General features: G+C 38.5%; 1 protein-coding gene and 2 long non-coding RNA genes across 3 annotated transcripts; 1 reads left to right on the forward strand and 2 right to left on the reverse strand.

Annotated features, from left to right (window-relative positions):
- Positions 1-17,169: 17,169 nt before the first annotated feature.
- On the reverse strand, positions 17,170-52,514 carry LOC140245814 (uncharacterized). The gene is made up of 3 exons (XR_011902379.1): positions 52,362-52,514; positions 31,009-31,248; positions 17,170-17,360 (listed from the first exon to the last, which is right to left on the reverse strand). It is a non-coding gene; the product is annotated as an uncharacterized lncRNA (long non-coding RNA).
- A 2-nt stretch (positions 52,515-52,516) lies between these two features.
- Positions 52,517-98,609, reverse strand: LOC140245815 (uncharacterized). The gene is made up of 3 exons (XR_011902380.1): positions 98,461-98,609; positions 94,834-94,929; positions 52,517-52,676 (listed from the first exon to the last, which is right to left on the reverse strand). It is a non-coding gene; the product is annotated as an uncharacterized lncRNA (long non-coding RNA).
- Positions 98,610-110,663: 12,054 nt separating this feature from the next.
- On the forward strand, positions 110,664-113,452 carry LOC140245817 (uncharacterized). Its single transcript, XM_072325321.1, has 2 exons — positions 110,664-112,184; positions 112,649-113,452. Exons 1-2 carry the CDS (start codon positions 110,664-110,666, stop codon positions 113,450-113,452), a joined length of 2,325 nt encoding a protein of 774 aa, XP_072181422.1.
- The last annotated feature ends 29,905 nt before the right edge of the window (positions 113,453-143,357 follow it).

The following is a 143,357-nucleotide window of genomic DNA, read 5'->3' on the forward strand; positions in this document are numbered from 1 at the left end:
CATGTACTCAACATACACGTAAGTCTACATATGGGGACGTGTCGTGGACAGCTGCAGCAGCCGACGTTGCAGGCTTGCATCCTTTGTTTGCCCGAGGTTGCGGCCGTGTGCAAAATTAAAGATCTGTGCATACATTAGTAAACCGGCCTATTTGCGACGTCCGGGTACACCGTTCTGAAGTTACGCAATGTTTTGCATATGCATGTCAACCCCAAAACAGCTCAAATACATGATATTGTGTGCAAATCCAACGCAAATTGTGTTTTTTGGTTAAATTGATATAAATTAGATTATTTCAACTTTTAACCATTGACATTAATCAACTTTCATGTAGATAAGTTTGAATAAGTGCCTGCAGCAAATTTTGGCAAAAAAAAAAAAGAAAACAAAAGGTCGAAAACAACAGAAAACAAAAGGTCGAAAAACAATAAAATACATAAGAAATTAATAAAATAATAAAAAACAAAAGAAACTGATTTTGATTGTGCTATTTTTTTTTACAACAAAGTTCTTAGATGTATCGTGAGGAACTCTGACACAAAAATTTAGCAATCCTTCAGTCTTTTTAATGGAGTTACAAGTGAAAATATGATTTCATGCATAAATTTGCATAATCAATTTATTAAAAAAAGAATGCCAATATTTTTCTATTGTATGACCATGTAATCTTGTAGTTGACATCCGGCTCTATCTTCAGGCAAAATTTTGCGGCAATCGCGTGATCAGCGGCCGAGATCTGAAGGGGGGTTCAAATTGAAACCACCCCCCCAGTAAAAACTTGGTCTGTTTTGCCATGTTTTGCTGTAATTTCAGCACTTTTTATCTCTTGGACTAACCTGTAACTATGTGGAGAACTCATGTGGTTTTTCTGGGAATTTGTGAAAAACTTGACAATGCTTGAATTTGTCATTTCCAACCTTACACTGTGGTTTGATCCACCACATTTTGTAAGACATTCTAAAAATTTGCCATTGCCATGGCAACACATTATGCAACCCTAATAAAAAAAGACACATTTACCTTTGATAGCAGTTACATATGCCAAACTTGGGGTCAACTGCTCAAAAAATGAGAGAGTAGTTGGATCCACAAATTTTTATGAAAATATGTCATTGCCATGGCAACGCATTACACGATACTTACAAAAAAAAGGTGTCTTGCACATATATATATGAAGAGTTTGTTTGCAAAAACCGATAAGTCCATTTTTGAAGATTTTGAAGTACAGTCTCTGTATTAAAGTACAAAATAATACCTTTTAAATGATATATTGGTCACTACATATAAAGGTACATTTTGGAAGTTATGGTCAAAAGAAGCAAAAATTTTCTTATTATTCTCTTTATTTTTCGTGACCTTTAATCGCAAATATCTCCATTTGGCAAATATGGACTTATCGGTTTTTGTGAACAAACTCTTAATATATACCTTTGATAGCAGTCACACATGCCAAATTTGGGGTCAATTGCTCAAAAAATGAGAGGAGTTCGATCTACAAGATTTTACAATGGACCGACCAACCGACCACCCGCCCCACCACACGCCCAACCGCATGCTTAACCGACCTACCGACCGACCAACCAACCAGCCACCAAACCTCAGAGTGATTCCAATATACCCCTATACACACTATGTGTGGGTGGGGGTATAATGAGAGAATGACAGTGTGAAATAGATTATGCTGGATATAAAATGTTATCTGTATAAGCTTGGTTTAAGTCACTGAGACGAAGACTGTAATACGTGATATCAAATTCCCCATGGAGTGCTTTATACTGAAATGTTCTACAGCATTGGATATCAGTAGCCAAATATGTACACTTGTAGGCACTGCCGAGAATGTTCTGGATTATGTGAGCTCTTTCTATTCACATGCATGCACTAGCTGCTATCCACAACACAAACTTTGTCAAAGTTTTGGTCAAGCCAGAATATGTGTACGTGCATGCACACATTTAGCCTACCACATAACACTACACCATAGAGTTGTACACATGTACCGGTACGCACATTCATGATACCGAGTACACTCTTGACAAGTAATGTATACGCTGTTATACTTGCGTACAGATATTTTCGCGAATGAGGAGATAATAGGCATTTTCGCAAAATGTGCAGTTGTTTTCATGAATTGATCCGACATCAACATAATGCACTATCCTTCCAGCGCATTGAGACATTTTTGCGTGTTATTAAATTTGTGATCCAAGTGTGATTCATGAAATTTGCGAATTAAACCCTCTTGAAGTATACATACAGTAGTCTGCCTCAGAATGTAAACTGTGTCAAAACAGATGAAATTGTCACATATGCATCTCAAAGAGGTATTGAAGTAGAGAATTAAATGAAATTTCAAACTGTTTCAATTTTATGAAAGATAAACTCTTATCCTCCAATATAAAACATTTCATCTTCAAATATGTAGATGTGACAAGATAACATGATGAGAGCCACCAGTTTTGGAGGGCACTTCCTCACCAAAATCAGAAGAAAAAAAAAGGTTTCCAATATATCTAATTTATGATAATGCATACGCAGATGTCATTACTAGGAAATGGCACAGCTTGCATAATGAACGAGCTAAACATGACAGCTATCCAATGTGAAATCGCACATGAAAGATGTCACCAAGGAGGTTCAAGAGATGGAGTCACAACAGTCTTATTCGCTTTGATCCCATGCTCGAGGCCGCCACTCAAAAATATTTGAAGTATGTGTCAAACTGGATCTGCCGATCAGATGCGAAGACAATTGACTTGTGTCTCATTGCATAATCACCAGCCACTTTCCAAGGAAGATATGTCTTTCTGATGGTAATTACTTTTCGCTATCCCTACTTACAAACGATGGGTGGTAGACAATGGTAACCCTAGGCACGGGGGTGCACGAATAGAAATTGCTCAAATATTGCTGAAATAGATATCAAAATTACTCGACTGTACGTGTCTGTATGCTAATCTGACATTTTAATTTATAAAGAACTATACTTGAAGATGATACCATATTATTTTCATTTTGCGGAAATAAGGAGAAAATTGATAAAACCAGCTTTCCACGAGGGTAAAATTTCAAACACTTTCACAAAATACAGGTCAGATTTACACTTTTGCACATATTTTCGAACGGAATTAGGTGATCCGAGTATCCTCTCGGATCACCTTCTGTTTTTGTACGGATTCTTTCTTCTTCTTCTTCTTTTTCTTCTTCTTTCTCCCCAAAAGTTGTGCATCGATTAGCTCAGAAAGTCCTCTTCCTATCAATTTCAAACTTATACCATATATGTATCGTGTCCCAAAGACGACAGCGCAAGTAAAATTATAGTGATCAGTCGACCGTGACGTCACTATGACGTCATTATATGAAAACACATTTTCATGCATATCTCATTAATAGAATGGAATTCTTCAATGAAATTTACGTCACATATATTTTAAGCCATGCGGATTCTACTCATATTCTCAGAATTCATATTTATTTTAAAACGCGCGCGTACGCGCGCGTTGAAATATTTGTATGCTCAGATCGAGCTCAAATTTTTTTTGCACACGTTTCAGACCATTTAGAGCATTTTTTGAAAAATTGAAAAAAATTTACGGACGCGTACGCGCGCGCGCATATACGCACGCACAGCTCATATGCAATAGAAATTTCCCGTTTTTTCACATTTATCGCCTGCCTGAAATGTCAGGGAATATGTCTACCAAGTTTCAAGTCAATCCGACTCAATATGACGTCATACGGGCCCGTCAAAGTTGAAATTCCGCGCGCGCGTCAATGGCGATATACAGTGCAACAATGCCAAAAAACCGCCAATTTTAAATCCGATTTTACTCGTCAGGATGGACGGTGACCCCCAATTTTCTTTACATATTCTGAAAGCTGATGAGTTGTACATGTCATTTCATGGGTTGGCGATGCTGGAAAAATGATTAAAAGATATCAAATTTCTTAATAAAATAAAAAGAGCAAATTTTCAAAATGACGTCATCAAATTACAAGTTCACTCGAGCGTATCTCACTTATCCTTGGCCAATTTTCACCCAGATTTCAGTATGTTGCAGCTTACTAAATGCTCTTTCATTAATATAATAACAACATTTTGATTAGATGACGGCATCACCTCGTAATATTGGATTGAAAATAATCTTGTCAAATTTGACCAGTTTACGTGTTATCTTAATGGGAGTGCAGTTTTTCTGGAAATGAAAATTGACATGACTTTCTTTTTCGAGCACTAGCTCACCTATGCTTCGGTGAATTTCTCTAAGATTTTAATATGTTGTAGCTGAGACTTTGGGCTATTGTAATATGCCCTTCATTTTGTCATACAGTATCGGGATCACGTCAAAAAACTTGGTTGAAATCAAAGCCTATCTTCGATATATTTTCATATTTCTTTCTTTTTCAAATTTTCTTTGCAATAACTCAAGAAAAACATACTCTATCACCACCATATTTTGCACATGTTTAGTTCATGTCACGTACATTATTTCATAAGATAACAACTACTTCATCAGACGCCATCTTGGGTATGTAAATTAGGGTCAAAGGTCATAAATGTTTCATCCTGTATCTTGGTGAATACATGTTCTATCTTCCCCATATTTTGCACACGTAAAGACCGTGTTACAAGGATCATTTCACAAAATAACCACTTTTTCCTCAGATGCCATCTTGTCTGTGCAGATCGGGGTCAAAGGTCATAATATTATGTACTTCTTTCTTTATCTTCGTTATGACGTGTTATCTCTATGGGAGGGAATTTTGCTAGATGTGAAAATTGACATGATTGTCTTTATCGAGCACTAGCTCACTTACCCTTCGGTGAATTTCTCCCAGATTTTAATATGTTGTAGCTGAGACTTTGCGCTATCGTACGTGTCCCCATTGTTTTTTATATAATGTCGGGATCACGTCCAAAAAAGTGGTTGAAATTAAAGATTATCTTCGATGTATTTTCATATTTCTTTCTTTTTCCAATTTTCTTTGCAATAACTCAAGAAAAATAGCCCCTATCAACCCAATATTTTGCACATGTTTAGTTAATGTTACGTACATTATTTCATAAAATAACAACTACTTGATCAGACACCATCTTGGTTATGTAAATTAGGGTCAAAGGTCATAAATGTTTCATCCTGTATCTTGGTGAATACATGTCTTATCTTTCCCATATGTTGCACACGCAAAGACCATGTTACAAGAATCATTTCACAAAATAACCACTTTTTGCTCAGATACCATCTTGGGGGTGCAAAGTGGGGTCAAAGGTCAAATATACTTCATTCTGCATCTTTGATAGTGTATACGGAATTCGGTACCCAAGATGGTAGGTCTGATTCCCTTTTCAGAATGAGAATCCAAACATCACACGACCAATGTCCCTATAATCTTAGGTGAAAACTCGAATCATTGATTTAAAAAAAAAAAAAAAAATCGGATCACCTAATTTGTCAGTCTTGACAAATTCCGAGTCTAGTTGACTTTTGTTTTTAATACATGTTTTATCATTAGGTGAAATTTCATTGCATTTGATAAATAAACGAGCAGCATATACCCATTATCATGATAGCGTTAAAAATGAATCTTCAGATTGCTCAGAAAGATGGCGGCTTCAAGCATCGAACATCAAAGGCACAAATGCACCTGTGGAATTCTTTTGTCCATCCATAGAGAACTGACAGCTGATTGAATAATTATAGTCAGTTGTAACGCCATCTCTCGAACCTCCTTGATGTCACTGAGAGGATTAATTTTTGCAAATCAATGCAGTTTTAGTGTGATATGTTCAGATTTCTACAGTATGTTTAGGAAATTAATATTTAGTTTTGGAAAGGTACCACCATCATACCAGTTTCATATGTTGTTGGCAGATAAACTACAAAGAACAAGCTGGGAGAAAATTCAGACATATTCTGGCTGACTTTTTTCCCCATGACATTGCAACTCAACAAACGTGGCTGGGTTCATTTTGTGCAAAGTGCCACTGCCGGTGGTCCAAACATTCTTCGGTATGCTCGGAACACTGTTGGCGAGCACTGAACTATTCGCCATGCATGACAAACATGGCTGCAAACCAGATAAGACACTCTAAATTATCCACCCCCTGCTACTCTGTATGGATCAGTGGCTGCTATACATATGATGTAGAAATCCCTCCAGGACACAACATTTGGCGACTGCCATCCATGGTAGACAACTGGCCGCTTTTCACAGGGTATGGCATGCTCTTCTGATATTGCAGGTTTGACAGTACGGGGAAGGTTGGCGTGCACATGAGGACTGTGCAAAGTTTTTCTTGGGCCGGTGACCCGAAAAAACACAACAAAGTTGGTATTTGACTGCCGAGGGAAAGTTACCACTGGTTTGACTTGATGTTTTGACACCCCATTTCAAGCCAGTGGAATCTACTGGTTTCTGTCGGTTTCTACTGGTACTTCACACTTCTACAACCCTCTTCAAACCAGTAGACTATCTACAGGTACCTGTTGGTTTCTACTGGTTTGACTTATTTGTTTTACATGTATAGGAGATTGACTGGTTTGTACTGGTTTCCGCTGGTTTGACTTGATATTTGGACACCCCATTTTAAAGCCAGTGGATTCTACTGGTTTCTGTTGGTTTCTACCGTATCAGGACAACTCCCCCGGAGGACTAGTCCCCCGGGACTACTCCCACCTGACAGCTCCCCCGGAGGACCACTCCCCCGGAGGACGTCTCCCCCGGAGGACTACTCCCCCGGAGGACGTCTCCCCCGGGGGACAACTCCCCCGGAGGACAACTCCCCCGAGGGACCACTCCCCCGGAGGACCACTCCCCCGGAGGACCACTCCCCGCAACTCCCCCGGGGGACAACTCCCCGGGGGACAACTCCCCCGGAGGAAAACTCCCACCTGACAACTGCCCCGGGGACGTCTCCTGGGGGACAATCCCATAACTGAACAGAGATGTTTCTTATTCGTGTCCTAGAAATTAAAATTGAATTCATCTGTGTAAAAACAGTATTCTTTTTATACATAATTTAAATTAAAGTTAACGTTACCTAAGACACGTCCATCTTTATAACAAAGTTTTTGAAATCTCAGCACAAAGTTTTTACTTTTGTACACGCTACATGTAATGTCGAAAAAAGTAGAAACGCAGGTCCATTTTATCACTGAAAGTTGGTCAAGAGATAAACACATTGACGGAAACACGCTTTTGAGGGGAGAGTTCATTCCTTAGCATGTACCTGTTATTCTTCATTATTTTATAATACTTTAAGAAGTCCTTTCTTTGATGATTTTCCTTTTCTTTTTGCAATTCATGATTATGATAAGGAATATGTTAAATGAAAGAAAGATATTATTCAGAGGGGTGAAGGCTCAAATTTTTGAGTTTCTTCAGTTTGTCTCCCTCTACAAAGGAATATGTTGTTAGAAATACCCTTTTAATGGGGTTATGATTTTCATCTTAGATTCTTATGATAGTTACTATCCTATATATGTCACTATCAGTAATACTTTATTGTGCTATTTTCGTTTGTTATGTTGACTGTGAATTTATCTGAACATCATTACAATTCTTAATGTCGGAGAAATAATTGACAGAAAAAAATATGAATATTCTGTTCCTGAAAAGACTTGAACGTGTAAAAAGGTAATATCTTCCAACAGCCCTGGGAAAGCACACCCACACGACCAACACAAATCTCTCAACCACAAAGATGGGATGATTCGAGTTTCAATTAATTGAAAATTGAGTTTTGTTTCACACAGTTTTATTTGATAACGTTTGAATATGGAAAACAAAAACAAACAAAAAAATGTCTAGCGTAAGAGTAATTGAAGTTAGTATGCAAACAACACTTTTGCACGTAATGGTATACCGGAGATTGTGGTATCAGATAATGGTACACAGTTTACAAGTGACCAGTTCAAAGAGTTTGCTTGTCAGTACCAATTCAAGCATGTCACGTCTTCATCACTTTCTACATAGCAATGGGAAAGTTGAAAAGACAGTACAAATCGCAATGTCTAATGAAAAAGGCAATGAGAGATGGAACAGATCCAGGCTTGGCATTTCTTGACTATCGGAACACACCGATCGATGGGCTAGATGCTAGGCCTGCACAATTGTTGATGCAGAGGAGGACAAGGACCACCCTGCCAACAGCTAGTCAGCTGCTGAAACCAAAAGTAATAAAGAATGTGCAAACAAAGCTGACCAAGAAACAAAAGTGCAGTAAAATTACTTTGATCGAAGCGAAAAGCGTTGTTGTTTCAAAGACAAAGTTTCCAAGAAGTTGCATAGTGGAATGTGAAGGAAAAATGCTCCTGTCAAAACAGAATTGACATCAGAAGAGGTACAGCGGAAAACAATCCTTAATGCAACAAAGCTAGATGACTCAACATAATAGCGTATCACAAGATCAGGTCAAAAATATGGACCAGTGTAAAAACTTATCTTTTTTATAGGATAGATACCGGAATTTGACGGGAAATGAAATGACAATGATCACGGGATTGTGATAATGTTTAGATGTTGAACTATTCATCTGGAGAGTAGAGTTGGTTACATTTTGAGTGCAATAAAAGTGTTTCATCTAACTTATCAAAAGTAACAGCTTTGTCGATTATTATAAGAGAAACAATGATTAACGTTTCTTCAAAGACAAAAATAACACATTTCTAAAAGTGAAAAAAAGTACAGTTTAAAAAACAATCACAAGTATTCCTCCAAGTGTGAAGAGTGAGATTGAACTTACGTCGTTATAAGAGTGCATTGTAATGTGTCATACAAAGCCGTGATATCTCAATATTGAAGTGAAGTGTTACTCACTTTACAAGTATCAGTAATGTGTGTGTTTATAAGATGTGTTGCTATGATTACACATAAATGTAGTAAAGTTGAATGTAAGATAAAAGATATGGCAAGTCAAACACGCCCATACAAGACGTATTTCCATTATTACTCAAATAGGACAAGTATATTGTGTGAACAACGTATCAAATAATTGCCATGATAATCCTAAAAAGACAATGGCTTATGTAATTAAGTTTCAGTGGTAGTTGATAAATGAAAAAATCTGTGTGAAGAAGAGAAACTTTACTTTTCTAAAAAAAGGGAGATGCCAAATGTTTGAAATTAGTACAGTTTGAATGCAGAGACTAGTGCCTAGCTATGCAGCACCAACCAATCCCCACAGAGATGATGCTGTTGCTATGCTCTATAGTTACCCCTCTCGAGAAACCCCGGAGGTAGATGTACTACCTCAGCAAACTTCCTTACTTGCACCCAAGACCTAGAAGAATAAAAAACATATCAACCTATCACCTGCGTGTAAACAAAATGTGCACATATACTTTTTGACCAGTGTCCGTTTCTTCCCTTGGGCATCCGATGCAATCAATATCGCTAAAGCATTTGCATTGTTCAAACTCGTCATGATTGTAATACAACAAATTACTGCCAAGATCGTGTGCTTATTCTGACTGATTAAAGAAACAACTAAGGAACTCTCTAAATAACAGGCTAAATATTACAGTCGTCATCCCTTGATATCTCTTAGAGATGGGCTAAAGAGGATGACATTTTCAGAACATGCTCATCACACCTTAGTTTGATGACTTTGTGCCTACTGACACCATTTTTGAAAAAAAAAAGAACGAAAAATGCGAAATCCAGGGTGCCCCGGCCGAAAAGCTGGTCGCCCTTCGGCTTTAAAAAGACATTTCTGGTTATAACTCTGCTATTTTTTGGTCAATTGTGATGGTTTTGGTGTCTAACCACATGTTTTGGGGGTCAAGGAAATGGATTATAATGATAATTTTAGTGTAAAACCTAATCTTCCACATGATACTAACCTTTTGCCCATATTTAGGCATAAAATTTCCTTGCCTTTTACCCCTACCCCAACTGCCATTTTTTGCATTTTTTTCTGTATTTTTTCAAGTAGTATTGACTACCATACTCTTAATAACAAGTTCTAGTTATCAATCTGGTGTTTTCTACCAACAATAGTACAGCAAGGGTTATGTTATACGTGTGTCATGCAGATACCGGTATGTGGCTGGTGCATTCAGGATGCATGGTAACTGTGCAACCAGTGCTAATACTGTTTCTGCATTATAGTGCCTAATGCCGGTTGGAAGATATTACCTTTTTACACGTTCAAGGCTTTTCAGGAACAGAATATTCATATTTTTTTCTGTCAATTATTTCTCCGACATTAAGAATTGTAATGATGTTCAGATAAATTCACAGTCAACATAACAAACGAAAATTGCACAATGAAATTACTGACAGTGACATACAGGATAGTAACTATCATAAGAATCTAAGATAAAAATCATAACCCCATTTATTAAAAAAGGGTATTTCTAACAACATATTCCTTTGTAGAGGGAGACAAACTGAAGAAACTCAAAAACTTGAGCCTTTCACCCCTCTGAATGATATCTTTCTTTCATTTAACATATTCCTTATCATAATCATGAATTGCAAAAAGAAAAAGAAAATTATCAAAGAATGGACTTCTTAAAATATTATAAAATAATGAAGAATAACAGGTACATGCTAAGGAATGAACTCTCCCCTCAAAAGCGTGTATCCGTCAATGTGTTTATCTCTTGACCAATTTTCAGTGATAAAATGGACCTGCGTTTCTACTTTTTTCGACATTACATGTCGCGTGTACAATGGTAAAAACTTTGTGCTGAGATTTCAAAAACTTTGTTATAAAGATGGACGTGTCTTAGGTAACGCCAACTTTAATTTAAATTTTATTTAAAAAGAATACTGTTTTTACACAGATGAATTTAATTTTAATTTCTAGGACACACACACACACAAACAAAATCTCTGTTCAGTTTGGGATTGTCCCCCAGGAGACGTCCCCGGGGCAGTTGTCCTCCGGGGGAGTTGTCCTCCTGGAGAGTTGTCCTCCGGGGGGAGTGGTCCCCCGGGGGAGTTGTCCCCCGGGGCAGTTGTCCCCCGGGGCAGTTGTCCCCCGGGGGAGTCGTCCCCCGGGGGAGTCGTCCCCCGGGGGAGACATCCCCCGGGGGAGTAGTCCTCCGGGGGAGACGTCCTCCGGGGGAGTTGTCAGGTGGGAGTAGTCCCCGGGGGAGTTGTCCTCCGGGGGACAAGTCCTAGACCCGGTTTCTACTGGCATAACTTCACACTTCTACAACCCTCTTCAAACCAGTAGACTTCTACAGGTACCTGTTGGTTTCTACTGGTTTGACTTATTTGTTTCTACATGTATAGGAGATTGACTGGTTTGTACTGGTTACCACTGGTTTGACTTGATATTTGGACACCCCATTTTAAGCCAGTAGAATATTCTGGTTTCTATTGGTTTATGCTGGTATTACTTCATTACAATTGTATGACTCTCTTCAAGCCATTAGACTACTGGTACCTGTTGGTTTCTACTGGTTTGACTTAATTCTTGTTTATACATGCAGAAAAGTGACTGGTTTGTACTGGTTCATACTGGTTTTCCCTTCTTTTAAAGCCATCTTCAAACCAGTAGGCTGCACGGGTACCTGTTGGTTTTTACTGGTTGAGAAGTAATGTCTTAACATGTAAAAAAAAAACCAAGGAAAAGTAGAAATTACGCGGTGCGTAATAAATGTCCCCGCCGGAAGTAGCATTTAGTAGCAAAATGTACAATATAGGTAAAAAGATCAAGGTCAAAGGTCAAAGAAGTCAGAGGTCAAAATTCTATGTAGAAGATTTGAAGCCCTCACCTAGTGCCATTACATAAAGCAAACGGAATCGAAATCGGGTTAGAAATAGCGAAGGAGTAGCATTTTGTAGCCAATGTACAATATAGGTAAAAAAATCAAGGTCAAAGGTCAAAGAAGTCAAAGGTCAAAATTCTGTGTAGCAGTTTTGAAGCCCTCACCTAGTGCCATCACATAAAGGAAACGGAATCGAAATCGGGTTAGAAATGGCGAAGGAGTAGCATTTAGTAGCAAAATGTACAATACAGGTCAAAAATCAAGGTCGAAGGTCAAAGAAGTCAAAGGTCAAAATTCTGTGTAGAAGTTTTGAAGCCCTCACCTAGTGCCATCACTTAAAGCAAACGGAATTGAAATTGGGTTACAAATGGCGAAGGAGTAGCATTTTGTAGCAAAATGTACAATATAGGTCAAAAATCAAGGTCAAAGGTCAAAGAAGTCAAAGGTCAAAATTCTGTGTAGAAGTTTTGAAGCCCTCACCTAGTGTCATCACATAAAGCAAACGGAATCAAAATCGGGTTAGAAATGGCGAAGGAGTAGCATTTTGTAGGCAATGTGCAATATAGGTCAAAAATCAAGGTCAAAGGTCAAAGAAGTCAAAGGTCAAAATTCTGTGTAGAAGTTTTGAAGCCCTCACCTAGTGCCATCATATAAAGCAAACGGAATCAAAATCAGGTTAGAAATGGCGAAGGAGTAGCATTTTGAAGCAAAATAAACAATATAGGTCAAAGGTCAAGGTCAAAGGTCACAACTGAAATTCTGTATAGAAGTTTCAAAGCTCCCATGTAGTGCTATCATATAAAGCAAACAGAATCAAAATCGGGTTAGAAATGGCGAAGGAGTAGCATTTTGAACATTTTGATCACACACGGACGCACGGACAGACGGACACACGGACACACACACGTACGGAGCCCGTTTCATAGTCCCCTGCTCGAACTCGTTCGGTGGGGACAAAAAAATGCTGGTTTGTATTGGTTTCTACTGGTCCGACTTGTCTTTTTTCAACCCAGTTTTGAAACCAGTCGACTCTTCTGGTTTGTACTGTTCTCTACAGGTTTCCCTCTCCACTTGAAACCATTAAAGGTAGGGAATCCCATTTGCATGCCTTAAATGAAGAGTTGTATAAATACAGTGGTATGTTGAAGAGAGTATCATTTTAGAAACTCCCATAAAGTATTGAAAGTGGAAGGTAACATTTAGTACATTTTTATTGACCGTTAGATTTTGAATTGAATTTTTTTCGGGGCTCACCGTAAATTCCAGTACATTACTACACACTGTAGGCTACCTTTGCAGACCCATGCACTGCATGTGTGTCCATCATGTATATTTTGTGAAGAAAGTTCATCAAAACTTACAAACATTTCTATATACATTCTTGCCACACACTCTATATGTTATTACATCAGCTCTTATACTTTTAAATTTGTGTTTATAGATTAAAAAAAAAAATACAGAAGACTGCAACAAAAGGCGTAAGTGTGGCTGACACACAGAACTACTGAGTAGTTGAGTTTTGTGCACTATTCAAATTGTAGATAACTGTTGACTTCCAAATTTCTCAGCAGTGGCCTAAACAAGTCCCCTGAGGTTCATATTTAATGTTTTGCTGCATTTTGGGAGGTCTGTAAAAGGTATCCCCTACCTTTAAACAGTACTGATTTCTTCTGGATTCTACTGGTCTAACTTTGAATTTAACACTCCATTTGAAAACCAGTAGACTCTACTGGTTTTTATTGGTTTGTTCTGGTCTTTTGACCAGTTGAATCTAATGGTCTCTATGGGAATCCTACTGGAACCCCCTGGAAATTCCCATAGAAACCACTCAAATCCGGAAACCATTAGAAACCAGTAGGTCTCTACTGGTTTCTACTGGTTTCTATGGGAATTTCGACCTGGCTGTTTTCCAAATGGGTATCAAACGTGCGCGGCGAATTGACTGCGGATGCGTGAGCGGGATCTCCTGTAATAATGATTGGAGAAATATGAAATAAAATGCAATATTATATGACCTATATACATACCAATGTGTGATTGGTCAAAATGCTGTCACGTGACCATGGTCACAAGGATGAGAAGCGTTATATTTCATAACATGACGTAAATTACGTACAACCATGGAATATAACAGCGACTACGTTAAACAAATGGCGTTATGTCTGGAGGGGTGATGTAATAAAAAACCAACTGTTATAATGCGCACAACATACAGAGATGCTTTGCACACACACACAAGTACGAATGCAATCGTGACCAGTCGACCGACCACGCACCACTTAGGCCAAAAAAAAAAAATTGTTGCATTGGCGTAACCCGCCCGACCCTAAAAATTCCGCCGACCCCATGTTTTTTTATTATTTTTTTTTGCTATCGATATCAAATATCTTGTTGATCGCGATCGCGATCGCACAAACCCGGAAGTGGAAACGGCTCTGGGGATATCGGATGTACGAGGGAGAGATCTAGCGCCTCGCATAAGCCTTCCTTGATCAGTACGTCATCTGTTTCCAACACGGACACGTACTCTAACAAGATTTATTCAGTGTATACGTAGCATTCAGACTGCGATGTATTGTGCACAGTTTTGCCATAGGTTTCTTGTGTGGAGAACTTACACGAATCTGTACATGTGGGACTGTAATAGAGATCGCCGTGTGCGATGAAAAAGATCGTACATATGGGTCAATTTGCATCTATCTTATCTAAGTCAAAATAGTAAAATATGAAGTGAAAACATTCAGGATAGGGATTTCAACATCTTTAAATTCTGTGAAGGGGTATAATTCCAGTAATATCGGCCTCATAAATGATTTGTAGAATAGATGAACACAGCACATTCGGTGCAGCAGTTGTAACTGTTTACTGAGCTGAGCACGAGTTTTACACGTAAAATGCAGGAAGCAAAAAAAAAAAAAAAAAAAAAAAAAAAATCCGCCCGACCGACCCTATTTGAAAATCTCATGTTACGCCAATGCAACATTTTTTTTTTTTTTTTGCCTTATACTACGTACGTAGTACAGCATGCAACGCGCTAGCGGCCGCGGCACGGTATGAGCATCAGACAGACACACGCTACACTGCAAGCGCGAATTACGAAATTGCAACAGATTTGTTTTCGTCAAATTGGTATGGCAGCTTTGATGAGCAGCTGCGCTTCGCTTGTGATCAAGAGAGAAAGAATTGTTGTCCTGAAAGCTATAGAGCCTACTACTCCAGTTAATGTTAGACAGTTGTGACAGGAAAGCCAAAGGATTTCCCATTACATTACCAGAGCCTGAACTGAGTAAGTTTTACACTACTTGTACTAGCGCAGGACCTGGACCAGGGCCAGTCCGTAGTCTACACAGCTCTTGTACCATCAGTGACCGCAGACAGAAGAGATTAGGCCCTACATTATCAGAAAGTTCACATTCTCATACATCACCACAAACAAATGTTATGTCAACAGACTTGCTTTACCCAGACCAAAAGCGACAGTTGTATAGTCTTCTACAATTTTTACATCTCTCATTACAAAATCTAGCTCTACCGCTACGAAACTAGGCCCTACGTACGATTGAATAACGACTGTTCTAGAAATTATGTGATAAACAGGCGATGAAGATACAATTGCAGCTGTCGTGCTCCACGGAAGAACGAATTACCAGTACGTGAAAGCCATCGTAGTTAGATCTAGGCCTACGTAGGTTACTTGTGGCTCGATTGAATACCACTAGCACACTGTTGTCACGCGGTACGCGCGTTCATGAATATGACTGCGAAAAGGAGAAGTCGTTTTGCTTTAGGGCCTTAACAGCAGTTTATTTCTTGTACTGTAGGTCATATAATATAACAGATATTGACTTTTTCCTTCGGTAGGAATATAACATTTCATTTCCCTTGGGAAGTTATATTTTTGTCTCGGAATACTATATTTTTCCTCAGCGCTATGCGCTTCGGAAAAATATAATAATCCTCGACAAAAATATAACTTCCCACGAGGATCTCAGATGTTATATGCCACCTCTGGTAAGTCAATATCTGTATAATATTCCCAGGTATCCCATTCATGAAAATTGTAGCCATCCAATATCATACAAGTATTGTGGGTCTTGTTTTGTTTTTGTTTTTGTTTTTGTTTTTTGATGGTTTGCTGCGGTTTAGTTTTCTTTCCTTCTTGGGTATCATGATTGTGCGTATGGCTCAGGCACAGGGTTATTTACCCTAACAAAAAAAAAAAAAAAAAAAAAAAAAAACTAGAAATGTTGCTAAGGTGACTGGTATGCCTCCACCATAATGCATGATTCTCCTAATAGGTCTATAGTACATGTGGACAATGTGTGATTACATTTTCACAAAATTGGCAAAATATTAAAATGATAAGTTTGTCACAGATGTGTTGAATGTTCACCTTCCTTGACCTAGGTTTAATTGGATGAATAGGAGAGCATGTATTTGGGGATTTAAGGGCTTTAACTTGACTTTCACCCATTCATAAGTTAATGCATTGAGTAATTTTCAAGGTATGGAGAAAAAGTGCAATTTCTGTATTGAAAAGAACATTGTTACCATTTTCAACTGGCCTTTGACCCTACAATTCTAGGATAATCACTGTCAGGCAGAACATGCATAAATATGTAGTAAGTTTCAAGATAACTTGAGCCACTTCTGAGATATGGAGGAAAAAGTTAGTCCAGCACTCTCCCTTTATCTTTGACCTTTTGACCTTTGAGGCAAAAAAAAAGAAGAAAGTTTCCAGAGAATCTCTATTAGGTTATACATGCATATACCAAATGTAGAAAAAAAAAATCCTGCTGGCATTGCATAAATATGAGGGAAATAGTAAAATTTTGAAGTGTTGCCCTTGACCTTTGACCCCACGAACCCTAAATTCTCTAGATAATCACTGCCAGTCAGTACATGTATATATACTATGTTCCATGAAGATACCTTGAACAATTTCCAAGGTATGGAGAAAAAATTGGTGTTTTAATATTTTTCATTAGGAAGTTTCATTAGGATACGCTGTCCACAAAATTCATTACGGACGGAAAGACAGACGGACAACCCGAAAACATAATGCCTCCGGCACCACTTCGTGGCGGAGGCATAAAAAAAAGGGGGGGGGGGGAATGCTGAGCCCGGGACAATGCCTTAATACCGATACAACATTTGTGTGTGTGTGTGTGTGTGTGTGTGTGTGTGTGTGTGTGTGGTGTGTGTGTGTAGCATTCTCATAAACTAAATGCATTGTCTCCTTTCAAATACACTAATTTGAGGAGAAGTCTGCAAAGTGCTTGCTCACCAAAATACACTAATACGAAAATCTTTTTACAGACTTACCATATGCTTTCACAAAAAACTTATGTGACAGTGATAAAGGAACCGATGACTCATAAGATATGTTGCACCAGTAGATGCCTGCATCCATGAGTGAAAAGTTCTTTATTTCAAGCCCCATTTCAGATGTCAAGAGGAATCCTCCTGTGGTATAATTTTCTTCAGAGGTCCAATAAGTAATTGGCTCCAGAAAAGAGCTTTGATTTATCTGCCTAAGTCTGGACCAATAGACTGAAGCAACTTCATAGTCAAGGTTTGGGTGTTGGCAGGGTAGGATGACAGCTTCTCCGATTTGAACCTTGGTGTCAACATCTGCATTGGGAATCATGAACCAAATGAGCAGTTGAAGCATAAACTATGCTGCTCAAAAGCAGAACACTACATTGAAAATAAAAAAATTCATTCTGACTTTATAAACAGCTGAAAATGTGCACTGTTTACTTGATAAAAAGCCCAAATTACATTCTGCAGTAACTGAATGACTCCCCCCGCCCCCTCCCCTAGTTCAATGACTGCAATGCACTTGTTATAAAAAAAAAATAATAGCTAAAAGCTCAACAGACAATTTGTAGAGTTGGGGTTCCTTCCCACCACATGCAATATATTCCTCTTTTGTTACATCATTTTTCTTACAATGTTTGACGACTGTTTTTTTTTCCAAGTCCCCTGCATCTTTTGACATCATATTTTGGATTTTGCTTTTGATTACATGGTTTTGAAGTCACACACAAATAAGCATGCTGAACTAAAAATTGCTGCAAGAATGTGAATTCATTTACAATTTCAACAGAAATTGTGCTATAAAGCCTTATAGTCAACTTCTATAGAAGCATGATAATTTTGTTTTTAATGACTGAAATCAGCTATTTAAAAAGCCTATTTTCATGCTAGGAACAGTGTTGTTGACAAATTTGATTGAAAAAGACTACAATTTACAGAACATTGAAAAAAGAAAAAACATGAAGAAATTAATGCCAATGAAATACATTAGGAAATAATTTTTGATGGCACAATTTCTTTCAAATACATTTGCTATAAAAAGAACACTAGAAAGAATATGTACACTAAAAATATGCCCTTTCTGAGCTTTATTAAGTCATTCCAAACAAAAATTCTGATTTCACGCCTACATTACATGTATGAATATCAGCATTAATTACCATAAATGATAATCTTTTGAAGACTAGAAATGTCACTATGAAAACTGGTATGCCTCTGCCATAATGCATGATTCTCCCAATAGGATTATAGTACAATGTCTTCACAATGTGTGATGACAGTTTCACATAACTGGCAAAATATTGAAATGACAGGTTTGTCAGAAATGTCTTGAATGTTCACATTCCTTGAACTAAGTTTGATATAATTGTCTATTAAAGAGCGCAGGTACATGTATTTAGGGAATTGAGGATTTTTACTTGACTTTTGACCAACCCTTTCATAAGTTTATGCATTCAGTAATTTTCAAGGTATGAAGAAAAAAAAAAGTGTAATATCAGTATGAAATAGATTTTTTGCATTTTAGCATGGCCTTTAACCCTTAAAGGGACTGTACAGTACTGGCTGAGGTGGGGATTCATGTTTTGAACATTCTTAAGTGAGATAATGACAAGCCTCTTATGGAATATGAAAGAGCATGTAATTTTAAGAAGGATTCAACGTTTATTTGATGAAAATTGGTTTTCAAATGGCTGAGATATCAAAAAAAAACTGCTACAAAAGGCGACATGCCACAACTTTATCAGGATCTCTTTGTTTCACCTTGTTTTTGGATATCTCAGCCATTGCAAAACCGATTTTCATCGAATAAATTTTTGATACCCCTTAGAACTGCATGCTCTTTGACATCACATAGAGTGATTTCTGAATATCTCGCAAAATGTTAAAAGCTAAATCCTCAACTCGACCAGAACTGTGCACACCCTTTAATCTTTGACCTTTGACCTTCTGAAAGAAAATTTCCCAGAGAATCTCCATTAGGTAATACACCTGTATTTATTAAGTTTAAAGAAAAATCCTGCAAGCATTCATATTGAGGGAAATAGTGAAATTTTGAGGGGTTGACCTCGACCTTTGACCCATGACTCCTGAATTCCCTATAATCCCTACCAGTCAATACTATATAAGCTGTTATTTTCGCGAGGGTTTAATTTTCATGAATTTCGCAAATCACTGTTTGAATTGATCAGGCATTAGTGCACTTGTGATAGCCTCGAAGTCAAACTTGCAAAAACAACATTTCGCAAGATTGTCCATGACCTCCTCATTCACGAAAACAATGTTCAGCTTATACAGTACATGCATATTTACCAAGTTCCATGAAGATACCTTGAACCATTTTGCGAGAGATGGAAAAAAAGTGAAATTTTAACATTTTCACCTGACCTTTGACCTTTTGACCTCACTAAAATGCCAAGAAATGTAAAAATGTCTCACCGGGAAATGTAAAAATCTCGAAAATGTCATCAATGGAAAATGTAAAAAGGGGAGAAGGGGATTTTCCACGTTTACTGCATCTTCTTAAAAAAATATGACTGATATTCACCAAATTTGGCAGATAGCATCTTTATGGTGATATGATCTAAATTTGTTAAAATGAGCCCCACTAAAATCAAACAAACAAACAAACAAAATGCAGTGGGGGGGGGAGCCTCAGAGTCCCTTATAAACTCTGGAAGTATTTAATCTTCTTCCGTTGAACCGAAAAAGATAGAGCTAATTTAGTGCTATGAAGACATTAAAGACTGAAATTGCATGTTTGGGACCAGATCAAGGAGGGAGGGGGTGGGGAGGAGGGGACTTCCCAGATTTACTACGATTTATAATCTCATGATGGATATTCACCAAACATGGCAGATAGCATCTTTATGGTAATACAATCTTTATTTCTTAAAATGAGCCCCACCCCCAACCCCACCACCTTAGTTAGTGCTATGAAGACATTAACGACTGAAATGTCATGTTTGATTATGGCGGATCCAGGGGTGCCCTGATCGGGGGAAGGGGGGGGGGGTGAAGGGGAGGAGGGGATTTTCCACATTTACTGCGCCTTCTTGATAAATCTCATGACGGATTTTCACCAAACTTGGCAAAAATCTATGACAGATTTTTACCAAACGTGGGAGGGTAGCACCACTAGGGTAATATAATTCCACTAAGGGGCAATAAACTTGGGGGGGGGGGGGGAGACAGGTATGGTTAGGGTGAGATGAAGGCCCAAGTCTAAGGGATTGTTTTGAAAATCCTCTTAAACCAGAAGTTATAAAGATAAATCTGTTCTTTATCATATAGTACGTACGTAAGTCGATTTTATGCATATGTAGGCTACATGCAGATGAGGGGATGCCCAAAGGGGGGTGGGGGGGGGGGGAGGATACAGTAGGAAGGAGGTGTAATTTTCACATTTTCATCTTCTTCTTGAAAACGCAAGAAGCATCCATAGGGTAATAGAATCCCATTTCAGGTTTAAAGAAATAATGAAAAAAAAATCTTACACAAGTGATGGAGGTAATAGAGTGCTTTATAGTAAATTAAGTATAATGAATGAAGCTTTTATAACCACAACTAGGCTAGGCTATTTAGGCACAATGTAGATGATAGAGCCTATGACGTAATCTAAAGTACCATGAAGTTAATTTTAACAAAATATATAATTTATGCGAAATTATGCTAGTTTATGCATAATGACGCATAAAATCAGACAATTTGGTATAAATCATAAATAAACCTCAAAACTGGCACATTTTTTTTGTGCAAATATTCTTTTTAGTGTCCTTAGCAAATGAAAGAGAAAAAAATTGTGCCATCAGAAAATTTCTTAAGTATTTTATTTTTTTTAATTTCTTATGTATTTCTTAGTTCTTTTGACTTTATGTTTTTCATTGTTTTTTCAATTATATTTGTCCACGACATTGTTCCGAACAAGAAGATATGTTATTGATTGATTTTAATCAATTCAACCCCAAAATAATCATGCTTTTATGAAATTTGCCTGAAAGCACAGTTTGCATTGAAATTGTACACAAATTCATGTTTTTTGAACTATTTTTGGTCTGACATGCATGTACGTACATTGTATATTTATGCGCAACTTTGGAACCGCGCGCCCGGGTATCGCAAATTTGGTGTCAAAAGATGCGGGAGACTTGAAAGAAAAAAGTCATGAAACATCGCGGTGATACCTTTTCGCGATAGCGATACATAGCGCGGAACGTCGGGGGGCTAGGGTTAGGGTTAGGGTTAACCCCCCCCCCCCCCCCCCCCCCCCGACTAGTTAGGGTTAAAGGCGGGGGCAGGCAGAATTTTCACATATTCAGCTTTTTATAGAACTTGAACCCGTTTCAGTAGATATTCGCCAAACTTGGCATGTAGCGTATTTATCAGGTGATATGACCTCATTTGTTTAAATGACTGTCCCAAACCCTAAGGTGGGAGGAGGTGGAGTTTACCCCCCCCCCCCCCCATCTCAGTCAATTGAAAAGGGCCGAGATGAGGGGTTGGGGTCGTTTGGGTGGAATTAAGAATTTGAGGTATTTCTTGAAAACCCTACACATGACAAAAGGAATATTTTTAGAAATTTTTCTGTACAACCATTAGTGATAATAAGCAAATAATCAGTGTTGGTAAAGGTGATGGGACAAACTATCACTTCTGAGGCGATCTGGATGTAGCTATCTTTCCGAAGCACAGCTGAGGAAAGATAGCATACACATTCAGATCGCCAAGGAAGTGATAGTTTGTCTCATTGCCTGAAACTAAAAGTTGATTATTTGCTTTATATTCCACATCTAGGGTAGCAGCAAAGAGAGTTTATATACCATACGAGCTGAAATTTTCGCGTACAGATATTTTCGCGAATTGCTACTATGAGAACATTTTCATGTGTTGTTAATTTCGTGGTTGCGAGGTCTAACTGTGCTTATCTGTTCGCAGGTTGTTATTTTCGCGTGTTGTTATTTTCGCGGTTCAAAGGCGATTCGCGAAATTCGCGAAAATAAAACCACCGCGAAAATTTCAGCTCGTACAGTAATCTCTTTGGGTCCGGGTAGCGGTAACATTATGAAGTGAACCTTAGACATATGCGCATAACTGACAAAACAACAAATTTGCTCTGCGCACTATGGCACCGAAATAAAAATGCGTTGTACGGTGGACTATCACTGTGATTGTCCACAGTGCAACGCACTTTTATTTCGCGCGTACTCATCTCGCGTCAGGACTGTATGAGACTGACGAGATCAGCTAAAGAAAAATGACTGGAGTGTAATGAACGTTTCTTCACAGGTGATGTGATGGGCAAATCTACGCTTTATCACTGATCAGCTCTTGACCAATCTTTTAGCAAGATTCTTAGTATGTGGAATATAAAGCACAATAATTTTATCACATTTTTATTACCACCCACCCCTCGATCGGGGCACCCCTGGATCCAGCAAAAGCAATCATAAAATTTCTGGCATTAATGTCTTCAGAGCACTATTAAGCTCTAGGCCTGTATGTTTTGGTTCGACAGAAGAAGAAAAAAAAATTCCAGAGTTTAGGGACTCTGAGGATGCAACCCCCCCCCCCCCCCCCCAACCCCTTCGGCTTCGGGGGGGGGGGGGGGGGGGACATGGGGCTCATTTCAACAAATAAAGATCATATAACCATAAACATGCTATCTGCCAAGTTTGGTAAAAATCCGTCGGAGATTTTTCAAGAAGAGATGCTGATAGTGTTGAAAATCCCCCTCCTTGTCCTTAAGCCCCCCACCCGATCAGGCACCCCTGAATCGGCCAAAATCAAAGATAGAATTACTGTCTTCATAGCATTAACTTAGTTCTATGTTTGTCGGTTCAATCGAAGAAGAAAAAATTGAAGAGTTTAGGGACTTTGAGGTTTCAATCCCCCCCCCCCCCCCTTTCTCTCTCGATCTATCTACTTTGGCAGTTGGGGGGGGGGGGGCTAATTTTAACAAATAAAGATCATACATGACCCTGCACCACAAAACCAATAAAAAATCGCCAGATATGAATTTTTAGTTAAGGGCAGATTCTGAAAGAGTTGACTCTAAGCTTTAAAATGATGTATAACTCAATTCAAATGGACTCCCCTAACCTAACTAAATACTGGAAAGAAAGCACACACTCTGGAAAAGTGTGAACTGAGAAAAGAGGCTCTGAAGTACAGGGTCTATTCAAGCGCTTAATGTTTTATAAGCTGTGCCAGCTGTGCGCTGAAAGGGACAAAACACAGGATGTAAACCAATGAAGCAACAACAATGAAGGAATTACCAGATTTAGCTGAAATTAATCATGTTCTATCAATACATTTCTCCATGATTAATGCCAACTTTCAAAGCAGTAGCACTATCCTTTCAAAAGTTATCAGACTTGAAAGTAAAGAGTGTGCAGAGGATTTCAAGAAAGGAAAAGGGGCCTCTAAGACATAATTGATCATTCTACTCTCCCCCCAAAAAGGGTTGCAGAAAAACTGCTGAAAACACACTTTTCCCATTCATGCTATGATCCCAAACTTCAGAATAATGTAGAAGAAAAATTGCTCTTCCAGAAAATATGGAAAACTGAACATTGACTTGGTTGACCCATTTCACCTTTTTTGAGTCCTCACATAAAATCAAGGGGTGCGACTTTTTATTTGTTTTGTGGTGCACGGTCACATATACCCGTAAACATGCTATTTGGCAAGTTTGGTGAAATCCAATATATCAGTCCAAGATTTTTGAAGAAGATGCTGAAAATGTGGAAAATCCCCCTCCTCCCCCCCCCCCCCTCAAAAAAAAACTAGAAATGTCGCTTTGGCGACTGGTATGCCTCCGCCATAATGCATGATTTTCCCAATAGGTCTAGATAGTACATGTGGACTCTGTGTGATTACATTTTCACAAAATTGGCAAAATATTGGAATGACAAGTTTGTCACAAATGTGTTGAATGTTCACCTTCCTTGACATAGGTTTAATTGGATGAATAGGAGAGCATGTATCTAGGGATTTAAGGACTTTAACTTGACTTTCACCCATTCATAAGTTAATGCATTGAGTAATTTTCAAGGTGTGGAGAAAAAGTGCAATTTCTGAATTGAATAGTAAATTGTTACCATTTTCATCTGGTCCTTGACCCTAAAATTCATAAGATAATTACTTTCAGGTAGAACATGCACAATATGTACTAAGTTTCAAGATAACTTGAGCCACTTCGAGATATGGAGAAAAAAGTAAGTTCAGCACTTTCACTTGATCTTTGACCTTTTGACCTTTGAGGCAAAAAAAGAAGAAAAAAAAAAATTTCCAGAGAATTTCTATTAGGTTACACATGCATACACCAAGTGTAAAAAAATAATAACCCTGCTGGCATTGCATAAATATGAGGGAAATAGTAAAATTTTGAAGTGTTGCACTTGACCTTTGACCCAATGAACCCTACATTCTCTAGATAATCACTTCCAGTCAGTACATGTATATACTATGTTCCATGAAGATACCTTGAACAATTTTCCAAGGCACGGAGAAAAAAAAGAAGTTTTGATATTTTTACTTGACCTTTTGACCTTTGACCTTTGGCCTCATGACCCAAACTTTCACCACGGAATCTTAATTGGGTAATACATGTATACACTAAGTTTCAAGAAAATATCTTCAGACATTCAATAGATATGGCGAAAATAGTGAAATTTCATGTATTTGACCCTGACCATTTGACCTTTGACCTTTGACCTCATGACGCAAACTTTCACCAGAGAATCTTAATTGGGTAATACATGTATACACTAAGTTTCAAGAAAATATCTTCAGGCATTCAATAGATATGGTGGAAATAGTGAAATTTTATGTATTTGACCTTGATCTTTTGACCTTTGACCTTGAGCACGTGCACCCAAAAGTTGATAGGCACAACTTCACCCCCTAATACACATACATGCCAAGTTTCATTAGGATACCTCAACAGGTTTTGATAGTTACCTTGTCCACAAAATTCATTACGGACGGACGGACGGACGGACAGAAGGACGGACGGACGGACGGACGGACAACCCGAAAACATAATGCCTCCGGCACCACTTCGTGGCGGAGGCATAAAAAATCTGGGCACCCCTGGATTCGCCATAATCAAACATGCAAAGAAGATCACAAATTCCAGAGTTTAGGGACTCTGAGGTTTCAACACCCCCCCCCCCCCCAGCAGTGTGGGGGGGATGGGGCTCATTTAAAACAAGACGAAAACAAAAACAAACTAGACTCGGAATTTGTCAACACTGACAAATTAGGTGATCCGATCTATTGGGAAATCAATGATTTCAGTCCTGATCCCAATAGGCATGACCATACAGGTTTCATCTGTGTTGAGGGGACATTGGCCATGTGATGTTTGGAGTCTCATTTAGAAAAGGGAGTCAGACCTGCCATCTTTGGTACCGAATTCCATATGCACTAACGAAGATACAGAATGAAGTATATTTGACCTTTGACCCCATTTTGCACACCAAAGATGGCATCTGAGCAAAAAGTGATTATTTTGTGAAGTGATTCTTGTAACATGGTCTTTGCGTGTGCAAAATATGGGAAAGATAGGACATGTGTTTACTAAGATACAGGATGAAATATTTATGACCTTTGACCCTAATTTACTTACCCAAGATGGTGTCCGATCAAGTAGTTATTTTTTGAAATAATGTATGTGACATGAACTAAACATGTGCAAAATATGGTGGTGATAGGGTATGTTTTTCTTGAGTTATTGCAAACAAAGTTGCAGAAAGAAAGAAATATTTCAATAGATCCAAGATAAGCTTTAATTTCAACCAAATTTTTTGACGTGATGCCGACGTCGTATGAAAAAACGAAAGGCACATTTACGATAGCCCAAAGTCTCAGCTACAACATATTAAAATTTGGGAGAAATTCACTGAAGCATAAGTGAGCTAGTGCTCGATAAAGATAGTCATGTCAATTTTCATTTCCAGAAAAACTGCACTCCCATAGAGATAACACGTAAACTGGTCAAATTTGACAAGATTACTTTCAATCCGTTTTTACGAGGTGATGCCGTCATCCAATCAAAATGCTGTTATTACATTAATGAAAGAGCATTAAATAAGCTACAACATACTGAAATCTCGGTGAAAATTGGCAAAAGATTAGTGAGATACGCTTGAATGAACTTAAAATTTGATGACGTCATTTTGAAAATTTACTTTTTTTACTTTATTAAGAAATTTGATATCTTTTAATCATTTTGTCAGCATAGCCAACCCATGAAATGACATGTACAACTCATCAGCTTTCAGAATATGTCAAGAAAATGGGGGGTCACCATCCATCCTGACGAGTAAAACCCGATTTAAACTTGGCGGTTTTTTGGCATAGTTGCACTGTGTATCCCCATTGACGCACGCGCGGAATTTTGAATTTGACGGGCCCGTATGACGTCATATTGAGTCGGATCGACTTGAAACTTGGCAGAAATATTCCTTGACATTTTGGACATCCGATCCGTGTGAAAAAACTGAACATTTCTATTGCATATGAGCTGTGTGTGCGAATATGTGCGCGCGTACGCATCTGTCCAATTTTTTCAATTTTTCAAAAAATGCTCCAAATGATCTGAAACGTGTGCAAAAAAAAATTTGAGCTCGATTTGAGCATACAAATATTTCATCGCCCGCGTACGCGCGCGTTTTGAGATAAAAATGAATTTTGAGAATATGAGTAGAATCCACTTGACTTGAAATATATGTGACATAAATTTCATTGAAAAATTCCATTCTATTAATGAGATATGCATGAACATGTGTTTTCATATAATCATGACGCAAATCTCTCGTTTGAAGAGGCTACACCCCCGTAAATAATGCCAGTGTATATCTTGGCAATCAATGACTTAAAAACCAAAGATATAAAACACCTGTTTCTTGACCCTGGCCTAATCTAAGCATCAGTCATCGCCACTGCGCGAGAGGAGGAGATTGTTTTGGTTTTGGCATGGGCTATGTAGCTCCATGGTGCGTGTGTGTGTACGTGTGTGTGTGTGTGAGTGTAGACATTCAGCATATGCAGACAGAGCATGTGTACTGCAGCCCACCTCCCCAACTCATCCATAGCTTGTACTTTATCCCCAACAGTGAGCAGCACCGGCAAACTGGCAATGCTCTCCTTCTTATTCCTGTATTTTCGTAATTTACGGGTCAATTTTTTTTGTTCGAAATGTAAAATGGATGACCATAGAATATCTCAATAGAATATAAAATTGAAAACTTTAGAAAGGATAGAGAAAATTGAATTCACTTTGAATGGTGTGCCACAGGCAGATATCCTTATCACGCTCTTACGTAATACGACAGCTGCTGTAGTCATTAAACCCTGGCTTGGCCTCCAGGTTTGTCACGCCTGAGCAGAAAGTTAATTTGCAATGGACAAGTACTTCGACTCCCAACTCTCAAACGAAGAATCGTTAGGGGGGTATAGCACCCCAGTTAGCTTCGTTAAAGTGGGGTCTCGCCTCAAACGAGGGATTGACGGCATGATGACGTCATAGTGACGTCACGGTCGACTGATCACTATGATTTTACTTGCGCTGTCGTCTTTGCGACATGATACATATATGGTATAAGTTTGACATTGAGAGGCAATGCACCTTCTGAGCTAACCTCTGGACAACTTTTGGGGAGAAATAAGAAGAAAACGAAGAAGAAAGAATCCATAGAGAAACAGAAGGTGATCCGAGAGGATACTCGGATCACCTAAAAATGATAATATCACCAGGAAGATGCAGATCACCAAGCAGATGCTAAAAATGTGGAAAATCCCCCTTCTCCCTCACCCCCTCCCCACCAACCCCCCCCCCCCCCCCCGCAATCACTGCACTCCATAATCAAACATACAATTTCAGTCTATAATGTCTTCACAGCGCTTACTTGGCTCTATCTTTATTACTCGTTATTGCGTAAATAAAAGGGGACAGACGTGCGGACAACCCAGAAACATAATGCCTCCGACACCCTTCAGGCGGAGGCATAAAAATTCCAGTTTAGTGACTTTAGGCAGGCTTCAACCCCCCGCCCCCCTCTCTCTCTGCAATCAGTTTTGACATTTGTGGTTGATGCATTATGACATTTGCAGTAAAACCGGATATTTAGGTGATCCGAGTATTTTCTCGGATCACTTTCTGCATCTGTACGGATTCTTTGTTGTTCTTCTTCTTTCTTTATTTCTGGACAAAATTTGTGTATCGATTAGCTCAGAAAGTGTTCTTTCTATCTAATGTCAAAATTATACCATCCATGTATCATGTCCCAAAGACGACGGGTCAAATAAAATCATAGTATTCAGTCGACCGTGACGTCACTATGACGTAATTATATGAAAACACATTTTCATTCATATCTCATTACTGGAATGGAATTTTTTAATGAAATTTACCTCACATATAATTCAAGTTATGCACATTCTACTCATATTATCAAAATTCATATTTTCTCTTAAAACGTGCGGGTACGCGCCCATTGAAATATTTGTATGCTCAAATTGAGCTGAAATTTTTTTTTGCACACGTTTCAGACCATTTGCAACATTTTTTTGAAAAATTGAAAAAATTGGACGGACGCGTACGCGCGCACGCATATACGCACGCACAGCTCATATGCAATAGAAATTTCCCGTTTTTTCACACGGATCGGATGTCTGAAATGTCAAGGAATATTTCTACCAAGTTTCAAGTCAATCCGACTCAATATGACGTCATACGGGCCCGTCAAAGTTTAAATTCTGCGCGCGCGTCAATGGCGATATACAGTGCAACTATGCCAAAAAACTGCCAATTTTAAATCCGATTTTACTCGTCAGGATGGACGGTGACCCCCCATTTTCTTGACATATTCTGAAAGCTGATGAGTTGTACATGTCATTTCATGGGTTGGCGATGCTGAAAAAATGATTAAAAGATATCAAATTTCTTAATAAAGTTAAAAAAGTAAATTTTCAAAATGACGTCATCAAATTTTAAGTTCATTCAAGCGTATCTCACTAATCTTTTGCCAATTTTCACTGAGATTTCAGTATGTTGTAGCTTATTAAATGCTCTTTCATTAATGTAATAACAGCATTTTGATTGGATGACGGCATCACCTCGTAAAAATGGATTGAAAGTAATCTTGTCAAATTTGACCAGTTTACGTGTTATCTCTATGGGAGTGCAGTTTTTCTGGAAATGAAAATTGACATGACTATCTTTATCGAGCACTAGCTCACTTATGCTTCGGTGAATTTCTCCCAAATTTTAATATGTTGTAGCTGAGACTTTGGGCTATTGTAAATGTGCCCTTCATTTCTTCATACGACGTCGGCATCACATCAAAAAATTTGGTTGAAATTAAAGCTTATTTTCGATGTATTGAGATATTTCTTTCTTTCTGCAACTTTCTTTGCAATAACTCAAGAAAGACAACCCCTATCACTCCCATATTTTGAACATATTTAGTTCATGTTACGTACATTATTTCATAAAATAACAACTACTTGATCGGACACCATCTTGGGTATGTAAATTAGGGTCAAAGGTCATAAATATTTCATCCTGTATCTTAGTAAACACATGTCCTATCTTTCCCATTTTTTGCACACGTAAAGACCATGTTACAAGGATCATTTCACAAAATAACCACTTTTTGCTCAGATGCCATCTTGTCTGTGCAAAGTGGGGTCAAAGGTCAAATGTACTTTTTTCTGTATCTTCGTTATGACGTGTTATCTCTATGGGAGGGAATTTTTCTAGATGTGAAAGTTGGCATGATTGTCTTTATCGAGCACTAGCTCACTTACCCTTCGGTGAGTTTCTCCCAGATTTTAATATGTTGTAGCTGAGACTTTGCGCTATCGTTACGTGCCTTTTGTTTTTTCATACGTTGTCGGGATCATGCTAAAAAACTTGGTTGAAATTAAAGCTTATCTTCGATGTATTGAGATATTTCTTTCTTTTTGCAACTTTCTTTGCAATAACTCAAGAATAACAGCCTCTATCACCACCATATTTTGCACATGTTTAGTTAATGTCACGTACATTTTTTCATAAAATAACAACTACTTGATCGGACACCATCTTGGGTATGTAAATTAGGGTCAAAGGTCATAAATGTTTCATCCTGTATCTTGGTGAATACTTGTCCTATTTTTCCCATATTTTGCACACGCAAAGACCATGTTACAAGAATCATTTCACAAAATAACCACTTTTTGCTCAGATGCCATCTTTGGTGTGCAAAATGGGGTCAAAGGTCAAATATACTTCATTCTGTATCTTCGTTAGTGCATACGGAATTCGGTACCAAAGATGGCAGGTCTGACTCCCTTTTTTAAATGAGACTCCAAACATCACATGGCCAATGTCCCCTCAACACAGATGAAACCTGTATGGTCATGCTTATTGGGATCAGGACTGAAATCATTGATTTCCCAATAGATCGGATCACCTAATTTGTCAGTGTTGACAAATTCCGAGTCTAGTTTGACATTTGTGGTTGACATGTTATGACATTTGTGGTGTGTGCTTGCCGTGTTTAGTGGTCAATTTGATATTTGTGGATGACGTGTTACGACATTTGTGGTTATTTTGACATTAGTGATAGATTTTGACATTAGTGGGCTCTACAAGGGAAAAAGCTACCAACCAACATAAAGAATATTGTACATTGTGCAAGCTTGTCAAAATCCTATTCATAAATTTGGGCTTAATGAAGGAACATGTAGGTCTAAATGAGCATGTCGTTTTTACTTTATTGCGCTTCACATGCCTCACTATTGTTTTTGTCACAACAGAAAGAGTTCCCAATCTCTAACAGGCTGGAAGCATTCCTAGTGCAGACAAGTTGACCCTCTCATTGAGGGATGGCAACCTCAGCATCAAAATATAGCATGGGATTCATGATTTCAGCCCTTTAAACACAGAGAGAGGGAAAGAATACACCATTACCGGAATTATTCTTCAACACAACTATGTGTGCAATGTATGTAGCCCTGGACTCGCGAGTTATGTTGCACTGGTAGACTCCTACATCTCCAGCAGAGAAATTTTTCATGAGCAGCACAGCATCTGATGACAGAGTACGACTTTGAATGGTCCAGGAGACAGGGTGCATGCTCACATTCAGGAATGGATGATGACACAGTAGCATGACATCCTCTCCAAGCTGTACTTCTTGTGTCTCTTGAGCTGTTCATTAAAGAAACACACATGTATGAACAGGCACATTATAACATGTTTGAAAGACACAAACAGTACTCATGCAAGATATTACTGAACCCTGTACAATCTAAAAACTGAAAAACATATTGATTTAATGCACTGAGTTCATTATGTTATCCCTTTGAAGACAAGTCCTGAGCATACTCGGGCAATTGTCTACATGTATATAGCATATGGGAAATGCATATTAATTGTAGCGAACTCAGCTGTTCTTAACAAGTTAATGATAACTCTCTGAAAAGGAGCTAATAAAATAAATTACCCTCAGTTTAAGGGGAGAAGTCTTAACAAAGCCACATTCCACAGGTCGGGAAGTACATTTTTGGTAATAGGGGAAGGAATTGCAGCAGTTCTAACGTCAGCAGCAAAATAGAAACTCTCGCGTCATATATACCGTGTTCTCTTGGCTTGCATATATATTATTTGCATGGTTTCTGTAAGAGCTGGTCAGCTTTGTGAACAAACTTATACCACCATCCCTAAAAGCAAAGCATTTTTGTACAATACTACATGTATGGATACAGCAACAGGAATCTAATGGCTTAGGCAGTGGTCATTTGGGTTTATTGATCATACTTGATTTGCTTAATACAATCCAGTGTTTCAACTGCGAGAGTTAATTGCTGTCCATTTTATCTTAAATACCTAATACTGGAAATTCTGATCTATTTTATGATTTGTCATTTAGAGATACATTTGGGGTCATTCTTATGGAAGTCTACGGCTTACTGAACAAATGTATTTGTTTTCTCAATGGAATGGCAGAGCACGAAATCTGTTAGGAAGGGGGTGGTTGGCAGAAGTTTTGGATGAGAGGATGGTCTTTATTGCCGTTGATATTTATACAAAAGTGCAAGTCTAGCTCCTCCATTATAGTCTAGTGGGATTTCTGAAAAAGGGCTCTCTAAAAAGGTGTTAGAGGCATTTTTTAGTAAAAGTTGGGAACTGGTCTCTTTTACCTAATTTGAGTAATGCTATGCTGAATCCGAAAAATCTGGTTCCCAAGAGAAATTCACTGATCTTGATCATGCAAATTAGGACTGAAATATGCATATATATATTAAAACACTGGAAGAGTAATTTTTACATTTTTTTTTTCTTGAGAGGCAAGTTGAAGGACAAGTTCACCTTCATATAAATGCACATGTGGATTGAGTGAAGGCAACAATATTAGTAGAACACATCAGTGAAAGTTTGGGGCAAATACAACAATCCATTCAAAAGTTAAGAATTTTTAAATGTATCTGTGCAATCACTGTTGGAGGAGAAGACTACTACAGTGTATGATGTCACATGCGTACAACAATATAAGGAAAATAAAAAGAGAATTTCACAAAACTTGACTTTTTGAATAAAGTGCACATTTCTTCGACATGTTACTGACTTACATTGTATGTTAGGGGTAATATTATTTTGTGTGATAGACTTTAAGGTTTTGAGGGTTAGGAAGAACCTGGTTCCCAAACGAAATTCACTGATCTTGACCATCTAATTTGCATAAACAAAATGGCTGCCCAGCCACAGAAATTGTCAGTTTCAGACACTCATTTTCTAGAAATTCTTTGGAAACGAGCAGAAAACAATTCCTTTGAAATCTTTGCACATAGAATGTGTCACAAATGTACACACTAGTAGTTACGTAAATGTATGATGTACAGTATGCATGGTTGCTTTAATGAGTATGTACACAGGTTGGCCAGATTAATGGAGAGCATTCTATTTGGTATACATGTAGATATAGTACAGTACATACAGGCTGACCAGATTAGTGGAGAATTTTCCAGGTGGTTACAATGTAGCTACAGTACATGCATGTGACAGGAAATACATTATAACTCACTCAATCTAGAATGATATCTCACCCAATCTACAGAGCTACCAAGTCTCACGCATTCTGCGTGAGACTCAAGCATTTAGGGTCTGTCTCACGATCTCACTCATGGCACCCATTTTTCTCACGCATCTGGTGAAGTCTGCAATTTGGGCCAAAAATAAGGAGCATAGCTCAAAGGATTAGAGTGATAGTTGCAATTGAAGGTATACAGGGTTCTCGCCAGGAATTTCTTCACGCTTGTCGGCATTTATGCGCGCTGTTCTGGGGGTGGGTACGGGAGGGGGGTTCCCCCTCCCGCGCGAAGCGCGGAAGCCTTCGCTAATGCTCGATACAACACAGATAAATCGCCGCTAAAATGCCACTAAGTGCGACATTCTCACGGAGATGTAATGAACGTTGTGAGGGGCATATTCTCACAGAAACAATGCAGAAACTCCATACCTTATGTTAGCGGCAGTTCCTAAATAATACCGGTAAATGAAAGAGAAGTAGGTGCCGATGGTGGAGGTTCCGATTTCTTTTAGGCCTTTCCTGTTTCACTGTTGCAATAATTAGCCGCCTCTGCATCGCAACAACGCGCGCCGTGTTGCTTTCTCGCCGTCTGCTCGACCACGTGGTAGGCCTATTGCATGCAGATGCGCGAGAAGCGATCGAGAACTTTCGGGACATCGTTGCACTTTCCTTTCTGGGTATACTGCGGTAGTTTGGCCGTGACATCAAAGAGATATCCTACAATTTTAAATGTAATGATGGTCATTATTCCGACGGTTTGTTTAATCATAAAATGAAACGATTCATTACTGAGTACTTCGAAGGTTTGTAATCGAAAACAACAACACCAAAGGTCGGTACTACAGATGAATGTTCAAAATAAAACTGATTTCGTTCGAAGATTAACAAGCATTTTTTCTTTATTATTTTCCGATCAACGAACCTTCAGAAAGGAATCTATCATCTATCATCGTTATTGTTTCAGAATAAAAAACCTTCAGAATAAGAAAACACCGTTTTGGGGCCGTTGTTGTATTCCGAAATTATACTGGCAGAACATTCGAAATAACAAAACTGATTTCGTTTGGATATAAACGAATATTTTCTCCTTCATAATTTTTCTATTAACGATCATTCAGAATTAAGAATGTAGAGTATTATTTTGCCATTATTCTGTCGGAGTAACGAACCCTGAGGGTAAGTAAACTATAACCGTTTTCATTTCTTCTTTATCGTTTTCCGATTAACGATCGTTCAGAATTAAGAATCTAAAGTATTATCGTTATTCTTTCGCAGTAACGAACCTTCAGAGTAAAAGAAAACTAACAGTTTTGGGGCCGTCGTTTTATTCTGAAATTTCACTGACGGAAACGTTCGAAATAACAAAACTGATTTCGTTGTGAAATGAACGGACATTCTTTAAAATCATTTTTGGATTAACGAACCTTCAGAATAAGGAATATAGCATTGTTTTATCATTAATCTGTCGGAGTAACGAACCCTAAGAGTAAGAAAAGTGCAACTGTTTTTTGGGGCAGTTGTTTTATTCCAAATTTCACTGGCAAAACATTCGAAATGACGCACTGATTTCGTTTTGAAATTTACGGACATTTTTCTTTATTCAATTTTCGGTTAACGAACCTTCAGAATAAAGAATCTACAATTTATTATTTCATCATTACTACTTCTGTCGGAATAACAGACCCTTATAGAGTACGAAAACACGCTGTTTTGTGCCGTCGTTTTATTCCGAAATTTCACTGACAGAAACGTTCGAAATAACAAAACTGATTTCGTTGTGAAATGAACGGACATTTTTTCTTAATCATTTTTTTTTTTTTGATTAACGAACCTTCAGAAGAAGGAATCTAGCATTATTTTTTCATTAATCTGTCGGAGTAACGAACCCTCAGAGTAAGAAAACTGCAACTGTTTGGGGGCAGTCGTTTTATTCCAAAATTTCACTGGCAAAACGTTTGAAATGACGCACTGATTTCGTTTTGAAATTTACGGACATTTTTCTTTATTCAATTTTCGGTTAACGAACCTTCAGAATAAGAATCTACAATTTATTATTTCATCATAACTACTTCTGTCGGAATAACAGACCCTTAGAGTACAAAAACACGCTGTTTTGTGCCGTCGTTTTATTCCGAAATTTCACTGGCAGAACGTTCGAAATAACAAAACTGATTTCGTCGTGAAATGAACGGACATTTTTTTCTTAATCATTTTTGGATTAACGAACCTTCAGTATAAAGAATCTAGCATCATTTTATCATTAATCTGTCGGAGTAACGAAAAAAAAATGAACCTTGGTGGCGATAACTGATGCTGGTGTAGAGAAAAACAAAGACAGCTCGCTCAAAAGATGCTTCCTTCTTTCAGTTTATTTTCTCCCCAGTCATTCTTATCGTTCTCCTCCCATGAACCCCTGCCATGCACGGACGATGAACAAAACAAAATGTTACCGACGCTGCAATGAAAAAAAAAGAAAGAAACACGTCCTCGAAGCAAATTATCTACACTTTTCAAGTTGAAAAAATTGATGTTCGTAATGAAGACTAAAAAAAAAAGCACGACCTCAAGCAGTGGGGAAACTTGATATCATGGCTTGTGGAAATTTCCACGAAAGCCAGGTGTCAGATAAAGAATGTCGCGCGTACTGCCACCTTGCTTCAGTAGTCGTAAACAGCGTGTACATAGCATGTAAACCAACTGGGAATATTGATGAATGATCAGCCATTTATTTTCTGCCCATGAAGGCCCCCAACCCACCTTTTAACAAACCAACCCAGAAGCACGTGGAGCATTACGTACGTTGAACTTGAAAGACCATCATGACAGAATTACTATAAATTTCGGCCCGGAGAAGGAAAATGGAATATTCACGAATGACGTTTACAAATCCATGGAAATTGAAAAGGCTAAAATGGAACGCATGGCTTTTTAGATTTAAAAAAAAAAATAACCCACTGAAACTACCAAAACCTAAATAACAATTTGCATTTGCTTACTCCATCGCACGTTCTTTTTTCTTTTCTTTTTTTTTTTAACGAAAAATGGAGTTAATTTTCTCTCTGCGGCAATGCTTTGAACGCATCTAATTTTGCATCACTGCCGATGGCCAACTTCCTAAAGAATTGATACGAATCCTTTCAAATATACGAAACAAAGTCTAAAAATCCTGGATCCTGGCGGTGAATTTCGATGGTATTATAAATCCTGCTCACTATCAAAATTTAATCACCTGTTCCTTGCGCCATTTTACCAACCAACTGTAACTGTTCCTGAAAATTTCATCCTAATCTGTTCCCAAAATTTGACTTATTTTGCGAATAGAGAGACAGACAGGCAAACAAACTAACAAACAAACCAAAGCAGCCAAAAAAAAAAAAAAAAAAAAAAAATACAACCTTTGGCGGAGGGGGGCATGCATTTCATATCGTTTGTTTTTGCGTAACCCGACAACAAGCGTGACAACAAGCGAGCACGTGTCAGCCTTCCTCAGCCTCCTTCGGCCTCCGACCCTCTCTTTCCGTCCTCTCTCTCCCTCTCACAATACACTGTACCGTTGTACACGCAGGCAGCTGTAAGTGGCCGGCTGGGTGTTTGTGCATGTGTGTGTGGATCCCAAATCAGAGCGCATGCGAGTGAGCAAGTGTGTGATGTGGTGTGTATCAGCTATGTCGCTCTGTTGAGCCGCGTTGTTGCGATCGGTGCGGTGACTGCGTAGATAAATTTTTGCGCTTGTATAAGTATGTAAACTGCTGCTGCTTTCAACATCTAGCTTCTTTTCTAGCCAGATAATTAAGACTGAAAAAGGCGAGAAATTGGTCCGAACTTAGCTCGTCATGCAAGTTACCCTTGTCGGCAAGTTCACGCGTGGTGTTACCCTTGTCGGCAAGTTTTACCCTTGTCGGCAATTGCTTCTTCAAACCGCACGCTTGTCGGGGCCGACAAGGGTGATATACGCTGGCGAGATCCCTGGTATATTTCCCTTTTGCTTTTCAAAATTAGTAAAAAATAGTCACTTAAGTATGCACCAGATCCCATCATTAAGAGCTAATAATTCAAAAAAGCTCCCTACCATGGGAGGGGGACACCCTCCTCGTTCGCGTGCGCATGCGCGCGAGCGCCGCAACGCCGAGTCATACAAATCTCACTCATAAAAGTTTCTTGAACTTGGCATCTCTGAATCTAGAATGTTCTAGGAAGTGCTTACATATTTGGCTGAGTGAGGCCCTGTAGCCCAATGTGATTGGCATTATTTTTGGTAGGCTGTTATGCACATAGCTATGCAGTGAGTCAGCTAGGATTTCTGGAACAGTCTTGAACTTGCAAGTATGTGCAAGTAGGTAGAAGAATGTGGCCCCAGGTTGGAGAAAATTACAGAATGTTCAAGAAAGGGGTGAATGGATAGTATAAAAGCCGGAGAAATTCTGCAGTAGGTAGAGTACCCAACACCTCTGCTCTGAGAGTTACGTTACTTCTGGCTCTGAAGCGACTTGTTATAGTCAGTCCTGTGTTACCTGCTGACCTGCTACGTTTGTGGAGATAGGGCCTGGGAGACATTTTGCCTGCATAGAATCAATTTGCCTACATTGGAAATAGACTCCATGTTTTTATATCAATGGACATGATTATGGCAAAGCTGTGACGGGCTGGATTCCTAGCTGGACATTGTTGTGTGGATCATCATTCAACGCATCGACTGGACGTGGTCGTCATAACTTTCGGATTCTGCACGCTTCGCTGTGAACGTACAGTTTGTATACCCTGGATCTATAACGTGGAGTATTGTCACCTGCGCCTCTGGAGTTCCGTCGGAGGAATCATTCAACGGTGCATCAAGGATCATTCATCTGTGCATCGAGCATCGTACTTGGACATTTCCAAGGGATTACATGGACCTTGTGATTTGAGATTTGGCTGTAATGCGTGTAAGTGATTCCATTACTGATTTATAATTTCTATTGATCATTATTGTACTGATGTGAAAACTGATTACGAGTCAGTACCCACAATATCCCTGTCAATAAACCGCCTGAACATTAGTTGTTTCTTTTGTGTGATCATTCTCAGAGTGATTTTGGCTGTAACAAATGGAAATAGCAATTTGAAGGAGGAATGTTTCTCAGGTGGTAAATAGTATATTTTATTTATAATTATGCAAATTAGGACTGAAATATGCAGATATATCATTATTTAACACTGAAAGAGTAATTTTTACATTTTGTTTTTGTTTTTGAGAGGGAAGTTAAAAACACTAAAATAAGTAGACTTTAAGGTTTTGAGGGTGGGATAAAAACCAGAATCCCTTCTCAGTGGTATCAAAAGAAAAGCAAATATTGTAATTGGTATGCAAATCATATGTACATAGGCTTCATGTGAGTTTTATGTGCATGCAGTTCATCCAATAGCCTATATACCCCAGTGGGATGGTTTTCTTTTTTTTTTTCAAATCCTCTAAAAGGTCCTTTTGGATTTCTTTTTTTTAGAATTCAAGTTAGGAACCTGAAATTGATTGTGCTAGGGAAAGAAAGGGTCTTCTTTAACACCTAATTTTCATAATACGTACAAAATGGCTGCAATATTGCCATAAAATTGTTATTTCCATGAAAAATATTTTCTAGTACAGGGCAATTCCACAGTAACGGTAGGACATTCAGACAGAATTTTCACAGTTAAAAATGTACTCTAAGAAAAGTTTGATGGATACAGCATTTTAAACTTTAGAGATGTATTACCAGAGCCAAAGACTATAATTTCCACCAAAATTTTTGTCATACCTGCTAAAGAGTAATATGCATATTAATGAGGTCGGTAACGGAAGGACATCAAATGGACATGGGTTTTCAGGCAAATTAGTTTTTATCGAAACTCTGTGAAGTTTATGGAGCTATTTTAATTTATTGGTATAGAGTTTAATTGCCATAGTTTTAGATATAATGGAATATATTTGACTTTCAAATATGTTTACTTATTTTTTCATTAGACCCTGTAATGTCCGTGTGTGTTTGGTAACGGAAGGACGGTAACGGAAGGACATGCAGATTGTCTGTGTAAAGTGTATGGGGAAGATGGGTTATGGTTAGTTTTTATTAAACCTCTCTAAGGTTAATAATTTTTTTCATATCTGGCAGGTATACAGTTTGATCCAAATAGTTTTAGCTTTACTTTTATGTATTTAACTTTGAAACATGTCAACTGGTAATTTCTAATTACAATATTGTTTTCATCAATATATGGTAACGGAAGGACAAAGAGCTTTGTGTGCATACAGTGAAGGATGTTATTTCCAACTTTAATGTTAATCCTTGTAGTCCCATGTGATATTTTTTCTTTCTTTTGCTCAATCCCCCAAATAGCCAAATCTTATGGACCCATTTCACAGTTTGGGGGGGGGGGGGGGGGGTCTTGGGGGCTTATCCCCAGGGCGCCCCCCCCCCCCCCCCCCGATCTCTTACACTGTTTGCATAATCATGATTAAAATCTGCACACATCACCCTGGAGAGTAATCTACACGAGACCATCTATAGTTAGATTGTTCAAAATACTGCCAATTCCTAATTATATGAATTGATTATGCAAATTTATTCAATAAATTACATTTTAGCCCATAGAATACTAATGTGAAGCAATTTACGGACATTTTTTGGTGTGGATCCTCATTTTTAGGTATTTAACAAATGTAGTGATAAAAAATTGCAAAATCAATCTCAATTCTTTTATTTTTTATTGTTTCTTGAATTTCTTTTGTATTTCTTTGTTTTTTCCTTCTGTTGTTTTTTTTTTTTCAAAGAAAATTGTCACAGACCACTTTTTAACCATAGATAGGCAAAAGTCAAGTAATCAAAGTGATCAAAAGAAAAAAATTATCAGATGTTTATGAGTTTTATGAAAGAGCACTTTTTGTCTATTTCCCATAGGGTTTGTACACAAAATTACAAAATTAAGCCAATTTTGGGTCGACCTGCATTCAGGAAAGAGGTTTGGCTTCATTTGTTATTTGAATTTAGTCAGGGGTACTTAGAGTAGGTTCTGACACATTTGTGTTCTCATCTTAGGGACATTAAATAGCTAAAAACAGACTCTAAGTCCTTCCGTTACCACAACTGTCCTTCCGTTACCAACTTCGGTAACGGAAGGACATTTTTAATTTATTTATAATTATTAAAAGAGGAGGGGTTTCGTGGATGGATGGGTGCCAAGTTATAGGCCTACCTAAACTTGCTTTGCACTGAAAATTTTATGGTTTTTATATTACTATTTTTGATAAAATATTAAAAAGACCTCTTTTTGTGGTAACGGAAGGACAAAATACAAGGTCATCTTCAGGAAGTCACTGAAGCATAACAAATCATGGAAACCGTAAAAATATCAAATGAACTGTTTCTTTCATATTTACTAAGTTCTAAACATAACAATTCATAACATTTATTTCTCAAATATTGAATACAGGCCATGCTACATTTGTATTATAATTCATGCATTTTTGAAAATTAATTAGGTCAGTTAAACAATTGAAAAATTGACCTCAAATATGTTATAAAACTAAACATTTTACTAAAATCCATAAAATTCAAACTTTAAAGGAGAAGTCCGGACGATTTTGAATGAATTTCACCATAATCTACATAAATCAAGGACCATAATGACTACAAATTGTAAGTTTCATTGAAAAATACCCTCCCAACTCGTCACAATCGATTTTTTAGCATCACTAATTTTGAATCGTAACTGTTCAATTTCTGTACGCCGGCGAGAAAGATCACGTGACTGCGTGACGTATTAGAATCACATTGCTTTTTGATTAGAGCGTCAGCTGGCTCGGGGAGCCCTGCTTGAGCAACGGCAACACGGGCCGAGCAAGCAGTAGCGTTCCGCATGGTTCCAGCGCAGCGGATGCACGCGGCATGATCGAAAATGCCGATGTGTGAGCGTTTGGGTGTTCTTATAAACTGGGCGATGGCCAGAAGAAGAGTTTTTTGCCATTCCGAACCCAGAAAATGAGCGGGAAAGGTGTGCAAGATGGCTCTCCAATATTTTAATTGACAAGTTTGTCGTCAAAACTTACAAATACTACTCGATGCAGCCTCGTCATACTCCCCATCGGCGGCGTAACTGCAACCAGCAGCCCCATACGCATAATGTAATGGGGCTGCGCACTGTAGCATTCAGGATCATGATAAGGTAGTATCGCGGATAAATATCAACTGAAAATCGAAAAATTTCTTCAATTTCAGACTTACCACTGAAGTCGAAGTATTGACAACAGGCTTCGGGCAACACTTGGTTCTGCCAATAGTCCCTTTCTGTTTGAATTAATGACTTAATGTGACTCGGTCGAGAGGAACCTGGGAGAGCTACACTGAATTGACGGCCAGCGCATAACCGGAGATGTGTGCGCACAGAGATGTCTCTTTGTGTGTGCGCCTGTGCTGGACGTCAATAATTCAGTGTAGCTCTCCAAGGTTCCTCTCGACCGAGTCACATTAAGTCATCAATTTGAACAGAAAAGGACTATTGGCAGAACCAAACGTTGCTTCAAATTGAAGAAATATTTCAATTTTAAGTTGATATTTATCCGCGATGCTACCCGATCGTGATCCTGAATGCTACAGTACGCAGTCCCATTACGCTATGTGTATGGGGCTGCTGGTCGCAGTTAGCGGTGGCGGTACTATGATGAAGCTGGCGCTGGCGTTTCTTCCGCGGTTCAAGTTATACTGTCGTAATTTACCACCGTCAGACATATTCAACAGTCTCAGACAACAAGAGAGGCAATAATTCTGAAATTGACAGACTGATTTCAGATTGTTTACACTCAGAAGTTGAAAAAAACGATCGCGGATTGTGATAGCATTTGGCAGCAGCAGACGTACATGTATGCCTGATCACTCTGATGACAACAATAGCCAATGAATTGTAAATGATGGGGTGGACACTAATAAGTACGGCAGTATTACAAAACATATGATATTTCAATAAAATGAAAATGTTATAACATTGCAATTATTTTACATGAATCTTTGACGGATTTTATATAGATATATACTGAAGATCATTTGAATAAAGGAATACAGCATTTGGCAACAGCATTTGGCAACAGCACTCCTAAAACAGTGTACGGACTCCTGCGGTAGCGCCAACTAGGCAGACCTCAGCAGGCATGCAGATACCGCGCCGCAGTCAGCAGTGCGATGGGAGATTGATTCGTAGCTGGGCTGCGCTCGCGGTGCTCCGCTGAGGAAAGTGAGTCTGTGATGTCACGCGCAATTGTAATGCATACTGGGACAGACAGTACGAAGGGCTGCTCGCGACGGATTCGAACATGAAGAATTACCTTATTTTTCAAAAAGATCATAGTAATTGTATCTGACGGTCTTTTCTCTTCGGGAAAAGAGTAATAGGTTCATGAAATATTGTTCTTTACACGGGAAACGGCTGATAATCGTCCGGACTTCCCCTTTAAGCTTTCATTTGATACCAAAATTGCGTGGGAAATATGAATTTGAAATTTTAGATGTCATGTCCACTTTGGCGTGGAATTGCCCTACATCGATAATCGCAAAACGAATTGATGAAAACTCTCTCTACTTGATTTATGACTCAACTTTTCATGGGGGGGGGGGGAGTGGAAAATGTCATCGATCAATTCCATTTTGTTCATAAGCAACATTATTGCATTGTTCCAATATGCAAATCTGTACCATCAGCACGGAAATTCTATTTCCCAGTGAACCAGAGCACCACAATTGTCATGCAAATAACTTTCGGTTTTAGTGAGTGTATACAGATACATATATATATATATATATATATATATATATATATATAGAGAGAGAGAGAGAGAGAGAGAGAGAGAGAAATATATCGCAAACATTCGTCTATACATGTATGTTGAAACCGGATAGGTGGTTTTATTCCACACTCTCTTGAGCCATTTTTTTTTCTTGCACGTCAAAGAAAAACACCTTTAATTTCATAACAAACATTACTGATGCCCAAATGAATAAACCAAATTATGTTGTAAGTCCATTAGATGAAATGATATATAAATATATATATTTCTTTTTTTTCAAGACTGGAGAGGATCCATTGGGAAGTGAATCTTGTAGAATAGTCGTGATCACACACTGGCAAAAGATCAAGATCACGGTGCTGTCAGATTGGCAAAATATCAAAAAGTTTAATATCGCAATCTTTGAGATCTTGAAGTTTTACAAGTGCACGTGACTGCAAACTTTCAATGAAACTTCCCACTACAATGTACACCTAGGGATATTGCATCTTATGATGTCATCCCCGCCAAACTTCTCGATCTCTTGCCAGTGTGACCAAACAACAAACGATCGCGAAGACTTCGCGATTTTAAACTTAAATGATCTTTTGCCAGTATGACTGCGCCTTGATGGTAAACTTAAAATAACGATGTTAGAATAGCAGTGAGGGAGAAGAAATGGGGGAAAAAAAAAAAAACTTGTGGTACACATCTACCTATATTTGATCCTTCTACATCTGTTATAAGAATGTAACTCTGAAATTGCCTCGGCCAGTGCAATCTGCGAAATAAAGGGTTCACTCCTTCCTGGTCCTTTTTGTTTTTGTTTTCAATATACTTGGATAACATGCCGCCAGTGATAACTACCAGGTATTGATGCATTGCAATTCATTCTTAACTTGACAACACCACACTCCTTTTTCTGTCTGACTTCGAATTCCTCGAAAATTTATATTGTTATGCGTCTTAACTTAAGAAGTGATACCTTACTTATTAATCTGCTTCCATTGATTTATGTTATTTTCTGCTGATCATTATAATTCTAAATATCAAGCTTAACTTACCACAAACTCAGCTCTCCATGCTACAGAGGCTTCAAAATGCGGCAGCACGCATCATCACACTATCCAAGAAGCACACTCACATCACCCCTATTTTGAGATCACTTCATTGGTTACCAGTCAAAGATCGCATTATTTTTAAGATTTTACTTTTGACTTTTCATTGCATTCAGGGCGCTGCTCCTCAGTATAACATTGACTTACTCCATAATTACATCCCTGCTAGATCTTTACGCTCATCCAACTCCGGTTCTCTGATAATTCTAAGATTCACTACAATATGGGGCACACGTGCCTTTGGCCATGCTGCTCCCACCTTATGGAATAACTTACCTTCAGCCGTAAAGAATTGTTCTTCATCAGACTCCTTTAAAAGCAGTCTAAAAACTCACTTGTTTAAAGCCTCAATTTGACTACTCATTACATGTACTTGATATTTGTATGTCCTTTATCTCCTTCACTTTCTCTTCCTTCCGCGCCTAGAGCACTCTGCAGAGTGGATTTGGCGCTATATAAATCATATCAATTATTATTATTATTATTATGCTTCATTTTAGTCTATATAGAGAAGACACATATATGATAGATCTCACCAGGTCTGATTCAGATCATAGGAATGACATTCTTAGCAAATAGGCCTCTATAGTTTTAAGGGCCACTGGTTTGTGAACATAGTTTGTGAACATAGTTGTTATCAGTCATCTTTAAAGAATAAACTTTTTATTACATTAAAAAGTTGAATCACACTTAGCTAGCTTGTTTGGCACAAAATATGTTCCGCCCATTTTGCTGACAAAAGTAAACTGAACGCTCACAGGAGCAGTTCAACGACAATACTCCTGTATAAAAAAAAGAAAGAAGAAAAACCTGCACACTGTGCCAGACCTGATCTTTCTTCACCAGGAGACAATTTGTGGGAATGTTTTGATCCGACCTGCAACCTGTATTGATGTATCTAGCTCCAATCCTGCAAAGTTGCCTTGAGATGATTTCATGTGCATGCGAAAGCAATGCAGAACGTTTTGATGCAAATGTCACAAATCAGGCCTGCGATGTACAGCAGTGTGTGCATGTCAGCAACTATGAGATGATTCAAACCTTGCATGAATGTAGATTAATACAGCTCGATTGAGAAATAGACTTTTCGACTCCGAATGTTTCTTCGAAAGCCAAAATATGAAGGTGATTTTTCTTTATTACAATTTTTTTCTTTTTTTTTTTCTTTTTTTTATGCGTGAGCCTGCAGAGTGGGTGAAAAGATAGATAAGAAAAAAGACATAAACTATGTTCACAGTTGCCACTTGATTTTACATTCAACTGCAGATTGAAAATAATTTATCCAATGAAAACGACAAAGCACAGGGAAAGATAAAGTGTCCTTGCACTAATCTATAGAGCATTGTATAGTGATGTGATTGCCCGATGACTTATCCTTTTTTCATGATGCCATGATACTGCACACTTGATGGGCAAGTCCAAAATAAGGTCCCCTCAGAAGGCAAAATTTCATCTTTGCTCAATATTGACATGTTTGGTATCATTTTGAAGCTTATGAGTTGAAGTTTTGATTTCCATGGAGGAAAAAATGATATTATGAATATTTATGCAAATCTCAAGGGCTTCATTTGCATAAATGCGAAACACAGCGTCACGTATGGGACATCTATGAAATTAATATTTTTTCAAAGGAAAGCAAATGATATTTGATTAATACGTGGACATAAGAAGTTCATCAAATAGTTTAACTTGGTATGAAAATTTAGGGATTATGCGAATGATTATGCAAATAAGCTTGTGTCCTATCATGAGATGTCCCATACGTAACAAATTGAGGTCATTTTTTTAGGTTTTTTCTAAAATGAAGGTTATTTGAATGCCCTTTTGGAAAGTTCTAATTTATTGTTTAGAGAAGTTAAATACCATAGAAAGAAGAAAAAATAGTAAAAGAAATATTTTTTATTAGGCAATGAAATAATGTAACGTATGGGACAAATGCGTTACGTATGGGACATCCTCAATACATACATGTATTGCATGTGAATGCATGTAGCTAGCTGGGAAGGTCTCTCAGTACACAAATAGTCAATCATCCTGAAGAAAGCATCCCAACTTTGAAAAAAATATTGAAACAATACATGTACTTGACTGAACAATTTTCAGAAAGGGTAGGGGGAGATGGCAAAATACACAATTGAAATCAGCATTAAAGGGATGGTATAGTTTTGTAAAAATGGGGATTCAGTTTTCAACAGTTTACGAGATGATTGGAAACCAATAAATATGAATTATTAAAGAGCATACAATTCTAAGAATTTGATGGAGATCCAGTTTGAAATGACTAAGATATCAAAAAACAAACAAATACAAAGTAAAATGAAGTGGTCCTAATAAAAAATGTGACCTACCTTTAGTTAGGACATCACGTTTCTGGATATCTCAGCCATTTCAAAATGGATTTTTGTCATGTTAACTTTGAATTCCTCTTAGAATTGTATGCTATTTAAATGTTTCATAAAAGAAGTGCTAATTATCTTGTAAAAGTTGAAATCAGAATTCCCATCTGAACCATAACTATACAGTCCCTTTAAGTAGAGACCTCTGACTTAAAGGGTACTGAAACCGAATACACAAGCAGATTGAAAAATTGCAGTTCAACTACTAGTATATTGGGTACTGTTCACCACACAATGTAGAGCTCTAGCTACTACATTGTAGATGCATTGTATAACACACTCATGTGATGGTAATGAAGATGTTACTTCAAATTAGTGTTTTTTGTATAATTTTTTTTTTTTTTTATTGCAAGTGATAAACAAATTGCCCTTATTCAGTTTTCAGTGGTAGTCACGACAAAATTCATGGGTATACATACTGAGGAGTGACTCGAATCAATGACCTGATTGCTAGACAGACATATATCTACTCGATTACTGGGGTTCCACGCAGCAGGTATTGCATATCTATTAAGATTAATATTTCTTGTGTCAAGTTGTTTTTTATTGAAACTGAATGGCAAACTGCCCTTCATCAATAAAAGTAAACACTTCAATACTATTCAAACTTTTAGTAGTAACTATCCTGATCAAAAATACAGGGCATCCTACATACTCAGGTTGGTCATAAAAATATAGGATATGATTAAATATGATTATGATGGTATTTGGAGAATTTTGTTCCCTTGACAATCTGGATCAGTATTTGAATAATTTCAACTAATTCTACCTAAATAATAATGCAAAAATTTATGGGTATTTTGCAAAATCATTTTGCAAAATACACATAAACATGGTTCTCAACACACTAAACGAATGGGGGACAAAGGGCATGCATACTCAGGTTGGTCATAAGAATATATAAATATGATTGAATATGATTATGATGGTAAACATTTGGGGAATATTGTTTCCTTGACAATCTGGATCAGTATTTTAGTAGTTTCAATTGATTTTATTTCAATAATTATGCAAAATATCCATAAACATGGTTCTCCACACACTTAAAATGAATGGGGGACAAAGTGTCCCATAAGTAACACGTCATGTCTGTCTTTAATTAGAACCTGTAATTAGAGCTTTTTGCCTCATGACATGAAACTTACCTCTAATAATCTTGAGTGTTGTGACTTTCATCACAGTGAGTTATAAGTTGTAGAATCAAATACTTTCAGAGAGTTCAGAGGTTGAAAAAAAATGTTCAAAAAAAAATTTTTTTCTGGTCCCATACGTAACAGCACATATTTTATCTTCTAGAATATAATTGTGAGGGTCAATTTTCTCCATTTTTTACATGATTATACTTCTCCTAGATATAAATCACAATGATAAAGTTCAATATGATCAAAGGCCATTAACACTATTTTTCAGGTCATAAAAATCTCTGAATGTCCCATACGTAACGCGCGCGTTATCTTGGACTTGCCCTGATAGCAAGACCTTGTTTTTGGTGAAAAATATGCATATGGAAATATATGCAATATAGAAAATGGGTAAATATTTGCTCTTTATGCAAATGAGATAATAGAGGTGTGTTGTTTAGTTTATAGTTGCAGTTAATTTTTGTAACTCTTAATCACACCAGGAATCATGAACAGGTCTTGATGTAATAGCTGTTATGAAACATATTCATATATTGTGCCAGTGCGTTGTAGAATCTCGAAACCTGGCTGGTCTACGGCTTCTTGAATACCAATTTGCAAATATATTTCCGTAAGTGTTATTCAGTTCTTCTTTAAATATTGATTGATTCCAGTGCCATTGACATTTTGCCCTGCATATGTCCCCCTTCCCCATGCCATTCACCCTCAGTCTCAACGCCCATTGAAAAAAAAAAAAAAAAACAATACATGAGCCCTATCTGTCCCCAACGCACACACCTTTTCTCTTCATGAAAAAGCTGAAAAGTGGCATATGTCATGAATAATATTCATTTTACCACGTACGTCATTAACCCGTTGAGGACGAGTCCGGAGTATACTCGGGCAGGTGTCTATGGGGAATGCGTGTTGTAGCAAAATCAAACCGTCCTCAACGGGTTAAAAAAAATACAACCCACACAATGACAATATGTTTACATATCCTCGCCCGTTTATCTGCTTCAGACTGTACATTATCATTATTATCATTATTTTATGAATACTATTATTGTATCATCATTTAATAAATGAAGAGTTTGTTTGCAAAAACCGATAAGTCCATATTTGCCAAATGGAGATATTTGCAATTAAAGGTCAAGAAAAATAAAGAGAATAATAAGAAAATTTGTGCTTCTTTTGACCATAACTTCAAAAATGTACCTTTATATGTAGTGACCAATATATCATTTAAAAGGTATTATTTTGTACTTTATGACAGAGACCGTACTTCAAAATCTTCAAAAATGGACTTATCGGTTTTTGCAAACAAACTCTTCAAATATTATTTTGGGAGGGGAGATGATATAGTCATTATAGGTTTAATAAGTAGGCATCCGTGGGTATTTATTCATATTATCTTTCGCCGCGTTTTTAGTAGTCAGAAAGAAAGAACTTTATTTTTTTCTCCTTCCTTCTTTTGCACCCTCTTCTACCCATGGCCATCCCCTCCTAACACATGAGCTGAGGAGCCGGTCCATGGAATGGGACTTTAAATTAACCCCGCTTGCTGTTATCACAGATCAACTTACCAGCACCCGTTGAAATTCGAGGGTTGTCTTCTTTGCCCAAAGATTCTTCCCGTCGAAGCACTGGGGAAGGGGGTGCCATTGACATTTTGCCCTGCATACAACGTATCTCCCCTCCCCCATGCCATTTACCCTCAGTCTCGACGCCCGTTGGAAAAAAAAAAATACATGAGCCCTTTCTGGCCCCAACGCACGTACACATCTTTTCTCTTCATGAAAAAGCTAAAAAATGGCGTATGTCATGAATAATATTCATTTTTAACACATCATTTAAAAAATATTTTTGTCGTCATTTGCTCCCTCTTTTTTATTTTTATCACCAAAACTTGGTTTGATGCACTATAGAATCACCCATTTGATGTCCACTTGTAACTTCAAAAATTGGCGGTCATCAAAGCGAGGGTTTCCCCCGCGTCCGCTCGTCTCATGAATATTCATGTTTACAGCAGCCATGCAGTAAACGAATGAACAGCAGCGCGTGTACTCTGATATGGAATGGTACGATCGGCAAGGACAAAATTGAAGTGGATATTTAGCCGTCCTGAACAGTCCGAGTACAATGATACCTGACTTGAATGCAAACTAAATGACGTACCTGAGCTGCATAGTATCCTGGAATTGTGCAAAATAAAATAAAATAAAATAACAGCATTCGTTGTTTTCATTTGAGCACGCCAATGGCGAACTGTACGTAAATGCCCTTGTATGACCATATATTATGAGAGCCCGCACGGAGATAGTGTTTCGTGTAACCATCATCAATACATACACAGGCACAGGCCTGTAATCTGATATGGAAGGGCATGATCGGCAAGGACAAAACTTAAGTGGCTATTTAGCCGTCGAGATCACTGCTAAACAGTCTGAGTACAATGATACCCGACTTGAGAGTAAACTAAATGATGTAGCTGAGCTGCAGAGGATTCTGCAGTTTCGTGAAATAAAATACGGCATTCGTACGTAGCTTCCCGTGTACCGAGAACGCATCATGATAAGGCCAAAAAAAAAAAATGGTTTGTTTGCCCATCGCGACCGAGCGAAAATCACAGAAAATTTTGGGTCGCGTTTTTTTTTTTTTTCCTTTTTCAAGTTCATTTTTTTCCACAAATTTCATCTTCTACAAATTTGTGAATGGTTTTAAACCCAAAATTATCCATTTTAAGCTAGAGAAAGAATAAAAAAAAAGTCTAAAAATGTTTATTTTTTTTTCATCTCATCGGCCCGTCGTAATTGTGGTCGGGCCGCGTCGGTCCACAGGCTACGTTTTATAGCATGCATTGCATGCTACAATGTAGCTACCTTTTTGGCTCACATGCGTGCACGCGCACGAAATCCAATCGATGCATGTATTATTATGCACTTAGTACAGGGCTGCACACTGGCGACCAGTTATTCGCGCTAGCTTGCGCATTGGCGCTGCTCACGCACTGCCATGCCATGCAATACATGCAAAGCATGTAGAGTGTAACTGCTTTTCGTTTGCTTGCGATCGGCGGTCATGCCAGACAAGAAGCATTGATAGAATTAGAAGCGCACGAATTTCTGGGTCATTTTTACTCACGATCCGATCCCGGCTTCGCAGCAGCGTGGCAGTTGACATGTTAGAACTAATTTACTTGTGTCGATTTTTAGAAAAGTAAAAACATATTCGATATTCAGCGATACAGTAAATGGATCTGATTGCGTTCAGTTTCATTTTACACAGTCATTTCACAAATGAATATTTTCATTCGTTCAGAATGATCTCACAATGAAGATGGGCGCAAAAAGGATCACGAAATCGGCCCTTCCGTGTACTTTTTAAGAACACATGCACAAAATGTGAAGAGATAATACTAGGGAGAAAAAAAAATTATGAAATCATCGCAGTCCCGCTTACATATTTGAGGTAGAAATCGTCCCAAAAAGGATCATAAATTCGGCCGGCCGCGTCGTACACCTTTCAAAAGCTCATGTACGAAATGCGAAGAGATTATAGAGGAGAAAAAAAAAATAAAGGACACATTTGGTACGTGCATCATAAAAGATTACAGCCGAATAAAAATTCATGAAATCAATGCAATCCCGTTGAAATTTGAGGAAATGATAGGCGCAAAAAGGATCTTGAATTCAGTCCTGCATGCCGTGTTGGTTATCAAAACGCACGCACAAATGCGACGAGATTATCGGGAGAAAAATAAAAAACACATTTTTCCCCTTCTGGTGCGTGCATTACAAAAGATCACATCCGAAGTAATTAATGAAATCGCCACAAACCCGCTGATATTTGAGGTAGAAATAGGCGCAAAAAGGAACGTGAATTCGGCCGTGTCGTATACCTTTTAAGAACGCATGTACGAAATGGGAAGAGATTAGCGGGAGAAAAATAAAGGACACATTTTCATCCCCTTTTGGCGCTTGCATCATATAGATTACAGCCGAGTAGTAATTCATGAAAATTTCGCAATCCCGTTGAAATTTGAGTAAACAATAATAGGCGCAAAAAGAATCTCGAATTCGGCCCTGCATGCAGTGGAAAGTTTTGAAAACGCATGCACGAATGGGAAGAGATTATCAGGAGAAAAATAAAGAACGCATTTTCAACCCTTCTAGTGCATGTATCACAAAAGATTACAGCAGAAATAATTAACGAAATATCGCAATCCCGCTGATATTTGATGTAGAAATAGGCGCTAAAAGGATCGTAAATTCGGCCGTGTCGTATACGCATGTACGAAATGCGAAGAGATTAGCGATTTTCCTCAAACTTTCAATGATGTGTTCTACTAATATTGCTACATTCTCTCAATCCTTATGTTTATGAAGGTGAACTTGTCCTTTAAGGTACAGTAATTCAACAAGTGAATAAAATGTGCCCTCTCTCTTCCAGTTCATCAAACACTACTTGGTTGCGACATTTTCTGAATTTATATCTTCAGGTTTATAGTCCTTTTCAAAGTTTGTATGCATGCGCATAAATATACAGGGTATCTTTGGGCAAAATGGGCTTGACATCACTGACATTTTAGTCACTTTTAATGCTCCCAGTGGTTGGATTTGAAAACATAGATCTAATCTTGTTTGAGTAACATAAAACCATTGTAAAGCTAAATTCCTGCTCTGAAAATCTAGTTTTAAGAACACACAGAAAAATTGATACAGACATAAAGAGGTAAAAAAAAAAAAAGTGATGGTGCATGATAAGTGATGGTGATGTGAGAACGCATCCAAAAGGCAGTCATTGTGATCACTGTTATGGTAATACTCTTACCATAAATATGGAGAATTACTTCCTTTTCAGTTGATGCAATCATGATGTCTGCATGCGCCACATAGCATTTGTATGTGCCCGCATCCTCAAAGGACACAGATCTGATGGACAAGTGAAGATTGGGTGATATATTGTGATGTGCAGATACAGCACTTTGCTCTCCCTGTGCATTCATTTCTGCAAGATGCTGAACAGTATCTCCATGAATTCTTCTCCACTGCAAGAATTCCACATCCTCCAGTCTGTGGTCATATGGACAGGGCAGCATGACGTCCTGTCCGACCGGGGCCTGGATCACCTCTGTTGCAAAACATCCTGCAGAAAGTAAATTGGAAACTTTTGTTGTAAACAGAGAAATGTGAGTCTAGCCCTCATCTGATCCGAGCAACTCCCCTTTACCGGAATAGTGGCACCCTATCTACAAAGTAGCCTCTAGAGGCAAACTATTTCTTCTATTTTTTTTTTTCTAATGTGGGACTGTGATATTGCTGCAGGCCTCTTAGCCAACACCCATGGCATGTAATCTGGGGTATTTGGGCCTTATTCTACTGGAAAGAATACCATGTATCTACAATCCAAGAAACAGTGTACAGCTACAGTACCCCACAGCTACAGTACCCCTTCATCATGAACATTGAATGCTTAATATTTAGTTAAATAAGTACATGTAAGTACTTCTTACTACAGCATACAGGTTTACTAACCCACTAGTCAGAAGAAAATTTTCATGTAAACCAAATGAATAACACACAAGTTAGAGTTGTTCACAAAAGAAAACAGTTTGAACAGAAGTGTGACATGTGCTGTGATATAAAGGCATTCACTCACTTGTCTTAAACCTCAGACACTACTTGTTCTCTGATCATGTCATATGATTTTCAAACAAACTTAAATACCTGTAAGTATACAAATCATATGATATTCACTATCTTTAAGTGGAATTTTCTTCAATTTGAAGCAATTATCTACAATCTTTACATGTACAATTGTACATATGAGATGTTGTAGTGTTCCAATGGTGACTGGTTACAGAATTAAATAAATGTAGTATGACTCCTCTTCTTCTACAACAGGAATAATAGGATTTTAATTTTAGAAAGCTTTATTCATCGATTGGACCTAAAACCTTGCAAATTCTCCTCTGAAGAATGGTAGTTTTGGACCACATACATGTACCAACAGTTACTGTAAAACATGATATTTTCGCAGCACGAAAATTTCGCTAATTGGAGCCGACAGCTTTTTTCATGGCATGAAATTTTCGCGAATTGCCACTGGCGTTCAATGAATATAGTGTAGATAATGCAAAGAAATTTCGCATGCATCTGTGCATGGCTCAGATCAAGGGACCAAAAATGTTACATTTGAACTAAAAAATTTGAAACTAACATACAGACTGCACCAACATTACTTTTGTAACCTCCAAACATTGCAAAATATTCACTGTAAGTGCTGGAGTATGAAACATTACATCTGGCAATCAGCGAGCCATGTTTGGTGGTCAGAAAGTGTAACATACAAAACTCAGTGTTCTCTTTATGCTTTTATCTTGTTTTTAAATTCACTTTTGCGAATATACGTCAATGTGTGGTGAAACTTGCCCCATAAAGAAACAAAACCAGTTAAAAAATTAAGATTTTTAGAACAAACATTGGAGGTATTACCATGGTACCTGAACTATAGATGGACACTGAGTTATGTACAAAATGTGTATGTAACACTTAAAATGCTACCATATAAACTTTCTTCTCATTTCTTAATTAGATCCAAAAATTATAATATCATGCTGTTCAGTGAAGCAGTATACAACAATGCTGGCACAGAGGGTGATATTTTCTATGGAAACATTTGAACCAGCTATCAATATTGAAAGATGTTGTCCATAACAAATGTAACTCAGTGTCCTATGTTATTGTCTTATCTCTTAATATACTTCATAGTCTGCCAAATTTATACACCCAATCATATCTGAGTGTTATCTATTATTTATGACATAAACACTTTTAAACAAATTGTAGAGGCTTGTATAGTCCAAATTTTACCATGTGACATGTACAACATGTACAGTGTGCAGGAAGATAATAAACGGATAATAAATGGAAAGATGTCAATTCCGCAAATGCCACGGGTCGTCAGCAGCACACCAGGGATCACCAGTGTTTCGGCCATTTAAGTGCTGTACACCTCCCCCTGGCTGGCCGGTGCTGCGTTGGGATCCCCTTGACAGCACCCCCATGGCATTTCAGAGAAAAGAAAAGAAAAGAAAAGACAAAAAAAAAAAAATAATAAAATAAAAAATAAAAAAAATAAAAATTGGCATCAATCACCTCTCCTCACTCCCGAAACACTCTCTCTACACCCCCCTATTCCCACCACCCCCCCCCCCAAGCCTTCCCTACTATCCATGCAGATCCTGTCTCTGCTGCCCCACAAATTCTCCTGATCCACCTTTCCCCGTCCCTACCACCTATTCCCATCCCTCTGACCCACCTCCTTACCGATCGACCAGCATATCCCCTGCACCCCACCTCTACAGTATGCACCTCCGCTCTCCACCCCCTTTTCTCACACTCCTCCCTCAACTCAGCATACCTATCCAACTTTCTTTCCCTTGCCTCATCCATCCTTGTCTCCCATGGCACAGTCAGCTCCACCATTGCTAACCTGTGCACAGACCTAGCTACCAGCACCATGTCCGGCCGAAGGGCAGTTACTACCACCTCCTCTGGCACTGTACGGTTTCCCTCATCCACCCGCACCTCCCAATCATCCCCCGCTGCTAAGATTCCCCCACCATCATCCCTCTGACCCTTCCTTCTCACACTGCATGTCATACCCTCCTTCACAAACCGGATTCCCCTCACCCTAGGAGGCCCATTCTTCTTCCTTGCCTCCACTGCCACCCTCGCCACCTCCGCCATCTCCTTCAACACTTGGTTATGCCTCCATGTATAGGCCTGTAATAGACCTCCACATGCTGACAAAATGCTTAGATTAGGCCAGGGTCAAGAAACAGGTGTTTTATATCTTTGACTTTAAGTCATTGATTGCCAAGATATGCACTGGCATTATTTACTGGGGTGTAGCCTCTTCAAACGAGAGATTTGCGTCATGTCTGCCAAATTTATACACCCAATCATATCTGAGTGTTATCTATTATTTATGACATAAACACTTTTAAACAAATTGTAGAGGCTTGTATAGTCCAAATTTTACCATGTGACATGTACAACATGTACAGTGTGCATACATGTAACCAGGACACCAGTGTCTCAGTGTCCTATGTTATTGTCTTATCTCTTAATATACTTCATTTCTGCCAAATACACCCAATCATATCTGAGTGTTGTATTTATGACATAAACACTTTTAAACAAATTGTAGATGCTTGTATAGTCCAAATTTTACCATGTGACATGTACAATGTACATAACCAGGACACCGGTGTCCACGTTATGTACGTGATATCATATTGGGTCAATTAGCTAAGATTGCGGTCTGCTTCTCACCAATTTACTCATATGTAAGTTTCATGATGTAAAAGGACACAATAGGCTTAAAATTAATAACTAATGTTATAAGTGGTTTGCACTTAGGCATTAGCTCCCTTGTATTTGCCTTTGGAAGAAAATGTGATTGTGTTGACATAAATTGTTACGTACATTATAACCCTGGACACCAAAAAATTTTACAATTCACTGTAAAAATATTGAAAAGTACACTTACTGTAATGTCGCAGTGAATTCAATTTAAGTAATGATACATAAACATATGAATGGGAATATCATAAAGAATATGAACTGTTTTCCACAAGTTTTTTCACTAAACAACTTTAAAAAAAAAAAAAATGGTGGACACCAAGAGTTATGTACGCGACATGCAATTTGCTTCAAGGCTGTTGGAAATTCAGAAGTGTTGTAAAATATCAACAACATGAGAATTCTGTAATTTGATACTTTATTTCTATTGAAAGTTTGGAATCACTTAATATTTCAAAATGTAAAAGTAACTAAAACTATCACTCATTGTGATTAATATACCCCCACCCACAACTGAGTGATTTAGCTCAACCAGGGTTATTTTGTTTTACTCTTTAATGGAAACAAAACTGTTACCATGGCAATGCACTGTTCAACAGTGAATAAATGTATTGCTCACTGTTAGTCACATGTCCCACATACATGTACATAATGTATCTCATGTCAAGTGCTCAAAAACTGAGTGAGCAAGAAATAAACTGATGATTTCTATGGTTTACATGTATATTAAAAATTGTGTTACTATTAAAAGGCAACACAATGTTTAACATTAAGAAAAAATGAAGTTTGCACAACTCGTCGCCGGTCACACGAACCGACGAATCCCTCAGGTTTGCGTAAGAATGACAATTTGAGAAAATCACGTTTGAAGTAAACCCATTTTTGACTTATGGTTGTTACACTTTCATGTCTATAATTTCCAATTATTTTTGTAGTACATCAGACTTCAATTCTTGCTCTAACTTGTGAAGTTTTTATCGAATTGTATTGTTATCAAATAAGCGGGAAATCGTCAAAGAGCTGCATGCATGTATTTTCGGTCTGCAAAGAACGTTGTCATTTTCCATGTGTGTCCATATGTACATGTACATTGAGCGTTGTCATTGTCAACGCATGTATTACATAGTACGCGCACTGTGCGCACGGTCAATGAACTGTTGAATCTCAAAAACTACACGCATGTCAATGCGCACTGATTCGTCGGTTCGGTGACCGCGCATTCTAGTACGCGCGGTCACCGAACCATCGAATCACGTGATTGTTTAACACACTCGTCTATGGGGAAAACAAATAAGTTTCACAAATGGAATTACATACTTCTACAAAAGTGATAACTACGTAAAAATTGTAACACCGAATTACACACTGAGAATTTCAGAATATGTAGTACGGAATGTCTACTATGGAAATGATTGAAAATCTCAAAATCGAAAATTTGACCCAAAATCGAGTGATTCGTCGGTTCGTGTGACCGGCGACGAACTATTATAGCCGTCACATGTGCCAAATTTCAAGTCAAATGCTAAAAGGCTGAGGGGCTTAGTTGAATTCACAATACTAGTGTATCATTTTCATTCAAAATACATGGTTACCATGGCAACACATTTTCAACACTGACAAGATAATTTTTGCACATATAGGTAATGTAGAGGTAACATGTGCCAAATTTGAAGCCAAAATGCTCTAAAATGGAGTTAGGAGAATCGAAATGTTTGTATATTTTCATTCAAAATACACTGTTACCATGGCAATACATTGTTCAACAATGATGAAATATGAAGTTTGCGTATCTCTGTGCTATATAGTGGTTGCATGTGCCAAATTTCAAGCCAAACGCTCAAAGACTGAGGGAGTTACCTGAATTCACAATATTTGTGTATGATTATCATTCAAAATATGCTGTTACCATAGAAATGCATAGATCAACAATAACAAAAGGTTAAGTTTGCACATCTATGTACCATAATGGTCAGATGTGCAAAACTCCAAGCTAAATGCTCAAAGACTGAGGGATTAGCTGAATCCACAATATCTTTTGCTTTTTGGTGAAAAAATGCTGAAATGGCAATGCATTGTTCAACACTTATCAAAGATTAAGTTTGCACATCTACAATTAGTAGGGGGCCTAAGGGCTCAAAATGGGTTGTTTGGTTCAGATTCTTCCACAAGCACCAAATTTGGCTCATAGGTCCCTTGTACCATACTCTTTCGATTTTTGATGGGCGCCAAGACTAAAAACCCTTGGGGCCGCCATATTGGTGAAATCCAATATGGCTGCCATCCGGGTTAAAGGTCAACTGCAGTTACAAATTGAAAAGGTTGATTACTGTTATGAATCCCATGTGGAAAATTTTACGGGGTTGGTAATAGAGAATGTGATTCTAAATATCATTTCTGCAATTCAAGGTCACTATCACATCTCAAGGTCACTTTCAAGGTAAATAAGGGTCAAATCAGGCATTTTGTGCATTTTTCGAAATGGCGTCTGTGAGCATTCAACTGCAATTCACTGGTACCCCTATTTTGTCCCATTTGTCATCTCTCCCATACTCCTTCAATGGTCAATTAGGGCCAAGAGCGGTTCCGTCCCCCTACATATCAATAATGATTATGACAAATAAATGAAAAAATTATATTTAAGATATGTATACATATATGCATATATATATATATACAGTATTCATCGCATAATCGGGTATCTGATAATCGGGAACCTCGCTTAAATGACATACGCTTCCCAGAAACATTTCCAATGCACGTTATTTTCACTGGATAATCGGGTGGGGACCTCTGATAAACGGGACAATTTTTCTTCAAGCGATCTTTGATTTTGTTGATATTTTACACAAAAAATCTACCAAAATACCACAACAATATTTCAAAGATTCCCTATCAGTTGTCGTTTACATCGAACTTACAAAGCAAGCTTTGGACTGGTGTGTTTTGACCTCCGTCCATCCAGTACACGTACATTTCAGCTCGCTGCCCGCCTTCGCTTTTCTGTACATGTGTATATATGGTGAGCTAGATCGCTACATATTGACAACACATGTACAGTGCAGTGATGGCGGCAAGTAAACAATCAAGCCGTGATGATTGAATGATTGAAGGACTTTTCATTGACGTTTCCACATCAGTTCTGGGTAATCATTTCCCATGGTTGTGGATATGTATTTATACGGAACGCCCTACGTGTCCAAGAATTCTACGAATGTTTAAGAAAGTGCTAGCTTTTAATCCACATATTTTGTGTTCGGAGAGAGGTGACAGCTAGAAGAACCCGGTTGCGATTACTCTACATCATTGCGAGAATGCAGGGAGATGTAGCTAGAGGGTCGCGCCGAGGGGTAGCGTGATTGTGTATTCATGTACATGTACAGTACGTCAGTATGCGTGTGTGTGTGTGTGTGTGTGTGTGTGTGTGTGTGTGCACTACATGTACATGTAGTATGCCGTTAGTGTATGGTGAGTGCTCATCGCGAAATCGGGCACCCCGCTTAAAGGGAAGGTAAACCCAAAGAGCAATGTGGATTGAGTGAAAGCAGCAACATTAGTAGAACACATCAGTGAAAGTTTGAGAAAAATCGGACAATCGATGCAAAAGTTATGAATTTTTAAAGTTTTGGTGTTGGAACCGCTGGATGAGGAGACTACTAGAGGATATGACGTATGAGTGGACAACAATACAAAGAAAATATAAAGGATATTCAACAAAAATTCACTTTTCTAGAATTATGAAAGAGCAGTGGACCAACCGCTTTCAGAAAGCAGGGGGAATAATTGCTACCCTTAACATATGTCAATATCAAGTTGATGGAATGTGTAATTTTCATGAAAAATGGATTTTTGTAGTATTTTCTTTATATTTTCTTGATATTGTAGTCCACTCATACGTCATAACCTCTAGTAGTCTCCTCATCCAGCGGTTCCAACATCAAAACTTTAAAAATTCATAACTTTTGCATCGATTGTCCGATTTTCTTCAAACTTTCACTGATGTGTTCTACTAATGTTGCTGCTTTCACTCAAGCCACATTGTTCTTGGGGTTTATCTTCCCTTTAAAGGGGCCGTGTTTGCTACTCCCAACCTGTTCCGATTATGCGATGAATACTGTATATATATATATATTGAAATCTTTGATTACATAAAACGGGCTTCCATCGGTTTCGTTTTCTTTTCTCATTTTCTTTGCTCAAAGTTTTCACTATTTATCAATTGTTTCTGGTCAGTTTTTCTTTTCTTTGTTTCAATATATATATATATATATATTGAAATCTTTGATTACATAAAACGGGCTTCCATCGGTTTCGTTTTCTTTTCTCATTTTCTTTGCTCAAAGTTTTCACTATTTATCAATTGTTTCTGGTCAGTTTTTCTTTTCTTTGTTTCAATATATATATACATATAATATATACATATATATACATGCTTAAAGGGAAGGTAAACTCAAAGAGCAATGTGGATTGAGTGAAAGCAGCAACATTAGTATAACACATCATTGAAAGTTTGAGGAAAATCGGACAATCGATGAAAAAGTTATGAATTTTTAAAGTTTTGGTGTTGGAACCGCTGGATGAGGAGACTACTAGAGGATATGACGTATGAGTGGACAACAATACAAAGAAAATATAAAGGAAATTCAACAAAAATTCACTTTTCTAGATTAACAGCAGTGGACCAACCGCTTTCAGAAAGCAGGGGGAATAATTGCTACCCTTAACATGTGTCAATATCAAGTTGATAGAATTTGTAATTTTCATGAAAAATGGATTTTTGTAGTATTTTCTTTATATTTTCTTGGTATTGTTGTCCACTTATACGTCATAACCTCGAGTAGTCTCCTCATCCAGCCGTTCCAACACCAAAACTTAAAAAATTCATAACTTTTGCATCGATTGTCCGATTTTCTTCAAACTTTCACTGATGTGTTCTACTAATGTTGCTGCTTTCACTCAGTCCACATTGTTCTTGGGGTTTATCTTCCCTTTAAATATGGCCGCCATTCTATTCCAAGGTGCCGAATCAGGGTGCAATAGCAAGGAGGGTAATAAACACGCCTAATCTTTGTCTTCGTTTTTTCCTTCTGACGAGATAGCTCGATAGCCCGTATGCAACTAGCTGGTCAGTTGTATGTACTTGGGGTGGACCACTTTTTCGGTTTATGCACCTTGAGTTCCGATAACGGAATGCCGATTCGGGATCTTTTCATGTGTCTGGCTTTGTGATTCTTCCACACAAGGGACTTCCACTTTTGATATCCAAGTGATGAGGTGCAAAGTGTTGTGCCTCTACTAGAGGGGATGGTATGACAACACACACTATTGCTCAGCTAGACTTGCAATAAGTGGGATTCGAACCCGCGCCGGAACACAAGTCTTTAGACCGCAAGTCATACGCTACCGACTGAGCCACCTCGTCACCTTTCATGGTCAATTATATAACTTTCCAGCTGGCAAGCGATATGATTCTGCTCCTGCTGAAATTGGTGTATGCCTGATCTCCCTTGACAAGACAGCGTCTGCTTCATCAGTGAAGGAAGCAATGGCCGAAGCTTTTGGGGAATCGAGCTTCTCAATCCAGGTCAGACCAGTATTCTAGGGGCAGTTAACTAAATTCGATCATTAAAGTCCTTTAATGGCAGTATCCTATCAGAGTAGGTGAAGACAATTCAGCTGAAAGTTTTTTGCTTATCTTTTTTTATTCTCTTTTTATCAAACGAAACCGTTTCTTTGCTGAAAGCGCAAATGACTAGGGAAACTGAACACCTATTGATGTTGTATGGGATACTGATCCTGACGAAAATAATCCTAACATTTTTGCGCAGCAACACTGCGCAGTCCTCTGACAAGAGATGGTGATAGCACCACTCAAATCTCAAATTATGATTGGAAGAGCGTAGCGGCTTCCTGAAAATTAAGATTGAAAAATAAAGAACTGCCCTCATTTATCAGCGCTCAGATATCCAAAAATAAATGGGACGGACAACTCATCCTGAGCACCTGATTCGAGACGGAAATATCCAACAGGAATTGTGATCTCACAACCTTTCAGCTTTCCAACAACTTAGATGCGATCTACGCAAAGATATCCTTACAAAGGATGGCATAATGTTTCTTGAAAGCATTTTCTGAAAATCGCACGGATGAGCATAACATCACATTTTCGGTAGTGTGCTTTTTTTTTAATCCCTTTGATCTGAGGGAGTTACGGATGGGTCGTGGTATTGAAAAGATAAAGGCCTTTTCAGCTCTTTCCTGTACAGCATACCTCTCTTCCACAGCCCAACATCAGGCACTGATAGGGTGCGACATTACTTCAGACTTGCTTTGATGTGGCATGCAAAATGCCTAAGTAGTAAGCGTCAGCAAACCAGAGCTCACTGACACATTGACTACTTCAATAATCGTGCTCATGTCCAGCAAGGACTGATGAGCAACAAGGTTTATGGGACAGCCAGCGTCAACGAGGGTAGGCATCATCTCGTCATAACGTGGGAGCAGATCATCAGAAACCACCCTATCTGCTTAAGCGGCGCTGTATCAACATTTCGAAGATGAGTGCTGCTGCAAGTGAGTTTCTACTGGAATCATGACAGCATGGGTCATGATGTGATCCCTGACTTCAGGGAGTGGAGCTGGAGGAAAGATGGCACAGGTACATGGCAATTACTAGTACTATCAGCCACTCTCCGTAATGCTTCAATACCAAATTTCATTCTTCTGCACCACAGCTGTTTCAAGGCATGCATTGGGAGGTGGAAAACATGGAAATGGAAAAAAAAAATAATGAAACGATTGAATGAATGAATGAAGGTGACAATGCACAATGTAGAGCAGGTGTCAGACGAGCCATGGTCAGTAGTTTGATATTGCTGCAAACTTAAAGTGGGGGGGAGGGGAGGGGATTGAGGGCCTATCTGACGGGGGAGACATTGTCGCAATGCCAGCGTCTCGAACAAATTATTTTCGCTGTCACAACTAACGCGATTTCCACGGCGACGTCCAAGACGTCTTCAAACAAAGGGACAACTTATTTGCTTGGAAGTCACGGGGATGTTGGCACGGCTTTTGCGGTCGCAGAGACTTATCAGAGATATCTTTTCTCAGCGACTTCTCCCTTTCGTCGCCATTATGCTATTACGGTCTCCAAAGATGCGGGGACATCTCGAAGATGTTGCAGACAAATTTAGTCCCCACGACATGGCCACAGTGATAGAGACTTCGCAGAGACGTCTCGGAGACAAGCTGGAAGACGGAAATAGTCTCTGCAAAAATTGAAAATGCTCGATTCTCCTGCGAATCCTGGAGATTGGGGTCGTCTCCATGAGACGTGCGTTGTAGAGATGTTGCGGAGATGTAGAGTTGCAACCTATAGTCTTCAGACCAACGAGATACCAACTTATAAAGTCTTGTGATATCATACCAATTTGCGTCCAAGCACTTTGGATAGAATCTTAATAGACCCTATAAGGTGTCATGAAAGTTGTACTATAGCATATCTAATCTGTACCCTGTTAATGGTGTCACTGCGGCACCTGTGAAATATGCTTGTTCCCTACATGGCGTCACCAGGACCGTCATGTTCTCTGAACGGCATATTTAGCTGTGGAGGCAAATACAATTTCCCATAAGGACTTTAGAATCGAACTTTCTTACACAAGTTCGAAAATAGCAAATTGATGCCAACCTGATGTACTAAAAACTCTCTTAAACACGACAGATTTTTTTTTTCATCCACATTTGGAGTGATCTTCATAATTATTATTCCATTGAATGTAAATCTGAATTATGAATATCTATAGTGATTGAGGATCCCTGAACTGCAACAGAGAAATAAAAACACTTCTCTTTTTAGTGGCAATGTCAAGGACGCTGGTAATATAGAGAGTAGCCCCCCCCCCCCCTTATTGCTAAACTATTAATATGTTAGGTAGCAATAGGGTTCTATTTCTCATTTATGTATGTTTTTATTGCATTCCTTGCAGATGAAGATGAAAATAATAATCCAATAATCTAATCTTGAAAACTATTTGAAAGGGCATTACCCATAATTCTAACTAGCTCTTTTGGCTGTCATTAAAGCAAATGCAAATATATTGAATTCCGCAAATACGACCAGTCGGTGAGGACATTTCCTCTTAGCGCCTGTAATGTAAAAATAATTAATGGAATGATTGTGACATGAACTATGATATTCCACAGCTTTGGACAGAACCTTGCTTAAAAGCTTGTGTAGCCATATTATAACAGGCCATAATTGAAATGATGCAGAAAAAAAAATACCGTAAGTAACCATTAAAAATGAAATTGGAGGGTTACCAAGTCTTCAAATCTAATTGTGAAATAAGGATCTGAGCAAGATCCCTTAGACCTAATTACTCTCAGAAAGGGGTTCTTATCATAATTCATGAGTGTATACAGTGTTTGAAATCTTAACACGAAAGCAGATATTGATGTCACTCGTGAGAAAGCCCACCTCTCCCTCTCCCACAGCCCTCAACAACTGCAATTCTATCAGCAGGACTGGCATTCCTCCTATATTGACTATAGGCAAGCCATTTTCTAAATTACCTATTGTGAATATAATGGTTTCACCCCAAATGACCTTTAGGGAGACCCTATAAGGAAAAACCTCTAAAGCTGACTTTTCAAATTATTGTTACACTTTAAAGGTTTTTAATTGTTATACTGGCCTTTAAACGTATAGGTGGCAGCCATATTGGATTTTGCAAATATGCCGCCCCGGAGGGCGCCCTTCACAAGAAATACGCCTTTTTTCAGCTGTCGACAATAACACTGCAATTCTATTTCTAAGGCTGGCATTCCTGGAATATTGACCATGCTTATGGGCAAGCCATTTTTTTCAATAAACTATAATGAATACAATGGCTTGACCCCTAAATGACCTTAAGGTGACCTTATAAGGAAAATTTGACTTCAGACCATAAAAACAACTTAAGATTCGAATTCCTTGACCAAGAAAACCTCTTAACCTGCCTTTTTGAATGATTGTAACCCTTTTATGTTTTCAAGTGCAAGTTACCTTTAAACCTATATGGCGGCCATATTGGATTTTGCCAATATGGCCGCCCCAGAGGGCGCCCTTTTTGGCGCCCATCAAAAATCGAAATAGTATGGCTTGGGCTACATGTGTGCCAAATTTTGGTGCTTTTGGAAAATCTTGAACCAAAAATCCCTTGCGCCCCCCACTAAATGTACATGTATCATGATATATAAGCTATAGTGGTCACATGTGCCAAATTTCAAGCTATGTAAATGCTCAAAGACTGAGGGAGTTAACTGAATCCACAATATTTTTGTATGATTTTCATTCAAAATACGCTGCTACCATGAAAACACATTGATCAACAATGACGAAAGATTACTGGTATCTACGTACTATAGTGGTCACATGTGTCAAATTTTAAGCTAAATGCTCAAAGACTGAGGGAGTTACCTGAATCCAAAATATTTTTGTATGCTTTCTAGTGAAGGGCAATTCCATGAATGTGTCAACCATCAGGTCAAATTTTCAAATTGAACACACCAAGCTAAATGACACATTAACTGAAAGCTTATTGTATGAACTTTCAGAAATCACACATAAGAAATAGTTTGTGCCAAGGTCAAGGTCACAAAATCCTTTTCAAACAAGAGAAAATATTAGGTGCATTTTGATCTCCAAAATGCTGTCTAACTGTTTTCATTATATTTTCCTTCAGTAAATGTGAAATTACCACTTTTGTTTTTGTGTATGAAGAGTTTAGTTATGTGAACAAAAAATTGTCAGTGATAATAAATATGACCTGTGTAATTACTCTGTACTATTGCAAGTGATTGACAAATTGCCCTGCATCGACGTAAATAAGCACTGAATTGATCAGTCTTTTAGTAGTAGCCATGATAAAAATCATGGGCGTACATACTCGAGCGGGATTCGAACCCACGACCTCCTGATCACCGGACAGGCATCATCTCCACCAGACCACCGAGCTTTCGCCCGACAGCCCGACAGCAAGTGTTGGTTCTAATCCTTATAGCATGCAGCGGGTACTGTGTAATTATTCAAATTCATGAAATTCTTCCGTCGAGATGCTTTCATTGCAACTGATTGATAAATTGCCCTGCATCGAAGTAAATAACCACTGAATTGATCAGTGTTTAGAAGGTTAGCCATGATAAAAATCATGGGCATACATGTACTCGAGCGGGATTCGAACCCACGACCTCCTAATAAAAATCAACTTGCTGTGGGGCGAAAGCTCGGTGGTCTAATGGAGATGATGTCTGTCCGGTGATCAGGAGGTCGTGGATTTGAATCCCGCTCGAGTATGTACGCCCATGATTTTTATCATGGCTACTACTATACACTGATCAATTCAGTGCTTATTTACGTCGATGCAGGGCAATTTGTCAATCAGTTGCAATGAAAGCATCTCGACGGAAGAATTTCATGAATTTGAATGATTATGCAGTACCCGCTGCATGCTATAAGGATTAGAACCAACACTTGCTGTCGGGCGAAAGCTCGGTGGTCTGGTGGAGATGACGCCTGTGCGGTGATCAGGAGGTCGTGGGTTCGAATCCTGCTCGAGTACGTACGCCCATGATTTTTATCATGGCTACTACTAAAACACTGATCAATTCAGTGCTTATTTACATCGATGCAGGGCAGTTTGTCAATCAGTCTCAATGAAAGCATCTCGATGGAAGAATTTCATGAATTTGAATACTCTGTACTAATCGTTAATTTCATTGGGCCATGTACGTCCATAACAAAAAAAAAAAATGTTCTTTTAAGTTTTCAAAAAAATAAAGCACTCAGGAAAGAGGAAAATACTATAAATGCAAAGCAAGCTCATAACCCTCTTCTGAAACACTCATAAAGAAACTTCTGCTCTGCAATAAAGTAGTTAATTATTGTTAAAAAGTGTACGTCGATCTCTAACATACTATAGATGAATATCACAGGGAAACATTTCCTGGTGAGGCTCTATAAATGGGGGCACTAAGAGCAGGAATCTCAGGATCAATGGCATGAATTTGCAAGTGGTCATTGGAGATGGCCTCAGCCACCAGATCAAATATTTTCCTTAAAAAACAAACAAAACAAAACAAAAAATACTGCCAGAAAAATCACACTACAAATAGTTGATGGCAATCGTGGTCAGTTTAGCTCGAGTCTGGGACTCGCATTCAAACTCTTTGCTCTGTAAATTATGTCCTTTTTTCCACTAAAGTCTCTATCATTCCATGTTACACATACCAGTATTTTTAAGACTAATTCTGGTCATCATGATAGTTTACTGTCGATTTGTTTTTATGTACAAATGTATTTATTTTTTTATTTCAAAACTTTGATCAGATATAGCTACGATTCAGATATATATGTATGTTTAAAAGGGTTTTGCTTAAAATGCTTACAAAATATAGTAGGCCTACACCATCAATTTTTCATGTGTGGTGCAAAACATTTTAGCACTGCTTTGTGTGTAATGCATACATGAGCAATGGATCTCTAGATAGTTCTATAGTGGCAATTAATTAAATTTGATTCCAATATTAAATGAATTCATTTTCTACACATTAATGTTTTAGACCGTAATGTGTCTGTCAAAATGATATAGGCTATTATGACCAACTGACAATCTAATTTACAAAAAAAAGGATATTTCTTTGGTAAACGTAATCATCCTGTTGCTCAGTGAAGCACAGACTGTATGCAAGATGATGATTTTGGGAAGGTGTTTACAGATTTTAGTGAAAAATGTGACTGTCATCTAAAATTATTATAAGATTAAGACCCTACAGCATGAGAGGTCACTGTATTCTGGTAAAAGGATCTTAAAAATCCATCCCATTCAAAATAATGAAATCAATAACAATTTCAAAATGTACGTCTGTAACAGAAATTTTGTACGTCTGTAACTGTACGTCCTTAACACAAAAAGGGTGCAATTAATGTCTAATTAGAAAAGTGCATGGCTCAGATCAAGGGACCCAAAATGTTACATTTGAACTAAAAAATTGAAACTGACATACAGACTTCAATAACATCATTTTTGTAATCTCCCAACATTGCAAAATATTTACTTAAGTGCTATAGTATGAAACATACATCTGGCAATCAGCGAGCCATGTTTGGTGGTCAGAAAGTGTAACGTACATAACTCGGTGTCCTCTTTATGCTTTTATCTTGTTTTTAAATTCATTTTTGCAAATATACTTCAATGTGTGGTGAAACTTGCCCCAAATAGAAATAAAACCAGTTAAAAATTTAGATTTTTCGAATGAACATTGGAGGTATTTCCTGAAATATATATGGACACCGAATTATGTAATGTAACTTAACATTCTTAACACTCATTATGTAAGTTTTATGATATAACTAGAAATGTCGCTAAGGCGACTGGTATGCCTCCGCCATAATGCACGATTCTCCTACTACAAAAATTGTAGGTCTATAGTACATGCAGACAATGTGTGATTACATTTTCACAAAATTGGCAAAATATTAAAATGACAAGTTTGTCACAAGTGTGTTGAATGTTCACCTTCCTTGACCTAGGTTTAATTGCATGAATAGGAGAGCATGTACTTGGGGATTTAAGGACTTTAACTTGACTTTGACCCATTCATAAGTTTATGCATTCAGTAATTTTCAAGGTATGGAGAAAAAGTGCAATTTCTATAATGAAAAGTTCATTGTTACCATTTTCATCTGGCCTTTGACCCTAAAATTCATAGGATAATCGCTGTCAGGCACAACATGCATAAATACGTAGTAAGTTTCAAGATAACTTGAGCCACTTCTGAGATATGGAGGAAAAAAGTTAGTTCAGCACTTTCCCTTGATCTTTGACCTTTTGACCTTTGAGGCAAACAAAAAAAAAAAGAAGAAAAAAGAAAGCTTTCAGAGAATCTCTATTAGGTTATACATGTACATGCATATACCAAGTGTAAAAAAGAAAAGATAATCCTGCTGGCATTGCATAAATGAGGGAAATAGTAAAATTTTGAAGTGTTGCCCTTGACCTTTGACCCCTGACCTTTGACCCATGAACCCTAAATTCTCTAGATATTCACTGCCAGTCAGTACATGTATGTATACTATGTTCCATGAAGATACCTTGAACAATTTCCAAGATACAGAGAAAAAAGTTAAGTTTTGATATTTTTACTTGACCTTTTGACCTTTGACCTCATTACCCCAAACTTTCACCAAAGAATCTTAATTAAGTAATACATGTATATACTAAGTTTCAAGAAAATATCTTCAGGCATTGCATAGATATGGTGGAATAGTGAAATTTTACGTATTTGACCTTGACCTTTTGACCTTTGACCTTGAGCATGTGCACCCAAAAGTTGATAGGCACAACTTCACCCCCTAATACACATACATGCCAAGTTTCATTAGGATACCTCAAAAGGTTTTTTAGTTACGCCGTCCACAAAATTCATTACGGACGGAAGGATGGACGGACGGACAACCCGAAAACATAATGCCTCCGGCACCACTTCGTGGCGGAGGCATAAAAACTTGTTTAGATGCAGAAACTAGTTCATAATGTGCAATTTTCACAGTGAATTGAAAGGTGTGAACTATTCCGTACATAACCTGTCACGTACCGTACTTAACTCGGTGTCCACTTTCAAGATCAATTTTGAAGGACTCAATGGCCCGAATTCACGAAGGTGGTACAAATGAAACCATGGCTTAAACCATTGACAAAAACCATGGAGCGCCAAGTGTCACACGGAACATTTCGTTACGAAATCAGTCGTTTCGTCGATGAAATGATTATTTTGTAACGAAATGACAACATTTTGTAACTAAATGAACATTTCGTCCACGAAATGATAATTTCGTTAACGAAACTGTAATTTTGTCGAAAAAATGTCCAATTTTCTAACGAAATATTCCGTGCAACGCTTGGCACGCCATGGTTTTTGTCCATGGTTTAAACCATGGTTTCATTTGTACCACCTTCGTGAATTCCGGCCAATAGGTTTAAAATTTATCAATTTAGGTTGTAAGTGGTTTGCACTTAGGCATTAGCTGCCTGGTATTTGCCTTTTGTAAGAAAATATGATAATGTTGACATAGTAATATACAATTGTTATGTACATAACCCTGGACACCAAAAAAAATCAGTACATAAAATAACTGTAAAAATATTAAAAAGTACACTTCATGTTGCAGTGAATTCAATTTGAAGTAAAGATACTATATACATAAACATATGAATATCATAAAGAATATGAACTGTTTTCCACAAGTTTTTTCACTTAACAACTTCAAAGAATTGTTGGACACCAAAAGTTATGTACGTGACATACAAATTGCCTCAAGGCTGTTGGAAATTCAGAAGCGATGTAAAAAATGAACAACATGAGAATTCTGTAATTTGATACTTAATTTTTATTGAAAGTTTGAAATCAGTTCATATTTCAAAATGTAAAAGTAAAAATTATGGTGTCAAAAAAATCTATGTTCTGCATGTAACACAAAAAATCATGAAAAATGGGCATTTTTTAACCATAAAAATGCTGTAAAATACCTAAATTCGGAGCAATGAACCTGAAACCGTGTCTGGAGCTACTATAATATGAAGAGTTTGTTTGCAAACACCGACAAGTCCATATTTGTCAAATCGAGATATTTGCGATTAAAGGTCAAGAAAAATAAAGAGAATAATAAGAAAAATTTTGCTTCTTTTGGCCATAACTTCAAGAATGTACCTTTATATGTGACCGTGCACCTCAAAACGAACATAAAGTCGCACACACTGATTTTGCGTGAGGACTGAAAATAAGTGAAATGGGTCAACCTAGCCGAACTTGACTTTTTCGTATTTTCTGAAAGAGCGGGTCTTCTTTTACATTATGCTAAAATTTGGTATCATAAAGCGGGCAGGAAAGTGTGGTTTTTTTTAGCAGTTTATCTCGAACATTTTTGGAAGAATAGTGTGATTAGGTGTGTCTTTAGAATCCCTTTTTCATTTCTGAAAAACCTTGTCCACACTCTTCACTTTCAACTCTAATAACTTTTGAATGGATAGTGCTACTGCTTTGAATCTTGGCATTAATTATGGACAGAATGTGTTAATGAGGCATGCTTAATTTCAATTTAATCTGATAATCCCTTCATTGTTGTTACTCTGGTGGTTTACTGCCTGTTTTTTGACCCATTCATCGCACAGCCTGCACGGTTTGGTAAAGATTAATCGCTTGAATAGACACTGTACTTCAGAGCCTCTTTTCTCAGTTCACACTTTTCCTGAGTTTGTGCTTTCTTTCCAATATTTATATAGGTTAGGAGAGTCCATTTGATTTGAGTTATACATCATTTTAAAGGTACTAGCCCACATTTGCAAACCAACGAAAATCAAAACTGCATAAAACAGGTCCAATATGACTTCAAGTACAAGTCATAACAGTAACATACCTCACCTGTCGCTCTTTGTCTATGGGCAAGTCCAAGATAATGTCCCCTCAGATGCTCAAAATTCATCTTGATTTTATCAAAAAGTTATTGATATCATGTTGTAGCCAAAGAGTTAAATCATATATTTCCAGCAAAGAAAATATTGAATTATGCAAATTTATGCAAGAAATATGGCCTTGATTTGCATAAATAAAAAACAAACCTTACGTATGGGACAAATTATAAATATTCATCTAAAATCAGTTGAATTTGTCCTTGACCTAGTTCCTTTATGGACATGACCCCTGTATGAGTTAGTGTAATCTGCAATTGGTAAGACAAGGTCAGCACATTAATTATGCAAATTATGCACTTTCCCAGAACATAGTGTCCCATACGTAAGGATTTGAGTATGTTTTTTTGCGTTTTTTCTGAAGATTTGTAACATTGACCAATCATACTTTAGGAAGTTCTAATTTATTCATTTCAACTCCAGATTAGCAAAACTAAATGAGGAAATTTAATTAGTCCTTCATCGTATAACTAATTAAAGTTTGCTTACGTATGGGACAAATGCCTTACGTATGGGACATTACATGCAAAGTGAATGGGAAAACCGCCTTTTGACATGGATGCTATATGTCCTTACATTTGTTTGGTTAATGGTTATCTTTGCACCTACTCTGAAGGATATGTCTATATATCTGCCTCTCCTACTCAGTTGACCTCAGGGAGAGTGTAAGAACAGCATTATTGAGTCATTCTATGATTAAGAAAGGAAAATAAAGAATATTCATTTATACTTGTATTTTCTTATTTTCATTACAGGCTGTGCAGCTGGTCTTTGATTCCCAGTTAACATTTTGATATTGGACATTTTCTTAATTCAGTTATCATTTTCAACTTTACCTCTCTACAAAATGACTTTGTCCAAGAATGGGATTCTCTGAGTGTCATTTTAGGTGCAGTACACTGTTCAGCATGTACCACAGGTTGTACAGCCTCAAAAGCGAAATCAAAACAATTGTGCTTATGGCGCGCATCAATGACAACATTATAGGTCTTACTGAAAAGAAAAATCACTTAAGGTGTGAGCAGGTAACTTTGTCATTACTAGAGTTGATAGCAAAGGAAAAACCCTATGAGAATACTTTTTATTTTGATATGATTGTTAATATTATTTTCAACTGCTCACCCTCAGAATATGTCATGACTTATCAAGGTCATGAACATGATTTCTGAAAATCCTGTAAAATGAAGACTATAGTTTACATTTGCTATAAACCACAATATCAATACTCGTTCTGTGGTTGGAGTGCTAAAAACACAAATTACACAAACAAATAGGGAATTCAATTTTCTTTTCTATTTTGTGTTTGAAGAGACAGATGTGCTCTGAGACACCTTCATCAACTCATACTTACTTTGTACCCCACATCTACACAATTATCAACATACATTGCAATCTGGTAGTGTATGATCAAATGAGGTTATTAGAATTTATTCAAAATTGTAATTTGCAGATCAGTGAGTTACTTAAGTGTTTCAAATCTAGATTTGAATGTGCAAATGATAATCTTTCCTGTATCACTACACAAGCATGTATGTATGTACAAAGTAACACAAATTTTGTCGTCTTTGGTTTCATAGACAAGAAGCCAAGCAATTTGAAAAAAAAACAGCATTGGTACATACATTGTACATTCTTCTATCTCCTTAAAATATAAAACTTTCATTAAAATTTGATTGATTTTGCAGTTCAGCTAAAATTCACATGGCAAAACATGATGATTACAGTGCAAAATGAAGTACTCTTGTTGTTGGTGTGTTTTGTGCTGCATTTCAAACAATTATAAAGCTTTATAAAAACTTAGACAACTTGCAAGGTAAGCCTAGAGCTACTGAAAGTATCCACTTCAAACTGTATTTGTAATTACATTGTACATGACATTTGATTCTAAAGTTGAAATTATCAAGACTACAAATTAGTTATTGTACATGTACATGTATGCTATATCAAGGTCACAAGCTAGAATTCGCTCATTTTTTTTTTCATTTGATGAAAAAATATTGACTAAATTACAAATGGGCTAGAAATAGAGTGTCAGTATACTATATCTGTCTGTGTAGACATCATGAGGACAGTGTTAATGCATGACGGAATCCAAACTAAGACATTTAATTGTAAATTGGTAATTACTTTTATTTGTTTTATTTTAGCTTTTGCGAGGTACCTGAACCGGGAAAGTACCCACTTAGAAGTCTATTTCATTTCTTACATGTTGTAGCATGATTTGTGGAACTGAATATGACACTATGGGGAAATTTAAAGTCATTCCCATGAATGCATTTGTGCACTAAAGACAAATGTCCCATACGTAAGTTGAGCCATGTCCCATACGTAAGGTGTACTTTCGTTAATTAAACCAACTTCATGAAAATATGCTTTATTCTTTTGCAGTGAAACTTTGCTGAAAGATACTTCGGTATTGTACCTTTCTTCACTTCCAAACAGAACTTGATCAGTAAGGTACTTTCAGAGAATTTTCAGTTCAAACTTTATTTTGAAAAATCCAGTTTTTCTCTGGTCCCATACGTAAGTTGGCATATTTTTCTTAATAAAACCATTAACCCAAGGTCAAATGACATCAAACTTAAACACAATATTCTTCTCAGGGATACCAGTCCTCCTGATGATAAACAATAAAATCCAAGTGCTCCTTCATTACTTTTCAGAGGTTTGAAATCTCTGAATGTCCCATACGTAAGGTGCGCGATATCTTGGACTTGCCCCTATACCATTCGATAAAAGAGAGAAAATCATCGTTTTAAAATCAATTTTCAAACCGGGTCAACCCGACCCAAAATCGAATTACGAGCGCGGGCTATAGCTACGTACATTGTACATGTAACACGTACGTGGACCGGAGCTAGCGAGCGTATACGCATGCATACGGATTATGGTGCATTTTCATTTATTTTTATGAAAGTAATAGACTAATTGGAACGAAATTTTGCACAGGTGTTACTGCAATCATACCCAAACTCCATGCTAAGAGACCAATTGCTGCAGGTTTACAAATGTGGGCCAATACCTTTAAAGCTTAAAGTCTGCTCTTTCAGATTATGGTCTTAACTAAAAATTCATGTCTGGCGACTTTTTGTTTGTTTTGAGGTGCAGGGTCACATATGTAGTGACCAATATATCATTTAAACAGTATCATTTTGTACTTTATGACAGAGACTGCACTTCAAAATCTTCAAAAATGGACATATCGGTTTTTGCGAACAAACTCTTCATGTATGCCTGCAAAAGTGAAAAGGGTACTTCATGTCCTGGTCACATTGCATTAGTTTAATTTAGAATTTTCAGAAGCACACTTTTGCACATTGTGCAGGGTACCCTTGATCTGAGCCATGCACAAAAGAAAATAATTCTTCATTTCTGCACTCTTGGGTTGTTTAACATCTAATTGAAATGAAAAATAATGAATTTGCTGGAAAGTACACCACAATTCACAGAGTTTTCCACTTTAAATTCCAATGTCAGAAAACTCAATTCGTGCGAGTACGTCTGTAACGGCACTATTTTCCATCATTTCAAGGTCAAAGTATTGATCATATTGAATATAATTTTGTGATTACGTTTTACTTGAGATGGACGTTAGAAATCAAAACTATTAAATCTTGTGAATGAAATCAAGTCTACTTGTGAGACAGAGCTACCAAGTCTCACGCATTCTGCGTTCAGACTCAAGCATTTAGGGGCCATCTCACAATCTCACGCATGGCACCCATTTTTCTCACGCATCGGGCGAAGTCTGCAACTTGGGCCTATAATAATGAACACAGCTCAAAAGATTAAAGTGATAGTTGCAAATGAAGGTATATTTCCCTTTTGTCTTTCAAAATAAGTATGATCGCATCATTAAGAGCTAAAAATTGAAAAAGCCCCCTACCGTGGGAGGCCATGGGGGGAGGGAGGGGGGGGGGAAACCCCTCCCACACCCTCGCTCGCGCACACATTCGCATGCCGAGATGCCAAGTCATAAAAACCTCACTCATGAAATTTTGTTGAACTTGGCATCCCTGGTGAGAGTTTTTTAAAGTGTACAAAATGTATGTCTGTAATTATGGAATTTCTTGCCCATAACGATATCGACATCGATGTTCTTGTTCAACAAGCCAATACAGAATTGAAAGAAGTGACCAACTGGGTCAGAGCTAACAAGTTGTCATTGAATGTTCAAAAAACAAAATATATGCTTTTCAGCAATACTGTTGATTCTTTGAATTCAGAAATAGTTCTGGATGATTGTAATTTAGAAAGTGTGTCATATTTCAAATTTCTTGGTATTTTTGTAGATAATAAATTTTCTTGGAAAATACATATGGATCATATTTGCAAAATCATCTCTCGAAATATAGGTGTTATGAACAGACTAAAATGTTATATTCCTGAAAAGACATTACTTGTGTTATACTCCTCTTTGATACTCCCTTACCTTCATTATAATGGAATTTTAGCTTGGGGCAATACACATCACACGCTGCTGAATAGAGTGTTATTATTGCAAAAGAAAGCCCTCCGTATCATTTCCAATTCTCCCACTCGTTCACATACAAATGTATTGTTTAACAGTAATAAGCTACTAAAAATTAACGAATTATTTTTATACAACTTAGGTCAATTTATGTATATGTATGATAACAGTTTACTGCCACCTATCTTTGGTTCTGGGCAATTCCGCAGTTAGATGGACATGACATGGATAAAAGAAATGTGCCTCTTTATCTTACCCTTTAATCTAGGTATCAAAGAAAGCCATGGATGTTCACCAATCATTAGGGTCTTTCAAATTCAGTAGATTTTATTTTTCGTATTTATTGATTTTGCGAGATCTAAAACCATCATTTAAAATGTACATGTGGGACTGGGGACGCTGAAATTCACTTAAATGCAAATTACAGTGGGTTCCTTTGAAATTTTTTTCCTCAAAGTTTTGCTAAAGGGTAAAAGATGAATACATTTAAATACTCCAGAAGTCATGTGACATTTTGTCAATTACAAAAGGGTGAAATGACCTGCGGAATTACTCCGGACAAATGTAACGTTACTAACCGTAACGTTACTAACCATGCTTTTGGGGGTCTATCTAAAAATTATCAGTCGAACTGCTAAAAAAAATTTGCATGAACATTTGTCATGATGCAATAATTGAAATTAATGCAACACTTTGTTTGAAGTAACTTGAATTTTTGCACACTTTTTGTTACAAAACATTGATTTTTTTTGTCATGTCCTTTTTTCGTAACGTTACTAACCAGCCCTTTAAGTTGCTATAGCAATTCTAATATTTCTTGGATTGTGTTCATTCTTTTCTGTATCATAAACCTTGGAAGGATGAACATGTTTTTGACATAATTTTGACTTGAAATTAATAAATGGTAATTTAGTGGTAAAAACAAATATCTAAATTTGTTCAAATGTAACGTTACTAACCGCGGAATTGCCCTTCTATGTTCCAAAAAAATCAATCATTCCATAATTACCCCACCCGACGCTCTAACGAGTTCCATTTACCACTTCTTCTAACGATTCTAGCAAAGAATACACTTATTTACACTGGACCTAATTATTGGAATTCCCTGAACCACGATATAAAATCTGCTCCCTCTATATACTCCTTTAAAAGGAGATTGAAGTTTTTTCTTTTGCAATCCTATAATGACGACCCCCTGAATCAGATTAGTTCATAGGCTTATTTTGTTTCCCGTCCGCAAAATCTTTATTGCCGTTTTTTTTTTTCATTATTGTTACTTTTGCCTTAGCTTTGATTATAAGATCTTCTTTAACTTATACCTCGCAGTTGAAGGGTTTGTTGTATATTCTTCTTTTCTTCTTCTTCTCTTTCTTCCTCTAACCTCCGAGGATCGTTGTCTCTGTTGCTTACTGTTGCTTACTCCTGTCTATTTTGTTACCTCTTCGTCGCGCTGTAGTCTCGTTTCCTGTCGTCTCGTCAAGTCAGTTTTCTTCCCTATAAGTAGTCTTCTTGCTGTCCCAGTCTTGTCTCATGCTCATTATTTCGTTTGTTATTGTTTTGTGTGTAACTGTTTGTCCGTCTGTCTCTTAGTGGGCTGCTAAACTTTTTATGCCAAACTTTTCGTGCTGCTTTGTTGCTATATTTAGTCAAATTTTGCATCGAGTTTTTAATACATGAGGGGCCCACACTCTACAAGCATTGTCTTTTTAGTGGGTCCCTCCGTTTTTTTCACGCAGTGCATATTGACAATTCTTTCATTTTCGTTACTTCTGCAACAATTGCAATGTATTGATACTATTAGTTTTTCTCATTATTGTTGGTTTCTTTGTACGAATTTACATACATTGTTTCTGTCACTCAAGAAAGTGAGATTTATGTCTGTATGATCTTATTGTGGAAAAACGAATAAATTCAAACTTGAACTTGAACTTGAATTGCCCAGAAAAGATAGTTACCATGGCAACGCATTGTTTACCACTGATGAAAGCTTAAATGTTTACACATCTACATACCACAGCGGTCATGTGTGCCAATTTTCAAGCAAAATGCTTATAAAGGAGTTAGGTTAATCGACACATTTTTGTATGATTGGTTAAAAAAAAAAAACTGTTGCCATGGCAACAGATTTTTTAACTCACACATCAAAGGTGTTTTGCACAACTACATATTACATCAATTGATCTTATCCCAAATTCAAACTGAATTGCTACAAAACTGAGAGTAGTTTGATCCACATTTTGTAAGATTTTTATGAAAATCTGCCATTGCCATGGCAACGCATTATACAATACTCAAGAAAAAGGTGTCTTGCATATTTGCCTGAGATAGCGGTCATACATGCCAAATTTGGGGTCAATTGCTCAAAAAATGAGAGAGTAGTTTGATCCACAACATTTTGTAACATTTTTTTTTAATTTGCCGTTGCCATGTGGCAACTCATTATCCAATACACTTGTACTAACGAAAAAGGTGTCTTGCACATCTTACTTTGATAGCGGTCACACATGCTTAATTTGGGGTTAATTGCTCAAAAAATGACAGAGTAGTTTAAACCACAATTTTTTGTGAAAATATGCCGTTGCCATGGCAACGCATTATGCCATACTAACAAAAAAGGTGTCTCAAGATTGCAAATCTACCTTTGATAGCGGTCACACATGCCATATTTGGGGTCAATTGCTCAAAAGATGAGAGAGGAGTTCGATCTACAAGATTTTGCAACAGACCGACCGCCCGACCGCTAGCCCAACTGACCGACCGACCGGCCACACGACCTCAGAGTGATTCCTATCTACCCCCATACACACTTTGTGTGGGTGGGGGTATAAAAATTAGGTGTCCAAAAAATCTATGTTCTGCATGTAAGACAAAAAATTAAAAATGGGCATTTTTTAAACCATAAAATTGCTGTAAAATACCTAAATTTGGAGCAATGAACCTGTAAACTTGTGTGCAGCTACTATGATATTATACAGTTGAACCTCTCGTATCCGGACAAGTCGGGACCGGGGCTCATCCGGATAAGGGATTTGGGCGGATACGGGAGACTCAATGCTTTATATTATGTACATACATACACACTGATGTAGCCCATTGTGGTACCACATGTAGTAATGTGTATACTGCAACCTTTTCATTGTTACATTTGGGGATGTTTCGGGATGTCGAAATGTCTGAAGGTAAGCAATTTGGAAGGAAATTTGATGCAATGTATGTTAATCATATTGGAAGTAATATGTAATTCATGTGTGTTTGGGTAGGAGTTCTCAAGGAGTTGGGAATCCTCCTTTCTTCCCGTAATTATTTTAAAAAATCACGGCGAGATTGCGTCCGGATAATAGAGAGATCCAGATAAAGGGAGGCCGGATAATAGAGGATCAACTGTACCTTCAAAGATGAAAATAGCACTTCATGTCCTAGTCACTACCATTGCATTATAGTTGAATTTAGAATTTTCAGAAGCACACTTTTGCACATTGTGCAGTGTACCCTTGATCTGAGCCACGCCCATCTTATTTTCACGAATCTTGAAATTAAAATGCACTCGAACATTTCTGTTTTACAGAAGTTTATGCTATGGGACGTAGCACTTTTGATGCCCTTTCAAACCACCAGAGAAACAGGCAATACAACTTTGTAATTATTCTTTATAGTTCAATTACGTACCTGGTACTTTTTGTCAGTTACACCACTGATCTGAAACAGGACCATAGACATTTATAGAATGGGTAGCGACAATCCTGCCATCTCATTGGTCCAGAGCTGTGTTGATTTTTACTGGCCGCACACTGAGTCACAGTGGTAAACAAGTTATCCCACAAACAGGGATCTTCCACCTCCCTGCTTGTAGCAAGAGTATGCGCACTTGTAACAAAGGTTCGCGCACTCAGTACGAAAATCCATTTGTGCGAGTATGTCTGTAACAGCATTGTTTTTCATCACCTCAAGATGAAAATGTTGATCATATCTAACATAATCACTTTCCATTGCTACATATGGATGTGAGATACTAAAGTATCAAACTGCATTCAGTGATATCAACTCTAGCTGTGAGAGCAGTTAAAAATGTCCGAAACGTACGTAGACCTGTATGAAATTGCCCAATTGGAATTATTCGCGTGTGTGTGGGTGAGAGGTGCGCATCGAGGAGTGAATTGTGAGGAGGGTGAACGTGAGAAGGCGTTTATAAGAAATGGCTGTGCAACGCTAGGGTCAGTAGGGACCCTGAGGTTGTATTATGTTAACCCTGAATAAATAGTCCGGGAGCCAGCGGGGGTCAGCCTAGCTGAAAAGGTTACCAATTTTTATGTGTATAGCAATTTAGTACATATGCCCCTGAGTATGGAAATGCACGTCTGGCTGGTCATCGGTGGTGGGTGTGGCCAGGAGGGCCACAAAAAGGACCCCCCAAAATTAGGCTAGCCTAGCTGGAAAAGTAACCCCATGAAAACCACTGCAACTTGTTCGTTACACTTACAGGATAAATGAATGACCATTGCCAGACGTTTTAAGTGGTGGGGGGTAGCCGCCAGACGCTCTTAAAGGCCCAACTCCAGCTAGGCTAGCCTAGCTGAAAAAGTAACCTCATGAAAACCACTGGAACTTGTTCGTTACACTTACAGGATAAATGAATGACCATTGCCAGACGTTTTAAGTGGTGGGGGGTAGCCGCCAGACGCCCTTAAAGACCCCAATTTTTCCAGCTAGGCTAGCCTAGCTGAAAAAGTAACCTAATGTAACCCACTGGAACTTATTTGTTACACTTACAGGATAAATGAATGACCATTGCCAGACGTTTTAAGTGGTGGGGGGTAGCCGCCAGACGCCCTTAAAGACCAAACTTTTTCCAGCTAGGCTTGCCTTGCTGAACAAGTAACCTTGTGAAACCCACTGGAACTTGTTCTGTATACTTACAGGATATGCATGACCGTTGCCAGACGTTTTAAATGGTGGTTGTGGGGGGGGGGGGGGGAAGCCGCCAGACGCCCTTAAAGACGCAATTTTTCCAGCTAGACTAAGCTATAGCCTATATATAGCTGGAAAAATAACCTCCTGAAACCCACTGGAACTTGTTCTTGTGATACACTCAAAGGATAATTGAATGATCGTTGCCAGACAATAGCCGCCAGACGCCCCAAAGACCAAACTCTAACCAGCTAGGCTAGCCTAGCTGAAAATTAGGAAAGTAACCCCATGAAACCCACTGGAACTTGTTCTTACACTTACAGAATAAATGCATGACCGTTGCCAGACGCTTTAAGTGGTGGGGCGTAGCCCCCAGACGCTCTCAAAGACACAATTTTACCAGCTATAAGGTTCACATATTTCAGAAATGATAGCAGTGTAATTCCATAACAATACCGCTAGCTTGCGAGTTCACCTGTCTATAATCTATGCATGCCTTATTCTTTTGTTCTGCTTCCTTGAGCCCCAACTCATGCATTCTTATGGTGACTCTCCCATGTCATCATCCTTGTTCATTGCAATTTGCTCTATTTTTTGAAAATATTCTTATTCCTCATCCCAATTATCACAAATTCTGAAACTCTGTCCTCAGTATAACTAATTCATAGTTGTACAAATGTAAACATCTGAGAATCACCCGGAGGTCTCCTTTAATGGGGGAGTTTCTTGAGCGCACATGGAAACATGCTTTGAAATATTAATAGGGCAAGTTTTGAGACAAAATACTGTAGAAATATGAGAATATACAGTGCTGTGGTTTTGGTAGAAGAAATAGGGTATCTGTATTTGTCCTCAGTGATAACCAAAAAACTTATTTGGAAAGAATAATAGACATCAAAAAAGAATTGCCCAATCAAACATGTCGGGATTTTTCTCAAACATCAGTGTTCTCATTTTCTTTGCAGTGTAAAAAAAACAAAAACAAAAAAACAAAAAAACAGGGCCGGGTACAGTATCCGGATGGAAATTGGTGGGATGGGCGTAAACCCGCGGGTATTATAACATACTGACGTGAAAAAAAAACAAGACCAAAAACTACTTTCTTTCTGTGCCCTGGGGAGAAATATTCATCAATTGCATTTTGGAAATGTTAAAAATCACAACTTTTGATGAAATTGTGTCCTACAGTATCTCTTCTTATATGAAGGCTTTTTTTATAATTAAGTTTCTTTCCTCTATGACCATGATAAAACAGACCCCTGATGATTAAAACAAAAGACAATCAAAACTTGGCAAATGAACTCTTTGGACATTAGCAAAAGGGAATACATTAACAGTTTTTGCAAACACTTCATACAATTGTCTAATACTCCATCAAGCTCATAAAAAATACAATTCTACTGCAACAAGAAATCCATTCAGTAAGACTCGTCCTCGGTGTACATAGCTTAAAATGCCAACTTTTAAAAAAATAATGCCCCAGCTCTTAAATTTACTTTGAATAGGGGAAGTAAAGCTCAACATCTTTGGCCTATGACTTTTTAGGTACCATATCACTTTACGGTTGAGGAGATGGGTAAAGAAAAATTATTAACGAAATAAAACTTATAGGAACATGCTTCACATTACCTCACCGTTTTCTTCTCTTAAGAAAGAAACGAAATTTGATAATTGTTCAAGAGTGTTTTTGAACATAGCACACTGCAAAAGCAGAAAAAATCAGTGTTTTTAAGAAACATAACTCACAACAACAAGGAATTCCTGTCGTGTCTAGTATTGCACGTTTTTGGTTTGGAGGGTTTTGGATGCTAATATTTCAAGACAAGTTTATGCTCCGGCACTTCAATGAGCTTAAATGTAAAGTAATGATCAACCTCTCTTGCCAATAAACTCAACATTTGCTGTTCTTCAGTAAAGCATATGACAGAAGCATATGAGAAACATGTCTAAAATTCATATGAATAAGCTCAGTCACAGCAACAACAAAAATATTGTTTTCTATAAACTAATACTGCATGTACTTAGTTTCGAGGGATTAAGATGCAAAATGTTATGACAAAAGCCCCTACGTGGCTACCAGCAATTAAACATCCTTCAACTTCTTTAGCAAATGAGCTCATGTGTATCATCTTCTTGTTGAGAAGACGAAGATGAGTAATGATAAAATAACCAAACTATCAACTTTCCTTAACATATTTTACGTGAAATCATTATTGCCTTCTCGTAACGAAATTGAAAAAAACTGAACATCTGAAATTGTTCAAAATCGCTTCTTGATAACGATGAAAGCAAAAGAAACTTAGTGTTTGTAACCACTATGACACGTGTCTACAGATCTGTCATGCTCATAAGAAACGTAACTCACAGAAATATAATTTTATACAGTAAGTACTTGGTTTGGAGGACATTTAGATGCCAACTTTTCAAGAATAATACACCAGCACTGACATTAACTGATGAAAAAAGGAATGCTCAGCTTCTTTATCCAATTAGCTCATATATAGGTAATTCCTTGTAGTTGAAAAAAAAAAAACGAGTAGACATAAAAATATAGACTTCCCGTAACATGTATCACAGGTCATGATCTCCACATTTCCTCCTCTTAACTTAAAAGAAATAAATATATATTTAAATTTGTTTTAAATGACCTTTAAAGAATATGAAAAAAAAAAATTCTGTGTCTGCAAAGGCTTGACACGTGTCTAATACTGGGTCACGCTCATATTAAACGTAGCTCACAGGAACAAGGAATTCACGTGTGTATAAAATAATACTGCAGAGAGGGTGCAAAGTTGAACCCTTTATTGAGGGTGCGAAAATGTTCCCTTGGGTACATCTTTCCACCCACACAAAGTGGTGCTAGATTGCACCTCTTCGTGAGGGTGCATCTTTCCACCCACATTAAGTGGTGCTAAGTTGCACCTTTCTTGAGGGTGCTTTCTTGCACTCTTTACCTTTCGGCGCACCTTTGCACCCCGTGAAGCCTTTACATCTTGGTGCAACATTACATCCTTTCGTGAGGGTGCAAAGAAACACCCAAAGTTCCAAGATTGTGCCTTGTTTTGAGGGTGCAATCTTGGAACTTTGGATGCTACTTTGTACCCGCAAGAAAGGGTGAAAGTTACACCCTCGGGAGCAACTTTGCCCCCTTGAAAAAGGCGCAACCTCGTACCTTTAACTTTATGCCCGAAGGATGCAAGAATGTACCCTCTCTTGAGGGTGCAACCTTGTGCCTTATTGGTATGATGTTGCACCTATGTGGTGCTTATTTGCTCCATGACTGCTGCAAAATTGCTCCTTCAAAGGAGCAAGTCAGTGTCACTGCCTGCTCCTTTACAGGGGCAATATTGCCCATCATCTCAAGGTGCAACTTAGCATCACAAAATCGGGTACGATTTAGTTCCTTAACTACTCTAAACCTTGAATAGTGCGAACTGATGTAAGCCTATTTGCTCAGCATATAACTTATGTTGTTGTTGCACTCTGCAAAGTAAATAGGATTAGTGTAACTTGGATCTTGTGAATCATGAAATGTGTGTGCGTGCAGAATTTGTGAGTTGTGAAAATGTTAATGTAAAAGTTAACTTAGTTGTGTTTGAATAATATAGGGCAAGTCCAAGATATCGCGCACCTTACGTATGGGACATTCAGAGATTTCAAACCTCTGAAAAGTAATGAAGGAGCACTTGGATTTTATTGTTTATCATCAGGAGGACTGGTATCCCTGAGAAGAGTATTGTGTTTAAGTTTGATGTCATATGACCTTGGGTTAATTATTTTATTAAGAAAAATATGGCAACTTACGTATGGGACCAGAGAAAAACTGGATTTTTCAAAATAAAGTTTGAACTGAAAATTCTCTGAAAGTACCTTACTGATCAAGTTCTGTTTAGAAGTGAAGAAAGGTACAATACTGAAGTATCTTTCAGCAAAGTTTCACTGCAAAAGAATAAAGCATATTTTCATGAAGTTGGTTTAATTAACGAAAGTACACCTTACGTATGGGACATGGCTCAACTTACGTATGGGACATTTGTCTTTAGTGCTCAAATGCATTCATGGGAATGACTTAAAATTTCCCCATAGTGTCATATTCAGTTCCACAAATCATGCTATAACGTGTAACAAATGAAATAGACTTCTAAGTGGGTACTTTCCCGGTTCAGGTACCTAGCAAAAGCTAAAATAAAAGAAATAAAAGTAATTACCAATTTACAATTAAATGTCTTAGTTTGGATTCCGTCATACATTAACAATGTCCTCATGATGTCTACACATACAGATATATACTGACACTCTATTTCTAGCCCATTTGTAATACTCTAGTCAATATGTTTTTTATCAAATGAAAACAAAAATGAGCGAATTCTAGCTTGCGACCTTGATATAGCATACATGTACATGTACAATAACTAATTTGTAGTCTTGATAATTTCAACTTTAGAATCAAATGTCATGTACAATGTAATTTGCAAATACAGTTTGAAGTGGGTACTTTCAGTAGATCTAGGCTTACCTTGCAAGTTGTTTAAGTTTTTATAAAGCTTTATAATTGTTTGAAATTCAGCACAAAACACAACAACAACAAGAATACTTCATTTTGCTCTGTAATCATGTTTTGCCATATGAATTTTAGCTGAACTGCAAAATCAATCAAATTTCAATGAAAGTTTTAGATTTTAAGGAGATAGAAGAATGTATGTACCAATGCTGGCTTTTTTTTTTTTCAAATTGCTTGGCTTCATGTCTATGAAACCAAAGACGACAAAATTTGTGTTACTTTGTACAAACATACATGCTTGTATAGTGATACAGGAAAGATTATCATTTGCACATTCAAGTCTAGATTTGAAACACTTAAGTAACTCACTGATCTGCAACTTACAATTTTGAATAAATTCTAATAACCTCATTTGATCATACACTACCAGATTGCAATGTATGTTGATAATTGTGTAGATTTGGGGTACAAAGTAAAGTATGAGTTGATGAAGGTGTCTCAGAGCACATCTGTCTCTTCAAACACAAAATAGAAAAGAATATTGAATTCCTTATTTGTTTGTGTTATTTGAGTTTTTAGCACTCCAACCACAGAACCAGTATTGATATTGTGGTTTATGGCAAATGTAAACTATAGTCTTCATTTTACAGGATTTTCAGAAATCATGTTCATGACCTTGATAAAGTCATGACATATTCTGAGGGTGAGCAGTTGAAATATATTAACAATCATATCAAAATAAAAAGTATTCTCATCGGGATTTTCCTTTGCTATCAACTCTAGTAATGACAAAGTTACCTGCTGTCACCTTAGTGATTTTTCTTTTCAGCAAGACCTATAATGTTGTCATTGATGAGTGCTATAAGCACAATTGTTTTAATTTCCCTTTTGAGGCTGTACAACCTGTAGTACATGGTGAACAGTGTACTGCACCTAAAATGACACTCAGAGAATCCATTCTCTTGGACAAAGTCATTTTGTAGAGGGGTAAAGTTGAAAATGATAACTGAATTAAGAAAATGTCCAATATCAAAATGTTAACAGGGAATGTTAATTTAAGACCAGCTGCACAGCCTCTAATGAAAATAAGAAAATACAAGTATAAATGAATATTCTTTATTTTCCTTTCTTAATCATAGAATGACTCAATAATGCTGTTCTTACACTCTCCCTGAGGTCAACTGAGTAGGAGAGGCAGATATATAGACATGTCCTTCAGAGTAGGTGCAAAGATAACCATTAACCAAACAAATGTAAGGACTTAATAGCATCCATGTCAAAAGGTGGTTTTCCCATTCACTTTGCATGTAATGTCCCATACGTAAGGCATTTGTCCCATACGTAAGCAAACTTTAATTAGTTATAAGATGAAGGACTAATTAAATTTCCACATTTAGTTTTGCTAATCTGGAGTTGAAATGAATAAATTAGAACTTCCTAAAGTATGATTGGTCAATGTTAGAAATCTTCAGAAAAAACTTAAAAAAACATACTCAAATCCTTACGTATGGGACACTATGTTCTGGGAAAGTGCATAATTTGCATAATTAATGTGCTGACCTTGTCTTACCAATTGCAGATTATACTAGCTCATACAGGGGTCATGTCCATAAAGGAACCAGGTCAAGGACAAATTCAACTGATTTTAGATGAATATTTATAATTTGTCCCATACGTAAGGTTTGTTTTTGATTTATGCAAATCAAGGCCATATTTCTTGCATAAATTTGCATAATTCAATATTTTCTTTGCTGGAAATATACGATTTAACTCTTTGGCTACAACATGATATCAATAACTTTTTGATTAAATCAAGATGAATTTTGAGCATCTGAGGGGACATTATCTTGGACTTGCCCTATACTGAAACCAAAAATTTACCCAATTACCTTTTCAATAAGGTGAGCACTATATCTATCAAACAGTTAACCTTCTCGGCAAGAGTATACATCTGCATGTATAAGGAAGAGGTGAAAATATGATATGCAGTTGTCTGGATACGTTTTATTCAAAACGTTCTTGAATGCGTACTTATTCACATAATCTACAAGAATAACATATGCTTCTTACCAGTACTCAAAGCCTCTAAAACAAGAGCATGCTTCTTACACTTCTAAAGTATACACCATATCTTAAAAACTAAATGTAAGAGGATTTAAGAAGCTGTTTGTATGCATTCAAACGAATCCATATTTCTATCTAAAATCTAAAACGTGTCTTGTAAAAGGGGAATTCGTTTTATAATGACGATGCCAATTGTCTTAAAGTCCTTATCACGACATGTCTTGGAGTTCACGCTTATTGAAAACATGAGATTCTTGGCACGTAGATTACAACTATGGTTTAAAGAGTTAACTGAGATACGCATACCGTATACGGCATTTCGATGAAAACAATTAAATACAACTTCGGTACTGTAAATAATATGAAAATCAAACTTGATACCAGCCCTTATCGACAACCAATACAGACTATGGAGGACTGCAGTTATAATTGTGTTCAGATATTGTTTTGGGTGATACACGCATGCCGACTGATTTAGGATCAATTCGAGTCCCTCGAGCTGAGATTCCGGAACTGCAATGAGCAAACCATCATGATGCATAACAAAGTGACTGAGATAATGCATGCACCAGTTTCTGTTTCGTTGTTCTATACACAGAAAGTTGTTTCGTTTTCCAATCCTGTCCAGGCACACAGAGATTTACAGAATTCAATCATCTTTGGCTATAACGCCTTGGTCGCGTGCAAAATGAATGCAGCTTATCTAACTTAACCTGTAGTTACTGAATAGGGGACTACTGTATATTCAATTTATACATTATTAATCGGATGATAGAACCTGTCAAAGAGTAAATTGCGGATTATACCATTGTCAAATTCATTTTCTGTTCTATACATAGTATCAATGGAATGTTATGAACCACTTCAGCATTACCAATCATTATCATAATTATTTCCCTGAAACGGCTGCATTTGTATGAGCGGGAAGAGTTTGGCATCATTCATAGCAAGAGTCGTGACTACAAAAGTAAATACATGTATTAAAATACAAGGTTTTAGGACACTTTGAATCATCCCCCCCCCCAAAAAAAAAAAAAACAACAACTTAGTGAAATGTTGTACAATGTATGCCCTACTTCCATTAACCTATGATCTTTGACCTTTGAATACATGGCCCGCATTTTTTTCAACGAATAGGCATTTGGATGCAACGTAGGTATTATATAAAAGAAAAAATGTTTTAGGAAAATACATTTAACCACTTCAGAAATAATTATGGAACAAATAGCAAAATATTGACACGTTCACTTCTTCCGTAATGACATGACAGAGAACTTTCCTCACGGAATCGTTCTGCCGTAATTCATGAGCAAGTCATGGATATAATTATACTTAGTTCGATTAAAAGTATACATTGAGTCATTGCAAAAGCATCTAATGAAAAGTATGCTTCAGAACTACATCATTGTCATTTATTCTATATATAACACTAATAATATAGAGCTATTGGTCCGCCATATTGCCTAACAGGTCGTTGTCCTCCTACCACGTTTGTTTAGCAAATAAGGCACAGAATTTAATTTTGCACTTGTTGCCAAAGACTCTAATCTTCTTTACCGCTATTCTCAGACATGTATGCTGGTGCTGTATGAATTAGAAACGGAAGCTTACAAATTAATTTAATATTCACCATTTAACAAGGCAAAAGCGATGTAATGTCTCGTCCACATATCGACTTTGTGATTACAGAGATTTTCAAATGGCATAGGCCTAGTTCATTGACTTTTTGACTGTTGACGTAGTCGGACTTCACCAATATTAACACTTGACAGCAATCATTAGATGATCTGAGGAGTGAATTTGGTGATCATATAGCTCAAAAGTGTGGAAAGTTATTGAAAGAACACCGGAATACTATGTCGACAGTGTTTATCAGGTGAGATACAAACATAGAACAAGTTCCAGTGGGTTTCAGGAGGTTACTTTTCCAGCCAGGGTTATAGTCTAGCTGGTAAAATTGGGTCTTTGAGGGCATCTGGCGGCTACACCCCCCCCCCCCCCTCCCCCACTTCTTAAAACGTCTGGCAACGGCCATGCATATATCCTGTAAGTGTAAATAACACGTTCCAGTGGGTTTCATTAGGTTATATTTTCAGCTATAGGCTAGCCTATATAGCTGGAAAAAGTTTGGTCTTTAAGGGCGTCTGGCGGCTACCCCCCACCACTTAAAACGTCTGGCAATGGTCATGCATTTATCCTGTAAGTGTAACGAACAAGTTCCAGTGGGTTTCATTAGGTTACTTTTTCAGCTAGGCTAGCCTAGCTGGAAAAATTTGGGTCTTTAAGGGCGTCTGGCGGCTACCCCCCACCACTTAAAACGTCTGGCAATGGTCATTCATTTATCCTGTAAGTGTAACGAACAAGTTCCAGTGGGTTTCATGAGGTTACTTTTTCAGCTAGGCTAGCCTAGCTGGAAAAATTTGGGTCTTTCAGGGCGTCTGGCGGCTACCCCCCACCACTTAAAACGTCTGGCAATGGTCATTCATTTATTCTGTAAGTGTAACGAACAAGTTCCAGTGGGTTTCATGAGGTTACTTTTTCAGCTAGGCTAGCCTAGCTGGAAAAATTTGGGTCTTTAAGGGCGTCTGGCGGCTACCCCCCACCACTTAAAACGTCTGGCAATGGTCATTCATTTATCCTGTAAGTGTAACGAACAAGTTCCAGTGGTTTTCATGAGGTTACTTTTTCAGCTAGGCTAGCCTAGCTGGAGTTGGGCCTTTAAGAGCGTCTGGCGGCTACCCCCCACCACTTAAAACGTCTGGCAATGGTCATTCATTTATCCTGTAAGTGTAACGAACAAGTTCCAGTGGTTTTCATGGGGTTACTTTTCCAGCTAGGCTAGCCTAATTTTGAGGGGTCCTTTTTTTGGCCCTCCTGGCCACACCCACCACCGATGACCAGCCAGACGTGCATTTCCATACTTAGGGGCATATGTACTAAATTACTATATACATAAAAATTGGTAACCTTTTCAGCTAGGCTGACCCCCGCTGGCTCCCGGACTAAAAGTCGTTTCTATTCATTGAAAACATTCATTCAAAAGTGACGTAAGCCTAGATCTAGTATCGGGTACCCTAGGGTACTCCTGTCTGACTTATAGACCCCAGATCTGGTTTGTACATCTGTATGAACTGATGTGAATTCTGAACATTTCACTGTAAATAGTATGCGGTACTGCATTAATTTTTACATACAGTGTAAAAACCAAGCAGCACCAATGCAACGGCAATGCAAAAGTTTGACCTCTCATGCCAGATTCGACCATGATCTGATGTCAGACACTGATGTCTTACATGGCCATGCTTTTTCTCATCATTCTTGACAGTCAAGAATGATGAGAAAAAGCATGGCCATGTATGGTTCGACCTACTATTCATCAACCGCCTCTATTTGTAACCACTATTTCACCAAAAATATTCAACAGATTTACCTCAATTTCGTCTCACTTTGGGAGAAAATATCGCAGATCCTTACCCCATGCTCAGATTGTCGCTCAGTATCCTACGCACGTAAATCTCGGTGATAAACACAGGCAAGGTTTTTTTTGTGCGCCCGTGGTAGCTCATTTTTTAAACCGACAGCCTGCTTTCCCATTGAAAATCATGTAAATCCAGTTAATGGGCAAATATGTGTTAAAACAATAATTACCAAACTGTACATGTATTATGGGGATTTCCTTTAATTCTTTTTCCTTCTGTTTCCTCAGGTTATTTACCTTATACCTGTATCCCCCTAATTTTTTCTTGATTTGTATTAATTCATGCTTGAATGTTCCAGCGTATTGTGCCCCGTCCCGGCCCATGCATATTTCAGATTTTATACGCGAGAAAGCCATTGAGTGAGGGTGCGATCTAAAAATAGGTGGTTGATGAGTAGCTAGTAGACATAATTACTATACTGATGTAGGTTTTACAATGTACCTGTTCCTGTAGCTGACAGTCAAACTTTGGAAAGCAGAGATGCTAAGTTGAAAAAATGTTCATGAGTGAGAATTTCATGACTCGATCTGCATCTTGGCGTGCGCGCATGTGCGCGAGTGAGCAAGGGAGGGAGTGGGAGGGGGGTATCCCCCCTACTCCACAGCAGGAAGCTTTTTCAATTTTGAACTCTTACTGGTGCGATCTGGTGCATACTTCAGTGACTATTTTATACTTATTTTGAAAGACAAAGACAGGGAAATATACTGTCAATTGCAACTACACTGTAAAACATGATATATTCGCAGCACGAAATTTTCGCGAATTGGAGCCGACGGCCTTTTTCGTGGCATTAAATTTTCGCGAATTCTTGGCGCTCGCGAAATTCGCGAAATTGAAATGCACGCGAACCATCGTTTTACAGAATCACTTGTCTTTAATCCTTCGATGCGTGAGAAAGAAGAGTGGCATGCTAGCCATGAGATCGTGAGAAGGACCCTATAATGCTAGAGTCTCACGCAGAATGCATGGGTCGCTTTGGGAAAGTGTTGGTCGAATTATGGGCAGTTTGCTTTGGAATTAAAGATCTTACCATTGACATGTAATCACTGGTAATGACGTAGAGGAGCTACCCCCCGTCTCTAACTGTGAAATAACACAGCTAACGCCGAACGAGAAACGTTCCCACAGTATAACTGTATACTGTATAAAAGGAGCACCCCGAGCCGGGGTTAAATACCTCGTCCCCGGTACATGGGACTATGTACACCAAGTCATTGGGTGTCCGGACAGGTTGTGGGACCAGACGCGTACTGTAAAGTGCGTCTGGTGTTGACGCGCCTACGTAAACAGTTGTTTGTCAGTGAGGAGGTGTGCGTCAATGCGCATTCAAAGTAAAACAAGAGACCCGCGAGTCTAGCGCTCACCTGAGTATCGCAAGTTCACCTTTCACGCAGTCACTAATCTAAATTATTCACAGCTCTACCAAAATTTGACCAGGCATTCTCAAGTAGAAGATGAAAATGTACAATAAGGGCCCAAATTTTTTAAGATTCCTTAATTATTGGGGATTGGGGCCCCCTGGGGCCCTCTGGGTGGAGCATGGTGCCCATTTTGATAAATTTAGATCCTGACCCCCTAGGGATGCTACCTGCCAAGTTTGACGAAAATCCATCATGAGGTTTTCAGGAAGAAGATGAAAATGTACAATTCAGGCCCCAATTTGGACCTTCCCAACCACCCCCCCCCCCCACCCCTGCCCCCAAGAGGGGCACCCCTGGATCTCCTATGAACAAACTCAAAACTACAGTCATTAATGTACTCACTCATAGTATTATCTTAGCTCTATAACTTCTGATTCTAGAGAAGATTTTTAAAGATTCCTTCATTTTGGGGGTTTAGCCCCCCCCCCCCCAGGGGGCCCCCTGGGTGGGGCATGGTGCCCATTTTAACAAATTTTAACAAATCCTAACCCCTTAGGGATGCTACCTGCCAAGTTTGGTGAAAATGGGTTATGGGGTTCTAAAGAAGAAGATAAAAATGTACAATTTAGGCCCCATTAAGACCCCTCCTCACCCCTGGGTCCCAAGGGGGGCACCCCTGATTCTGCCATGAACAAACTTGAAACTACAGTCATCAATGTACTAACTCATAATATTAACTTAGCTCCATCTCTTCTGCTTCTAGAGAAGAACATTTTTAAAGATTCCTTAATTTGGGGGGGGGGGGGGGGGGTTGCCCCCCTGGGGGCCCCCTGGGTGGGGCATGGTGCCTATTTTAACAAATTGAGTTCCTAACCCCCTAGGGATGCTACCGTACCTGCCAAGTTTGGTGAAAATGGGTCATGGGGTTCTCAAGAAGGAGATGAAAATGTACAATTTAGGCCCCATTAGAACCCCTCCCCACCCCCTCCCCTGGGTCCCAAGGGGGGCACCCCTGATCCTGCCATGAACAAACTTGAAACTACAGTCATCAATGTACTAACTCATAGTATTAACTTAGCTCTATCACTTCTGGTTCTAGAGAAGAAGATTTTTACAGATTCCTTAATTTTGGGGGGTTGGGCCCCCCCCCCCCCCTTTGGGGGCCCCCTGGGTGGGGTATGGTGCCCATTTTAACAAATTGAGTTCCTAACCCCCTAGGGATGCTACCTGCCAAGTTTGATGAAAATCGGTCCTGGGGTTTTCAAGAAGAAGATGAAAATGTAAAAAGTTTACGCGCGATGCGCGACGGACGACGGAACGACGCACGACGGGCGCCGGACGAAGGGCGATCGCAATAGCTCACTTGAGCCTTTGGCTCAGGTGAGCTAATAAGCAAGTCCGTACGCGAGAGTCTTAAGTGTCCGGACACCCAACCCCCCATCCTACAATGTAGGTTTAGGGGGTGCTTAAGAAGGACTTAAGTGCGACTGGTGAAGATCAGTTTATCTTGTGTGCTATATGAATGATGGGGGGTTGCGTACCTGGACACTTAAGAAGTTGAGATTTAGTTGAATTTTTCACATTGCCATTCTCAATAAAAATATTCCAATACACACTGATGAGGTTCTGAAAATGATACAGTAAGGGTACCGGTTTTCAACACTTCAGCACATTTCCTTGTTTACCATCAATACTGCACCTCTTTACCTCGGAATTTCGATATGAAGTTGAGCTACAAAGGCCAATAATAATATATATATGCCGTAAACGAATCCCCATTTGAATGCACTCGTGTTCAGTTTTGAAGCGATTTCCGTAAAGCCGTCGCTGGCATCAGATTTTGCCATACCGCACCCAGCATCACATTTTTCGACACAATCACAGCGCGCGCATCACACATAAAATCACATGGCGCGTACAGTACGCATACACTGCATTGTGGACGCAAACCAGCAATCATACCAGCGCAAGAACTTGTTGTTTCCTCTATAACATGTCTTAATATGAGAATGTCGAAATCTGGTGCCACATTCTCTGAAGCCAATTCTCTTTCTACAAGTTTGCTCATTTATCACGAATTCAGCCATAAAATTACTAAAGACGATTATGAATTCAAACATCAGGATTTGGGAAACAACTGATACTAAAGTAAGATAACCGGCACGGGTGAATTTGATTTCAGCGCTGCCAACATTGGAAACTAGTTGAGAGTGAGACTCGATCCCATAGGCCAATGCTATAATTTAGGAGTCAAAATGAGTGAGATCAATAGAAATGCATGCAAATGAAATAAAGTTTTAGAGTGAGAAAGGACCAAAATGAGTGAGTCTTACTCTCAATGAGTGAGAGTTGGCAGCCCTGTGATTTTAAGGCTTCTTCTCTTCTTCTTGCTTGTGGTCTGTCTGTCTGATCTGTCATCTTGAGTCTTATGCAGTGAAGACTGCCTCCCTCAGCCAGGACCTGGCAGCAGGGGTGAGGCTACGGAGGGCAGTCCATCCTCCCGCCAGGCGATGGATGGTGAATTTAAGGCGATGTATACAAAATGCATCATATTGTTTTGAACCCCTAAAAATGGCCGATCGACACTGTGACACTGTGTTACTTTTCTCATTATGTGGAAATGATGGAACTGGAAGGGAAGTAAAATACCTGTACAACAAGGCAGATTATGACGCAATGCGGGATACCCTTGGTGCCGTTGACTGGGAGGCGGAACTCGGTTCAGGATCTGTGGATGATTCCTGGCTGTTTTTTAAAGAAAAGGTAAATTCTGTACTAGATAGATACACACCAAAGAAGGATCTTAAGAAAGGCAAGAAGAAGAAATCATGGATGGATGCTAGCACTCTCAATCTAGTAAGGGAAAAACATAGACAATTTAGAAAGCTGCAAGATATGTTGAGAGTGCAGACTAACTCACAGTACAATAGTCATGATATCAATATGCAAAGACTGTGCTACACTCGTGCACGGAATCAAGCCAGATGGGCGTGTAGAAAAGCAGTTCGTAACTTTGAAAGTCGTATAGCATCTGGATCAAAACAGTGCCCTAAAGCTTTTTGGTCGTATGTGAAATCGAAGACTACTGTTCGTGAGTCTGTTGCCAATCTTAAGAAAAGTGATGGGAGCATCACCTCTTCAAGCAAAGAGAAAGCAGAGGTATTGCAAGGTGTATTCACATCAGTATTTACACAAGAGGATCTGGAGGATATGCCGGACCCACCGGTAGTTGAGTTTGACCATCCACTCTCAGATTTTGCCATATCGACTAAGGATGTGTTTGACCTGCTCCACAATCTCCAACCGAGTAAATCCCCGGGACCTGATAATCTTCACCCTCGCATACTCAAAGAATTAGCAGATGTCATCTCTGAACCTCTTGCCATCCTTTTTAAGGAGAGTCTTGAAACAGGTAATTTACCAAAGGATTGGAAGAGTGCTAACGTGACTCCGATTTTCAAGAGGGGTAGTAAGGCAGATGGAAAAAACTATAGGCCAGTAAGCTTAACCAGTGTGGTGTGTAAGTTGTTTGAAAGCCTGCTGAGAAAGCAAGTTGTTAATCATCTCCAAAGGAATGATCTTCTTTCTGATCATGAGCATGGTTTCATTGCTGGGCGGTCATGCATGACAAACTTGTTGGAAGTGTTGGATGAATGGACACAAATACTAGAAGAGGGTGGTACTGTTGATGTTGTGTATATGGATCTAATGAAAGCTTTTGATACCGTTCCCCACCAGCGCTTGCGCTGTAAATTGGAGGCATATGGCATTCAGGGCAAAGTCCTTGCTTGGATTAGATCTTTTTTACTTGGCAGACGCCAAAGGGTCGTGGTCAGTGGTCAGAAATCAGGTTGGTCAGCTGTCTCAAGTGGAGTACCACAAGGGAGTGTACTTGGCCCGATTCTGTTTGTAGTGTACATAAATGACCTCCCAACATGTGTTCGGTCTAGCTCAAAACTCTTTGCAGATGACACAAAGTTGTATGTGCGCTCAGATAAGCCAGGAGCTACTGAGCAGCTGCAAGAGGACTTAGAGGCACTTGAGTCATGGGCAGATAGATGGCAGCTTCGTTTCCACCCTGACAAATGTGTTGTAATGAAAATTGGTCGGTCATGTTCAGACTCCCAATATGTCATGAAGAAAGGGTCTGACACAATTGTCTTGGCTCAAACAAAAGCTGAGAAGGATTTGGGTGTTTTAGTGGACTCACAATTGACATTCAAGGACCATATTTCCCAAGCTGTTGCAAAGTCAAATAAGCTGTTAGGAATTATTAGGAGATCCTTTGTATATTTGGATGAGGATACTGTTAAGCTCTTGTTTAAAGGCATTGTGAGACCCATCTTGGAATATGGTCAAGCTGTGTGGTCACCTTTCAAGCTAGGTGAACAAAGAAGACTTGAAAGTGTTCAGAGAAGGGCGACTAAAATGATTCCGGGGATTAGGCATTTGTCCTACTCTGAACGTCTACGCCACCTTTCACTGCCATCTCTCAGTTACAGGCGAAAAAGAGGGGACATGATTGATGTGTACAAGTATCTACATGGACACTATCACACAAAGGTTGACATGTTCTCTCATAATAGTAATGGACGAACACGTGGTCATTCTATGAAACTGGGAAAACGGTTTGCAAGGTTAGATGTCAGAAAGTATTTCTTTGCTAACAGAGTTGTTGGTATGTGGAACTCTCTCCCAGAAGAAGTGGTCTCTGCTTGTTCCATAAATGCCTTTAAGAATAGGCTAGACAAGCACTGGAAAGGTGTTGTGTTTGCTTATGACTGATTGGGATAGTCATTACATGTATGTGTATTGGTACATAATACTAGTACATGCTCTTGGTCTTCAGTAGCTGTCAACTCCTGCCATACACTGTAGGTCATTTTTGGTAATAACACAAATACGCAATAGAAGTTGAGCTGTTAATAAATAGAAGGGTAACAGCGCTGGACAATTGCTTGATTGGAAAGAGAGCATCAAGAGAGAACTCTACCTGATCGATGAACAGGCTCTGTCCTACACCATCGTTCCGGAAAAGTAAAGTAAAGTAAGTAAAGTGTGTAGGTCTATATGACTAGAAATGTGATTGTTATCTTGTTGAAGTCAGACATTTGTACCGAGTACTGAATTTAATAAGAATTATCTGCTGGGTGTCGAAATCTGGGTCCTGTCGAAAACTGGTGCACTACTTAACAGTTCTTCCAAAGCAAAGCAAACAAAATCAATTTTTATCGTAACGAGAGAACTTAAATGAAACCCTTGCAAATATATTTTGAACGTTGTAGCCAGCCTCCATGTAGACTCTACTGTCTATGGAAATGGATTAACACTGAAGTTTGTTTCTGACTTCTGACGCGCACAAGTTTCACATCGCGCGTGTGATAAAATATTGCACGCTTCTTCTGGTTGACAAATCATGAAACAAATCGCTGAATTCTGCTTTAGAAAAGTTACGGTACCTCAAAAATTGGTAGAAAATATCTATTCAAAAGCCATTGTATTTTATGCTTATTTCATGGGATTTTATTGTGTTTGTGGAAGAAAATTTTTAGTCTGGTCCCACAACTTGTCCAGTCCCACAACGCTTGTGATACTTATCGGAATCTCAATGATCAGCACAAGAACTGGGTCCCACAAAGGTTGATACAATGACAACTCCCGGTGGAATGGCATTGTCATAGACCAATGACAAGAATCCAGCTTCCTGATTGCCTGTTGCTATTGAAAGTTGCCATTCCAGCAAGAGTTGCCATCCTAACATCTTTAAAAACGGGGCCCAGATCACCAGTCGCACTTAAGTCCTCAACTAAGAACAGCTTTGTAAAACACCTCCCTGCAAGGAAGTAGGCCTAGGCTAAGTTTATAAGAACTTTTTAGCCCTAACTTAGTAGGCCTAGGTCCTAGTAGTTGTTTGTAAAAATCGGGGTTGGGGGGAATAGACGGATTTTCGTGTCTAGAACACCTAGAAAACAAATTAGGATGGATGGATCCCCGTTAGGATAGGCCCTAGAATTTCTAGAGAAGTCTAAGATAGTTGGGTGTCCAACACATCAATGTGTGTTTTTCCCACACATCAGTAGCCAGCTATCAAATGATTGACAATATGTTTTTCTATCAATAAATTTAGGCCTACTGACAATAGAAACGCGTGGAAAATCGGGGTTTTGTAGTTTAAACTCAGTAATTTAGATTTGTCAATGTTAACATGAAACACTTTAGCAGGGCTTGTTTTTCCATTGTAGACCTAATCTCGAGCAAGATGCTCAGCTTACATACCTGTCATAGTCATTGCTAGCAAAGCTAGTGTCGTCAGCAGTGTAAATAAGCAAACAATGGCACTATCGCTGTGATGAGATGAATTGAACTCCATGATACATCCACCATCTTGCGTCGTCATGATCAAAGATAGGGAGCTTTCAAAGAGATTTTTCTCCTCCCCACCACTAGAGGGCGGACTCTACAATGGAGTCAGTGATTTCATGGGGGCCGCCCACAGAACTCTTACACAAGAGTTCTGTGGGGCCGCCGCGCGCCATAGCTCACTTAACAATGGCGGACTTTGCGTACTATGTATACATTTCTACAGCGCGTATTACGCGAACTTCTGAACTTTTACGCGAGTACCAAAGAGATTTTTCTCCTCCCCACCACTAGAGGGCGGACTCTACAATGGAGTCAGTGATTTCATGGGGGCCGCCATAGCTCACTTAACAATGGCGGACTTTGCGTACTATGCATACATTTCTACAGCGCGTATTACGCGAACTTCTGAACCTTTACGCAAGTACGCACTTGATTTTGGCTGCTCCTTGGTTGCTCGTTTGCTAGCGTGTTAGCAAGAGGGGTGAGCCTACCGTTGTACCGCCTCGTTGTCATCCAATGCTCCCCTTGCGCTCACAAAACAATAGTACAGGGCGTATGAAGACTCCGCACTCTAGCAGTCACTGGGGAAAATCTCTTTGGCGAGTACGCACTTGATTTTGGCTGCTCCTCGGTTGCTCCTTTGCTAGCGTGTTAGCACGAGGGGTGACTTGAGCCTACCGTTGTACCGCCTCGTTGTCATCCAATGCTCCCCTTGCGCTCACAAAACAATAGTACAGCAGGGCGTATGAAGACTCCGCACTCTAGCAGTCACTGGGGAAAATCTCTTTGGGAGCTTTAGATTTTAGACGCACGCGCGGACGTTCAAAGAGATAAAAAAAAAACATGATCTGAGCGTGCGCAGCAACTTGATCCGCACAGATAAATGTTTTTTTTTTCTCTTTGAACGTCCGCGCGTCTAAAATCTAAAGCTCCCTATTAAATGATAGAGCGCCGCCAAGCGGCGCAAGATCAACCGAAAACACCACCGAACTAAAACATAGTGGAATGCGTGTTCACCCAGGAAATACGCAGCCACCAAAACTTGCTACCACCGCCATTTTGATAGGGCAATTTTTCCTTATATGGAGTGCACGCTATGTGGATCCAACCACTCTCTCATTTTCGATTGTTCATGCACGCGTCATATCGCGCACCCCACCCCCACTTCCTCATCAATCGCGCACGCACTGGTAACACGGGAGGTATATGGTATGATCAAGGAGGTATGTTCAATTCGGTGTAATAATGGCATAGATAAAAATGGCAGTGGTAAAAATGGCAGAGGTAAAAATGGCAGAGGTAAAAATGTCAGAGGTAAAAATGTCAGAGGTAATAAAGGCAGAGGTAAATAATTAAGACAGTGGTACAAATGTCAGAGGTAAAGTTGTCAGTGGTCGAAATGTCAGTGGTCAAAATGCCAGAGATAAAAATGTCATTGATAAAAATTTAGTCGTAGAAATGCAAGATGACGAGGTTAAAGTGACAGAGATTTTATTTTCCTTCATGTTTCTGACACTTTTCTAGCAATACGCGCTTTTCGTGCCTTCTCCTGAAATAATTAAAGCACGGGGGAGACCGGGCAGAAATGGGACACGGGGAGAAATATAAACTCATGTATATAAGTTGAAAAATGGTCGGCAAGTCAACAATCCAATTATATCAGTATGAGCCTCGGTACACCTGAAAAAGGACATATTGACTACCATACAGCTCTACAGGTATCTTGTCAGTAAAATATCAAACTTAGATCTCGTAGGTCCTATACTATGTTAATAGGTATTTTAATAAGTGTGCAAACTTCTGAAAATAAAATTGCTTGATAACAGACATGCAGGTATGAAAAATTGGCAGGGATCTTTTACTGTTTTTGTTATCACTGGGAGAAATTCAATAGGGCATAGTGTTACATTTCTCCCCGCAGCATATGTAAATCCTACTTTGGTCATGATGGTTATCTAATTTCTCTCCAGGTTGTCTCATTTCTCAGCGCTTGATGTTCCGTATTCCCCCCCCCCCCCCAAATTAGGGGTTAAACAAATCATTAATTACACGAAAATGTTATATATATATATATATAGGGGTATCACAAAATGCTCTACTAATGTTCCTACACTCCTGTGCTACATACTCTCTCTAAAAAAAAATTGAGTGAAAATATTCACTCTTAAAGGAGTGAATACAAAAAATAGTGAATTTAGAGTGAAATTGGAGTGAATTTTGAGTGAAAATGTTCATTTTCACTAATTTTGGAGTGACCTCAGGGATCACTCCTAAATCTTTGAACAATGTAATGAAATATTTTACCAGAGCCTACTGATGTCTGCCGATACATCTAGCTATAGTTTGTTTTTTGCGTTTTGTATTTTTACTTCTATCATGCAGGCCTTGTGAGAAAGATATAGGCTCCTACGAAACCTGAATGTGAGAAAATAACATAGAACAGGTGAAAAATTAGCGGTTCGCTTCGACAATGTCTCTTTCACTTCTTTACACTAAACAGTTCAAAAAATGAAAAACAATGACAATATACTAGCCTGGAAGTGAGCGGAATTCGTTTGTGTAAGAGTGTGTATGTGAGAGTAAATGTTGTATATCTGCGTATAGAAGTATATATTTATACCAAAAGTGGGTTCGTGCGTGTGTGTGTGTTTGTGTGTGTGTGTGTGTGTGTATGTTTGTGTGTGTGATAACTTCATTGGGCGAAACAACTTATAGGATTATACTGTTTAAGGGCTATGCAGCATTGTTGAAACCCCCTTCAGTAATAATAATAATAATGATAATTTCCCATAGGCCTATACTAGGCTCTTTTTTAGCTGGTTTATTATTCCTCTGAACAGACAGATTACGCCACTGCACTTGAATCAAAATCAGAATAATGAGAGTGCTGTCATCTTTTTAAAACATAATTCAATAAATATTCTTCAAATCTGCAATTTGGATTTGATAATTTGATAAATACAGTTTGCTCTGGCTAAAGGTCATTATTCAAAACCTCTTCATACGTTTACCTCTGACGAAATCGCTCTCATTACTTCTGACATTTTACCTCTGCCATTTTTTCTTCTGCCATTTTTACCTCTGCCATTTTTGCCTCTGCCATTTCTACCTCTGCCATTTTACTATGACATTTTTACCTCTGTCATTTTTACCTCACAATTAATCATGTATTTGTAGCCTGTTTGAAAAATTCCAGGATATTCTTGTAAATTCCGGGAGTTTTTAGTGTCGATTTCAGGAGGACTGACCTTGAAAAGTGGAAGCACTGATGATATGAAGCAATAAGACAGACGCAGGATCTTGCCTGCTTTTGATGAGCAACTGAAACTCTGGGCCTAACTTCTTTTAGTGGCGAGTATTATGCCTAAATTAAAGTGCTTATTAATGAAGAAACTTGATTTATTTACGGTGCATATGTAATTCTAGATTTGATAAAGCAATCTAGAAATTCAACAGCAAAAAAAAAAAAAAAACAAAAAAACAAAAACGCCGCAAACATGTTAAAAGAACTAATGTGAGTCCTCCGCATAGCCGCCATACAGCCTACACACAGCGCCCGTGCACACATGATTTCGTCGAGCTCTAGACCCTTTTTATCGACTTTGTCAGACTGGCAAAAGATCGAGAAGTTTAACTCGAAGTTTTGCCAGTGTGACCGCAAACTTTCCACGTAACTTTCCGCCAAACTTCTCGATCTGTTTGCGGGCTATGTCTCCGAAGCGCAAGGCCATTGTCATGTACAAACGTGCATTGTTATGTCATAATCACTAGCCACTGGACGGCGTACTCTTGCTTGCGCGCGTACCAGTGGCCCAGTCTGACCGCGCCTAAGCGTGCACTCCATATAAGGAAAAATTGACCTAACAAGATGGCGACGCAACACGGTAAATTTGGCTGCACGGTCTCGTGTATGTTGGGAATAGGGACACGCATTCCACTATGTTTTAGTTCGGTGGAAAACACGTACATTAGGGTGTAGTACGCAATGGAGAGGAACGTCCGCCATTTTAGTAAGCAAGTGCCGTTGATCGAGCAACACAGGCGAAGAGGGCCTACAATGCTGCTCGGTGATAAAGTGCGCTCTCTCTCCATGCTTCTTTTTTTATTTTTTTTTCTCTTGAAGCCTGGCAATTACCTTCTGGACCCATAGTCCAATCCCAAAATAATTGTTAACTTGGTGCCTTTAGGCTTTAGTGAAGTTTGCATGAAAAGGTGATAAATTTCTGCATGTACATGTATGTACCTTCACTGGCTTTGGACACACAATTTTGCTTGCTTTATAATAAAGTGTACGTCAGTCATATAATTTTCATTATTTTCACATTTGATTTCAAATTACAACAGATTTTATAGGTCTGATGATGTGATGTGTGGCAGTATGAATGATACAGTGTATAAATCACTAATATTATCAGTGAACAGATGTAGTGTAAGTTCAGGACCTTGAAGACCTTGAGTTTCATCGTTGACTTTCATGGTTCCTCGAAACTCGCATCTTATCTACAGTAGTTTTTACATTAATGCTTCATGACTGCATGCAACCAGTAGGACTTACAGTGCTCCAATTTGAAAGAAGGTGCATATGTGTTGACAAGTTACATACAGTAATGTATGACAGAACATCCAGGTTTTATTTGAATGCGTACACATTATGAGTTCATTTTTTTTCTGATGCTGTTCTCGATATCATGCCCATTCCAAGTATTTCCATTCCTTTTTGATGTATATCTTAATGGTGTTAAACTTCTCAGCATTTCTGTGTTGAGATCGGGATGAAAGAAAATGTATTTTCAAAACCAGTTTGAATCAATTTATTAAAAGTAACAAGTGTATGTACCTGACTTTTACTTTTACTTTTGCAATCCAATTGATTTCTTGAAATTTTTCTGATGGATTTTGTTGAAGTGTGTGTGTGTGTGTGTGTGTGTTGTGTGTGTGTGTGTGTGTGTACATGTATGTGTGTGCATGCATGCATGTGAGTGTGTGTGTGTGTTTCCCTAACTTGTTAGGGTATCGGCATTCAACTTTTTTTCCTGGGAGCAGGGTCAATTACAAATCTCTTGCATGTTTCATGATCCAGGGTAATCTAAGAAAATGAACCAGTAACTCTTCTACAAATAGCACAACACCCCCTCCCAACTACTTGGCTTGGCCAGGGTGGAGTGAGAGGGTGGGGTGAGTTTCCAGAAGCAGGACAACCTTGCGAGCTGCCTAGCTGGTAAGAAAAAAAAAATTAAAATGGTCGCAAGCAGAGAACAGGTCATAAAATGGTCCAACAATGTTAACTCGGGGGGGGGGGGGGGGGCGGGTCTTTATTTGTAGTGAGAATTCATTAAAATAGTGGAACAAAGTGATTTATGTATTTATTGGGGGGCAGTTCCCCCCCCCCCCCAATGACACAAGTTTTATTCATACTGTTAAGTTGGTAAAACTTTAACTAGCAATTTATTAGTGAGAAATAGGGTACAAGACGTGATGTGACTGTCTTCAAAATTCACCATGTTGCACACTGCAAAACGAATCTGCATACAGTGCATATTATACATTGTATGTGGATCAAGAAGCAATGCAAAAATATATTTGGGACTGTGCAACTTAAACTAACCTGTATATCAATTGTGCCAACAACAAATATTATAAGGTTGAAGACGTTATCTATTGCGGTATATGGTATTTATAATAGATATTATGTAATAAGAATTAACTGAACTTGACATTTTCATACAGTATGTGCGTAAATCTTAAAACAGGACTTTCATACTGGAAAAAGAAACATTTATGCAATTCATAGGGCAAAGTCAACATACTGTACTAGTAAATATTATCTTGATGTTGTTACTGTACTTATACTGTTATCCTCCATGTTCAAACAGATTTGTTTTTAGATTTCCCATGCACAATATGGAGATGTCAATGATATTACAGACTTCAGAAACAAGGTATACATTGCATTGATATTACATGCAACTTCATTACTTGACTGTGGAGCAACATGTAAGGATGTACATTTTGGGTCTCAATTTCAATATCCTTACAGTCCAAAAACAATTACAAATCGAGAAGTTTCTTTCAATCTTTTTCCATCAAGGGAAAACGTGGACATTGGGTAAATGTAAACAAAAAAAAAAGAAACAAACTGAACGAACATAATGTACACAATATTTGTTGCGTCATGTTGAAAAGGTGCAGGAAAAAATAACTGCACAGTGAAAATTGGTGAGTGTTTGCACAACAAATGTTATTTTTCACACATACAGTGGAAACTTCCAAGCTATTAGGCAATCTTGACGCGAGGAATACAACTGTTGCAGAGGCAGGCATGTAGTCTCTCACAAACTCTTGAATATCTATGTTATAAGAGGGATAAATGTCAATGTCATCTCTGCATACACATGAAGCTTGTAACCGTTCGAGGTTTATCAGCACACATAAATACACCTGTCTGTATAATCAGCCATTACTATAACCCTCAATATGTGAAAGACATTTTTACATATCAACCTTTGCCCTCAGAAGAAGTGGCATACATCGAAAATTTACATCTGTACAAATATTTTCAGATTCATGGCAAGATAGACTGACGCAACAGAGTTATTGTAGTTTTACTTGTGTGACACTTTTTGTAGTTTCCTGCATTTCCTTTTGATAGTAATTTCTTGAAGTTTTCTGTTCTTGAATTTCAGAGCGTAACTGCACACGCACATTTACAAACACAGTTACGATTCTGGACTTAACTTTTTCATGACATGTAGCAAGTGCCTTGCAGGAATCAAGCTCACACATACTTTGCCTAAGGAGATGGCAGATGTTTTCTCTTGTCATCTTGGCATCACCGAACTCTGTGCGAAATACTTCTTCACATTGAGAACAGAAAGCAACAAACTCATCTGAAGGTACCTTAAGAGCACCAAAGTCCGACTTGGAAGTGTCATATGCCTTATTATGAATGAAGAGAAGGCACGGGTCATTCAGCTCAGGATCACTTGCTAGCAGAGCTGATCTACACACGTGACATGATGAAAGCAGTTCATGTCCACTAAGAACTCTGTGACACAGATAACCGGCAATGTACTGCAAGGTATTCTGTTCTGGTAGATCAAGCTGAACATTAAGGGCACCAATGTTTCTTTTTGGACATGATATGCTGGAAGTCTGTGGCATACAAATCCGTTTCCTGCTTGTCAAGTTCTGAAGTGTTAGTACAAATTTATCTGAGTCGGATGAGCAATTGGCTCCACTTGCTGGCTTAAGGAGTTCGGCTACCATGACCATTCTCAGTGCACAACGGAACTCTTTGGAAGAGGGATTATCCCTGCAGCCACCTTTCCTCCGCACAACAGAGAATAAGTTCTCAGCGATGTCCTGGTTGAGGCGAGAAGTGAACAGGTACTTCACTCCCTCTTCTACCTTTAGATGCTCCCACAACTGTGTTACACAGGAAATAGCAAGTTGCCATCCCTTGATGAATAGGACATTTCTTGATTCCAGCACCTTCAGATTTGCGAGCACCGGAACACAGGTTTTGAAATATTCCATGTGCTCCGATTTGGATGAGATGGGTCGTTTCATTTTCTTTGTATCCTTGAAGAATCTGCTATTCAGGCCATCAAACAGGCTGTCTATGGTTTCAATCATGGACCTACAACGAACTCGGCGGTGTGAACTGCTTCAGCAGGAAGTTTTCCTAATGCTGAGTAAGTGTATATACCAGCTGCAACGGTACGGCTGATAACTTGTGCAGCCTTATTCACTCTCATCTTTGAGAAGCTTGTTAAATCAAAGTGTCCTTTAGTTAGTTTAGTTGCCTTTCGGATTGGTAATTGTGAATCAAAATCATAAAATTGTCGAATGTAAGACCACTTGATGTGCTTCTTAACGCCTTCTGTGTCGATGCAGAATACATACTTCTCTAGATTGGAACGAGTATTTTTCAAAAGGTGGGGTGGTTTATGCAAGCAGAAGACCTTGTTACTTCCATGATAAAAGAAAGGTTTCTCTTCAGTGACATTGAGACGTTTATATAAAGCAACATTGCTTGAACCCTGGTCACAAACTGCCGCTTTGGGTACAAGTCCTATTTCAGACACCTTGCTGAGACACTCTTTCAAAAGTGATTCAAGTTTGCCTGTTGGGGTTACATCTTTAGACAAGAAGTAGCCAATTGGCTGCTTCCATTTCCCGATTAGTCCTCGAACCATAGTGCATGGTTTGCCGGTTTCTCTGTTCTCCCCAACGATCCAAAATCTTCGAACCCCTCAACAGCATCCTCTGTAATGTTGTAAGAAAAGCCTGCTCTGAGGCTCATTTCGTCAAATGTTACGACACACAGTTTGTCCTTATCACTCATGCAAGCCACTTTGTCCTTCAACAAATCAAACACTCTCTGTGGAAATCCAGGCCGAACCTTTATGTTGCTGAGCCAGCGGCGTAGTGACGGAACAGAAGGGAGTGTAAAAACCCGTTGACAGAAAATGTATGCCTTTGGACTCTGATGGTACAGCGACAGGGCAAGAACTTTGTCATCATTTATGACCACCTCCTTCCCTTTGCTTTACGACGGTGGGTCGAATTACGAAGCTGTGAAGCAAAGAATGACATGGCAGGCTCATCAAGGAATTGTTTTGCACTTTTAATCAATTCCTCTACAGATTTTGATTCTTTTGCTGCTGTTTCCATGGATTTTTTGAGTGATGCCACCTTTTGTTTCAAACGAAATGTTTTCTGTCGTTCTTTTCTGAGAGGTTTACTCTGTTTCCTGGCTGAAAGTTGCTCGAACGGTTCAGGCGATGGCGTGAATGATGAAGGAGCGGGTGTAGAATTTCCTGGGCTTTCAGAACTGGGGCTGTCCACCGTTGGTTTACTGTATGCATGTTCAGTCAGGACAGAGTAGGTCACTACAGTGAACATAAGAAAAAAAAAAAAAACAATCATTAATCCATGTGTCAATTTTTCATTCATCACAATACTGAATCACTTTTGGAAATTGAACTCTAGGGGCGGTATTCTAAAAAATTGTTTTATCTCTAAAATGCTTTATCTTCTGCCTTTAAACAAAATCAGTATTCTGAAAACTGTGTTACCTTTTGTTATAACTGTTGTTTTATCTTTCGTCCCATCCTCCTGTCTCTTCCCGTGCTTAAATTTTGAGTAATATATTACCATCCACACTCTAATGCGTAAACTGGCAGAAACATGGATATAGTGCAGCAAGACAGAATATTAGATGCGTACATTAGTTAAACATGCCCGCAAGTAGATACGCGCAATGCGAAGACATATATATATGCTTTGGCACAAGCGATGTTTTCATCGGTTGACTTACAAACATGAATCAATTGTGAGTCGTGGACTCGTTAGCTCCCAACAAATGGGTATGGCAAAGATAAAATTAGGGGCGGTCTTCCAGAGGTAAACAATTTTCAGAAGACCAATTTAAAACAATTTTAGCGATGTTTTATCTCAGGAAGATAAAACAAAAGTTAGAACAAACGACAAACAATTTTAAGAATAACACCCTCAATCAATGTTTTAAAATGGGTACATGTATTTTCTTACCATTTTTCAGCCTATATAGAATAAATACATTATGATTATACTTCTTTTTTTATATTTTTATTTCATCTCATTTGAAGTTTAAAATACAGCCTGGGGCAGGTGGTAATTCATAATGGTGACTTTGTAATTTCGTATATCTGTGTGCAAGCGCCATTCTACTCATATATGAAAATTATTTGGTAATGTAATTGTGCTTTTAAAGATAAGTTGGATAAAGTACTTTTCAGTTACTTCAGTGGGCTAGTCCCTATTCAACTATATGTAATTATTCCATGTAAATGAACAGAAGGCTCCATTCAACAACATTAAGAAGTGCTCTTTGGCAAACAAGATAAAGAAGAAGTTGCCTCGATGCAGAATGGGCATGTACACTTACCTTTTCTTTGCTTCACTGTTGTATGAGAGTCATCATCAGTGCACTTCCTTTTGATAGGACGGCGTGGTGTGGACTGAGGTTTGGGGGGATTGGGAACTTGAAAGACAGTCGGACCTGCATTCCACTTTAGCCTGTTTTTAATCTGACGGTTAGAGAACTGGTCATCTGTGAAGTGCTCTGAACATAAGCGGCAGTTGTTTGAGAGGTAAAGAGTCGTCCGATTAAGGAGGTCTTCGCGTCTGGTGTTTTGTACCCATCGCTGACATCTGGAGTAAAAGATAAATAGAGGAAAGAAGTAAATTTCCATTAAAGTAAGACATGGAAGTTCTCCATCTCCCTTTCCTTCCTATCTGACCTCTCTTTCTCTAATACTTAAGGCTTTAAAGCAAGTTAATCACAGACAATCACCTTTTTTAAGTAAATGAGTTGAATTTAAATGAGGATTTGTTTTTCTGACATAATCTGAAAAAAAGTGCGCATGCGTGGCATCGGGCAGCATGGAGTTTTGATTTCTCGTGCCGCAAATTTTCTTACATTACTCTTTTTACTGGTTTTTCTGATCATTTGCTGATTATTTTCAACATACCGGTGTTCTGATGTCTCCTGAACTCATGCCTTCATGGATTCAGCTTATTTTTCACCCTACTGAGTGTTTTTTAACAGCTAAAGATGCAGATCGAGACTCCAACTCTCCCGTTTTCGACGGGAGATCTCCCATTTTTGCACAATCTCCCGTTCTCCCGTTTGAGATTTGATTTCTCCCGCCCTGGCTCTGTGTCTCCCGGTGGAAAGGATTTCTTACTTATTTCTATCGTATGTTGAAAAAATAAACCTTAGATAGCACCAGAGAACATCTAGAATCCTAAGGAACTTCGCGCTTCGCACACATCAACTTGGTGTCTCCCGTTTGCTAGGAGTTTCGGGCGGGAGAATCTCCAGATCAGAAGGTGCTTGGGGTTGGAGTCTCTGAAGATGTCTCCTCCACGGCGTTTGCTGTAGTACCTACCGTCCTGTATTGTACTACGCGTGCACTACTACTACTACAGCCATACTGCATGCTCGCATGCTATCACCAGCGTCACGTTCTGTATGTATAGCCGATTCTGTCAATGAGTAACTGAGTGATGAATGACGAGTGACCTTATCACTGATTTTTAGTACAGTTGCTTACCTCGAATTTGCATGTGCATGATTGCTTCATTACCTGCAACTTACATCATTGTCTATAAAATACATCATGATGTATGATGAACTCATGGATTCAGCCTGAGTGTTTGTAACATCTAAAGATGTCTCCCCCACGGCATTTGCTGTAGTACCTACCGTCCTGTATTGTACTACACGTGTACTACACTAGTACTACCTCTATGTACTAGGCCTATACAGTCATGCTGCATGCTTACATGCTCTCACCAGCGTCAACGTACTGTATGTATAGCCAATTCCGACAATGAGTAACTGAGTGACGAGTGACCTTATCACTGATTTTTTACTACAGTTGCTTGCCTCGAATTTGCATGTGCATGATTGCTTCACTATCTGCAACGTACAACATTGTCTATAGTACATCATGAAGTTTCACTGTGACTGTGTTCTACTATGACTGCTTCACAAATGCTCTAGTTAGTTTTGCTACTGTCAGTGCAGGAGTTCAACAGGTTACTGCTCTTGCATGTGCATGACTCTCACCCATAGCACATCCTCCTGGCACATATTAATATTAATGTTGTTCTTTTGATTACAATACACGAGTGACTGTGTCAGCATTGATTAGACGTGTTCATAACTGTTCAACATGTTCTTAGACTTAGACTTTCTATCATCATTATGAACATGCACGCACAAGTGACTATACTCAAGAGTGCATACCTCCTGATTGCCTTGAACTATTTCACCCAGAGTAATCTCTTGCTTTCTGGTGACATAGAATGCAACCCTGGCCCTCGCAAGCCCAAGTACCCCTGTGGGGAGTGTAATAAAGCTTGTACCAAATACAAAGGTGCAAAAGCCAGTATCCTGTGCGAGTCGTGTAACACATGGTTTATACTCGGAGTGTGTGGGCCTGTCAGATTCTGCGTTAGATAACCTCGGAAGAAGTGATCTTCCATGGGAGTGCTGTCACTGTGGATTACCTAACTTTTCCTCAGGGCTCTTTAACTCTACAGAACTTGATGGATCTAGCACTATGGACACTTCTAACACTTCTCACACTCACCCCTCAACAAGCTCCACAAGTTCAAGTCAACTCGGTTCCCCTCTCGCTAAATCATCTCCGAGCTCCAAGACCAAATCTCATCAATCCTTTCAGAACCTCCGCTTTCTCGAGGTTAATTTCCAGAGCATTTTCGGGAAGCGTGAAGAATTCTGGAGTGTTTTGGATGCAGTCAAGCCTGATGTTGTTTTTGGTTGCGAAACGTGGCTTAAACCAGGGATTTCAAATGGAGAAATCTTCCCTCCTGGATTTGATGTTTATCGCATTGATCGCCAGGATGGTTACGGCGGTGCGCTACTTGCTGTCCATAGTAGCTTGAATAACCACCAGATCTCAATCAAGACTGAAGCTGAGCTAGTTGCTGCTAAGATTGTCAACAACAAACAGTCTATCGTTGTTGCCTCTTTCTACAGACCAACTAACAATAATGTTGACTACATGGTAGATCTGTGCAGTACCATCAGCCAGCATTGCCAGGACAATCCAGGTGCCGCAGTTTGGTTTGCTGGAGACATAAATCTGCCAGATATCAACTGGGAAACCTCCAGCATCATCTCGCATCAGTACCGGCGTACCATCAATGAGACTTTCTTGTATCTACTGGAGTCGGCAGGTCTTGAGCAAATGGCTGATTTTCCAACCAGAGGGGATAACACACTTGACATCATCTTGACAAACAGGCCTTCCCTCACAAATAGATGTTCAGGTCTTCCTGCTCTAAGTGATCATGATCTTGTCTTCATGGATGCTAACGTACAAGCCAGCAGAAGAAAGCCCATTCGACGCAAGATTCTTCTATGGAATAAGACCGATTTTGACGTCATCCGCTCAAGGGTACAACAGATGTCAACCAGCTATACCTCCAGTTTCAATACTTCTACATCAGTCGATGACCTTGCCGACGCTCTGCAGCAGGAACTTGATTTGATCATCAGTGACTGTGTTCCTTCCAAGATGACCTCAACTAGAGTCAATCAACCGTGGTTTAATTCCAAAACCAAACGCATCCTGAGACGCAAACGTCGTGCCTTCAAAAAGGCCCGCCAGACGAATATGACCAGGGACTGGGACCGCTTCAAGCTCCTCAAGAAAGAAGCCCAAAAAATGTGCCGTAAATCCTACAACAATTATGTGCACGACATCATCCACAGTGTACCAGCTGGCTGCAGAAACAAGAAGTTGGGTGCTTTAGAGAAAGCTAAGCGTTGCGACCACATAGGTGTTGCTCCACTGAAAGATGGAGGTTTCCTTCATTCGGACCCAAGATCTAAAGCCAACATCTTGAACAGGCAATTTTCATCTGTCTTTTCAATTGATGATGGAGCCCCTATCCCAGACCTTGAGGACAAGGAGTACCCCACTATGGATAACATCCAAGTCAGTGAAAACGGAGTGATCAAGCTTTTGAAAAATCTCAAGTCCTTCACTGCCTCAGGTCCTGATGGGATACCAACTATGCTTCTGAAACAAGCAGCCGTGGATATTGCACCAGCAGTGACTTTACTTTCCCAAGCTTCTATCAGAAAGGAAAAGTGCCTTCACAGTGGAAGAAGGCTCAGATCGTTCCATTGTTCAAGAAAGGAAGTCGCTCTGATGCTGCAAACTACAGACCCATTTCTCTAACATCCGTACTGTGTAACCTGTGTGAACACATAATTCACTGTGCTGTAATCCGTCACCTGACTGACAACAACATCATTTCGGATGCCCAGCATGGTTTCCGCAAACTGAGATCGTGCGAAACACAACTCATCTGCATGCTGGATGACCTTGCCAAGGGTTTAGACATGAAGTCACAAATTGATGTGGTCCTTCTCGATTATGAGAAGGCTTTCGATAAAGTCTCCCATCGACATCTCATGGAGAAGGTCCAGCACTATGGAATCTGTGGTAAAACAGCAGATTGGATATTTGATTTCCTCCACTCACGCACACAATCTGTTCTTGTTGATGGCTAGGAGAGCAGGGAATCCCCTGTTACATCGGGAGTCCCACAAGGAAGTGTCTTGGGCCCCCTGCTCTTCCTCATCTTCATCAACGACCTGCCGGACTGCATCTCAAGTTCATCTGTCAGACTATACGCTGATGATAGTGTGGTTTACAGGCACATTTCTTCACCTGCTGACTCAACCCGCTTGCAGAGGGACTTAGATGCAGTTCAAGAATGGGAAGCGAAATGGCTGATGCGATTTAATGCTACCAAGAGTCAGGTCTTGCAGGTCACCAACAAGAGGAATCCCGTTCCTGCCTCCTACACCATTCAAGACCATGTACTACAAGTTGTCCGCTCAACCAAATACCTGGGTGTCCATATCGATTCAAGATTGAATTTCAACAATCATGTGGATACCGTCACCAAGAAAGCCAATGGTACTCGAGCCTTCTTCTCACGCAACCTACGTCATAGCAGCCAAAAAGTCAAAGAAACTGTCTACACAACACTCATCCGACCAACTGTCGAATACGCAGCGACTTCATGGGATCCGCACACACAACGGAACATACACAAGCTTGAGCAGGTTCAGAGAAGTGCAGCTCGATTTGTCACGGGCGACTTCGAAAGATCTAGCAGCGTCACAGCCATGCTGGATCATCTCAAGTGGCATCCACTGCAGGAACGTCGCTCCCAAAATCGTCTGTTGATGATGTATAAGATCAGACATCACTTGGTTGACATCCATTGGCAGACTTACCTGACCCAGCTCCAACATCTACCAGAGGACACTGTTCCCGATTCACTATCCCCCACACCAGTACTATAGCGTATGCCAACTCATTCTTCCCACGCACCATCCGGGACTGGAACAGCCTGCCTGTTGATCCTGCCACATACCCATCCCTCATCGCCTTCAAAACTGCGCTGAGGGAACTCTGTAGGATGTAACTCTTCATCCAGAGATTTTTTACTCGCACCTGTAAATATTTTTCACCTGATTTCAAATTTCTGTTGCCCCGGTGCAGCGTATGCGCATGTTCTCGCAGTGCGTTCATCCTCGACCATTTGAGGGCAGCACTTTATCGGAAGAAGAAGAAGAAGAATCACATGGTCTAGACCAATACAAGGTAGCTTACACTGCACAAAGTGCACATATTCCATTTAGGGTTATGTATCGGCTCAATGAACATGAACATTCAATGACAATTGTACACATAACATCGACAGTTTATTAGACCAAGCTGAAAGTCTTTAAGACTAGAGTAGACTATACACTTTTCGACGTCAACCAGTTCTCGGCAGTCATGCTCTTTACTATTTTAAACTTTACAGACTATTGAACATATAAAGTTCAACTACTGCGTGAAAATCCTTGCACGCAGATATTTCAGTCAGTCCATCGACAGTGCACAAAGATTGAGTGTGAAGAAAACAATTAGGATATTTCTTCGCCATCTGAGCCGAGTCTGACTTCAAATAAGTTTTGCCACTGTCACTTGTCTGTTGTCAGACAGTGTGAGTGTCACTAATTTCAGTTGAGGGAATTTGACTTTGAATTTATTAATTCACCAGATCATTAAATAAATGAACTTACACTACATGACTGAGCTACATATACGTGTGTACCTGAACCTGTTTTTGACACTTGACAGAATTTTACTTCTTAATTTCTTCACCTTTTTACCTGCTCAGACAGTGCAGCTACCTTCTTTCAACATACAAACATCACTATTATGCATATGGGGGACTACAATGAGTGCTAGCGTTTCGTTGACATCCCAGTCTATTTATAAATATAAAACATGATATATAGAGGTCCACATACCTTTCTTTGTTTTTCGGGAACCTGAAAAATGACAAATCTGGCCTTTTGGACTGTCGATTTGAACAGTTTATAGCTGAACAATGAGCACATGATCGCGACATCTTTGAAGTCTTCGACGTACCAGAAGAGAATTAGGTCTTCATGTAGACAGAATTCGTAAACACTAAACTTGCTTACTAAAATGGCGACCGCCCGCACCCATGACGTACTACGCTTTTTTGGGAGAGTGATCTATCTTGCGCCGCTTCGCGGCGCTCTATCATCTTTGGTCATGATCACGTGATGTCGTCAGTCATTATGTAAATGGGCATCCGTCCCGCTTCATTATGAATATTCATCAGGCAGTAAAATACCGTACTAGAATGTAACGGGCCCGCCCGTTGCATAAAAGTTACAATTATGGTAACTTTGCCATCCAATGGTAACTACCATAGCAACAATACTCAACAGCCAATCACAATCAAGAATTCCATGGAAGTTACCATTGGATGGCAAAGTTACCATAATAGTAACTTTTATGCAACGCTCAGCTCCCGAAGGGAATCACATATTTATGTTCGATACCAACCAAAGAGATTTTTCTCCTCCCCACCACTAGAGGGCGGACTCTACAATGGAGTCAGTGATTTCATGGGGGCTGCCCACTGAACTAAAACATAATGGAATGCGTGTCCCTATTCCCAACATACACGAGACCGTGCAGCCAAATTACCGTGTTGCGTCGCCATCTTGTTCGGTCAATTTTTCCTTATATGGAGTGCACGCTTAGGCGCGGTCAGACTGGGCCACTTGTACGCGCGCAAGCAAGAGTACGCCGTCCAGTGGCTAGTGATTATGATGTAACAATGCACGTTTGTACATGATAATGGTCTTGCGCTTCGGAGACACAGTCCGCACTCCGTATAAGGAAAAATGGACCTAACAAAATGGCGGTGGTAGCAAGTTTTGGTGGCTGCGTATTTCCTGGGTGAACACGCATTCCACTATGTGTTAGTTCGGTGGGGCTGCCCATAGGGCTGCCATTGTACCACTTAGTAATGGCGGACTTTGCGTACTAAGTATACATTTCTACAGCGCGTATTACGCGAACTTCTGAACTTTTTACGCAAGTACGCACTTGATTTGGCTGCTCCTCGGTTGCTCGTTTGCTAGCGTGTTAGCACAAGGGGTGAGCCTACCGCCTCGTTGGTCATCCAGTGCGGCCCCGTCCGGGCCCCGTGCGGTCACAAAACAATAGTACAGGGCGTATGAAGAGTCCGCACTCTAGCAGTCACTGGGGAAAATCTCTTTGACACCAACTAACTAAAAAACTATTTCATCAAGTAAATATTCATTCAACAAAAATATATTCGACAAAATATATATTTGATAAAAGATATATTCAACAAAATATGTATTTGACAAAAATATATTCAAACAAAATATATATTTGACAAAAAATATATAGGTATGACGAAAATATATTCGACAAAATACATATTTGACAAAAAATATATATTTCACCAAAGTACATTTGACAAAAAATATCTTTGACCAAAATATATTCGACAAAATATACATTTGACCAAAAAATATATTAAATATATTTCACCAAAAATATATTTGACACAAAACATATTGTGTCAAACATATTTTGTGTCAAATATATTTTTGGTGAAATATTATATATATATATATATATATCTTTGGTCAAATGTATATTTTGTCAAATATGTTTTTGGTCAAATATATTTTTTGTCAAATATATTTTGGTGAAATATATATTTCTTGCCAAATATGTAGTTTGACCCAAAATATATTTGACAAAAAATATATTTGACCAAAAAATATATCTGACCAAAATATATTCGACAAAATATATATATATCTATATATATTTCACCAAAAATGTTTTAGACCCAAAATATATTTGACAAAAAGTGTTTTACATACATGGCGTTCCATACTTACGAAAAGAAAGGTAAGCACTATTTGGGCACCATAGAGCTCTATTATACGTAATAGAGCTCTATTATACGTACTAGAGTTCGGACTCGTCATATACATACGCGCGCACGTTAAGGCTTTGTGATCGCATGGAGCACGTTCCGCCATTACTAAGAGTGGCAAAACTTCAGTGCAGTGCGAATCGCTTGTATTAGCAATGTACTGTTGCGTTGACAACCGGGGTTGACAACGCCGGATTGACTCCTTTGCAAGACGTACACGCGATGAAAATCAACGATTTGAGTGATAATTTGATAATCTCATTCACAAAACCACGCGTTACGCAATATAATTGCTATTTTTAACGTAAAATAAAGCTAAATAATTATCTCCTCAGTAGTGTATCAATTTTCATACGCTGAGCGCTGATTATTCATCGCGGACATTCAAGTGCAGCTACGCATGCATAGCTCTGATTGATCGAGTGGTGAACGCGACTTGGAGATAACCCCGGGGGCGGGAATCAGTGGCATAGCTAGCATTTCTCCAGTAGGGGGCACTGTGATGGGGGCCTCGCAATTTTGTAGGGGGCACCCTGAACTGCTACTGTGATTATTTTTTTATTCAGCATATTTTTTTCCAGGGGTGGGGTGGGAGGCACATTGTGGCATACATTTTTTTTTTTTTTTTTTGGGCGGGGGGGGGCAGGTCTCCAATACCTCCACTGGGGACACTGCCATTACAAGTGTGTAAAAGGGGCTGTTTTTCACGGACGGGCGATGTACGCGCGTATGTGAAAAGGGTAGCAAAATCGCTGAAATCAGAGGAAAAGGCCATACTTTTACAGAAGTAGCTAGGCTACTTGAAAAAGGTAGCTTCAGGGTGAATTTGGTGTATTTTGAGATCAAAGGATCATTACTTGTACACACACACGCGCGCGCGCGCGCGCGCGCGCACGGGTGACACAAACACACACACACATACCTAACAAACATAAATACACATACACATCCATATAGTACATCCATAACAAGCACAAGTAGGCCTACATACACACATACACATCCATAACACATCCATAACAAACACAAGTAGGCCTACACACACACACATACACATCCATAACAAACACAAATACACACACACACACACACACACACTTACTGAAGGCCCCACCTCAACCTTAATTAGGAATACAATAATTTGAATGGGACATAGTGAATATGCCTGCACACACAAACACACACACACACACACACACACAATCTCTCTCAAGTCTCTCTCTCACACAAACAAAGTCCTGAACATATCACACAAATGAATACATGTACTACAGAGCATATATTCTATGCATTTAATCTTGTCATGGGATATCAATTCTCAAATTATTCGACATAAATCATAAATGGTTGTTAGAAAATCTGTGATACAAAATACAAAATTATTTAAAGCCCATGTACGCACTGGCAATATCGTCTGCATGCACAATTTTGGCAGATGCAGTGCGCGTGCATATGCACTTGCCACTCTCACTTGCCACTCTTAGTAATGGCGGCGAGCTCTCCATGCGATCACAGCGATTTAAATGAGTACGCCCACTCTTAGTAATGGCGGCGAGCTCTCCATGCGATCACAGCGATTTAAATGAGTACGCCCTCTAGCGATATGTAAATACAGCTCTATGTTGGGCACCCGTCCCGCTTGCGAATATTTTTTTTTTTCGTACATGTACATGGAAACGGTACAGGACATGAATTATTCATAATTTGAGCTGAAATTTTGAAGTGCGCAAGCGCGTGGATTTTAGTCAAATGCGTACGCGGGCGCACGGCGCAAGTTTCTTATAGAGACCTACGCTATCGACTTCTCTTTGGCGCTTACGCTTTGGCCCACTTTCCCGAGTCCGAAGAAGTCCAATCAGTGGTCCGATCACAGTTCGGCTCATGAATCGGCTGAGGGGGATGACAACTTTAGCAAACTTCTTTTGTGATGTCACAATAACAAGCACATATATGCACGCACCCTGACAATAGGGACTTTTCGATTTGCACGTTGAGCCAGGCGTCACCCTGTTATGACGTAGTTTTTACGTACTGCGCATGCGCGAGTGTCGACCCTCGGCTCATCGCACAAATTTCCAAGGCGTTAAAGGGTGTGTACAGTTCTGGTCGAGGTGAAGATTTAGCTTTTAACGTTTTGTGAGATATTCAGAAACCACTCTATGAGATGTGAAAGAGCATGCAGTTCCAAGGGGTATCAAAAGTTTATTCGATGAAAATCGGTTTTGAAATGGCTGAGATGTCCAAAAACAAGGTGAAACAAAGAGATACTAATAAAGTTGGGGCATGTCGCCTTTTATTATTAGCACTTTTTGGGATATCTCAGCCATTTGAAAACCAATTTTCATCAAATAAATGTTGAATCTTTCTTAAAATTACATGCTCTTTCATATTTCATAAGAGGCTTTTCATTATCTCACTTAGAAATGTTCAAAACATGAATCCTTACCTCAACCAGTACTGTACAGTCCCTTTAACCCCGGTTATCACCGTCCACCCAAATCGGTTGCGCCGCGCTCAACCCACCTTGCTATGACGTCACACTCCTCTCGGGTATCGTGCGAAAGAGCACGATGACTCTCGGGAAATCCGTGCTCAGTTTCCCAGTTCACCAGTTTTCCTTTTTCTTTCGAGAGAATATTTATATTCTAATTACATGAAAGCTTATGATCTTGATACGTCACAGCAGCAGCGCTGACATACGAACTACAGCCTCTGGTACCCACTTTATTTGTCCGTTTTCACTGTTTCGCACTTTGCGACTGCCTACCGTAGTCCCACACATGCATTTACACGTAATGCTTTACGCAAACAGATCTTGGTGCTTTTGGCCTAACCCCGTCGCGGGGCGCTGTTTACGGTACGTATTTGTCCGTATGGGGTCGCTGCTGCGGTTACTTTTGGCCTAGCTGATAGTGCAGCAGTGCATTTGCCTAGTAGTCTTACCATGCATCATGTTTTAAAATCCACATAATTCCTCCCAGAATACGCATCTAGTCAAAGACAAAATAAATATTACAAGTTCAGAAACGAGTCACAAATTCCGCATACTAGTATATGCACGCAAGGCAAAGGTTGCCTCCTGCACACGCCACGCACGAGACGTGACGCCGGCGCCCGAAATCGAAATGTGTTTTAGCAGCGGGTCAACGTACAGACGTGACGCCTTGACGTACGGTTGCGCTCGGCGGCACGTCCTTCTCGATCACCCAATCGAAAACTCCCTATTACTACACACTGCGCGATGCGCAAAGAAGACAACAAAGGCAACGTTACTTAATTAGCAACACCTACCCACTTTACTGTTGATGACAGCTCAACTTCGGTAATCTTCGTATCAATGCTAACGATGATTGGCAGTATCATCAACAGCGCCATCTACACTACCTATGCCCCGTTTGCGATTTTTTTTTTCCGTAACCCTAACGCGTCGAAATTGCCAATTGTGTCACTTGAGCAAAGACTATCAGGGTACTGGCTGGTTTTGTACGCATGCGCTTGGACTTGGTTAGGCATACTGTACTGCTATACAGTATATGTACACATAATACCAGTGGCATGGTCGTCTGCTAACACAGAATCAGATTCGAATGTGAATGGCACGCCCTTCAAACATAACAACGTGTTTGTGTGTGTGCATGTGTGTGTGTGTGTGTATTTAAAAAAGAAGGTGATTCAGCAGCACAAGTGGTTTGCATATAAGGCAGATATGGATTGGCTTGAAGTTACTAAGTAATCAGAGAGCCTTTTCTGAGATATTCATGCAGAATTCTATGTCAAGTAATACGCATGTTATGATTTGTATACATATAGGCCTATATTGTACTGTGTGTTAAGAAAAATATGGTTTAGAAGCACAAGAGATAAGAATTCAGCTGCTTATTTTTGTTCAATTAATTTCATTGTAAACATGCAATTATGGGCCTGATATCGATGAAATTCTAATAAAGAATATCATTTTTTTTTAAGTTTTTTTTTTGGTGTATTACTCTGTTCGTACTGCAAGTATACACTCAACAGTAACACGTTCCCATTAATCAAAGTTTCAGAGGAAACTGAGAAGTGAGGACACAAGTCGTACATTCGAAGATGTTTCACATGAGCAAGCCGTTTAGCAAGTCATCATTTTACAAAACTCAGCACTCAGTATATCGTGTACAACATAAGCAGGGAGGTGACTCACCTTGCTGGTATATTAGCAGGGAAGAGAGATTATAATTCTCTCACCTCCCTGGTACACGGAAGGGTGCCTTTTTCAATCAAAGTTACAAATCACTGGTCACTTTCACTGACAGCGATCACTTGTGTTCAGATTATTTATGGGCTGCCTTACGCGGCAGCCTCAAAAGTGGAGTGAGCGTCAGGTGGTGTCCGCTGACAAGCCATGAATGATTTTTTTTTTTTTTTTTGGGGGGGGGGGGGGAATAGGATAACAGTGCTGCATGATATAATGATGTGTACATATAGGCCGTGAGGGAAAAGAAATTTCATTTCAATTGAATTGAATTCGATTTTATTGTCCGTTTCTGGAAATTTGTTTTGTTAGCATGCATACAAGTTACATCGATACATACATACAGAGCACACGTTTAACATGGATACATAGACATGATAAACACACAAGAAATATACAGCAATACAATGTCAATGTCATTGTCAGAAATACATAACATTAAAGTAATATTAATCTGTATAAATCAACGTTGTGTTGGGTGTGGTGTGCATTAACATACAGAAATGTGTAAATATGTATCAGATTTATAATAACTATATAAAACTTTTAAACAATATAAATTAATACAATTTTATGTCTAAATAAGTGATTGTATATATAAAAATCTTGAAGGCAATTATATATACGTGCGTGTGTGTGCGTGTATGTGTATATGTGTGTGAACGTACAAAAATGTAAGTCAATGTTTTTTGACAAAACCGTATAAATCACATCCATACGATTGTTCTTTTGTTTTTGTGTTACAACAGCTAAGATACTTTATAGTAATTTGCTAGTCAAGTGTTAGGATGGCGTTAACAGCTGTCTGTGAAGGGTTAGTGTATAGGATCGCATTTGTATAACATCAAAAATCTACGGTATAATGATGTTAAAAGCAATGACAGTATTCAGTGAAACATTGTGCCAACATCCATGTGACGTTTACATGAATGGTTAGTCCAGCGTGGCACGACATACTAGCAACTATGTGCATGTATAAGGTTGAGTCAACATTGGTTCGAAACCAAGATGGCATGACTCCACTAGGCACTAATCACCTACACAGTGTTCAAAAATGATGTTTTGATGTGCTCGTCACTTAATTTATGAGGAGTATTTTGATAATGTTCTCCTTCGTAGGCATTTGTAAAGATATCATTGAGAAATTTATTTGAAATGTATTTTTCATGATGTTTGAATGAAGTAATAGAACTGATGTCAGAGAGGTTATTTGTAAAATATTTGGAGTGATTACTATAGAGGGTGAATTTAAAATGGAATACAAAGATGTATTTTAAAGGTCCTGTTAACCGTTGAGAACAGTGATTTAAAAAATGATCAAGATATCACTTTTGATGGATATTATGTGTAGGTCATTTCGTTGTATCACAAAACATCCTACCATATAAAACTATTTCAATAAAGCATGAAATATGAGGAGATATCACTATTTTTCTCACTAAACCATAACCGTAGACTGTTTAATCTGGAAACATTTTTATTATAACTATTGTACACATTTTGTATATCTAAAAATACATAACATCGATGATAATGGTTCAATTATTTACATTGGTTGTTTCTATCCCTAACGCACATTTAAGAACTATTTTGAAGCACCATGCAGTGCTGGGTTTTTGTTTCATATACAAAAGGTAAATGATGCCTTTACGTTAGAATATGAAATTTTGCATAAATGTACTTTCTTTTCTATTCTCTTGTATGGAAGTTGCTGGAAACGTCATAGATTGCCTGATTTTCTTGATCGATTATAATTTGTTGAAAATTAGAATGATGCCTATCTTAAGAAAGTTTCCCTCAAACTTTAACCAATCATATTTTTTCTTTTTCCTTTTTTTTATAAAAGAAGTTATCTTTAGTTTGGACTTCCCCTTACTTTAAGTTTCAAATACAGACCTGTGAATTCATCTATTTCAACGTTTGACGTTATATCTCAGATCAGCAAAAGTTGTCGATTTCTACAGCCTGGATGCATTAGGATGTGTGCAGAAAATGCACAGAAATTGGTTAGGAAAGACATATAACACTAATACTAAAGTAGATGAGCGGTTGAATTGGCAGAAAGGGATGGAACAAACGTTATGAACATCCCAGCTAGCAGACGGAGGTAAAAAAGACGTCTTAATTTGGTCGCAACTACATGGTCAAAGTGGTCGCAAGTCTGAAAATGACCAGGAAATGACATGATTTCAACGTCTTTTTGAAACGAATTTATCACGTCATGTTATGGACCTCCTGATGTGTTACGTCAGTTTTCCGACATATTTATTACCTAATATTGGTAACATATTGATGACGTAAAATTTACGTCAATTTTGCAACGTAATTTTTACGTCATAAACACGTATTAATGACGTTGGTTTGCAACGTATTCATAGCGTTATTTAAATGACGTCTTAATACCGTAATATATACTTTGTTTTACAACGCCTTTATGACGTCATATGAGCGACGTATTAACGTGAAATTTTCTTCAGATTTGCGACGTATTTATAACGTTGCATTAGCGACATATTAACGTTATGTTCACGTCAATTTTACGACGTCTTTATGACATCATTTTATTAGGCCTACGAATAGAGTTTTATAGAGTTATATCGGTTTGCTTTGCAACGTATTTATCACGTCATATTAATGACGTATAATAACGTAAAATTCACGTTGTTTTGCCACGTATTTATGACGGTATATTAACGACATATGAACGTTATGTTCACGTCAGTTTTGCGACGTCTTTATGACGTCATATAATTAGGCCTGCGAATTATAGTTTTGTAGAGTTATATCAGTTTGTTTTGCAACGTATTTATCACGTCATATTAATGACGTATTATGACGTTAAATTTACGTTGTTTTGCGACGTATTTATGACGTTATATTAGTGACATACTAACGTTATGTTTACGTAAGTTTTTCGACGTCTTTATAACGTCATATAATTAGGCCTACTAATTATAGAGTTATATCAGTTTGCTTTGCGACATACTGTCGTCAGAAACTGTCAACAATAAGACGAATTTTTACTCAAATGGAAGATATAAAAATGACGTTATTATTTAGACTTCAGAAAGGCGCAAAAATTGTAGTTTGTTTAACGTCAATAAGCAAAGAAAACAGACATCATGTAGACGTCTTAGACTGACGCCAGAAAGTCGTATTTCTGCTCAAATGGATGACGTTTAAAAGACGACATATTTGTGACGTCTTTTTGACGTGATTTTGACGTCATTTTGGAGTCGTGGCCAGTTTGTTTATCAGTATTTTAGTTTAAGATCTAATAAAAGCGCCCAGGAGCACCTCAAGGTACAATCATAAAAATCTAACCTACCCTACTCCTGCAAATGTCCTAAGCCTTATATCTACGTATACCACCTATTCATATATAGTTGCTAGCACTGTTGTATCACGTTTTTATATAAGGGGAAAAATTTGTAATGCTTAATGACATGGTTACTAAACTAGGTCACAATAGGCTCAATCTTGAAATATATAAATATGTGTTCATAAAACACGCTGAAGTTTGAATAACAAACATTTTTTTTTTTACAATAGAGTGCACAATTTCTGACACTTTTATGATTATGACCAGAATATTTACTTTTTCAGACGTGAACAACGACCAGTTGTGACCTCGCTTTCATTTTCTTTCAGAATAACTCTTGATTACGTTTTTTACCTTAGCATACACGAAACTTTGCAATTGTAACGATATACTGCACACCTACCACACCCACACAAACACATAACACACAAACACATAACACACATTGCACGCACTCGCACATACACACAAAGACACACACACGAGTTTTCGGTACAAAGAAAACACACACACACACACACATTGCAACATTGCTGATAGATTCCGTACTTTTGTCCAGGCTTGGTATGGAGCTGTATAGGACACCATAATATGATGGCTATCATCGTTCAAACGTATAGTGATATATCAGTTTCCTATAAATGCATATCATAAAAACGCGTAAGTAGCGTCTGTGACTCAGAACAGATGCTTGATGTTCCAATGAAAAGACCTTAAATTTGGCTAATATCGGGTAGATTAATTTTCTTTTGGTTATCCTTCACCATTAGAATAAATGAAATTAATTTGTACCAAATAACAACACGTCGTTTCAAGTCGCTTCCACAAATGTGTATTACTCATAAACTCATGAACCCACCTGGGAATCTGATACCAGTTAATGCCAGGTGATTGTTTCTATAATCGATCATGAAGTTTCATAAAAAGTTATAACGAGTATAACAAGAACTCGAGTTTTGGAGCGCGCTCGGTAACCAGCTATAACACGTGTGAATGCGGCTAGTGTTCTTACAAACAAACAAACAAACAAACAAACAAATCAGTGTTTTAATATTCAATCATTTATCTTCATTTCATTGAATCGACTTACAATAAGGGTGCTAGGCCATGTGGGCATCGAAGGGAGGATCGAGTAGGAATACATGTATATAGTCGCAATGCTTATTTGGACTGATGATAATGATGAAGCTGAATATATGCAAGAGATTTCGTGAAGTTGTTGATGGATTGGTGACATGAAAAAAAAGTATCGATAGTGCGATATGGTGGAGGATAGATTGCTTGTGGTAATATGTATACGATGGTAATACGAGTAGCAATCATGATGAGGAGGTACGTGATGAGGAGAACTTATAGGGTTGGCAATGATAGAGTGAACATCAAAAAAATATAGACCTATATATTTCTATTAGTGGAGCGGCATAACTTGAAAAATTAAAGGAATTGTGCATTTTATGATAAAAGCACCAAATTTCGCACACATGTTGACAATTGCATTTGAAATAAATTCAGATATTGGGCCATCGTAAATAGCACCCTCAACGGCCATGGCAGCCATATTTCAAAATGGCCGCCATAGATGCCATTTTTCGTAAAAATTTACAAATTTCAGAAGGGAAAATCAATAAGATTTTGCAAACGAGTGGGAAATAATATTCAAAATAAATTTAGATATTGGGCCACCGCAAATTGCGCCCTCAACGGCCATGGCAGCCATTTTCCAAAATGGCTGCCATAAATGCCATTTTTCGCAAAAAAATAAAAATTTCAGAAGGCAAAATCTGTAAGATTTTGCAAACGAGTGGGAAATAACATTCAAAATAAATTCAGATATTGGGCCATCGTAAATAGCGCCCTCAACGGCCATAGCAGCCATTTTTTTTCAAAATGGCCGCCATAAATGCCATTTTTCGTAAAAATTTACAAATTTCAGAAGGGAAATCAATAAGATTTTGCAAACGTGTTGGAAAAAGCATTCAAAATAAATTCAGATATTGGGCCATTGCAAATTGCGCCCTCAACGGCCATGGCAGGGCTTTTTCAAAATGGCCACCATAAATGCCAGTTTTCGTAAAATTTTACAAATTTCAGAAGGGAAAATCAATAAGATTATGCAAACGAGTGGGAAATAACATTCAAAATAAATTTAGATGTTGGGCCATCGCAAATTGCGCCCTCAATACCAATGGCGGCCATGTTTAGAATTGGCTGCAATAAATACCACCTTTTCCTTTGAATTTACTAATTCCAGAAGAAAAAGTCAATAAGATCTTGCACTCAATTTAAAAATTTCGTTTGAAATATATCTTGCGCCCATGTATTATATTATTGTAAATAGCGCCCTCAATGGCCATTGCAGCCATTTTTCAAAATGGCCAACATGGATTCCATTATTTTTTATTTCTTGATTTCACAAAAGGAAAAGTCAATAGGATTTTGCACACAATTTAAGAATTATGTTTGAAATAAATATTTGTATTAGATTATTATAATACTGCCCTCAATGGCCATGGTCGCCATATTCCAAAATGGCTCCCATTGTCATAATCATGTTGTTTTAAAAAATGGTAATTTCAGAAAGAAAAATCAACAAATGTGTACATAAACTGAAAATCATGTGTAAAATCAAACAATATATCTAGATTGCATTAACTCTAGAAATTGTTCCTTTGCAAATTTTCAAGAAGAAAAAAATTGCTAATAAAGGTAATTGCAGCCATTTTTTAAAATGGCTGTCATAGATGCCATTTTTCTTTTATGAAGATGTCCTAATACTGGAAGAAGACAATCAACATTTTTTGCGCAAGTTGACAATTACATACAAAGAAGTTTAGAAATTGAGCCATCATAAGCTGTGTTCTCAATGGCTATTTCAGCTATTTGGCAAAATGGCTACAATACATTCTTCTTCTTTTTTTTTTGTCTTGAAAATTTGCTTAACTTCAGAAGGAGAAGACAGTAGAATACTCACAGAGACATTATATAATCTGAAATATGGTGTTAAAGAAATCATTTGAGGAACAACTAAAATAAACAAGGCAAATGCTTAGCGATTATATCTCACCAATGATGAATGCATATTTTAGGTGGCAAACATGAAACATTTCCGAAAAAAAGAGTAATATGAATATCCAGGGATAATGGCGCCATGTATTAACTTTGACAGTAGCAACATATCATTGAATATATGGAACTATATGACATGTATCTATTCTAAAATGTAACTTCCTAAATATTCTTAAGACAGATACGAAAAAATGGCCTTCCATTTTACGAAAAAAGTTTATTTACTTGCTATGCTTCCATAAAAACACATCGTTTGATATCCATACTGTTAGTCGTCACACGCGAAATACTGCAATTAGAACTAAACTGAAAACATAAATTTAGAACTAACCTATCAATGAAACCTTTTTTAGAATTTAAATTTCTTTGAACACCAGATTGTATTAGATATAGCGGCTGTTTAGCAGCATTCTATTGCTTTCTCCTTCTGGAATAAGGAAATTAAAAAAAGGAGTGTGTGGAAGCCATTTTGACAAAGAGCTGCCATAGCCATTGGGGACGATGTTTAAATGGTGGCTCAATATCTTCATTTCAAATTCAAATTCAAACTTGAATTTATTTGAATGTCTTTTGTCAATTTGCACAAGAAGTTGTATTGCCTTCTTCTGGCATTATCATATTTTCAAGAAATGAATAGCATCTATAGTGGCCATTTGGAAAATGGCTGCCATGGTCGTTGATGGTGCTATTTGTAATTACCTCATATATTATTTTCTTTTGAACATGATTTTCAACATATGTACAAATTTTATTGATTTTCTTTCTGAAATTAGCAAATCTTTCCCAAAAAAAAAGAAAAAAGAAAAAAAGAAGCAGACATCCATGGCGGTCAGCATGGCCCTTGAGGGCGCCTTCTAAGAAGACCTTATACTTAAATGTATTTTTGAGCATAATTTTCAACTTGACTTTTCCTTCTGACATCGGCAAATTCTTGCCAAAAAGGGGGGGGGGGGGCATCCATGGCAGCTGTTTTGAAACTTGGCTGCTATGGCTGTTGAGGGTACACTTTTGGATGGCCTATTATCAAATTCAGTTTGAATGTAATTTTCTGCCTTTTCGGAAATTCTGATTGACGTCTGCAACACTTTACGAAAAAAAGACATTCATGGTGTGGAATGGCCATTGAGGAGGCAATTTGCAATGGCCCAATAAGTTTACTTTTGAATGTAATTTCCCACCTGTTTGCAAAATCTCGTTGGCTTTCCCTTCTGATTTTAGTAAATCTTTTGAAAATATAGCATTTATGGCGGCCATTTTGAAAAATGGCTGTTATGACCGTTGAGGGTGCAATTTCCGATGGCCCAATATCGAGGTTTATTTTAAATGTCATTTCCCATTTATAACCAAAATTTCATTGACTTTTCCTTTTGAAATTAGCATTTATTTATTAAAAAAGTGGCAATTATGGTGCCCACTAAAAAAAAAAAAAAATGGCTGCCATAGCCAATGAGAGCGCAATTTTCAATTGCCCAATACCTGGATTTATTTTGGATGTAATTTCCCGCTTGTTTGCAAAAAAAAAAAAAATAAATAAAAAATAGAAAATGGCTTTCCCGTCTGAAATTTGCATTTTTTTAACAAACAATGGCATTTATGGCGGCCATATTGAAAAAAAATGGCTACCATGGCCGTTGAGGGCGCAATTTCCGATGGCCAAATATCTGGATTTATTTTGAATGCAATTAACATTTATGGGCGGAATCTTATTAACTTTTCTCTTCTGAAATTTGGAAAATCATCGAAGAAGTGGCACATTCGACAACCATTTTGAAAAATGGCTGTCATGGACGTTGAGGGCGCAATTAACAATGGCCAAATATTTAAATTCATTTTGGATGTAATTTCCCACTTGTTTGCAAAATCTTACTGGCTTTCCCTTCTGAAGTTAGCAAATATTTTGAAAAAATGGCATTTATGGCGGCCATTTTGAAAAATGGCTGCCATGGCCGTTGAGGGCGCTATTTACGATGGCCCGATATCTAGATTTATTTTGAATGTAATTTTCCATTTGTAACCAAAATCTTATTGACTTTTCTCTCCTAAAATTAGCAAATTTTACGAAAACATGGCATTTATGGCAGCCATTTTGAAAAATGGCTGCCATGGACGTTGAGGGCGCTCTTTACAATGGCCCAATATCTAAATTTAATCTGAACGTGATTGTTAACCTGTGTACGAAATTTGGTGCTTTTATCACAAAATGCACAATTGTTCGGCTATGCCGCTTCACTATATTGATAGATCAATTCAAACCGTACGTGATATTAGAGGAATTTTACATGAAAATGAGTTGCTGTTTGCTTTATAAATACTGTTTCAAAATGCCTTTATAAAGCTGATTGAATTAATATATTGATATAGAGATTTTATCGATCGAAATCGATGATTACTCTCCCCCAGCTTCTCTTCCCTCCCCCATCTTCATCTTGAATGTTAGTGCATGAGAATTTAATAATATAACTTGATCTACATGAACCTGAACTAAAAAGGAGCCTACTACGCCTTTCTCAATCATTTTTTTTTTTAACACAATCATCGTGAGGTTGGAGAAGTATAAACCCAAATTAACCAAGTAGTGTATTCATGTTACCCAATTAGACCTGATGCCCTCTTCGAATCTGATTCTGCGTGGCTTAATAAACATGATCAATGTTAACAATAGCAATTGCTGCAGCTGTACGCCTATATAGGCCTATATAGGCCTATATAGTACTTATATCATAATTCAAAAAGCTTAGATTTCAAATTTACTTTTGCAAGATACTGATGAAAACTTCGAGTTTGCATCTTAACAACAATTTGTACTCCATGACTGAATTTCTCTCTTCTTATTTTTTCTTCGAGACGCTCAGCGCTTAGAAACATTGTAATAAGCGCTTTATGAATGATACTTATTATTATTATTAACAACGTAAGTCTTGGCAGGCAAGGGAAAAGTGTCAGCAGACGGCGAACAAAACCACAGGAATACCAGTAGTGTAAGCAGACGGCAAAGCAGAACGCGATGCCGATGGCGAACACGCACACACACATACACACAACCACACACACACACAAACCCGTTGTTATGACAGTTCACAAGGCGGCGTGCCATTCTCACATTCTAATCTGATTCTGTGGTTTATAGCAGACGACCGTGGTACTGTATACAAGAAAGCAACACAGTATGCCGAACTCCACGCGCAACCAACTAGTACACTGATAGTCTTTGCTCAAGTGCCACAATTGGCAATTTCGACGCGTTAGGGTTACGGAAAAAAAAATCGCGCCCCGTTTGCTAATTCTACAGCTCGGCCAATTTGTACACAAATGAACGGACTCGCATAACAGTGTACATTAGCATTACATACAGTACATGTAGTGTATACGATTCGCAGTGCTTATGAGCGCCCTACGTAACCCCGCTGGTAATATGCGGAGAGCAGACAGCATCGTGATTGTCAGCGCAGCCAGGGCAGCCGGCGTGGCAAGCATTAGCGAGCATGCAGGGTTCGAAGAAAGTGCAGTCGATTGTTGGAAGCAGGTACAGTAATGGTACCGGTTTTCGACACTTTAGCACATTTCCTTGTTTACCATCAATACTGCACCGTTTTACCTCGGAATTTCGATATGAAGTTGAGCTACAAAGGCCAATAATAATATGCCTTAAACGAATTCCCATTTGAATGCACTCGCGTTCAATTTTTAAGCGATTTCCGTCACGCCGTCGCTGGCATCAGATTTCGATACCCAGCATCGTTTTTCGACACAATCACAGCGCGCATCACACAGAAATCACATGGCGCGTACAGTACGCGTACACTGCATGGTGGACGCAAACTAGCAATCATACCGGCGCAAGAACTTGTTGTTTGTTTCCTCTATAACGTGTCTTCTTATGGGAATGTCGAAATCTGGTGCCACATTCTCAAAGCCAACTCTTTCTACGTCAGTTTGCTCATTTATCACGAATTCAGCCATGAAATTACTAAAGACGATTATGAAATCAAACATCAAGATTTGGCAAACAAACTGATACTAAAGCAAGATAACCGGCTCGGGTGAATTTGATTTTACGGCGATGTATACAAAATGCGTCATATTGTTTGAACCCCTAAAAATGGCTGACATTAACATTTCTGCTGACACTGTGTGCTTTTCTCCTAAATATTCTACCGTCGGATTATGATGACAAGTAAACGGTGTTCATATAAGACTAGAAATGTGATTGATAACTTGGTTGATTGCTGAAATCAGACGTTTGTATTGAGTATAAAATTTTATAAGAATTATCTGCTGGGTGTCGAAATCTGGGTCCTGTTGAACACTGGTGCACTAAGTTTCAAGTTTCAAGTTCTTCAAAGTTTCCACAATACAAAAATTTACATAAAAACAATAATATGTAACAAGGAATACATTGTTGAATATATGCGTTTAAAACAATTTGCAGAATATTTGAATATAAATTGACGATGCATTTAGATGCATTATACAAATGTAGATGTAAAGTGGAGGGGTCTTAGAAAAGCAAGCTTGTATAATAAGACCCCTGAAAGGCAAGTTAAGACATGTGATATAACAACTCACAAATATATACAAACATATTAAAGCCACAGAATAATTTTAGTGAAATCCCTCAAGAAGCGCAGCAACCACACCCCAGAGACCAAAAAAAAAAAAAAAAAAAAAAAAAATGACACCAAATTTATTGCCCCCCCCCCCCTCGAGTCAATTTAAAAAATTATTTTATCGGTTAGTGATATATGACCACAAGAGGGAGCAGTAATTTTTTTTTTTTTTTTAACTTTGTGGTATGGTCTCAGAACCCTCACTTCTCCACAGGTAAGGACCCTTTCAAAAGGAGAGTTTCTAATTTTTACCATAGACCAGAATTATACAGTGGCTTTAATACACATGGATGGATTCTAAGTGCACACACACACACACACACACACTACCTATGGAATTTTAAAGCAAAACATAATTGGCATTTAGACTACGTGGTACGTACGCGCGCTAGCTTAAAATTGCGATTTCGATGTCGATCTAGCTCAAGACTTCACGCATGGGCCATGGCTTCCAACTCTTCTGAAATGATCCCGATGGCTTTATGCAAGAGAATCAGCTCCGCCATTGCTAGTGAGATGGCGAGCGCGAGATCGGAATCAGGGGGGGGGGGGCATTTCATGAAGGAACTTGTCGGATAAAATATCTGACAAGTCAATTATATCCGACAAGTTTTTAGAAATTCTTTAGTCAGATTGGCTGATTTCTCTGAACTTGTCGGATATAATTGACTTGTCGGACATTTTATCCGACAAGTTCCTTCATGAAATCCCCCCCCCCCCCCTCCCCGGCAGCTGGTCGCCCGGTCGTGGACGTACTTGGAGACTAAGCACGAGCGCGAGCAGAGCAACATCAGCGGTAACCGCAGCAGCGACCCCAACACGTTACTGATTACAGCGCCCGGCCCGCGAAATTATTTTTCCCACTTAATTTCCGGACCCCAAGTCTACATCATCATACTATAATTTGAGCAACGTTTGTCTGTTTGTCTCTCTGTCTGTTTGTTCCTCTACTCCTCCCAGATCTTAGGTCCGATCTCCATCAAACTTAGTGGGTGGATGCAGGTTGACCACGAAATTGCCCTTGAGGGGTTCATTTGTGAAAAGGTCAAGGTTACTGGGGTCAAAGGTCAAATAACTTCTAATCTTCGTCAGCTGCAATTATCAAACACCAGATAGAGGGCGCTATATAGGCCTACTTATACGGGGATTCCCCCAGAAATATAATCAGACACCCGATAGAGGGCGCTATGTAGTCCTACTCATCAGTGCCGCATATTAATATACGGCACTGCTACTCATATGGGGATTCCCAGGTGTACTCCTACTTATAATAAATGCTTTTATAAAATGGGTTCAAGAATGTAGCCAATTGGAAGCGCTGAAATGAGTCACGTGTGCTTGTATTAATCTCTCACTAACATCCGGATCCACGGCCGACGTCACAATGTTTGCACTAGCAGTGCGCATTCAATCAGTTGTTACAAGTGCGTCGCGCGCTACTATACGCGCTGTCAATCCTATAAACAACTTCTAGTTCGGGCTGCCGGTGTAGCGGCAGATAGCGTTCCGCGGCGTTTTTTTTTCTAAAACAGTATCCGCCGGCAGTTATCGTTTCAATCGGCAGTTATCGTTCCGACATGGGCTAAAATCTGCCGCGATTAGTCACGGCAGATAATGTACAGCGGCGGATTTTGTACGTACAGGCTACTACGTTGTAATAGCGTTGATTAACCTGCCGCGTGCACGTGATCTTCGTTAGGGACTGTCAAAAGAGTTCCGCGCTGCGCGGATTAGGTTCCAAGTGGCAACTGTATGGCTACCAATAGTTGCGCGAGCTTTACGGCAGCCATTTTAGTAAGCAAAATGCTGCATGAATCGTCACGAGATGGAGTGAATTCTGCCTCCCTATGAATACACAACAGGGACTTATGCCTCTCTTTGAATACGCTACAGGGACTCACGGTTGACATTTTTATAATCTGTTGACATTTTTATAATCTGCGGACATTTTAGTAGGCAAACTGCTGCATTCACCGAGGCATGATACCTGCACCATGTGCACTGGAGTGAATTCTGCCCCCCTTTCATTTTCTCGTTTGAGGGGGAGCCGAGGGGAGGGGGGGGGAGGGAGGGGGAGGGATCATAATGTTATTCAAAAGCAGCATTTCTGCCTCCTTATGGAATAGAATTAAAGATTGCTCTTTATTTTTTTCATTTGTAATCTTTACAGTTATAAAGCTATATAAAAGAAATACACCTGTGTTCATAAAAGCGTTCTTATCCCATTTGTATTTTTCTCTCTCCCTACAGATCTCATCACAATTTTGTACAAGGCACCCTTTAGGTTTCAAGAAATCTGAGACTTGCTCTTCAGCCATGTGAAATTGTCCCAAAGTTATATCAATCGAGATATCTAATGCACAATTGTGGACAGCCCCCAAATTACTATTTTTCAATAATATGTGAAGAAATTTGGAAGCTTTATGAGAGTGACTTTGCACAAACTCTCCTTGGTATTTGACTTAGAGTTTGCTCCTCACATTTTCACTGCCCAATGCTCATGCATGGCTGCTTCCTATCTTTTATTATATTTATGCAAATGTTCAGTTAGCTAATACATAAAAATATTGATCTAAATTGCTGAATTGCTGCCATATGTAAAACTTGAATTCTTCACTTTACAAGTGTACATAAGAAAGCTTTTATGGGCCATTCTCAGATTAAGTGTTCAATTCCATGTGAGTAAAACCGAAAAATCAACTACAAAGTAATACATTCAAAGATGTGTTTTCGGAAACTTCAAAACCGGTCAAATACGAAACAAAAAGTGGAACATTCTAAATGATGGCCATTTATTGAGTAAAAATGAATTGAAATAGAGCATCATATATGATTTTTGATCACCAATCAGATACGTTACCGCAAATTTACATGTTGTAATGGACTCCTAACTCTGAATTAAATTTATTGTTTTGATCCAATTTTTGTTCAGGAAAAGACATCTGTCCCCCCTAAAGATATTGGGGTTTTTCAAGAGGTAAAGATGTTGTCATCCCTTGCTAATTGGTAGAAATTATTTCTGTGTGGTAGGTTGAAATATGCTTTTTGCTGAAATGAAATATAACCTTAAGATTCACTTTGTATTTTTAGCAAATTTCGCTTACAAATAAAGTTTCGAAGCCCACAAATCATGCAAAGGGAACGATCCGATCTGGAATTTCCACAGGAAACAAATATGAATTGCTTTCCTGGGGAAATAACTATTGAAAAACATCAAATCACCTTTGGTAACGTATCTGGTAAAATATAAGTAATAATTCTAGTTGTGTATGAATTAATGAATATCACCTGTTTAATTATTTACCTCATGAATTGATGTAAAAATGAATGATGTAAGCCCAAATTAACCATTTTAAACATTGTACGTAATATTTAAACTATGAAATGTAGTGGAAAAGAGCCCTAAATGTGAAAGCTGAGTTTTTCATTCACAGAATATTCTCATCTTACGTCTGAATGTATTTATCCATCTGACTGTAAATATTCATTAAGTTTTGATGGATAATGCAAACAAGGTTTGAGAAATATATTTTTGCAGGCACATAGAAGGAAGTAGGTACAGTCTCTATGAACTCGATATGCTAAACAGTTGTTTGACCTATGGTAACGTATTTGGCTCATCCCTTTTAATGAAAATGAATAAATAATTGTTCAACTTATCAATGAATCTTGAGTAGTTCTTCATATGTTGAAAAACACTAGAATAAATATGCAACAGAACACTGAAACTTTTCTCGGAAGCGTTTCATAAACTACTTTTTACTCTTTCAAAGTTTGGTAACGTATCTGGCGTACCGTAAATGAATCTGTCGGTGAAGTTACAGAGCGATTTCTACTGAATATTCTTCATTTGAACATAACTTTAATTTTTTATGGAAGCGTCATTCTATGCAGAATTGTTTTATGAACACTTTGTTTTACATAACATTATTTGTCACCGTGGGTGCCCTGAATTATACGTAACGTATCTGCTAAATCTGAAAAGCAAAAAACTGATATGCTGAATCTTAGCTTCGTCTTGTAAAATAAACGTTCAAAGTTGTTGCATAGAATATGAAAGTGGCTGGGTTTTATAGAATAGAACTTTGGAGTTTATGAGCACACAACGATTTGTTTGTAAAAACATTTACAATTTCTTTTCAGCATTTTGATTATGTGGTAACGTATCTGTCGGAAAACTTGGCATTAAGTTGTGAGACACTGACGCACAAAGAAAAATCATGTGGAAGTGTTGCTCTTTTTCACCTCTCTGTCCTTTTGGTGTAAGAATATAATCCTGAGGTCCAACAAAACGAAGCATGTAATGTGTAGGCATGAATTTTGACCAGATTTGATCCCCTAAAAAGCACAAGACCAATGAGCAAAATTCGGTCACGTATCTGGGGTAACGTATCTGTGGTAACGTATATGGTCGATCATACTATTATGAGAGCGATATCTACCAAATATTTCTCACTTGTACTAAACTTTAATGTTGAATCGATGCGTCATTCCGAGGAGTAATGTATAATATACAATTTGTCTGACATTGCAATATCTGTCGCAGTGGGTGGCGTGAAAAGTATGTAACGTATCTGTCCAAATAAAAGTGTAGAAAACCGATATTTCAAACATTATACCGTATTCTCAATAAAGAGCTGTTGCACAAAAAATCTAAGTACTTGCAGTGTATGAAGTATATCCTCAGGGTTTCATATACACAGGGTCATTGCATAGTCTTGTTATTTTCCCAATGCTGTAACACTAAAGAAACTGGTAACGTATCTGGCGGTGAATTTGGCGACAGGTTTCAAAAGGCTATAAAAAAAGAAGTCAATAAAAATTTTGGAACTTTTTGAGTATTGTGATTAGCACATATGATATGCTCATCGTCCATGAAAATGATATTTGGAAAGTGTGTTTGTGGACGGAGAGGAGCAATAAAACATAATTCTGAAATAGCCGGCGACACTGCGTTTTGGGGGTCTTTACGAAGTTTAACAGCAAAATTTTATACAAAAAGGCAGACAACCGCATTTGATCGTGTTTATTTTTAACAAATAAAGTCCTCGTGATATATTATAAACATTTAAATAGTATCTAATATGTTTCAGTGAACCGCAAACTGTCATGGAATGTCGGCGACACCAAAATTCCGTATTTGAACGCTTTTACTGAGAATGGGCCTTATATGGCTTGTAAGACTGTACGTAACTAATAGTATAAAGAAACAAATCTGAAATGGAAAAACAAATTGCCATAGTCAAAATAAATACATATAACACAAAATTTAAAACCACTGCTTTCACACAGAACATCAGTATAAACTCAGAAGATACTTTTCATATCGGTTTTTTTTTTGGGGGGGGGGGTAATATTATTGAATTGTAGATTGTAGATTGAAAACATAATTTACATTCAAATCATATATACCACAATACAGGTCCAGTATACCGTACCGGTATGGAATGTTTATAGACTTATCGTTTTAATGCAGGGTAGGGCCTACTTAATGTGCCAATGCCACATGACTAATGTGCTCAAGGCGAACTGGGAAAAAAAAATAGTGATGAAATGCCAAAATCATTACGTGCACATGAAAGTGAGTCCAGTTGTTAATCCTCAGTTCCACTATGAAGTGTTGTAAGATTTGTAAGATGTTATTAAACTCTGCCGACGCCCGATCGGGAGTATGACAGTCTCAACAAAAACATTTACAATAATGAATAAGTGTATATTAATGAGCATATTTTCACATAATGAATATCTCCTAAAAATGAAGATATAATTTAAAAAAAAAACTGGAGCTATAACAATTGCTGTGTTTAGCAAAATCACATTGTAAACGCACTGGTTGTTTAACCACGCTGCCGCTCACCAGTGTGATAACTGTTGTATTATTATCATTAAAAAATAAAAGGAATACTCTCATCCCCGATTTAAAGACTACAACATTTATTGTAGTGAATCTCACTTTTGTTTATTGCACCTTTTATCGCCACGCAAAGCAATCTATCCATTTGATATAAGCTAGAAGGTTAGATGAAATATTCTGTTGGTATAATGTACAGCGACTGTCTTTTTCTAGTAAAGAAAGAGCACACAAATGAATAATGGAACTCTACTCTACTCTTCATTAAATCTTCATTCACTAAACTCCAGAAATCGATTGTTAGTGAAGGGTAACCTATTAGACGTGCATTTGAATTTTACACATTGTATAGTTGCATCGAGCAGTATGACTTAAAAACTGGAATTACGTCTCAAATGTCAAGTAATTTTTAATTAATTCAATTCAATTCAATTCAATTCAATTTATTTTCATATTTCTCAATGAAGAAATGTACATCACTAATAAAAACATAGTGAATCATAAAATCGGGCTTTGATGCACAGTAAATTAATGTGAGCATGTAAAACATACCGGTCAATCATTGTGCGTTTGGTTCTATGACGTATAACGCTATAAGAAATATGATGGAACCTACACGTAGATCCCAAATTCTGAACGGTGTAAAGCCTGGAGCACGGATGCAACGTAGGACCAAAATAAAGAAAAACAAAAATGAAAGGCAAAAATACATGGGACACTAACAGAATCTTGTCAATACAAATCATCTTATAATTCGAACAAAGACGATTTGAACATGTTGCTGCATGCCAATCTTGTTCTCATGTATCCTTTAAAAGAAAATTCAAAGCTGCTTTCCCTAGTATCTCAAGGCATATGTAACTCATCCACTATTTTGACGTGAACTACATATTTTGATCTTTTTTGCATATCAAAAATAAAACCACGATAAATCAATAAAATGTGTTGCCCTCCTGACCTTTCACAATTCTGAGCCAATATCCTGTCATTTACATCTGACAACTGTTAAAAGCTAATGAAATCCTTGCGTCTGATTGGCTGATAGCAAATTTGTCGGTGAAAACTCCGACAAACTCGTTGATGAAATGCCCCCCCCCCCCCCTTGGAGTACGTATAATCCTCTATTAAACGTGTCAGTGAAAATTTTCAAATTTAGCAATATCTTCATAGCCTTATACTTCACACCCGTATATCAGTATCACGTGTATGAAGCTCCATCGCTCTACCATGGAGGTACAATCATCATTGCCCAAACCGCGGAAGAGAACTCTTACTTCCAGAAAACAGATCGCGGTTGGTGCAGACAGCTACAGTGCCAAATGATTTGTACACGCGTACACACACACACACACACACACACAGGGATACGGCGCAGAACTAGACGTATTCGACGAAAATCGAGGCTTTTCCTGCTTGCGTAATGAATATTTCTAAGATAATTTCTCGCATGGCTACGAAAAAAAAAAAAAAAAGATACGTGCGGACCAGAGCTAGCTGCTCCACATCAACCACGGAATACCGGTCTGGAGTGTAAGTGGAGGCAGCGAAACAGCAGCAGCGAGGGGCGGAAGCAGCAAATATAGAGGTATTGTACGTGAAACTCGAAATGGAAGCAGCGAACAAGCAGGGGCGCATTGGCAGAAGCAGCGAAAAGAAGAAACCACAGTGAGAAGCAACGATATTAACGATACCTGCGCTTCAGAACAGTATCCGCCAGTGTTAGGACACGATCTGCCGGCGGATACTGTTTTAGAACAAAAAAACGCCGCGGAACGCTATCTGCCGCTACACCGGCCGGCCTTTCTTGTGTGCATAACATGTGTGGCGTACGTATACTCTTTGTACATCTTGATCCACAAAGGTACGTGAAAAATGTTAGTTTTCGACCCATTTTATAATATGATGCACAGGATTATTTCGTGGCGTTAGTGGAGACGCAGCTCACTCTCGGGTATTTACAATGTAGTGAAACATGCACTCGGCTTCGCCTCGTGCATGTTTCACAATTATAAATACCCTCGAGTGCGCTACGCCTACACTAACGCACTCTATCCTGTGCATCATTTGTATACCAGCAAGTTTGGTCAAGATCGGACCAAGGAGTAGCGCAAAATAGTTATTTGACCTCCGTTGACCCAGTGACCTTGACCATTTCTGGGGAATCCCCATAGAGGATTGATGGCACTCGATCCACGGGTACATTGACTAGTTATATGAATATTCATATGACTTGTGTCTTCAAAATAATGAATAAAATGTCGACATCCAACATTGTGTTGTGCTCGCATACAAGTTGCCCCAGCACAACTACACTATAGTAGTACAATTGTACTGTGATTTCTTACGCGCGTTATTGTGATATCGATCTCCTCAGAGAGAGTGCGTGACGATATCTGTTTACCTAGTGACGTGTCGAATTACGTTAGTGAGTGTGGCGTGACTTCTCTAGGTGCGCTTCCCGTCCATTTCTCTTTTTTTTTTCTCTCTCTCTCTCTTTTGCTTTCGTATCATTCTATCTCTTTCATTCTCAGAGTACAATCGTACTTCTGAGAGTGTTTTGTTCATTTTTTTTAAAGTGATTATCTCGTTTGCAGCAATTTAGAGGTGAGTTTTTTTTTTATTATTATTGAACACGGTGTAGATTATCTAGGCCTACGTGTGTGCGAGAACATCGTACTTTGTATGGTACCCACTCGTATGTTTCCGTGTAAGCATTTTTACCGTAAAGTGTCTTCATCGTTCGTCTTCCAAGCATCGGGGTTTCACCTAGTTTTCCTCATTGTAGTTTTTTACCTCGATTTTTTTTCCCGGTGCAAGATGTTCTGTGTATTTTTTATTCTACGGTAAAATGCCATCGTTGATAGTCTTCGTGTATTCATTACTAGGTTCTAGTTTTCCACCTCCGTTTCATTTTGTGTACAATTTCTGTCTAGCTAGGTCTGCGATGTCTGTAGGTATCGTTTGCTGATGTGTTTTGCGAGTGACTATGGTGGTGTAGCAGCTCAACTTTTCTCTGCTTCTCTCTCCTCCTCAATCTCCTTCTCTCCGCTCTGATCTCTCTGTCTTTCCCACTCTTGATCTCTCCTCCTCTCTCTGTGGATCATTCCTCTCCGCTAGCTGGTTCTCCTTAAACAATCACTTTCTCTATCCTGTATATTATCTCAGCAAACTCTCTAATGATGATTTGCGAGCCTCTGCTCGCCAGAGTGTCTGACAGCACATACAAATTCTTAGTATTAATTCTCTCCTGTGGTTTGTCAACGGACACCACCTGACGTCCACTCGTCTTCTCAGGCTGCCGCTGTATAATGTACAAAAATAAGGCCGCCCATTGATAACCTCAAAACAAGGTAATCGCTTCTCAACACTGACCACTGCTTTGTAACCTTTGACACCCCTTGTTTTCCTGCCTGAAACCAGAGAGGTGAGTGATCACCTCTCTGCTGTTCTACATATATGAATAGTCAATACCGACTGTTCTTTGTGTGAATATGCAGAGTGTGTTACAATTTCATCATGAGCTACTTGCCCCGACAACTCGCCACGGCGCAGAGCACCCAATAAAACCATCCAATCTACAATGTACGCCCGGAGTGCCTGATGTCTCATTTTTCTGTACAACTTTTATTAGTGAGTAGGTGTTTTGGTGGAGTGTATACTTGCAGAACTGCAATACGAACAACACAAACACACACACACATTCATACCACTCACTAAAACGGGAGTGATATTCAGGGTTTTGTTGTGGTTGAGATGATAATGATGATGATGATAATGATTCTGATGATGTTGATGTACGAACCCTTATGATGATGCAATTTATTTTGTGTGACCATGACGTTGACGATGGCGAGTGCGACACGATCTGCGAGTAGCCTAGGCCAATGACGAGAGTGACACTGAAACGGGGGCTGTGCTCGCTCGTGCACAGGAGTGGTCTAAAGACCTGCATTTTATCATTTTTTTTCCTTTGGCTTGTTCACTCGGGTTTAGTGCTACCAAAATTCGTGTCTCTGAAGAAACTCAACCAAAAGCTTGACAATAAGTTTGCATCAGGTCTATTCTGTTCTAGTAAATATTAGATCTAATTGGCGATGCTAATTTAGTTTTCATTTAGAACTCAATGAAATCCAATTTTCTTTGCTCATTTTTCAACTAATAAATTCTGATGTACTACGTTCACCATTGTGTTAAATCAATAAAAAAAAAAAAAGAGCCTGCTGAGCACGTGTTTCATTCTATCCTTTTCATTTCCTCCCTATCCTATTTGTTTCATTTCTGTCACTTCCTTCTTTGACCCTGGATGAAAAAACAAAATCACATCTTGCCATGTAAAGACAGAACACATACCATCATGAAATATTACGACATTAAACTAATAAAAAAAAAAGATATGTAAGCGTGAAATGTCTTGTTTGTGAAAATAAATCATAAATCAAAGGTGGATGTTTGAATATGTCTTTTTTATTGTATAGGGCTATAAAACTAGACGCCACCGCTAAAATCACAATCGCTCTCAATTACAATCTAGCAGAAGCAGTAGGGTAGGTACAACTCTGTAAACAGCTGATTACTTACGCATCGTATCCATGGGCAACTGCGGGGTAACTGCAAGAAGGCGCTTGGAAGTTAGACTTGAGTCAAGAACTATTATTTATTATGACTTTTTTATTCAAAATATTTTTTTCTTGGACTGAAAAAACCGAAATATTTCATATTACGCTTCTAAAACATATGATGATTATATGAAGTATTTCTATCGTGATTTTATGAAGAACAGAATTATTATACAAATATGAATACTGGACGGGCTGAACAATGAAGGCTAATATCGCCCCAAGAATTTGCAGCACACCGTACCTGGTGCATTCCTAGCGTTCTTGCCGCATGTAGTCACATGTTCTATACATACAGTACACGTTGTATGAGTAGCTAGTTCACCGATCTCATTCCTGATCTCGTGCGAGGAAAACCTTCAAAGCGTAGAAAATCCTCTCAAAACTAAGGCAAACATGATTTTGGAACATACATTACAGTGTCAAGACCTTAATTTTCAGTGGACTTTGATTTCGCCATTTGTCTGTTTTAGCTCTTGAATGTACGACTTCTTACGTCCGATTCGTTTGTACCATGGAGCTACTAACAGAGTACTAGCTCCATGTTTGTACCATGCCAAGTGCAAGTTGCGTGTTTTTTGTTTCAGCCCAATGCTTCCCCACACGTACCATAGTACCACACGCAAGCCATATCGCATCGCGATCGAAGTTTGAGCGATAGCGACAACACGTGCGGAGCAGACATGCGGATTTCAGCACAGGGTAAATGAGTAGTTGAACGTATCACGATTGTAAAACAATAAATCCTTTTCTATGTCTCTGCAAATTTGAATCAGGTTATCTAAGCATAGATAGATTATGATACATTATAAAATAGATTAGCCATAGCAAGAACTTGCTTACATGAGAGTTATTTGATAACGTTGAAAAATAAAAAAAAAAACCGTCATTGAATGAAATGTCCCAGAGCTATCTCGGGGGGTTCGAGGACGTTATGGACACGTCGATTTGCAAGTGGGTAAGATGTGATTACAAATGGGTTGAAATGAAGAGGATTTATGAATAAAATACCCAAAAGCATAATGTTTTTTCATAATTTATTCACAGTTCATTATTTTCTTTCATAAAATTCACATAAACTAGTGCTGTATTGAGGTAACTAAGTGTACATTTGCATGAGTGTACACGCATTAACCCTCCTGCCTAGTGGGAATGGCACACAGTCAGTTTTTTCGATGACGTATGAATGCTCTTCCCGTGTAGATCGCGCCGTAGGGAAGATAGC

This window comes from Diadema setosum, unplaced genomic scaffold (genome assembly GCF_964275005.1).
Source record: "Diadema setosum unplaced genomic scaffold, eeDiaSeto1 scaffold_37, whole genome shotgun sequence".
NCBI lineage: Eukaryota > Metazoa > Echinodermata > Echinoidea > Diadematoida > Diadematidae > Diadema > Diadema setosum.

Excerpts from the sequence above, each read along its gene's own strand:
- LOC140245817 (XM_072325321.1), top strand. The coding sequence starts at position 110,664 with ATGGACACTTCTAACACTTCTCACACTCACCCCTCAACAAGCTCCACA. Across the intron at positions 112,185-112,648 it reads CCGTGGATATTGCACCAGCA|GAGAGCAGGGAATCCCCTGT; the intron begins GTGACTTTACTT and ends GTTGATGGCTAG.